The sequence below is a fragment of the Gastrolobium bilobum genome, unplaced genomic scaffold (genome assembly GCF_033153095.1).
Source record: "Gastrolobium bilobum isolate Gb01-03AN ecotype WA unplaced genomic scaffold, APGP_CSIRO_Gbil_v1 utg1269, whole genome shotgun sequence".
Lineage (NCBI taxonomy): Eukaryota > Viridiplantae > Streptophyta > Magnoliopsida > Fabales > Fabaceae > Gastrolobium > Gastrolobium bilobum.
The window spans coordinates 892823-1037001 of record NW_026898540.1 but is presented as its reverse complement, the minus strand read 5'-3'; the positions used below and the strand labels follow the sequence as shown (position 1 = coordinate 1037001).

At 32.8% G+C, this 144179-nt stretch overlaps 15 protein-coding genes, 1 long non-coding RNA gene and 1 pseudogene across 19 annotated transcripts; 11 read left to right on the top strand and 6 right to left on the bottom strand.

Annotated features, from left to right (window-relative positions):
• Window positions 1–2335: 2335 nt before the first annotated feature.
• Window positions 2336–3723, top strand: LOC133317244 (peroxidase P7-like). Its single transcript, XM_061519085.1, has 4 exons — window positions 2336–2548; window positions 2626–2817; window positions 2917–3082; window positions 3338–3723. The coding sequence occupies exons 1-4, from the start codon at window positions 2336–2338 to the stop codon at window positions 3721–3723; spliced, it is 957 nt and encodes a 318-aa protein (XP_061375069.1).
• A 947-nt stretch (window positions 3724–4670) lies between these two features.
• Window positions 4671–5668, bottom strand: LOC133317235 (uncharacterized). Its single transcript, XM_061519075.1, has 4 exons — window positions 5542–5668; window positions 5327–5450; window positions 5146–5215; window positions 4671–4805 (listed from the first exon to the last, which is right to left on the bottom strand). Exons 1-4 carry the CDS (start codon window positions 5666–5668, stop codon window positions 4671–4673), a joined length of 456 nt encoding a protein of 151 aa, XP_061375059.1.
• A 2301-nt stretch (window positions 5669–7969) lies between these two features.
• On the top strand, window positions 7970–8480 carry LOC133317212 (uncharacterized). Its single transcript, XM_061519048.1, has 3 exons — window positions 7970–8018; window positions 8136–8229; window positions 8333–8480. The coding sequence occupies exons 1-3, from the start codon at window positions 7970–7972 to the stop codon at window positions 8478–8480; spliced, it is 291 nt and encodes a 96-aa protein (XP_061375032.1).
• Window positions 8481–13590: 5110 nt separating this feature from the next.
• Window positions 13591–15184, top strand: LOC133317286 (BTB/POZ domain-containing protein At3g56230). The gene is made up of 3 exons (XM_061519149.1): window positions 13591–13787; window positions 14123–14299; window positions 14641–15184. Exons 1-3 carry the CDS (start codon window positions 13605–13607, stop codon window positions 15082–15084), a joined length of 804 nt encoding a protein of 267 aa, XP_061375133.1. The 5' UTR covers window positions 13591–13604; the 3' UTR covers window positions 15085–15184.
• A 6266-nt stretch (window positions 15185–21450) lies between these two features.
• LOC133317290 (uncharacterized) lies at window positions 21451–23709 on the bottom strand. Its single transcript, XM_061519154.1, has 4 exons — window positions 23608–23709; window positions 22889–23014; window positions 22608–22778; window positions 21451–21546 (listed from the first exon to the last, which is right to left on the bottom strand). The coding sequence occupies exons 1-4, from the start codon at window positions 23683–23685 to the stop codon at window positions 21451–21453; spliced, it is 471 nt and encodes a 156-aa protein (XP_061375138.1). The 5' UTR covers window positions 23686–23709.
• Window positions 23710–40779: 17070 nt separating this feature from the next.
• LOC133317279 (uncharacterized) lies at window positions 40780–43459 on the top strand. The gene is made up of 6 exons (XM_061519138.1): window positions 40780–40927; window positions 41119–41185; window positions 41538–41645; window positions 41755–41853; window positions 42561–42686; window positions 42976–43459. Exons 1-6 carry the CDS (start codon window positions 40898–40900, stop codon window positions 43119–43121), a joined length of 576 nt encoding a protein of 191 aa, XP_061375122.1. The 5' UTR covers window positions 40780–40897; the 3' UTR covers window positions 43122–43459.
• Window positions 43460–46384: 2925 nt separating this feature from the next.
• LOC133317213 (amino acid transporter AVT6C-like) lies at window positions 46385–48589 on the bottom strand. The gene is made up of 5 exons (XM_061519050.1): window positions 48178–48589; window positions 47735–47887; window positions 47408–47611; window positions 46847–47312; window positions 46385–46731 (listed from the first exon to the last, which is right to left on the bottom strand). The coding sequence occupies exons 1-5, from the start codon at window positions 48536–48538 to the stop codon at window positions 46605–46607; spliced, it is 1311 nt and encodes a 436-aa protein (XP_061375034.1). The 5' UTR covers window positions 48539–48589; the 3' UTR covers window positions 46385–46604.
• Window positions 47038–55784, top strand: LOC133317214 (alpha-soluble NSF attachment protein 2). 2 transcript variants are annotated; one of them, XM_061519051.1, is made up of 9 exons: window positions 50894–51222; window positions 51771–51820; window positions 51931–52003; window positions 53068–53147; window positions 53375–53526; window positions 54013–54172; window positions 54256–54303; window positions 54510–54590; window positions 55512–55784. In XM_061519051.1, the coding sequence occupies exons 1-9, from the start codon at window positions 51078–51080 to the stop codon at window positions 55590–55592; spliced, it is 870 nt and encodes a 289-aa protein (XP_061375035.1). In that variant the 5' UTR covers window positions 50894–51077; the 3' UTR covers window positions 55593–55784. The 2 variants fall into 2 exon arrangements, with proteins under 2 accessions (XP_061375036.1, XP_061375035.1); XM_061519052.1 differs by lacking the exons at window positions 50894–51222; window positions 51771–51820 and adding an exon at window positions 47038–47061 and having other exon boundaries at window positions 51939–52003.
• Window positions 55785–57772: 1988 nt separating this feature from the next.
• LOC133317264 (uncharacterized) lies at window positions 57773–60727 on the top strand. The gene is made up of 2 exons (XM_061519119.1): window positions 57773–58075; window positions 58460–60727. The coding sequence occupies exon 2, from the start codon at window positions 58581–58583 to the stop codon at window positions 60267–60269; it is 1689 nt and encodes a 562-aa protein (XP_061375103.1). The 5' UTR covers window positions 57773–58075; window positions 58460–58580; the 3' UTR covers window positions 60270–60727.
• A 7980-nt stretch (window positions 60728–68707) lies between these two features.
• Window positions 68708–69599, top strand: LOC133317275 (wound-induced protein 1-like). The gene has a single exon (XM_061519134.1). The coding sequence runs from the start codon at window positions 68943–68945 to the stop codon at window positions 69279–69281; it is 339 nt and encodes a 112-aa protein (XP_061375118.1). The 5' UTR covers window positions 68708–68942; the 3' UTR covers window positions 69282–69599.
• A 19905-nt stretch (window positions 69600–89504) lies between these two features.
• LOC133317277 (uncharacterized) lies at window positions 89505–92663 on the top strand. Its single transcript, XM_061519136.1, has 4 exons — window positions 89505–90109; window positions 90563–90632; window positions 90710–90786; window positions 92348–92663. The coding sequence occupies exons 1-3, from the start codon at window positions 89768–89770 to the stop codon at window positions 90769–90771; spliced, it is 474 nt and encodes a 157-aa protein (XP_061375120.1). The 5' UTR covers window positions 89505–89767; the 3' UTR covers window positions 90772–90786; window positions 92348–92663.
• Window positions 92664–102294: 9631 nt separating this feature from the next.
• On the top strand, window positions 102295–103144 carry LOC133317292 (protein SODIUM POTASSIUM ROOT DEFECTIVE 2-like). Its single transcript, XM_061519155.1, has 3 exons — window positions 102295–102542; window positions 102627–102702; window positions 102859–103144. Exons 1-3 carry the CDS (start codon window positions 102534–102536, stop codon window positions 102996–102998), a joined length of 225 nt encoding a protein of 74 aa, XP_061375139.1. The 5' UTR covers window positions 102295–102533; the 3' UTR covers window positions 102999–103144.
• Window positions 103145–104224: 1080 nt separating this feature from the next.
• Window positions 104225–107248, top strand: LOC133317234 (cation/H(+) antiporter 15-like). The gene is made up of 3 exons (XM_061519074.1): window positions 104225–104428; window positions 104871–105869; window positions 106019–107248. Exons 1-3 carry the CDS (start codon window positions 104225–104227, stop codon window positions 107246–107248), a joined length of 2433 nt encoding a protein of 810 aa, XP_061375058.1.
• Window positions 107249–109038: 1790 nt separating this feature from the next.
• On the bottom strand, window positions 109039–110969 carry LOC133317294 (uncharacterized). The gene is made up of 3 exons (XR_009752294.1): window positions 110712–110969; window positions 109756–109846; window positions 109039–109578 (listed from the first exon to the last, which is right to left on the bottom strand). It is a non-coding gene; the product is annotated as an uncharacterized LOC133317294 (long non-coding RNA).
• Window positions 110970–113597: 2628 nt separating this feature from the next.
• LOC133317233 (cation/H(+) antiporter 15-like) lies at window positions 113598–116448 on the top strand (annotated as a pseudogene).
• Window positions 116449–116623: 175 nt separating this feature from the next.
• LOC133317261 (protein RETICULATA-RELATED 5, chloroplastic-like) lies at window positions 116624–122345 on the bottom strand. Its single transcript, XM_061519116.1, has 7 exons — window positions 121572–122345; window positions 120946–121075; window positions 119856–120383; window positions 119016–119123; window positions 118354–118902; window positions 117585–117698; window positions 116624–117161 (listed from the first exon to the last, which is right to left on the bottom strand). Exons 1-7 carry the CDS (start codon window positions 122270–122272, stop codon window positions 117027–117029), a joined length of 2265 nt encoding a protein of 754 aa, XP_061375100.1. The 5' UTR covers window positions 122273–122345; the 3' UTR covers window positions 116624–117026.
• A 13591-nt stretch (window positions 122346–135936) lies between these two features.
• Window positions 135937–142546, bottom strand: LOC133317211 (uncharacterized). 3 transcript variants are annotated; one of them, XM_061519047.1, is made up of 10 exons: window positions 142264–142546; window positions 140624–140708; window positions 140499–140566; window positions 139952–140028; window positions 139685–139738; window positions 138874–139134; window positions 138707–138769; window positions 137482–137550; window positions 137353–137398; window positions 135937–136361 (listed from the first exon to the last, which is right to left on the bottom strand). In XM_061519047.1, the coding sequence occupies exons 1-10, from the start codon at window positions 142295–142297 to the stop codon at window positions 136300–136302; spliced, it is 819 nt and encodes a 272-aa protein (XP_061375031.1). In that variant the 5' UTR covers window positions 142298–142546; the 3' UTR covers window positions 135937–136299. The 3 variants fall into 3 exon arrangements, with proteins under 3 accessions (XP_061375031.1, XP_061375030.1, XP_061375029.1); XM_061519046.1 differs by having other exon boundaries at window positions 140499–140699; window positions 142264–142545; XM_061519045.1 differs by having other exon boundaries at window positions 140499–140708; window positions 142264–142544.
• Between the last annotated feature and the right edge of the window lie 1633 nt (window positions 142547–144179).

Here is a 144179-nt window from a genome sequence, read left to right as displayed (position 1 = left end):
TCATCACTAATTTATCTTTATAAAATTAAGATTTTTCTCGTATTTTATGATTATGTTAAATAATACATGAGAGAATTTATTTCCATTATTCATAAATTCTTAACTTAGCAGATTTTCTTGCACATTCTCTTTTAAGAAAAAATAAAAATGGACCCATCATTATTCATTCTATTCTCTATTTATCTTGAAAAAAATAAATAAATTAGGAGACATATAAAGGTTTTTGACCGTATAAATGTATTTTTTAAAATATTTTATCAATTTAGTTATTTGACCAAATGTATTATTGGACTAATGCAGGAAGACGCATGTCACGTGACTACGTGTATAGTCGCGCTCCTGACACATGCGTGTTTCATGTGATGACAAAAGTGAGACATGCACATATGTCTACAGCATAATAACAACATATGTCTTAGTACCATGTGCGCGCGTTTCAGTTCGTTCATTCTGATCGCACTAGTCCAATCTGATCACGTCAGTATCAAGTGCGCATTTCATTTCGTCTGTCATGTAATACTTGCATATGTTAGGTACATGACTATATGCATAACTATATGATATATGTCTTCCTGCATTAGTACGATAATACATTTGATTGAAGAATTAAATTGATGAAATATTTGGACAAAAAATCAATTTTTAAGAGTATGAATAACATTTTTTATTATAGTACGTAAAACACTAATTAAAAAAAAAAAAAGACATATGACAACAGAATGCTACTGTCACCGACATTATCCTAGAGTCGGCCTTTTGTACGATTAAATTTAAGGAAAAATTAGTCTGATGTTTTCTTTTTACACACTTAAATGATTTTTGTATAACTTATTTTTTTTTTTATTTTTATAAATGAGTAAACTTTTATCTATGATTATGTCTATATTAAAAGAAAATTATTCTACTATACTATAAGAGTAATATATCACTTAAATTTATTATATAAAGTCAAGAAAGATGTCAGAAAAGTAATAATTAGAGGCCGAAATAGAGGCCAACCTCAAAAATATAAATAAAAATATTAGCATTTGATACAGCTGGTCGCCTGGTTCTATATATTTTTATGCATACTTACAATTTACCCTATCAGCTTAATGTGAGGTGTATGTGGAACATACAACAACATAAGATAAATATTTAGATTTAACTGTTGATATGGCAATTTTTTTTTTACATTAAAAAAAGGGGCAAGTTATTTTATAACATATTACGAATGCAGGGAATTTAGTACCTATTTGTATTCTTTTTTTTTTAATTTATTTTTTCCTTATAAGCATAAGTTGAGTCAAATAGATTTTGAAAAAAATTCTTATACTAAAAGCTTTTTTTTTTATAGTAAAAAAAAAGTAAAAAGCCTAAAATTCCTAAAATGAGCTTTTTTTTAGTTCTTATTAACTTTATTGAATTGTGTATTTTTTAAATAAAGAGCTATAGAAATATATAGAGAGAAATTTTTCTCAAAATATATGCTTTTAAGTAATTTTTATATAATTATCAAATAAATTTTAATTTTTTTTAAGCTCTTTTTTTAGCTGTAGCTTAAAATTAGTTTCTAGCTTAAAAAATATATTTGAATAGGTTCTTAATCAAATTTATTAATGCTAATCTCCTTTCCATCATGAGTTGAGTTATGCTTTACACTATTGTCTATACTAATAATTATTATAGATATTCAAGCACAAATAAAAAGATTACTTAATTAAACGGATTTTATATTACTTCCCATATAAATCATGATTTAATCAATTTTTATTGAAACAAAGAAAATTACAAATATTGATTGCATCCCACCATAATTTAAAAAAAAAATCTTTTCAGGGATGTGTACTTAGGTGCTGTGCACTAAATATTATTTTAAAAAACAAAGAGTGAATTACTTTAACAAAAATTATGGGAACTATTTTAATTCTTTAGAAAAAAAAAATTGATTTATGATCTTTTTAAAATTTAAAATAGACCTAATTAATTAAAATTGTAGTCCTTCTAAAATTTAAAAAAAAAAACTCATATTAATTCCTCAAAAGAGTTAACATGGGTATATTTTAAATTTTAGGAACACCATGAGTTCAGTTTTTTTTTTCTCTAAAATATTAAATTGAACCCCATATTCCAAAAGTTACTTTATTCAAAAACAAGCCTTTGAAATTTAGGACCTAGGTTAATCATTGTAAAAGAGAGAGAGACACGTAAGGTACGATAACTTTTATCATGAAAAGACTCCCAATATTGCTCCTTTTGGGTAAAAGCAATTCGAATGGGATTGGTTCAATTAATTAAATACTATAAGAGAGAGCACCAAATATATTTGGTTTTTGTGTACTGCATGAAAACTTAAATGGCTTCTTACTACTTCCTCTTGTTTGTTCTTGTTGCTGCTACTGCCCTTTCTGAAGCAGATGCCAAAAAGAAGTTATCTGAAGACTTCTACTCGAGCAGCTGCCCGGAACTGTTACCAATAGTAAGTAAAGGGGTCATCAGAGCCATTAAAAATGAAACTCGCATAGGAGCTTCCTTGCTTCGATTGCATTTCCATGACTGCTTTGTAAACGTGAGTATATACATTAATTTGACTTTACTTAAAAACTCTGCTTCACTTAATTTAGCTTCACTTAACACAACGATCAGGGCTGTGATGCATCAATACTGTTGGATGATACGAGCACTTTCACTGGAGAGAAAACAGCTGCAGGTAATAATAATTCAGTAAGAGGATTCAACGTGATTGATGACATTAAAGCCATGGTGGAGAAAGCATGCCCAAAGATTGTGTCCTGTGCTGATATTCTTGCTCTGGCTGCTAGAGACTCTGTTGTTTATGTAATATCACATCTTTAATACTATGACCCTTAAAATGCTTGAATTTAAAATGGGAAAAACATTTGTTTTGATGGAGGTAAGGCTTGTTGGAATTTACAGCTAGGGGGACCTTCGTGGAAAGTAGGCTTTGGAAGAAGGGATTCTACTACAGCTAGCAGAGCTGATGCTAATAATTCCATTCCTGCACCCTTTCTCAATATAAGCGCTCTCAAAACGAATTTCGCTAATCAGGGGCTCTCGGTGAAGGACTTGGTGGCTCTTTCGGGTACTAAATGCTAACTACATTATATGAGATGTGTATTAAATAATCGAAAAACAAAAATGCTTTATCATGAACATTTCTGGCTGTTTCATATTGAAATTGGATGGGAGAAATTATGAGTGTTAATTATTGTCTTGCTCTACCTATTTATTGCCAAAAAATGACCACACCTTTGTTCCAAAGTATTGCTTGGAAGAAGAGTTTCGGCATGCTATGTCTTAGAAATGTTTCAATTCACTCGAGTATCTTTAATAACAGGTGCACATACAATTGGCCTGGTTAGATGCGTACAATTCCGAGCACACATCTACAATGATTCCAACATTGATGCCTCCTTTGCCAAGTCCCTACAGAGCAAGTGCCCCAGAAGTGGAAATGACAATATACTCGCACCCCTTGACCATCAAACTCCGACCCATTTCGATAATCTTTACTTCAAGAATTTGCTGGATAGAAAGGCACTTCTCCATTCCGACCAGGAACTGTTTAATGGAAGTTCTACTGACCATCTGGTGAATAAGTACGCGACTGATACAGCTGCATTCTTTAAAGCCTTTGCCAAGGGCATGGTCAAAATGAGCAGGATCAAGCCTCTGACAGGTACCAAGGGGCAGATCAGAATCAATTGCAGAAAAGTCAATTAAACATTTGCAAGTGACACACATATATATATATATATATATATATATATATATATATATATATATAGCAGTGATAAAGCTCTTGACTGAAAAGTCATGGATTCAAATTCAGAAAGCATTCTCTTTGCATAATTGCAAAGGTAAGATTGAGGAGTGATTTTAACGGGGATTACCTCTATTTCACACTCGCTATTCGGTTTTAACAGGGATTGAGGAGTGGTTTATATATATATATATATATTCAATTACTCATTTTCTTTCCGTATAATTCGATTCTCCCGCTGTCAAGCGACCTGGTTTATCATCAATAAATTACCTTGTTTTATATGTCTCTGCATATGACTGTGCCAAGCTTCTTATCATCCCTGATAAAATATATGCGAACAGAAGAACCTGCGAAACATAATCTCTAACACATATATCATCACCACGATCATGAAGAAGTCACATAAATTAAGAAAGTTTCAATCTATGCCATTCGCTAAATCTGTTTACACTGCCTCATTAAATGGATCCTGTAACTATGTTACAAGAATGCAACTAGATGAGACTTAATAATCATCGACTTATAAATCCAGAAAGTGTAGATCTCTTTGCATCAGGGGAATAACGGTTCTGAGGTATCATCAGTGTAAAAACAAGGCATTCAATCACAAATTCTTGACTTGTAATAATACTCAAAATTCTCCAACTAGATATTTATCATAACTGATACAAGATAGACTTTCTAAGCTCAATTAACGCGTAATCATAAGTGTTAAACAATTTTTCCTTTGATTTCAACCCATTAGACAACAGGGATGATGATTATCAAGAACTTTACACTCCTACGTTTATATATTATCTGCGTTAAATCGTTGTTTTCGCTATGATATCCCAAGTTCACAACTACACAACCAACCAAAACGATTACAAGGACTCAACCGCTATTCGTAGTACATCTATTTCACTTAATCCAGCTCATAAATGGATTCAACCTCCTCTTCTGACAGTTTAAATTCATCAATCTCTTCAAAGTAGGCCTTCTGCTTTTCAATAAAATCTTGCAGCTGTGCATCCTTGGACGCGTCTTTTTCATGCAGCTTCTGAAAAGTCAGCAAATATGACCAAACACTTCAGCAAAATATCCATTACGACATAATCGAACCAAGCATTGAGAAATAAGAACCATATAAAATATATGGTTCATGCAATTTGCAAATCACTCTGATGAGTAAACACATCAAACTCAATCACGCCATAGAAATCTGCGGATTCATCTTAATCAGAGTAAACAATCTATGGGAAATGCTAATTGCATTATTTTAAACACAATTTCAGAAAAGATCAGGCGATTGTTGAGTAACTAAATCAACATGAACAGATTCAGAAGAACTGAAAGTTTTGCATGGAAACAAACCACAATAGTCAATTTAATTTGTCTACCTTTCTACAAGGAACCCTCAATGGCTTAATCTTTTGCAGATCCAAAACTTCAACTCCATCACTTTTCACCCTGTTTTGCATTAATAATAAACGTAGATGAAGAGCAAGTAATTACATGGTAGATTTTTTCAGGAAAAAAAACAAAAAACAAACACTACATGTTAAACAGAGGGATGATTACGCAATATTAGAGATCTTCGATATGGGTTTGCCACTGATAGGATTGGCCACGGCCTTCTTTTTATTCGAAGTATCTCTTCGGCTGTAGAATACTGAAATTAAAAACGATTCAATTAACGAAGAATCTAGAATTCAACAAAACAAATTTATAATCACACAGCACAGAGAGGACAAGGAGATCGCGAAATTAAAATCGGAAACAACCCCCTTAAGTACCGCGTTTAGTGAGAGGTTTGTTGAATGAGGAAGAAGAAGAAGAAGAAGATAGGGTGTTAGAATTGGTGCGATCAGAGAGAGGGTTTCGTCTTCGATCTGCAGCTTTGCCATTCTTCAATATTTCCATTGTTAATTGTGAGTGTAAGAAAGATACATGCCAGCCATGCCTCGTGTTTTATTCTCGTTTCTCGATGGCGGGAAATTCAGTTAGAAATGAAAAGTTTCGACTGTGTTGAGTCGAGTCGAGTCAATAACAAACAGGCACGGGCAGGCAGCGTGGGAACTAATAAGGGTTCATTGGATAAATACTTTGGACTAAAAAAAGAAAGATAAGCTAAAATTAAAAGTTGATACAAACTCATCAAAATAGTTACGAAGTTGACAAATAAATAAATAGAGGGAAATATAAGTATTATGATGTATAAATGAGATTTTTGTCCTTGTAACCCATTTTTTACTATAAACTTTTGGGAATATAATTATAACACTAAAGTTGTAATTTTTTTTACTGAAATAGAGGAGAAAAAAAAAATATGATTCCACAAAATACATAATTAAAAATGAGTTAAGGACAAAAAAAATAAAAAAAATATTTGTCCTTTTAAATGACATAATTTATGTCATTTTACTCTCACAAAGAGAAGAGATTTATACCTTTATTTTTTTCCCACTCTTTTCTCCATGATTTATTTATTTCTCTCACTTAATGTGACATAATTTTACATTGAGATATACTTTTTCTATATAATATACACGAGGGACTTAAAAGTAAGAAGTGATGTAAGGTAGAAAATGAAGTTAAAACCTGCAATAGTAATGTAATAACGCCCAATGTTGAAATTCCATGATTTTTTTTTCTCTGTGTTATCAAAATATAAGCTTTTTTTAATCGAATCTATGCGTATCAAAACTGAGAAAGTATGAAGAAAACCGCTTCCTTACCAAGAGCAGTTTAAAGACATAGTTTATTTATATAGATTTGAAATCCCCCAGTCTTCATTAGTTCCTTGTATATATTTGGACCCCAAAGATAGTACGAATTCCGAAAAGTTGATCGGCACATGAAACTGATGTAAGTTTAAGAAAACTATTTGCGGAATGATACTTTCTACTGTTCTCCAATGCTGCTTTTCGCGTAACACATATTGTATTATTGGTTTTGTCCACGACATCATTCACGATTCCCACTAGAGGAAATATTTATTTTCATTCTTCAATATTATGTGTTTAGATTTTAGCATTTCATTAATAAACACGTTAAATAAATTTCTTTTGACAAATTTTAATATTAAAATAACTATTCTAAAGGACTAATTTAGTTTAGTATTAAAAATTAACATTAATGGATTCTGCTAAAAAATTGAAGGATGTATCATTAAAAAGTTAAATTGATAATACTTGTATTTTTGGATATTTAAATTATATTTACTCTAGATATTATTAATGTAGAACTTCATTTCACCGGAATCTTTTTAATATATATAAAAGACTCTCACATTAGTTAGATAATATAATCATTAATATAAGAATATACTAAATGAGATGAGATAAAATATAATTAAAGGATAAAAATTATATACATATAAAATAATGTGTATCCTTCTAGGTTAGTCTATGACTTGATTCGTTTAGTTATTGGAAAAAATGTTTATCCTTTTAAATGACACAACTTATATCATTTCACTCTCACAAAGAGGTGAGACTCATACCTTTATATTTTTTTGTTCACTCTCTCTCATTCTTTATCTATCTCTTTCTCTCATTTAAAATGACACAACTTTATATTCTTTAAAATGATACACATTTTTTCCTTAGTTATTTATTTTGGTTCGAACTACAAGAGCTAAGAATTATTTTTATCTGATCCGCCCCACACTCCGAATTAGTTTTATAATTTGTGAGAATATTGAAAGACTCAACTCGTCTTAAAGAGATAATTAAGATTGATAACTAAAAAAAAGGATTATTTTCTTGCCACGTATCAAGATTCTCTACTTTTTTTGGTAATTAAGATTCTCTATTTAATTATTCCTTTGAATAGTTTATTATAAATGCCATGGAATTATGGGATGCGGTGCAGTCACACTTCCCAGTTAAAAATCCGTTGGCTCATTGTACTTGCCGCGTGAAAGTAAACAAAGCAAATCGATTGACCAGAGCAGACACACACACGCAACACAAAACCAGCGTAACTGAGCCTCTAGTTTAACTCTTCCAACGTTCCAGCCTCCAACAAAACAGTCACACACCCACTAAACCCATGGGCCAACCCAAACATTAAAAAAAAGCCACAAATTTCAACTTCAACCTCACCCACCCCATCTATAAATATTCACCCTTTCCCTCTCCTTCCACTTCACAACACTCATCAGCTTATTCATTACCAATTCCTCAAAGGTCCAAACACACTTCCAAAGAAAGACACAACATGGAGGCAGTTCAGTCATGGGTTTCACAGCACAAGCTCACTTCCATTGGTAAGTTACATTAAAAGAAAAGAAAAAAAAAAACCCCACAACCTTGTACACCAGAATATCATAATTTGGTAGTTGATGATCAATTTTAAACGAAATGGGTGTTGAATTTTAATACAGGAGCACTATGGGCATCTGGAATTGGAGCATCACTTGTGGCTTATTCACGAACAAAGTCTCCAATGAAGCCAAGTCTCAGGCTTATCCATGCTAGGTACTTTTCCCACAAATAATTTAACATTTTTTATTTTTTATTTTTCTTTGTTCCATAAATTGCTGACATGTGTTTTGAAATGAATGCCTTGGTTGGTTTGCAGGATGCATGCCCAGGCGCTAACTCTTGCAGTGCTGTCAGGTGCAGCTGCTTATCACTATTATGAAAATCGTGCTTTTCAGCCAAAACAACATAGTCCTGCTCCAAATGTTACCGAGCTAGTTGAATGGGAGCTCCACAGTCCTTTCTAAATTATAAATGAAGCTATAGGGCTTTTGTTCTTAAGAAAAAGCTGAGATTTTTCTATGATTCTATCATTAAGTTATTACTGCTTTTGCCTAGGAAGAATGTTTTTATTATCTTTATGTATGACCAGACTCCAGAGCTAGTGTTATGCATCTCTATGCTCTGATGATTTTCTAATGTATATACATGTTTTATGAGGAACAAGTATCAGCTTGAATAACATTATGCCATCTTAAAATACATGGGGGACAAAAAGAAGTGAAACATGTGCAAAAAGCTAGACCTCGTCTACTTTATATACAAATATTCCGCGTGAAAAAGTAGATTCACAACTTTTGTTGTATATTTTACTAGGAACAAATAGTAAAATAAATTTAGAATTCATAGTAACATTACTTTTTATGGTCAGCTTTTTTTTTTTTAATTATCTAATTAATTGGAACGCGACATAGATAGTGGAAATGTGAACTCAAGCCCAATAAGAAAAGAGATTGACAAGTGGAGTTCAAAAAGATTTTGTCACAACATAAACTTTACACAGTTCCAAACATGATAATTGGCCCAAAAACCTATTTCTCTGGGCCACACAATCTATTCTTCAAATATTTTGTAAAACTTATTATATCTCAAAACAAATCTTTGGGCCTCACGTGGTCATTATCGTCCAAACTATTTAGCATCGTATTCATTGATTTTAAATTCTCTTATCAAATATTCTAATAATCTTATTAAATAAATGAAGAAGGTATTGAGTTTTTTATTTTATATTTTTAAGATATTAAATTTATTTCTTTGTTCAAAATATTTTATTTTAAGTATTGTGAAAAAAAATAATTTTAAATCCTCTTCATAAATTTTTTCAATAACAAATCTAATTATTAAGTTAATAAAATCAGAATAATATTTCTGCAGTTACTGCAGATAAATTATCTGCATTTACTCCCAAAACGATGTCGTTTTGGGATTGAAAAATTAAATAATTATAATTATAAAGACTATAATAATCCTGAAATAAATTAAAATTATAAAAATACCATGATTTTCGCCTCCAAAACAACGTTGTATTAACTTATCTGGAGTAACTGCAGAAAAAGAGAACCCTAATAAAATATTAATAATAAATATTCTTAGGATTATAAACACTTACTTTTTGTTTATAATTTTTTATAGAGTATTAAGAGAATTATTAACAAATAATTTTAATTAAACTTACCAAAAACTTTATGAAAATTATCAAGAAGATAACTTAAGGAGGTTTATTGTAATCACCAAAAACTTCCTTTTAATATTTGTTTTAATACTCAATAAAAATAATAAATTAAAAGGTTAGGTTAATTTAATGAATTATGAATATAAAAAAAATCAATACCTTTTTATTCAACAATTAGGAATATTATTCAAAATATTGGTTGGATTAAATATTTCTTGTTTGATCATGTATATTTTGTTCAATGGCATACTTTTGTTAATTATTAGGGGTGTATTGGATTAGGATTTAAAAAAAAAAATGAAATAAAAAATCTTATAGATTTTTAAAAATTATTTAAAATTGGAGGGACTTTAAAGACTTTTTAAAAAGACTTTTTTTACAATCAATATTTCATAAGATTGAATTTTAATAGATTTTAATAGAATTTATAAGATTTGAAAGGACAATATGGATTTATAAGATTTTTAAAAACATAAGAATTTTTAACAAACATTCAAAATTATAAGAGTCAATAAAAAAAATAACAAAGAAATGCAATGATATTAATAAAAGAAAGTAAAACCTAATATAATTTTCTCAATCAATAAAATATAATATAATTTTTAACAAATATTCAAAATTACTAAGCAACAAACTCTCCATATGTCTAAAGCTATACTAGTCCTCCATGCATTAGCATTTTCTCATTCCTGCTCCTTGTTTTGACCAATGGATTGAAAATTATCTTTTTCATTTAGTATCGTATATGTGATTATAAGACCCAATTTTTTTTTATTTATTAAAATAATTCTAAATTTGCATATAGAACCTAAAGTTCATGATAAAGCTTCGTTTGAAATTTTTTGCAATTAATTTTGGAAATCTTGGGGTTTTTGTTTTACGTGATGAGTGTTTTCTAATCATATATCATAAGCATATTTTTATTGAGTACTCTAAGAAAATTATGAATCTGAATTTCTGGGTTTTATTACATAAAAGTTTAAAAAATTTCTCAAATTATTTTCAATCGATACATTGAAACCTTAAATTGCTTTGAGGCTTTTGAAAATTAAGTCTTTAGTTATCTATTGATAAAAAAATTGTTTGAAATTATTTTCTATAGCAAAGGAATTTCGTTCATGAATATATTGTTACGAAATATAGGGTTCATAATATTATGAAAGTTTTAATTTTTCTTTAAATTGATATTATTTCATTAATTTAAAATAAAAATTGGTTTAAGGGTTTTTGTTCCCCTGTTATTTTCCCATTGTTTTATGTTGTTTTTAATATAAAAATCATATTTTTTTGTGCTAAGAAAAATCGCAACCCATAGTATGAAAAATCATTTTTTAAACTTTCAAAAACTCTCAAAAATCTGCTGTTTTTTATATGGATTATATTAGATTCTTGTTGGTTTGTTGTTTTGGGTTATTTTGTGATGAAAATCGCTCAAAAATCTGCTTTTTTTGAGCTTTGACGAAGCTGGCGAAACCTGATTTTAAGCGGGTCAACTCGCCAAAGGAAGAAGAAGACACTGCAATAGATAAATCTCAAGAAATCTTAGGGGTTAAGGTGAGATAGTAACAGAGACATCATATTTATATTTCTCACTAAAAAGTCTCACGAAATCCACATCAATTGAAAATCCATTAAAATTGTTATATTTTTGAATACCACGAGATTGTTTTTCCTTTATTTAAAATCCTGGTTGAATATCAACGGATTTAGACGAACACTAAAATAATCTTTTAAAATTCTAATCGAATATCACGTGACTTTTTTTCAATCCTTTAAAATCTTAATTGAATACCAATGGATTTTTTTGTCTAAAAATAATCCATTAAAATCATTTGAAATCTCAATCAAATACACCATTGTAAGTTGTTGAGAAGAATAGGCATTCGTATGTTTTATCTAATTGTTTTAGTTTCACTTGATATATAAATCTTTTAAATTAAGCAAATAAGGTTTTCTTGTGGACAGTATTATTAAAATTTAATTTAATTTTTTTTTTTTGGTACATTGCCCTCGGGTACGGCCCGTTTGGGCTAGCCCCTCATTGTAACAGTGGGTGCACTAAGCTTCGCAACCGGAGAAAGGACGAGACTAATCCCCAAACCAAAATTTTTTTGGCTTATCCTCTGGCCCCCAAAGATTTTCTAAGAAACTGCTTGAGGCAGGGTTTGATCCCTGCACCAAACAATCCCTTGGGAGCTCAGCTGCCAACTGAGCTACCCTTTGGGGGTTATGTAATTTCTTTTTAAAAGAGAAGGAATAAATGTTTCTCATTATCCTACTTAAATTTTTTGTTTTTAAAAAAATAAATAAATAAATGTTTCGTTCATGTATCTTGGTCCGAAGGACTACCATGTGAGATACAAAATTAGCATGTTTTATGTCGGATCATTTTCTCTCTAAATTTATTCTACACAGCATACCTTTAAAATCTCTATGAGATACAGAAGATACATAAGACAATTTGGATTCACCAAAGTCCAAACCAATCTACAAGTACTTGGAAATGCCAATGCGGAAGAAGACCTCGACCCTCACAATTTGTACTTCAGTACTCACACACAAGAATTGACAACTCCAATATTAGACAGCTTGTTGAATGAGATTGATCAGAAATTGATGTGCAACTACTTAAAAGAATTAGGACAGAGCATGAAGCCAATAAGAATGCTGTTGTTGTACCAAATAATAATTAGTGAACATGATTGGCCAATTAATCATGCTACCAAATGTACATTGCAGCTTGGGCTATTAATTATCCAGGCTGGCCTTAAATACATTATGTTTATTTTTTATATTAAATTAATCTAATTGTAATAATTAATAATGGTTACAACTTTCCAGGAACTTCAAGAAGGAAATGTAAAATACAAAAGTTGTTAGAGGAATTGTTTTTGCTTTGCTCATTTTTGCTGTTGTGTGGTTGGAAAGTCTTCTTCTTCCTAACTGATTGATTCTTTTTGTTAAGTACTTTACTAAACACTACTCTAAAGAGATAGCCCACCAAACTAGCAACTTCCTAATTTTCCAGTTACCACCCTCTATGATGCCCTCACCTTCTCATTCTCAACACACTTACCCTCTATTCCTTTATTATAAAATAATCTAAAAAAAGAAAAGGATTGATTATCTCCATATTGTTATATGAGGTTACATCCTGCCTACTATTCTATTTCAATTTAAAAATATGCACGTTATGCATAAAGGATAATGATGTACCCTGCTAAACTAATAGAGCATGAAGCAGGAATGACTTATAATAGGGTCCAAGCAACTTAGAATAAAGGTATATGGCAATTGTTCTGTCCAGAAGACAAAAATGTCTAACTCAATGGGTTAATAAGTTTTTTTTGTTGGATCTAGATGCTTTCTTTAAAGTATTTATGAATTAGACGGTGTGTGCAGTGACAATAAGAGAGAGAATATCATACATGTAAGTTTTATCTCTTATTTATAGAATTTATATATGGATATTGAATTCTGGATCTTCTGTACCTCTTCTAGTGGCTCAAGCCCATACTAAATGCTGTCGTATTATGATTGATATCTTAGATGGATATCTTTCTTTAATTATATCAGATTCGTATTTAGATTGCCCCTTATTGAGCCTGGTTCTCATATATTATTCCAGCAACTATTTATGGGGTTTGCATTTGTCATTTAACATGACACAACAAACTTTCCTACACACACAACATTCTGTGGGGCTCACACTTTTTGAAGAAAAAAGAAAAAAAGAAAATTATGGCACGCAAAACGAATCTCTATAACATTACATAATCACTTTTCCTACAACATAACTCTTATAAAACTCACTTATTTATATATAACAACTTCGGAAGAAGCAAATATCTCCTTTTATCTTCCTCTTCATCTTTTTGTAAATTAAGAAAGCAGAGGAGGGAAACTAAGAGAAGCAGACATGGATTGTTGTGTTTGCACAACTATGCCATTAATATTAAGGCCTCCGAGGAATACAATATGCGGGGCTTGCTGTGAAGGAGCTAGGAGCATAATCAACATGATGAAAAATCTCGAAAGTGAGAAAGCAGAAGCAATCACCAATTCAAACGGTTCTCCAGTTTCACGACGAAATTCGAGTAAGGCAAGGAAAAATAAAATAAAATAATCAGCAGTAGTATATGTATCCTTTCTCTTTGACTCCCATAATTGAATAATAACTTTGTAAAATATAGTAACTGTATAATTTACAAATTTGATATCCGTAATTGGTAATTGCTTGTGCACATACCACAAAGGTGCTAGTTACTAATTTTTTGGTTGCCATTAACAATCTTGACATAGGCACACCAAAGGTGATTTACCCCAGCTTCTAATTTAGTTTGCTGTTCCACCTTATTATTAATGGCTGCTAATTGAAATTTTGATTAATTCTCTAAACAGAAGAGGTAATCAATGATATTATTTTTTCCTCTGCAGACAATTGACGATTGTGTAAGATGGTTTTCAGAGCAAATAGACATGTTTAATCAACAAAAAGAAGACTTGGCTTTCCTCAGAGGCTTTGTTGCTGCCTTCAAAGCACAGATTCACACTGATATACTTGTCAGTCCGGGTAGCCATGGTCCACCTATACCTGCACATAAGTCCGTTTTGGTGAGTTTTTTTTTTCTGTTTTCCTCACTAAATATTTCCCTAATTAAACTTTAAATTCATTCATAGTATGTTTGTTGCTAAGGAAACTTGTGAGTACGAAATTTTTTAGATATGTCAAATGTGTTCTGTTATTTTTTGGATAAAATTTTAGGAGGAGCGTTATATTGACAAATTTTATTTTTTTTTACAAACTTACAAACTACACTATGACTTACCAGTAAAACTTCATTCAAGAGTATCTTATCAATAAGACATAGTATAATTTGTAAAAGTTTTGTAAATTTAACCTTTTGCAAATTTTAGATGTATAATTCTAAGGAGGGAATGTTATTGTGTTATAGGCAGCAAGATCAGAAATTTTTAAGAACATGCTAGAGTGTGATGAATGCAAAGCTCCACCAAGTAACACCATAACTATACCCGATTTGAACCATGAAGAACTAGAGTCTCTTCTGGAGTTTCTCTACAGTGGTGCCTTGGCTGAGGAAAAATTGGAGAAACATGTTTATGCCTTGTCACAAGCAGCTGATAAGTATGTTATACCACACTTGCTGAAACACTGCGAACGACACATGCTTAGTTCACTAAGCACCTCTAATGCCCTTGAGACACTAGAGATTGCTGATACTTGTTCCAACTACAACTTGAAGGAGACAACATTGAATTTCTTAGTCAAAAACATTGAGCATATGGTGTCCTCCCCTAAATTTGAAGCTTTTGTGCATAGGAGTCCACATCTAACTGTGCAACTAGTTACAAGGGCATTCGCGAACGGTGCCAAATAATTAAACTGTCTCCAAGTAGAACAGTCACGAATATTTATTTATTTTACAATCTTGTCTTTGCCTAAGGTAATTTAATTATCAACACCAATAGAATGAGATTTTTCGAGCAGAATATAATACATTGTCTTATTGTTGTTTATTCTTATATATAAGAGTTCTTGAGTATTAGAATTCGTTTTCTATGTACTTAGCCCACACCGGCATAATTCTGATTTGTTCATTAATCTTTTGATTTATGCAACACTATAAAACCGTTTTTTGAGAGCCTTCTTTAACATGGCCTGACCCAATCTGTAGGAAGCGCGTGAAAGGCACGCAACGGATCCAGCCTTGAATAACATCTCAGCAACGTTTAGGGGGTGAAATAGATTAGGATTTTTAAAGGATTTTAATAAATTGTTTTTGAACAAAATAATCCATTGGTATTAACTAGGATTTTAAAGGATTGAAAAAGAGTCATGTGGTATTCGATTAAAATTTTAAAAGATTATTTTAGAGTACATCCAAATCCTTTGATATTCAATCACGATTTTAATCAAAGGAAAAACAATTTTGCGGTATTCAAAAATCCAAGCACATTAATGTATTTTCTATTGGTGTGAATTTCATGAGACTTTTTAGTGAGAAATATAATTAGGATGACTCTCTCACAATCTCACCCTAACACGTCGGATTTCTTGAGATTTCTTTATTACATTGTCTTCTTCTTCTTTTGGCGGGTTGACTCGCTCGAAACCGAGTTTCGCCATGGGAGCTTTTGAAATAGCATATCTTTTAGCAATTTTTGGGAGCTTTTGAAAGTTTAAAAAATGATTATTCAAGTTATGAGTCGCGATTTTTCTTGGCACAAAATATGTGATTTTTCTATTAAAAACAACATAAAACTGTGAGAAAATAACAGGGAAACTAAAACCCTCAAACAAAGTTTCATTTTACATCAATGAAACAATATCAATTTAAAAAAATGTTGAAACTTTCATAATATGAACCCTATATTTCGTAACAATACATTCATGTACAAAATTCCTTCGCTATAGAAAACGATTTCGAACAATTTTTGCGTCAATAGATAACTAAAAAATTATTTTTCAAAAGCCCCAAAGCAATTTAAGGTTTCAATGTATCAATTGAAAATAATTTAAGAGATTTTTTGAACTTTCATGAAATAAATTTTAAAAATTCATATTCGAAACTTTCTTAGAATACTCAATGAAAATATGCATATGATATATGGTTAGAAAACTCTTATCACGTAGAACAAAAATCTCAAGGTTTCCAAGATCAATTGCAAAAAATTCCAAACGATATTTTATCATGAACTTTAGGTTCTATATGCAAATTTAGAATTATTTTAATGAATAAAAAAATTGAATTTTATAATCATATATACATAGCTCTGATACTAAATGAAGAAGATAATGTTCAACCAATTGGTCAAACCCAAGAGCAGGAATGAAAAAATGCTAATACATGAAGACTAATATAACTTTAGATATGTGGAGAGTTGTTACTTAGAAAATTTGAATGTTAGTTAAAAATTATATTATGTTTTACTAATTGAGAAAATTGTATTAGGTTTTACTTTTTTTATTAATTTCATTGTATTTCTTTGTTATTTTTTATTGACTCTTATAATTTTGAATGTTTGTTAAAAATTTATATAGTTTTTTAAAATCTTATAAATCCATATTGTCCTTTTAAATCTTTTAAATTCTATTAAAAATCCTTTAAAATTCAATCTTATGAAATCTTGATTGTAAAAAGAGTCATTTAAAATATCTTAAAAGTCCCTCCAATTCTAAATAGTTTTTTAAAATCTATAAGGTTTTTTATCTCAAAAAAATCTTTTAAAATCCTAATTCAATATACCTCCTTAGCTTATATTTTATCTAAATTAATCTTTTTTTAAAGTTCATATTAAAAAAATAATTCTCTCAAATGATATTTTGAAAGTTAGTTTTATATAATTAATTTTTTTAGTTGGTATAAAATAGAATGACTTTAAATATTAATTACTTATAAGGACATTGACATTAATATAAGACTTTTTTTTGTGGAGTAATATAAGACACTTTTTGATAAAAGTAAATTGCATTTCTACTCCAATAATTGCAAACGTGAATTTAATCCGAAATTTTTTTTATATTTTTCCAACATAAATCTAAAGGACCCACCCGACAAACTCAGGCAAAGAAAAAAATATTCCATGTCCTTTCTTATTTCTGCCACTCTCTACTCTTTTCTTTCTCCTCTATTTCTCTCTAACTCTCTCTCATCCCGGCCCACATGATCGAGATCACTAAACAAAGACGGATCCAAGTGTTAGAGAAGGGGAGTAAGTGATCACCCTTAAAATTTGATGCAAAAATATAAAAATATTTTTCTTTTAAATTCAAATTTTTCTAATTTAATTTTGGGGTAGGATACTATAACAACTAAATTGTGTTACCACCAATATTACTACCAATTAATTTCACCAGTAAATCGATTATGTTGATCCAACGGTTATATTTATTTCTATCTTTGTATGGTTATGATTTCCCATATTTAATACTTCATATTTATTTTCACCTTTGTATGATTATGATTTCCCATATTTAATGATTTTACATTAAATATGGGGATCATAACCATACAAGATGAAAATAAATATAATCGTTAGATCAACATAATCGATCTATCGGTGAAATTGATTGGTAGTAACCCTAGTTGATTGTTACGATATCCTACCCCTTTAATTTTGCTCCTTCTATTTTATTTTCTCGTAAGTTTTTTTTTTCCTCCTCCACCTTCATTATCCAAACCTAACAGCAGAGAACTCGTTTGCATCTACATACTGACTCATCTCCTCTCAAACCTCAATCTGTGTTATTAGAAGTTGGAACATTTGTTTCTTTCTCCATCATCGGTCAAGTTGAGTCACAATCTGTCCATATCTAGATCTAAACTAGACCCAGTCAGCCGGCACCTGCTCGCAAGTCGCGTTCCAGACCAGACCTAGATCTATATGTACTTGAACAGTGCCCACCCTTCATTAATTTCCTAGATCCGCCACTGTCACTAAATGTTCACTCCAGGCAAAGACAACATTCACTCTTGTTGAAAAGGATTATAAGCATTAGGGAAATATAAAAAAATTATTGACTAACCTTCAGCTATAAGTTTAAGCTTTATAGATAAGATAATTGCTTATCATAGTATCAGAGTAACATATGACCACAAAATTGTGAGTCCATCTTTGCAATTTCATCTTCCATCTCACCACGTGTGCAGGACCACACTTGCGTCTAGTGACGGATTTAGAAAAAAAAAATTATATCTGCATACTTAGTGGTGGCTCCAAAAAAAAAATTTAAAAGAAATTTTTAAATGGATTAAAAAATAAAAGAATATAAACAAGAAGAGAAAAAAAATTAATCACATATATTAAACTTTGCTATTTTACATATAAATCTTATTTTGTAAATATTATTTCAAGTTATTAAAAAAAAATTAAATATTATTTCAAGCTATTCATATAACAAATTCTAAAATAATAGACATTGGCTATTATGTAGATCCGCCCGGTGCCTGCACCCACCAAACCAATAGCCCTCGAAGACGAGGCTGACTGATAATATTGCAGCCCAAATTTATAATCCAGCCACTGTTAATGAGCCCAATAATATCCCATCTAAGTATATGAATTCAATTGTAATTGACGTTTATTATACGGCTTGGGACAGATATTAAATAATAGTACAATCATTTTTTTATGTTGTTAGAGATTGCTTTCTTATTATGTTGTGAGACATCAAAATCTGTGTTATTTTTTTTTTAACAAGTGGTGGGACCTACCTTTTATTGTGTTTATAGCATGAGAGATGTTATCTCATGTAACATAAGAAAAGAAAAGCCCTACTAAAAGAGGGACGAAAGATTTTGCCACCAATGTCTCTCTCTATATATATATTTTGAGAAAAGCGTGTATCATTTTAAAGGATATAAAGTTGTGTCATTTTAAGAGAGAGTAAGAGATAAATAAAGGAAAAAAGAGAGTTGACAAAAAAAATAAAGGTATGGGTCCCACCACTCTGTAAGAATGAAAAAATATAAGTTGTGTCGTTTAAAAAGATAAACACTTTTTTCATATATTTTTTCCCCTACTTTCACTTTTTCTTCTTAATGAAACCCTAATTCTCCTACTACAGTACAAATATTGGCAACAATACGGGTCTGCCATTACAGCACAAAAATGTCATATTGATATGATCTCTGTACCCTGCAACGTACATTGCATGTGATCCGGCCCTCATCTCATTGCGGGTTTTTATATGGGAGAATTATTATATAAAATAGAGAATGAGTTTATTTACAAAAAACAATTTATTACTTGTTTGAGTGATTAATTTATTGTGAGTTATTTAATTATTAATTCTATTCATAAAATATTAATAGGCACAACCAGGTCATCTTTTAAAAATTCCGATTAATATTTAACATATATAAATGTATGATTAAATAAAACTGTATTTCTATCATAAGTTCATAACTTCAGAACTTTATACATAAATATTAATTTGAGTACTTATGATAAATTGTACCTAAGAAGAATTACTCGTACTACGTACTTTTACCAGTTGATCTGAAAATTAAGTTTTTGCAGGAAAGCATGTACACGATTTGAAATAAGAAACGCTAACATGATTATCCATCAAAAAGCGAAGGACTTACTAATTTTTCAAATCCCTCATCGTTCTAATAAACGTGCATGTATGCATGCAGATATTTGACATATGTTCGCTCCATATATAAATTTGGTCAACCATGATCTTGTTAATATGATGAAAAAATAATTGGCTCTATTATATGGACGATAATAGAAAATTGATTGGCTTGCTATGATTCACGAGTATGTCTATAATGGAAAAGTGATTGACTAGAGTAATGCATGTAATACTCCCTTGATCTGTAATAATTCTCAATACTGTCAAATTATTAAAAAGGGCCAATAAGAAATATTGTCCTGAGTGCTTGTGAGTGAGAAGTTTGAAAATTAAAGAAACAAAAAAAAAAAAAAAAAAAAACTCATGTGGCTCTTGGTTCAGCTATGTTGAGATATATAAAATTATTAATATGTAGCTTCACCTAATAGCTTTAAGCTTTTGGGTTGAATTGGTTCTTTACATGGTATCACCAGAACCTCGGTGTACCAGGTTCGATCCTCACTATCCCCATTTTCTTTCTAGTGAAATTTCTTTCTTCGCTTAGGTAGTGGGCCTGTGCATCCACCCTTCAAACTCACTCGTGTGAGGGGGTGTGTTGAGATATATAAAATTATTAATGTAGCCTTACACAACAGGTTAAGCTTTTGGATTGAATTGATTCTTTACAAGGTATATGAGAAATAGGGAGATTGATTACGGGGTTCTTGGAGTTAGAAAAATTTTAGTGTTGTTATATTGTGTACTTTGGAAAATTTCTCATATGGATTTTAATTCCCCGTGAGTATAGGCATATTATGCCGAATTACATTAAATTCTATATTTTCATTCTAATATAATTTTGCACAAAATATTATTATCAAAGTACGCGGAATATTTTGGATATATATATAAAGAGAAATGTTATATTTATAAAAATTTTGTTTACAAATTATACTATGTATTTCGAAAAATAGTGTATTTCACATAATACACAATGTAGTTTGTAAACAAAAATGTTATAAATATAATATTTTATATATATATATGTAGGGAAAGATCCGTTTACAAATTTTTTTTGAAATTTTTTACAAATTACGCTATGTTCTCCCGGGAGAACATAATGTGACCAGTGTTCTCCCGGAAGAATACATTATAGTTTGTAAAAAAAAAATTGTAAATATAACTTGCCCCTATATATATATATATATATATATATATATATATATATATATATATATATATATATATATATATCTTTGAGCACTTACATGTATTTTTATTATAAAAATTGCAGAAGTGGCAGCAAGATTTGGAAGCTAACTAATAGAAGCATGATTCATTGATGAATAAACTGCCCATTAGCCTCAATGAAAGAAAATGAGAAAAAAAAATGGACACTGAAGATATAAATAACATAGATACATAAACGAAAAAATATTTATGATTTTAAATGACACAACTTTATATCATTTTAAATGAAAGAATGTCATTTTTGTGTATATTTGATGATTTTTTACTTTTCCTCCCCTCATAAAATTAGAAAAAGAGAGCATGTAAAGGAAAAAAAATCACCAATTCTCCATGAAAATAATATCGTTTCATCTAAAATAACATAAAATTATGTCATTTTAAAATGAACAAATTCTTTTCCCCGCATAAAAAGTGGAAATTTTGTTCTGATTTACTTTTGATCAGTACTTTCGCTCCAGTTCTTTATTGCTTGTCCCACTGCCAGTTTCACAGCTTGTGCATCGACACCCTCACCTTGTTCTTCATTCTACAAAAGTTACAACATTCTTCCGTTATTCTTGCGCATGAAAATATTGAAAAACCAATACAATTAGGGAAAAATTATTCTCATATAAGTTTTCTCTCCTACACATCATTTGATAACCGTGCCACTTTTTTTTTCAAGTGATGGAGCCCATAAACTTATCTCTATGACATGAGATAACTTATTTCTTTAACATGAGATTAATAACATCCATACAATTTATATATAAATCACTGCAAAACCCAACTATCTAATTAATTATTGTTATGGTTTAACAGTTTGCATACACGTCAATGCACAGCAACCTGGCCCCTCTTCCCTTTCTTCCCAAAAGGCTGAGAGAGAAAAAGATAAAAGAGAGAGAATACGTTTTATATATATATATATATATATATATAGATATATATATATATATATATATATATATATATATGTGAGGTAGGATTCTTTGATATTAATGTCAAATTTGAAATTTGACACCTCATCTGAGAGTCATTAGATCAAAAAAGATCAACAACTCTGATTTGTAAGCATGTGACACCATTGATTTTTTTTTTATCTAACGACTCTCAGATGAGGTGTCAAACTTCAAATTTAACACTAGTGTCAAATGATCCTACCTCTATATATATATATATATATATATACATATAATATGAAGAAGGTTATACTTACAACTTTTTTTTTACAACCTCTTACAACCATATCTTAACACCGTTGATTTCTGTCAATCAACGGTTATGATTTTCGCAAATTAAACTCATTAATTAATTATTAATTCACAATAAATGATAACCGTTGATTGACAGAAATCAACGATGTTAAGATATGGTTGTAAGAAGTTGTAAGAAAAAAAAGGTTATAAGTATAACATTCTTCATAATAATATATATATATATATATATATATATATAAAAGGAATCATCCATTTACAATTTTTTTTTATACATAAGTACAACGAATGACCTCCAAAAATATGGAGTAACGAGAGAGACACATAATGATATGCATATTGAAGAAGAAAGCACCTATAATATAATTTTAATGTTTAAATCATATCTTACTTCTCCTCCAACAGCTTGAAATCGAAAAGTGTCCGTACAAGTAACCCTAGCTTCAAGCACATTAATACCCATCTCTTCAAAGGACTCCAATATGGAAACAAGTAGACCAGGACAGCTCTTTGTTGAAAAAACATTTATATGAAATCCCTTTTCTAGGGTTTCTACTGTAACCTGTATATATACGTTTCATCCAGAAAATGCAACTCCAATCAAATTTGCAAGATATGTATAGAGTAATGACCTGTTAAATTTTTTATGAATTAATTAAGAAAATACAATACCATTGGCAAAGTATTTTGGTCACTTGAGGTTTGTGCAGTGGCTATGTCTTGATTCAGTCTTTCAACTTTTTGCTTTAGCTCTTCGATATACTTTGATGCATCGATTATGATCGAGGTTTTGTTTATCTGCCACACCAACACATAAAAGCACAAGAACTATTATATAATTTACTATCTTGAATAAGCACTATGTGATTGATATAGGATATATAGGACTATGCGTGGGTTAACAACATAAATGATGTATCAAATTAAGGAGAATTAATATCAGTCACTTTTCAATAATATGTTTATTAATCATCATCTTAACTAGTTTGTGGTTCAATTTTCTACCCAGAAACTAGAATGATAATATAAACTTGGCAGTTAAGATTTAATTAAGGTATATACGAGAGTCCCAATGAAAGCACTAATTGCTACAGAACTTGAGGTCATAACTCCAAAAACTAACTTCAAGGATAGAAGTGCTGAATGCTTTATAAACTCCACATTAGTTATATAGGCAATCAATGTGCGATTCGTAACCGAAGAACCCATGATTTCAACCAGCAAAAAAGAATCGAGTTAGAAAGAGGAAAAACAAAAGGGAGGATAACAATATTGACTGAACATTCTTTTAGGAAATTGATTGATTTCCGTGAGAATATCCATATATAGAGAGAAAATCCAATGAATAAAAAGGAAGTTATATGTAAGAAAATAATGCAGGGAATAATTACAGCATGAGAGTTCGTAATAGAACGAAGAAGTTGCAGCTTCTCATGCAGTGCTGCTCTCTTTTGCTCTCTAGAAGCCATAGTGTGCTCTCTTTTTCTCTCTACTTTTGTGATCGTTTCGACCTGGTTTTGTTTTCCTCCTATGCTTTTCTTTTGCTATAAACTCTTCAGATCTCTGTGGTCGTTTAAAAGAAGGGATGAGCTTCCAAATCTTGATGACGTCTTGCTTTCTTCCCACATGTTTGTCTCAGTTTCTTCACAAAGAAATACTACATAGATTCTCACTGAAGTTACAAAAATACCCTTTTGTTATATTTTTTAGAACTTTCCACTTTGCCCATTTTTGAAGAATTTCTTTCTTTTGCTAAGAAATTTATTTATTGATGTGGGTGCAAGTTATAGGCACTGCGTTGATATGAGTCAAGACGAGCATTTAGAAATTATGTTAGATCAACTTTATTCACCATTCATTTTAATTACATGTGTATAATACATATCCAGAGCCATTAATGCAATTAGTTTAGTGTATAGGGTTTATTAAATATTTATATTTTAGTTATATATATATATATATATATATATGAAAGAATTTGGAATATCTAGCTAGCATATAATTTGAGTTCTGAGTTGGAGAGAATGGGAGAAGAGGAATCATGAGCTCGTGATGGTGAAAAATTTGCCATCGAAAGAAGTGAAGGAGAAGCAACAAAAGGATGTTTAGTTGTGATTTTGGAATGCCTCCAAACACTCCTCACGGGGGCTTTTTAGGCTCTCCTCACGCTCTCTCTTCTATCACCAGCAATGAAACTTTGTCCTCTTTCTCCCTCTCTCTCTCTCTCTCTCTCTCTCTCTCTCCACACGTGCCATTCTACCCTTCTTATATCATGAGACATCGAAACACTTGAAAGTGAGATATATTTTAAATGTAAGGGTTGATTAGGGTTCGGGTCAGTTTCAGGCTATAAATTGATCAAGCATTGTATTAAAACAAACTTGTAATCACTCTTATTAAATAAATGGATTACATGTGCTAGCTGGCTCAATACCATGCATACAGTTCCACTAAACAGATCAGCTTCCATTAGCTATGAACCACATTTATTGTCATAATTAATTATATGTCATTTTCTAAAATATATATTTCAGAATAGGATATTCACATTATGATATGGATGTTCTATATATAATTATTAATATGATGTGCAGTACTGTACCACACATTCAATTAATATATCTGGTACTCTAAATCACTGGTGCTGAAATGACTGCACTCAATTATTCCTATTTTGCGGTTGTTTTTAGCAAGCATGATAAAGAAAAAAACCAGATTACATGATTACCTACGGATGGCTTCTAGAATAGGTTTTTTTTTTTTTTTAATTGAATATTGCGTCGTGCATGTCTAACACTTTTCTTTTCTTTTTTTTTGGTAAAGAACACTTTTTTATTTTGTGAACTATTTACAAAAGGGTGCCAATAGCTAATTAAAATGAGGGGTGAAAGAATACGCTAAATTAACAAAAGCAATACAATGTTTACTAATTTAATTAACCAACCTAAGCGTATATACATAAGATGCAAGTTTCCATGAATCACGATGATGAAGGGAAATAACATTTACCTTCAAAATATTTATTTTTTACAAACTAAGCAAACAACATAACATATTACATCAAGTAATTTTTCGACACATCCATATGACCGTGAATCAGTGTGTATTTACACTTGCCAAGGACAACTCTCTCCTTAAAACTCTAAGGGATTTATTAAATTAAAATTTTAAATGATTATTTTGGGATCCAAAAATGCTGTAATTAACTTTTAAAGACTATTAAAAGTGTAATAACTTTAAAGATTTTTTTAATTTTAAGCAAGAGCTCTTTTAAATTTGAAATATGGACAATAGATGCATCCATTCTTTCCAATGTAAATTACTTGGGTATACAAATTATGATAAATAATAATTCTTCCAAAATCTTAAACTGTTATGTAAACACTCCTAGCTATCTTTTATCTACCAATTAATAATGAGCATGTACTGAGACATAAGAAATCTATCGTATGAATTGAATCATACATAATGTATCAAAAAAAAAAAAAAAAATCGTACATATATATAGATTCAGATGTGTACATGCATACACATATAATGACATGGATCTAGATCATATAAATACGTATATTTGTATTTATAGCTGTTACTTCTTGTTGCTTCCAGTATTGTCACCATTCCACAAGGACAAATCATGTACCACCTCTCTTCACATGTGTGCCCATTAATCATCACAACAAAACAATATCCTCCATACACTTATCCTGCTCTTACCTTGTCTCTTGCCTTCCATAAAAGTATTTGTTGCTCTGAACTCTCCTAGAGTCTTTTAGATTCCATTAATGCCCATCTAGGTTTTCTGTGATCCCCATTTTTTCACCTCACCCTCGAGCAAAATGCTTTCTTGGAGCGTTATGTATGCTTCTAGGTAGGTTTATTGTATTGTTAATCTATCTATCAGGATGCCTCTATCTTTAATTAATTTCTCTATATTGATATTATCTTTAGGCCGTGATTCATGTCTTAAAAAATAATTACATTTTTAAGATAACAAATAACAAGGGTTATTAGAGAAACGCAGTAAAGAAAAAAATTTACTATGAAATTAATTTTATATACATATTAAACTTAATTTTAAGAGAATTAATGATGCACTAGAATAGATACTAAGACTTTTGTAATCGTAGTTTAAAATTCGAGTTTCGCTTTGTGTATTTTTATTAAGGGAAATGATATTGTGACAACCAAGTCATGTTACACCCAATCAATCTCACTGTTAGATCGATTATGTTGATCCAACGGTTATATTTATTTCCATCTTTGTATGGTCATGATTCCCCATATTTAAAGTGAAAGCATTAAATATGTGAAATCATAACCATATAAAGGTGAAAATAAATATAAAGTTTTAAATTTGAGAAATCATGACCATACAAAGATGGAAATAAATATAACCGTTGGATCAACATAATCGATCTAACGGTGAGATTGATTGGGTGTCACATGGGTGTAACATAACTTGGTTGTCACAATATCCTTTCCCGTAAATTTTCTTGTTAAAACTAAACTTGTATGGAGATTTCTTTCCTTCACAATAACCATAGAGGATACACAAATGGTAATCTGTTACTAATTTGTATTATATGTAGAGAGAGATGAGAGTATAAAAGTATCGGAAGAGCTAATTTAGATTATTTAATATTATATGGATAGTCAAGACTAATTTTAAGAAAAACTATGGTTATTATATTGTCAATATATTTACAATTTTTTTAAAAAAATTACATATTGTTCACTAAAATAATAGCTCACATTTACTGTTATATCTATAATTTTGTATCACAAAATTTTTTTTTTAATAAAATTTGAGATTTTGTACATTTATTTTAAACTAGATCTGCATCTATATATATATATATATATATATATATATATATATATATATGAGTCAGGATCATTTTACATCAGTGTAAGTTACACTTTTAATCTTGTCCGTTGATCTTATTTATATCTATGGACTCTAATTTTTTAGTAATGTGAGCCATTGGATACAAGTGGATTAATGGTCAAGATTGAATGTAAGACTTCTAACTCTTACCTATATCCTACCTATATATATATATATATATATATATATATATATATATATATATATATATATATATATACACCACCGAAAATGGATGGCACGTCATGAAAAGGTGACAATACTGAACAACAATTAGTTGAATGACCGTGACTGAGTCATTATCCATGTATTTGATGGTATCATGAAAATGTTGCAAAAATACAAAATTATACAGGTAAGCAGTTTGTCTTGACACATAATGAGTCTCTCAAAGTCTATTCCAGCAACCTTACGTACTGTATATATACATTGAGTGCCTTTATTTCAATCAAAATAATATTCCCTAGCTTTGGCTCAGAAATCAATAATTGAGTAGGTAAATTTTGCGGACAAATAAACAATTAAAGAGAAAGTGTAGGCTTGCATGGTGAGGTTCACGAGCAATTTTAATAATTAAGTTTAATGTAGAAATCTGATACAAATTATATATATATATATATATATGCTTCCCTTCAAAAAGACTAAAAGCAAATAAAATGCTGTCCCTCCTTTGTGCTGTATGCTCGCTCTGTTCTCCTAATGCTTATTAACCTAATCCCCATTTTAGCCGGAGTGAGAAGCATTGTCCTTCTTGGAGTTGTTAGTTGCAATAAAATTGGAAATCGAGAAGATTCCGTTTGATTTGATTGTTTTTACTCACATGTTCCATGATTGATGAATATGATATGTACGATGAAATGCTTTGGTATGATTGAAGTCATGTATCTATATATATTATATAATGCCAATTGATTAATTACTAAATCATTCTGCCTATGTATATATTACACATTAGAGGGACATTATTATTTAGAAAATTATATAAAATTGGTAAGTGTTATGATGAATAATTGAATATGAGTGATAGCAATATGATATATGTTGCTGACCTGTACAGAGTTTTGGCGTCCTTTTGTATAATATCATGCGACCAAAATAATGGGCACGGAATAAAACAATAAAGAAAGCGTTCAATTATGTAGACAATTCTATTGTTCAATTCAGAAAAGTTTCTCGTGACATTCCGAATTATTTGAAAAATAGATATGAAATATTTGTCTCTTTATATAAAGATGAACTGATTGTGGATATATATATATATATGTAGACAATTCTATTGTTCAATTCAGAAAAGTTTCTCGTGACATTCCGAATTATTTGAAAAATAGATATGAAATATTTGTCTCTTTATATAAAGATGAACTGATTGTGGATACATATATATATATATATATATATATATATATATATATATATATATATATATATATATATATATAAAGTAGAAAAAAGGGATACGCGTATTCCGAAGGATAAAATGAATTATAGCTGCCAATATATTTATCTTCTAGCTGATTCTTCAAATTTGAATTTTATCTTCTGTCAGCTATTTATTTCTTGTCCCTAATATTTTTGCGTTTGTGATATTGCATAGCAGTATTTCTAGGATTCATGTGACTTGCTAGCTAGCAAAACTCACGTGAGTTGCACTTTGGAAAAGTACATTCACATGCCAACATGACAATGGAAACAAAATTTATTAAAAGTATAAAGTTGAGTATGTGCTTCTGTTGTTCATGGACAGGTAGCAAGAAACATGTTGCATCGGGGATTGGTGACAATTCAAGAATCTATGAAAGATAATATAAATAATAAAGCCAAGAAATTGGGACCTATATGCATGTATGCTTTACAAATATGTGGTATTGGATATTGGGGTAGTGGTATATGAATTAGACTCAAATTAGTGAACAAATGTTAGAAATTTAATTGTGAGAGATAAAATTTTATATTGATAAAGAATATATATATATATATTACTTGAAGATCCTATAAGTTAAAAGGATTAAATTCATTGTTTTAATATTTTGTATGTGACATAAAGTTTTAGTTATAATTATTCAGTGGGGTTGAATATTTGAAAATAATAATTTGTGCTCAAGTTTATACTTGATAAATTCATAATTCATTATGTTTTAAGGAAATAAAATATGTTAAATAATTTAATTAGTTGTCTTGAGTTCGAGTTTTGAATATATTAGCTATGCTGAAGACTTGGTAGAGGAGAGTTTTGCCTCACTTCCAGTCCTGTCCGACTTGATTGAATTAGTCTATTAATCCATGAATCGGTGAAAAAATCTCCCAGAAAAATGCTAAATAATTTCTAAATCTAGTCACACAAAAAAAAAACTAAATTATTTGACATTTTTAATGTCAAACCTTTACATATTTTGAAAAGAATGATAAATATAAGTGATTCTTGCATTTTTGCAAGTATATTGAGCTAATTGGAGTAAAGATGCATTTAGATGAGACAAGGACAACAAAGAGTTAAGGAAGCATCTTTAAGCCTAAGGAGGAAAATCATAGTGACTGGAATAAGTTTTGGGCAAAACAAGCATTTTATAGAAGTTATATTCCCGAACATCATAAAATCATCCTAATTAATGTGATGGAATTGGATCTCGAGCTTTTCATAGAAGCTGTATTTTTTTATCTATCTTTCCAATTAGATTAAGATCGCATAAATCAGACAAGTACAGTTCAAACTATGCATGAAACACAAAAATAGTGGGAAGACTCGTCATACGGACGCCCAGGCATGCAATTTGTACACCTACTCGCCTAAAGCACCAAAATATGATATATTTAGCTTAGCTACATGAGTTCCTAGGTGTCCAATCTAGTGATCTACACACCTCTGAACACTGACAATATAAACATTGCGATCATATGCGTGCCTAGATATGAAGAATGCACGCCTGAATGCCTGATTCATTAAAACAAAACCCATTTGCCGAAGTCCCAAGATACACACTGATTCTCTATATATTGCCATCATCTATGGTTAGGCCGTGGATCTATACCAAACAAATTGCAATAACTATATATATAAATATATATGAAGTACAATTGACATGACAATTGATCAGTATCATCAATGCCAATTTCATTGTCATAACTCGTGAGATCGATGATGAGTTAACAAATGCTGATCAGTGGAATAACAATCCCATCTTCTAGGTCTTTAGTTAACTATAAAGTCATATATTTATAAATTTATGCACACTCTTTTTTTATTCAAAAATCTATGTATACTTTGGAAGAGGTTATATCTATAACTTATTTTAATTTGTTTATAATTTTTCACAACCATTTTTTTTTATCTTTCGATCAAAATTAAATCAACGATTAAAAAATAACATTAAGTGAGAGCTGTTGATTTGATTTTAATCCAAAATTAAAGAAAATGGTTATATATAAAAGATTATAAGCAAAAATATGTGATAAGTATAACCTTCTTTTAATTAATTATATTAATATTACAATGAGTACATAATAATATGTTATCTCTGTTTAAAGTATCATGTATTTTATGAACATCTATTTATATTATTTAAAATATAAAATAAAACATCTACTCATGAGATACTAACAAACTTGATTTGCAGTATCTAAAATATAAGCTGAAAATTATATAAAAGGGAAATTATATTCTTATGTTACATGAAATTCATCTCTCATGTTACACTCACATAGAAAGATATGTCCTTCTTTTTCTTCTTTTTTCTTTTTTTAAAAATTAGTGGGCTCTATTTTATTTATCTCACAACGTAAGATAACTTCTCTCATATTACACAAAAGAAATAAAGCCCTTATATAAATCAGATAGCTAGCTCGTGTAGGGTTAATAAACAGTATTGATGACAAGTTATTGTCTCCTGCACAAACAAATTCATGAGGGATTCACCGTTTAAAAAAAGGATTCTATTTTCTTATGTTGTAGGAGATAGTTATCTTTTACTATAAACACATGATATGGTGGAGCCCACCACCTATTAAAAAAAAATAAAATAATGGCACAACTTTTGATATGAGAATAACATCAGATAGTTATCTCATGTAAAATGAGACAATGGTTTCTTTTAAAAAAATTAAATGAATTGGTACGATTTTTGATATATGTGTAACAGGAGAAATTAATTCCCCTAGGTTAAAACATAACAATAATATATGGAACATTGTCCGTATATTACTAGTCAACATATAAAGGACTATGGGTTTTTGAGGTGTCCATTATCCGTAGCTTCTTCTTCACAACCAGCAAAATCCACCACACGAGACAATGGCAGAGAGGGGGAATTCTGATTTCTAAGAGAGACATTTCAAAGATTTTTTCAACTGTATGTGTCTACTTGTTATTTTCTTGATAGTATTTGAAAGGCAGAGATATTGTTGTGTTTTTGTGTTTAGTTTCATGCCTGCGATGTGGTTGCGACTGATCCCATAAAGCGCCACAGAAAAAGGTTAATGTCATGGAATTGGCTGGCTAGAAGAACAGCTATAGCATTTGAAAAATAATATTATACAATTTCTGAAAACGACGTCACTTAAAACCATCGGTGACGAAAATTTAAAAGTATAGTACTCTGCATTACGAATAGAATAACGATAACAAACAATATATCGACTGATGGTATATTTGTTTCGAAAGAGAGTTATATTTATAAATTTTTTGTTTACAAATTATATTATGTATTCTCAGAAGTATATCAGATTACATTATGTACTTCTGTGAGTATATAATATAATTTACAAAAATTTATAAAAAAAAAAAAATTATAAACAAATCATTCTCTTTTGTTTTCTCGTTGAACCAATCTTCGATAATTATCATTGTAATTAATATAAGTTTTTTATAAGTTAATTTGATGCAACTCTCTTTGACTTGGACGGGTGAAGATGGTTAATGTTGTTTAGAGACTAGAGTAATCATTCTGAATATTTTATATTAAATATCATAAAAATTACACAAAGATAGAAGCATGCATGAAAAATAAAACATAATATATCAATCACTTTCGGAGAGCAACTTGCGTACCTAATTGGATTATCTTGGAGAAGAACTTTTGTTTAATTGCTTGAATCATTCTCTTTGTTACCTATTCCGAAATGATAACTTTTGTGCGATTATAGGGCTTTGATCTTGTATATATAGGTTCAAAAGAGATTTAACATAACCCTAGTCAATAGTGTGTCTATTAAGTTTACCCATCACGGAATCCAGTCAAACACCAATGCTTATAATTAGGGGTGAAAGTGGGTTGGGTTGGGCCGAGCTTTGTCCTGTAAAACCCAAGTCTATGCCAAAAAATTTCAATTTGGCCTGGCCCGATAGCATAGTATGAATCTAACTGTTAGCCTGTCTTGACTCATTTATAAAAAAACAAATGGCCTGGCTCGGCCCGTTGGCCTGTTAATTTTTAACTTCAAGCAGATTATGAATCAACTCAACAAAATACTCAAATTATATTGTTAAAACAAAAAACTCAATTTTAACGTCCAAACAGAATCATGAATCACAACAATAACTCATCACAATCTGCATTTAAGTCACTGTCAAAAGCAAAATGTTCAAACTAAATAACATATATTTCATCAGATCTAACAAGTCAATCCATACTATATAAATTAAAATAACTACATGAATACAACAAACACATCATGATGACTACAAGAGTAGCCAAAAACTTATCTTCATCTTCTCTCCCCTGCAAATACAATTCCAAGGTTACATAAGTTGGCAAATAATTTGTAAATGTAGAAAAAAAAAAAGAATAAAGAATAGAAACAAAAAAACCAAGATTAAGAAACAAAAAACCTTTTAATAGATTCACATAGGCAATCTCACATGCTGAAATGTTGGTTCCTCCTACATGAAAATAAAGTCAAATTTCAATTAAAATTTAATCGAATATATTAAATTATAAAATAATTTAAATTGATTAAATTTATACCTTTTATTTTTTCTTCAAGTCATACTTATTACGTAGCCAATCTCTACTACATATTAAAGCTTGGATGGTATCTTCAGCCAAGCTAGAACGATAAGCATCAATAACTTTCTCCAGCACTAATGCTACTGTAGAAATTGGTACACCAAATATGTCTCTTGCTATTTGTGATAAAATTTTATACTTTAAGCTATTACTCTTCCACCATTCTAAGGCATCAAATGAAAGATGAGATTTTTCATGATATTCATAAACACCTTCTTCAAGATATGACTTCAACTCTGACTTTGCTGTAGGAATAGATTCCTGTTCACGCACCATCTCATGATTTGGTCAAACCCAGAGGTAGAGCCACGTGGAACTTGAGTAAAGGAAGTAGAAGAGGATACATTCATGCTAGATCCCACTTGACTATCAGAGGATGATTCTTGCAAACTTAAAGCTGAATATTCATTATACAGAGTTTCTAAAGCTTCACTCACCTTATCCATGTTAATTTGTGCCTCATATTCTGATTTGTATATAACTGGAAAGCAAATTTTCACCACATGGAATTTACATCGTGGGTCTAAAACACTAGCAATGGCCATCAACATATTGCATTCCCCCCAATATTTATCAAATTTATCTTTCATAAGCCTTGTCATTCCTCTCATAAAATCATAATTGTCTTAAGCTGCAACATCAATCACTTGTTTCACCCTAAACACTTCAGGAAGATATAAATTTGCTGTAAGATAATGAGTACCTGACATAACATTAGTAGCATGAGTGAAAACTTCTAAAAGATGGCATACCTTTTCAACCTTTTCCTAATCCTCAATTGATGGCAAATAATTATAATGTGGCTCTCACTCCTTATATTCTGGAAAAATATCTTTAAATTTAGAAGTAACAGACAACATTTCATATGTTGAATTCCATCTAGTGGGACAATCAACAACTAGTTTCCTTTCTTTTACACCCATCTTCTTAACAATATCACAGAAAGTCTTTGTAACATCCCAAGAGCTGGCAAGGGCAGGGAGTGATCGCCGGTGCGAAAGGGCACGGACAATGAGCGGCTCATGTCAAATCTTGCAGCTTGGGGGTTCATGAATGAATCGAATCAACACCCGAAAGAGAGGGATTCCAGAGACTGTGCTGGTATGGGACGGTACAGTTAGGAATGGCTTATAAGAATTAATTGGTACTACCTATACTAATAGGATGCATCTACTTTTCGGTAGCCCGGATCGGAAGAACTCCACAGTTAAGCGTGCTTGACTTGGAGCAATTCTGGGATGGGTGACCTCCTGGGAAGTTTTCCCGGGAAGTGTGCGAGTGAGGACAAAGCACACTGAAAAGTCTCGTGTTAGTGTGTGGGGACAGTCATTGATTCTTGAAAGTGGCCGGGCGTTACAAGTGGTATCAGAGCAGGCCTCTCTTCCAGTACGGTGTGGTTCAAGGACGAACCAGGTGGAAGCTGGAGGGCATGTAACATCCCAAGAGCTGGCAAGGGCAGTGAGTGATCGCCGGTGCGAAAGGGCACAGACAATGAGCGACTCATGCCAAATCTTGCAGCTTGGGGGTTCATGAATGAATCGAATCAACACCCGAAAGAGAGGGATTCCAGAGACTGTGCTGGTATGGGACGGTACAGTTAGGAATGGCTTATAAGAATTAATTGGTACTACCTATACTAATAAGATGCATCTACTTTTCGGTAGCCCGGATCGGAAGAACTCCACAGCTAAGCGTGCTTGACTTGGAGCAATTCTGGGATGGGTGACCTCTTGGGAAGTTTTCCCGGGAAGTGTGCGAGTGAGGACAAAGCACACTGAAAAGTCTCGTGTTAGTGTGTGGGGACAGTCATTGATTCTTGAAAGTGGCCGGGCGTTACAAGTGGTATCAGAGCAGGCCTCTCTTCCAGTACGGTGTGGTTCGAGGACGAACCAGGCGGAAGCTGGAGGGCATGTAACATCCCAAGAGCTGGCAAGGGCAGTGAGTGATCGCCGGTGCGAAAGGGCACAGACAATGAGCGACTCATGCCAAATCTTGCAGCTTGGGGGTTCATGAATGAATCGAATCAACACCCGAAAGAGAGGGATTCCAGAGACTGTGCTGGTATGGGACGGTACAGTTAGGAATGGCTTATAAGAATTAATTGGTACTACCTATACTAATAAGATGCATCTACTTTTCGGTAGCCCGGATCGGAAGAACTCCACAGTTAAGCGTGCTTGACTTGGAGCAATTCTGGGATAGGTGACCTCCTGGGAAGTTTTCCCGGGAAGTGTGCGAGTGAGGACAAAGCACACTGAAAAGTCTCGTGTTAGTGTGTGGGGACAGTCATTGATTCTTGAAAGTGGTCGGGCGTTACAGTCTTCAATCTTGAGGCATAATGATTAACATATTTGACACTTTCACGAACATTTTCAATGATACCTTTGATCTGACTAAGACCATGTTACACTAGCAAATTCAATATATGAGCACAACATCTCACATGAAATAGTTATCCACCGAGGACTAAGTTAGTGTTTCTTGCTAATGTGCTTTTCAAATTTCTGATACAAACATCATTGTAGGCTGCATTGTCCACAGATACTGAAAATATCTTATTTTCAATTCCCCATAATTGCAGACATTTAAAAATTGCAGCAGCAACATCAACTCCACGCCTTGGAGGTGGAACCTTAACAAAACTCAACACTCGTTTTTGCAATTTCCATTCTGAATCAATAAAATGGCCTGTGATGACCATATATTCATATATTTGGTGACTAGACTTCTATATATCAGTGGTTATACTGATCTTGTTCACACCTCCCAATAAAGCCTTCAGACTTTTCTTTTCTGCCTCAAATAATGCAATACAATCTCTTCTTACAGTAATACGCGAAACTTTCTGAAAATCAACATTCGCAAACTTAAAGGCCCTCATCCATACATCGTCCTCCACAATACTGAAAGGATACTCGTGAGTCATAATTGCAGTAGCAATAAAATCTCTCATCTTTTCATTGGTATACATTCCTCCAGGTGCAAGAAAAGGATTCAAAGTAGAACCTGTAGGCTGGAATGTTAAAGCGGTCTGCTTCTTACCTGATTGGTCCAATTTCTTAGACAATCAACTTTGTGAATGCCTCCTTAGATGACTAGTGCTACCTCCAACTCCACCAGTTGCAAATTTTTGTTTGCAATAGTTACAAACTGCTTTACGCCCAACATTAGGATGTCCACTTCATGGAAACCATTCCAAACTGCAGAAGTTTTTCGCCTCTTTTTTACCAAGCTTGGATCTTCAGATTCTTCACCTTGTGGGACTGGTTCATTTTCAACATCATTGCTTCCATCTTGATTAGAACTAGAAGCCATCCGTTTGAAAATGAAAATGCATTTGATGTTATATCAAAATTCTATATTCAAATCTTGGCATGTATATATTAAAAATCCATAAAATAGCACAACAAATTACGTTAAACAATATCTTGTTAAACAATAAAGTTGCATTACATACACGTACTGTTGCCATAAGAGATTTTTCATATGACAAATAACCTTAATTTAACATAGATATGTCATTCTACAACCCATTTTCATTTACTCAATTTTGTGCTATATATAAATTGACACAAATCGTAGAATGCTTTAGTCTTTCTTACTATTATATCTTATGAATTGCTTAACCAAAGCATTGATCAAGTATAATGCAAAAGAAACGAATGAAATAAATACAAGCTAATTGATTATGCAAGATGGGTATATTCTTTCTCTTTCTTTTTATAAAATAATATATTGAGTTTGGACAAGATGGGTACTGAATTGATTCTGCAAGCTTTTTCATTTCGTCTAAACTCAAACCAACGGTGATGGCCCAATATTTCTCTGAAACTCTTCCAAGTTAATCAATTGATTGGAACCCAGAACACGCAGTGTACTAAGAGTTCCATCATCACCAAGTTTATCCACAATATACCGTGTTCCATCAGGTCATTTCTTTATCACACAAGCTAAATTCTCCGTAACACCGCAATTTTCTAGCGAGCTCGAAGCCTCATTTGACACCGAATCCAACACCATCTGGTTAGAGGTAGAGGGAAGACCCTCTACATCAATCGAAGTTCTTAGCACTGCCCCACTGGTTGCTGTGATTCGGTCAATTCCACAAGATGGATCTGCCAAAAACTCCTCTCCCATCCTTGAATTCGCATCAGAATCTAAACCCATCCATCTTAGGAAATTGAGGCGTCGCTGGTCAACGCTTTCAAGGTTTTTTTGTCCAAACCTGGTACCTTGTAACATGTCCATTACCAGAACTAGATTCATCTATCTCTTAGCAATCTGAACCCCCCACAAGAGAAAGAACACAATTTCTCTTTCTTGTTAGATTTTTTCTGAAAAAAATCTAATCTACCATGTAATTACTTGATTTTCATCTATGTTTTTTATTATGCAAAAAAGGGAGAAAAGTGATGGAGTTGAAGGTTTGGATCTACAAACAATTAAGCCATTGACCCACACACAGTGAAATGAGCAAAGAACAAAGATCCAAAGACCCACACACAGTGAAACGCACAAAGAACAAAGAGGAACCATAACGCTATGAGAGAAGGGGGAGAACGCACCTGGAGGCTAGAACTGCACGTGCACAAGATTCGATGTGAGGGAGAGAGCTGCACGAACAATTAGAGAAGAGTCCCTCTTTCAGTTCTCTGAAGTCTTCACTCTTCCTTCAGTCTTCCCGTAGGCTGTGCTAAAAAATTATGAAGGTGAACAATTGGGCCAGCCTGGAGGCTCATGGGCCAGGCTTAATACATTAACACTCCAGCCCAGTCATGTAATCAAACTTTTACACCAGCCAAACCTGCCAAGTAAAAAGGCCGAGGCAGGCCAGGTCACTAATGTGTCGGGCTGTAGTCCAATATGAGAACCACAGCAATCATTGATCATATGAAACGTTGGTGAAAAATTGGGTTAACCTAATATTTTAACTGTGGCAATGAGTGGCTGTTTAAGCTTCTGTGGTTTTCTACACCATTAATGTTTATGAAGAATTGTCTCAACTATGCCCTATCCCTGTCCCTTTTTTCTTCTGTCGTTATAATCATCATGAACTCGTCATATTAATTAAATTTGAATACTTAATAATCCGATTAATTTTACAAAAAAATAAATTAATATTGACCACTTATAGAAAAATTTCCAATTTATACAATATTGGTTAAAATTCTCTATGTATAGATCGATAGATTTTCTTTTCACTTTCACAAAAAAAGTTGTTTTCTGAATTCTATTTCGGGAAAAGCAACCTTTTCGCTTCTCAAAAAATAAAAAATAAAATTCCTTCTTGCTCAATTTTATACATATTATTACGCGAAGGTAAATTAAATAGACCTTAGGGAAAAAATAATAATAAATAAACAAAGACCGGCTTGTTTTGGCTACTCAAGGAACGGAAAGTATGAAACTCAGGACGATGAACTCCAAGTCGTAAGTTGATCCACCAGTGGAGAGCGCCTGAGCGGTAGTCTTACAAGAGAAAAAAGTGAGAGCTAGAAAACTCTAGTCGTGAAGTCAATTTTTTTTCCTTTTTTTCTGGTAAATTGAAGTCAATTTTCTCATCATGATAGGGCGAGAGAATATGAGAAAAATTAGTAGAGTCGTACACCCAATAACTAATAACAGAACCTAACAGTGCGTAGAAACTAATAACATGAAATAAATTTAGTATTTTTTATTTCTGCATTAGTTCATCAGTTACTCAATAAATTTAATTTGAATTGGGCAAGCAAGACTATAAAAGTAGCAAAAAATTTCCTATCAAAATTTTAAAATAACTATATACCCAAAAATTGAACTCAAAATCATATGATATTGTGATTAATGGTGACAATAGGGTTACGATTACATCTATTAGCACATTAAATGTTAGTACTGGGTCATTGGGTCACTGGTCGGACCGGTGGGTCACTGGTCGGACCGGTTGACCCGGATATATATAGATATATAAATATATATATAAATATGAACATGTAAATTCAATTATATTTTCCATATCTAAAATGAATTAAACAAGGTTCATTAAATAAGCTCAAAAATATGAAGCATAAATAAATAAAAATGTATACTATTTCAATTTCAATTTAAATTGCAACTTAGAATCCCTATAAACATACATCTCGATGACATTGAACTCATATTTTTCAAATTCAACTACATTAAAAGCGACATATGTCATTTTTACTACAAAAAAATGACATATGTTATAACCTCTTAATTTATTATTTCGCAAATTGCTTCAGTATTAAAAGTTGAAATTGGAGGTCATTGTAGAAAAGTATACTAGCAAATAAAATTACAAAAAAAAATTAAAATGAGTTCTACATTTTTTCTCACAAGATGAAACAATTTTGTTTATTTGTTTTTTTTTTAAATGCATGACTCGTCCGGGTCACTGGGTCACCGATTTTGACCAGGTCGATGCATAAGCGGTCCAATACTTGACCCGAACCGGTCAGATGACCGGGTCGCCGGGTCCCGGGTCGACCCGGCCGAGTCGAGCCGGGTCTTACAACACTCTGCCTACTCCCATTTTGTCTACCTTTGCCTACTCCTTTCATTGCCGTTTATTTACATTCTAATCCAACGGTCCATATTTGCGAAATAAAATAAACTCTTTTTTTTCCTCTTCAATTCCTCCCACATCCTTTATCTCTCCTCTCCTTTCTTTCTTCCTTTCTGCTATACCTATTTTTTCATCATCTTTATCGCTGATGTATGTCGCCGGGTGAACGCAGGACAGTGTAGCTTCATTTTTTTTGTGTGGAACTTATCAAGTTTTTTTGCAAAACTAATCTGACGATCCTTATAAGGTTTTTTGATTTTTTTTTAGTTAATTACATATATTCCCAATTTCAATTTATCAATTTCTTTCCCTACTTATGAACACAAAGTATATCTTTGAATCCGATTTGTTTAATGCACTTCGAACAACCTTTTCAAGGGTCACAATTCCAGCAACTCCACTTCCTGTTTCACAAATAACCAACATAACACCATAAATTCAAAAGGTAGAATACAGAATCACTGACGATAATTAATAATAACAAATAAAATATATATTTTTTAAAAAAGAGGACTTTTGGGATCCCAATATATTGCATCTGAGAAAAAATAAACAATAAAAAATATTTATTTGATTCCCAGACAATCAAGTTATTATATGATTTCATATCAGTTAGATTACCATCAAATATCAATGAATCTGGAAATTGTAATCATAAACCCTCAAAACAAATAAAAAAAATTAGAGCGTACCAATAAAACGAATAAACCATCAAACGATAAAAATAAAAATAAAGGATCGTCAACAAAAGGAAGGGAGAAAAGAGAGGAGAGAGAAAGGATGTGGGAAGAATTGAGGAGAAAGAAAGGGTGAAAAATGATTTATTTATTTCGTAAATATGAACCGTTGGATTAGATTGTAATTGAATGGTAATAAAAAGAGTAGGCAAATTGAGAGTAGACAAAATAACTTATCCTATGTTATTAACATAATTTGAAAAATACTCTACGGCGCCCGATAAGCTCATGGCCTAAAATCACATAATTGGGCTTCAAGGCCCATTCTTCTCATGGCCAGCAATACTGACTTCCTAAGTCGTAAATCGTAGCTCTCTCTTGTTATAAAAAAAAAAAATCGTAGCTCTCTCCCGGGTCAAATCGAGCATCACCCTCAACCCGAACCGAATTACACACTCGGGTCTGGACCCTGTGATGTGTATCATATTCATGGGTATTCGGTTCTTGAGCAAGCGAGTGTTGTGACTTCTGAGCTTCAGCACGTTTCGCACAATGCGCGCCCTAGCAGCTCAATTCTCTAATGTAAAGTTCTCTCTAATCCTCTGTTTTTGCTTCTGATCAATTTTAACCCTAATTGTACAATCCATCTTCTTCATTATTCATTTACAAATTCATTTCATGTTTGAATTTGATAATTGTTTTCTGGGTAGTGGGTACCCATTAACTAATTTATTTTATTAATAACTCTTTTTTTTTTCCCCTCGTTTTTTCAGTATTTATGTAGAAGAAGAACTGGGGTCAATCTGCGACCTCGTAATTTTTCATCAAATAATGTCAAAGGTATGACCTTGTGTTTTTTTCTATCCCTACTTGAAAATAAAAAATTATAGGAATGTATGACCAAGTGGTTCGGTTATGAAATCATATTGTTGAGTATGAGAAGGTCCCGAAATTATATATGACTAATCTATTGTGAAAAAAAAAAAATGGAATTTTGTACTTGTAGTTCTAGTAGTAAATGATAGGTACTTGATTTTGATTTTGGGGAATTTCTGGGATTGAATAATTATGTCAAAATGTGGAATTTTAAAATACAAAGAAAATGGTTTTTTTATTTTCAATTTTTGGTTTCTTTGTGTGAGCTGCAGTTATGTTACTCAACTTCACTTGTAGTAGCTCTTTTGATTCCCAGATGAGCTATCCATTGAGGATGAAGCTGAGAGAAAAGTTGGGTGGCTATTAAAGACACTATTTTTTGGGACCGCAATTGTGGCAGGATACCAGTTCTTTCCTTACATGGGTATTTTCCAACTATCAGCAGTTGTCCTGCAGCAATTTTCAACTTGAAAAGCCTTCATTTTCACTTGGTGGTTCAAGCCTGACTGTGTTGTTAACTTAATAATTTTCAGGAGAGAATTTGATGCAGCAGTCTGTATCGCTTTTACGTGTCAAAGATCCCTTGTTTAAAAGGATGGGAGCTTCTAGATTGGCTCGTTTTGCAATGGATGGTAATTTGCGTTATCTATGTCTTTCTGTCACCAATCGCCTGCTATTAATATTTTATGACCCTGATTTCTTTGGCACACATATATATTGAAGCACCTTGTGGGGTATTAGTCATTTGTTATTAGCGTAGTTGTTTTGCAGAAAAGATTCCTATTCTTGCAACAAGCATATTTGCATTATCCTTCTGCTTTATATTAGTGATATTTTTGTATTGATCTCAGCTTGCTCGTGTGATGACAAAATTCTGGTTAAAGGGGAGAGTTGATAGGAGATTTTGAACTTAGATAAATGATTTATGGAATGAGACCTTGTTGTTGAATTGATCATGAAATAGTTACTATGATTATAATTGAGCTGCTGTTTTTGGATCTGACAGCTAAAAGAGTTACCTTTTCCTCAGTTATAATTCTTTCATGACTAAGCACATATATTGTAATGATACAAAATTGAGTTCTATTCTGTAACCGGCAAGTTTCCTTGACATGGTTTAGCTAGTTTGTATGTTAGGTAACTACTTATTGAGTATCTAATTACATTTTGTATGCTCGTAACATTTTATTGTTGTCTATCTATAGTTTTTCAATTACCAGTGGATAGTTATCTCATGAAACTGACTAAGGATAGGACTTGGTGATTTATTACTTTTTAAAATCTTCCATTCCTGCATAAGTTTATATTCAAAAAATTTCACCTTCCTTTTGCTCAAAAGATGAAAGAAGGATGAAGATACTTGAGATGGGTGGAGTTGATGGGCTCTTAAATATGTTAAGCACGGCTAAAGATGACCGCACACGGAAAACAGCGTTGAATGCTCTTGATGCACTGTCACACTCAGGTGGCACTTTAAAGTCTTAATTTTATATATTCTATTTAAGTGTTCTTTTATGCATATTACTTGCTAGTTTTTATTCTAAGTAGACTAATTTTTTTTTTTTAATAAAAAATATGCTTATTAACATGCTGGTGGAGAGGTAGATAATTGAGATCAATAGTAGCTTTGTGGTCCTACCTAAATAGTGAACCAGAAATGTTAGCCATTTAGTAAAATAGGGCAGCCCGGTTCTGCAATTAGTAGTTCTCTTATCTGTTTTTATTAATTGGGATATAATACTTCATTGTTATAGATGAAGTTCTTGCATCCTTGCATCGTGCTGGGGCCATTTCAATTATTAGGTCTGCACCAAATTCACTTGAGGATGCAGATGTCGAGAGATTCAAGTTGAGCTTGATGAAAAGGTTCCAGGATCAGAGGTATGATGTGTCATCATGACTTTTACTTGAGGTTCTTGCCTGTGTTTTTGGGGGGTTGGTTTGGAGCATATAAAAATCAGGATATGAGACAGTAAGCTGGCCAGTGTGAGGAAGACTGGAAATTGCTGTGTATCTTTTGACTAAATCTAATAGGAGATTATAGCTCAACTACTATTTTGGTTTTTTTCATTTCGCATGTGCAATTTGCTGCTCATTGCTGGAATCATTTACTTGTCTTGTATGTGGTCTGGACTCTGGAGGAAGGTTGTGGTTCTTTGGTTGCCTTCCTAATGCTTCATGTGTTTTCAACAAGCTCTGCCAGGGGTTAACTTGGGAAAATTTAAGGTTGGATTAATTTATGGGAAAATTTAGGTTTGTTATGGGCCCATATTAGAGGCGTATAGTCTAGAAGGCCCTAAAGAGGGCTACGGAAAGAGGAAACTAAAACTAAAGGAAATAAAGGAAAGAATCCTTGATTGCCACGAATCCTAATACAACAGCTATGAATTTGGACACGGGCCCTCAGAAAGTCATCAAAGGTCCAGAATTACACTACCCACAAGTAAAACTCTATAAAAAGAAATAAAATCTAAATGTATCGACATCTTTTTCTCTGTTATTATTATGTTGTCATTTTGCACGCTTCACTCCTTTGGCTATGTTGTGTAGAATGATTTGTTAACTCGAATGTATCTCATCTATAGATATCCAAGAGAACACCTTAATCCAAGATCAATATACCAGTCATCGACTTGACACCACAACAGAACATGTCTAAATCAATTAAACAAAGTTAGCTTGGGTTGGATTAGTCTTTGAAAAGAAAGAAAGAAAAACTGTAAACCCAATTTTAACCAACTTGAGGAAATTCGGATCGTGTCCATTCAGGTAATCAGGTTGTACACGTATTTATTTTTTAAATAAAGCATTGAGAAAATCAAATTAATATTTAAGGGTTTGTATTGGGTTGGACGGTTTTCTTATTTGATTGATCCGTACTCGATTATAACCTGGTTTGTGATCCTAAACAATTTGATTTAAAAGCGAAGCAACTTGACAAAAACTTTCACGAAGGAGATTAGTATATCAACACTGGTGTTCCTAATCTTCCACCGCCATCGGTTGTTGGAGACGAACAAGAAAGAAGTAATTAGAAAATAATATGTACACGCATTTTATCCTTTTTAACTTCGTATTCTCTCAAAATCACTTATTATTGAAATATGTCTCGAGGGTTTGAAACCTGCTAACATAGGAAATTAGGCCATGCAGCCCATTAACAATAAGGTCTTATGTGAAGGTTCTGATTCCTGTAAATCCAGTGCAATTAATCCCATAGGGCCTATCCACGAGGATAGGGCCTATGCAGAGAGTTGACTCGACTTGTAATAGAATTGCCCATGCGATAGCATGTGATGTGACACTGTCCCAGACTACATAGGAGATGAATAACTGCTACTATTGCACCAAGATTCAGTACATCCCACTAATGGGAGCATTACACATTATAGGGGAGAGAAAAATTTGAAAGAGAAAAGAAAACTTTAACTTACGTGTAATATTTCTATTAGTAGGATGTACTGAATCTTTGGTGCAACAGTATCACTAAATATTTATTCCTAGGAGATATGGATCAAGTGCAATCTTGTTTTAGTTTTTTATTATCTATTAATTTATTTTAACTCATCATGAATTTTAAGATTTATTTTAGTATGAAAGACTTGAATTTTTCAGTGGTTTATAATTTTGAATAATTTTATTTTGATATTGGTAGTGATTTATAATTTTGTTTGACTGAAATTTTAGGTTTTTTTAGAAGTCGAAAACCAATCTAATCAAAATTGAATAAAATTGGATTGGATTGAATTTTAAAAAAAAATTAAAACCAACTAGATGATTAAATAATCAAATCAAAGGGATTAGATGAAATTGCCCATACTGCGAACGCTCTTAGAAAATAGCAATTATAACAACATTCCAATGCGCCCAGGGTTCGATCATTGAGTAATGCAAATCCTTGGATCCCTTTAGAGCAAGGGGAAATATGCCTCTTCTCAGTTGTACTTTAAAAATAATGTGGTCAGAAAAGATTGTGTGAGGATACCTATTAGTATCTATTAAATTAAAAAAAAAAAACAACAACATACCAATACCAATATCATATCTTTCCGTCACTATCTAGGTGTTTTCAGATAATGCGACCATATCCACGTTCACAACACCAACGCACATTATCATCTGCATTCTATATAATATAATACACGGTTTCCACGTTCACAACACCGACGCACATCATTATCTACATTCTATATAATATAATACACGGTTTTTTTGGACATAAATGTCATTATATATATATATATAGAATGACAATTAAAATGTAAATAATATATATATATATATATATATATATATATATATATATATATATTTTTTTATTATTTACATTTATATATATATATAAGCCCTAACATTATCCTGGTAAGAGTATTTGCAGTTTTGCACAACCTCCGAGTTAGTGGTGTTAACGGGTCGAGCCGAGCCGAGCTTTAGTCTTAAAAGGCTAAGTCTCTGTTTAAATGTGTCAGCTTGACCAAGTATGTTACCTGTTATAAATATACTTATTGGCATGTGGCTTGACTTATTTACAAAAAAATAAAAGCCTGGTTTAGCCTGTTAGTCTGTTTAAAAGAAATAAGATAACAAAAATTTATCCAAACAGAATATACAATCAACAACACTAGTAATTTCATAAATATTCATAAATTTAATGTATATCCAAACAACATAATATAGAACAAAATCATTCAAAAAATCTGTTTAACCAATAAAATGAGGTGAAATGGATTGAGGAGAAAGAAAGCTATTACAAGTAGTATAAAAAATAAAAAATAAAAATAAAAAATAATATATTAGGCCAGCCAGAGAGGCTCCAAGACCGAGCTTTTGAATTGGAGCCTGAGGCCTTTTTATTAAACGAGCTTTTATACAAGTTCAAATCTGCTGCCAACAACCAATTTTAGACATGTAAAATCAGACATTCACGAGCCGAGCCAAAGGCCCCTGATTTGTTTAGCACCCCTACTCCCAGTCTTCATGAGTATGACATGGGAGTAAGGCCCTAATGAAAGGGACATAATTTATAAAAAGATATATTAAGTGCCAAATGCTATTCTATTTCATACGCCATTCAAACAATAAAGAGGTTCACACACAAGTGACTAATATTGTGATCCTTGCACGGCACAACCTTGTAAGATATGGTGACCCAAACTTACCCTTCAACTGAACATTTGGATTTCATTGCTTTGATATTTGATATTTTACACAGAAATTCTGTTGAAGATATATGAATTCTACAACAAATAACAAGGCATCCAAAACACCAAAACAACACAAGACCCACAAGGCCACATCTACCAAATACGTCCCTCCACCACCAGCCCTACCTTCCCCTCTAATAAAACTATCAATAAAAGGGAAGTAAAGAGAGTACCAACTTTTATGACTTGCTACTAAAAGCATTGTACAGGTTGGTGGAAATGGCTATCACACTTGCCACTACAGCTAGTATAATCATAACCAGTGCTATAATTTTGTCCCTTCTTGTTGATATACCATGAGCATCCCTGTCATTGGAAACAAAGAAAATAACCAGCCCGGTTTATTCATTTATTTTCCTTTTCAATTTGTCATATTTGATATGAAGTTAATAAGAATATAAGCTTATGGGAGATAGATTACCTTAAAACAATAGTGCCAGGGAAAATGAAGGCAAGGCACACTGCAGAAGTTGATCCCAGAAACTGAAAGAAGTACCAAATATCTGGGATTGCTATAGCAGCAAGGTAACAGAAGACTAGAAGCACCAGAGTGAGGATCACAAATCTTTTGTTGTCTGTGGCTAGCAGGGGTTTCTTGGGGAAGAGGACTTCATCTATGTTGGCTCTCAAAGAGAAGTTCACGACAGGGAATACCAACATGATGTGGAGTGCATAGCTTACACGTACTAAATTGTTGAGCAAGGAACCAATTGCAGAATCAGCATTCTGATCAAAATTGATGAGAATGTCTGACTGGGTTGAATCTCCAAACAACAGGTACCCAAATAGACCTATTGTAGAGTAGATAACAGCACAAAGCATTAATGCTAATCGAACAGCTGTTGTCATGTCAGATGGCTTGGCAAGCTCAAACCCAATCGGATGCACTGCAAATAAAACCAATAATCAGCACACAAATTTTCTAGTTATGCCCTGAAAAAAAGAGCAAAGGCACTACTCACTAATGCAAACTTTTAAGTACCATTAAAATGAAATGTGAAGGCCGTGACTACAACGGGAACTGCAGTGAACAAATCAAAGAAGGAGGTTTGGTGGTCTAACTGAGGAAACAATCTTGGAGTTTGTGTTTTTCCTTGCACCAGAGCAACAATAGCCAACCAACAACATACGCCAACAAATACCACTGCAAGAAGAGTTGATACTGCAGAACTGTACTTCAAGGACTCTGCCAATTTCAAAACAGCATAAAACCAAAAAGAACACTAGTCATGATATGTCATTGAATCTCTTCCAATTTGAAATGCTAGAAAACATTGTTATAACAAAGTATTCAATAGTTAAAACTAACCTACACGTCGGTACAAGACCAATGGAAGCATAACTAAGACCAAGGTGAAAAGCAAAGCAAATTCCCGGGAATTCCACCATTGAGTTCCAAACCATTGTTGCAAAATGCCCAAGTGAACTTCACCTTCATTTTGCTTTCCAGATAACACATCCCCTGATGTTCCATTAACATCAAGTAACATCCAAACATTAAGAAAATAACCCATTAACTTTCTTTTGATACCAAAAGAATGAAAATTTAAGAAAAGAACCAAGCTTTTCTATGCAAAAATTTCACCACTCAAACTGGGTTTTGGCTAAAAAACCAAATTGAAAATTTCATAATAGGCGTAAGTAACCAACAATTAAAAATTCTACAAATTTGTTCTTTCTTTTTAAATATTTTACTAGCGGTTGTAAAGAGTAAAAAAAAAAAAAAAAAAAAAAAAAAAAATTGATTCTGACCGATGATGATTAGGTAGAGAATTAAACCCCCAACGTTGGTGATTATGACACAAACTTGCGCGGCTAATGCTCCCGGTGGACCCAAAGCCTCCTTCATGACGCCGGCGTACGTCGTCGTTTCGCCGGAATTTGTAAACCGCATGAGGAAATCCACCGAAACTTCAGCCAGCAGAGCAACGATCAGAATCATGGCGAAACCGGGAATCACACCAAGAACCTTCATAATCGCCGGGATCGACATGATGCCGGCGCCAATTATGCTGGTGGCGACATTGAACACGGCGCCGGAGACAGAAGCCGGCTTCGCCGCTGATTTGGAATCCGGCAAGAGCGGGACGTTCACTCCGGCGGCCGGAGACATCCCGGCGGTGAAATTGTGGAGACTGGAAAAGGAGAGGTGGTGGTGTCTAGAATTGATATAAGCTGTCTTGCATAATTAGACGTTACTCTCTATTTATAGTTTTTTTTTTTTTTTTGGATACAATAATTGAAGTTACTGAATTACCAAAATGCACTTTTTTTCGATTATATAAAGGCATTTTGAGTCAAAGACAAGAAGAGGGAAGTTTGGGTTGGGGAGCTGCTTGTATTAATGTATTGGTTGTAATTTTTATCTCTTCCTCGTATTATAATTATTTTTTATAAAAGTTAAATCTATTTATATTTTTATAAAAATATTTAATTTAAAAAAAATAATAATTTTTGACTTCTACTTTTTTTAGAAGTTAAAATTTTTAGTTTCTGTAAAAAATAAATTTTTGACTTTTTTTGTGAGTTCTGCTTTTTTTTAAAGCAGACATCCAAACGAATTAAATATGATAAGTGCTTTTTTAAGAAAAAAACAGCTTTTGGAGAGAAAAAAGCCCATCCAAACGGTGTGTTACATAATTAATAATATTTATGATTATGATTTAAATATTCTATTTAAATGTCTAATAATGCATAAATATATCTAGGTTATATTTTTGTAGTTATCATTTATATGTTTTTTAAATACTAAATGAATGTGGACGGGCAAATGGCCTAATAGGTGATGATGTGAAACTGCCACTAAATTGGCTGGAGCAAAGCACGTTTTCATCATTAAAATTGTTATTTAATTTACTTTACTCTTTTTTAATTTTATATGTGAAAAAACCATATTTATACATGCTATAAACAAAGGCCAGCCCAGATATAATTATTATGTTTGATTTGAACTACCTACCATAATTGAGCTCCCTAGTGGCTTCTTTGAAGTTATGCGCATGAAATTGATTAGATTGAATTCTGTATTTGAATCTAAAGATTCTATGCTTAATTCCACGTCCAAAAACAATCCAAAACAAATCTTCTAACAACCCCACGCAATTTGTATCTTAAATTCATTGATTTAGAAAAACATTAGTGAAGCTCTCACGTGGTTAGCAATTTTTTCTTTTTTTATACATGCAATTTTTATCAATTCTTAAATGCAACTGCTAAATGTACATTAATTAGATTAAGATAATTACGTAAGTAACACTACTGCTTTTACCGCTACTCCTTTTTACTTAATAGTCAATTGAAGCGAAAGAATCGCGCTTTCTAGATATAAGATTTGACATGTCAAACAGATGATGATACCTGAGAACCTTGTAAGTAAAATCAAATACCTTGTAGGATAACTACAAATAAAATAAAAATACCTTGTAGGATAATAAATTCGTCAGAATTTGTTAGTCTAATCTGAAGAAAAGTCAATTTACGTTGGCCCTTCCATAAAAAATTTGAATTAGTCTTTTTCAAGTAAATTGATCCACAAGGATTCAACGCACAAAATTATTATGAGTAAAATATGATTCTTTATTATTTTTAAGGTTCGACTTTTATCCTTTTAAAGGATATAAGTTATATCATTTTAGGAGAGAGATAGATACAATAAATAAAAATCATTGAAGAGAAAGTGAGTGGTTCTTTTTAATTTAAATTTTAAATAAAAAATATTATTTTGTGTCAATCTCTCTTTTAAAATAACATAATTTTATGTTATTTAAAATGATAAACACTTTTTTTTTATGTTCATGGCCATGAAATCTCTTTGTTATAAATGCTGGAAAAATTTATTATATTCCAGACCCACTGTTTATTCAGTTATGCTTTTTTTATAAATAAAAAAATTATTCTATTTTTATCTCTCTCTTTTTCTCTCAATCCTTCCTTTTTTTTATTTTGGGAAGGGATCACCATGCTCCAAGTCCACCAAAAAATATATCTTGAACGTGAGTATAAGATTAATTTCTTTTCTACGTGTAAGAGGAAGAAAATGTAAAAAAAATAAGACCACAGCAAAGCAATCCCCATAAAACGTTTTTACTCTATTTGAGTTTACTGTTGAGAAACTAATATTTTTACTTTTGTTAGTTAAATCATTTGACAAATTCTAAGTAAGTGGAATAGAATAAATTAATAACAAAAAAATAATTCAATTCACCTTTAATGTGCTCCAAATATAAAATCTTTTATTTTATTTTTTTTGGTCCTTATATGTTCCAAATGAGTAATTTAGCTTGAAAAATACAAAAGAAAAACTGAGCCTGGTTTGGTTCAATAATCCCCTTTGTTTTCGGGCTGAAATATAAATAATAACCCAATTGAGCCCAAGAAGTTGAAGCCCAAATTGAAATGGAGGGTTTCGGTTCATCCCCAAATACAAAACAAAGAAAAACCGGAACTAGCCCAAAACAGACCGCGTGAGGGAAAAAAAATTTCTTCCAAAATTGACATTTGTCTCTGAAACCCTTTACGTTGCTTCTTTTTTCTGATTTGCAGGTTTTTGGACTTGGTTGTCAACAAAGTCTATCTGTAATATCTATGAATATTAATCTTATTCTTCTCCTTGCAACTTCAACACTTCATTGATCCATTCCAATCTGAGAGAAATGGCCGATCAGTTAGCGAAGGCCGAAGATTTCGAGAAGAAAGCTGAGAAGAAGCTCACCGGCTGGGGCTTGTTCGGTTCCAAATACGAAGACGCTTCCGATCTCTTTGATAAAGCTGCTAATTCCTTCAAGCTCGCTAAATCATGTATTTTCTCTCCTTTTTTTTCTATTTTCTTTTAATTTCAATTTCGTGTCTCAAGAAAATGTCAATTAACGTAAATTATTAGTGTTTTCCACTTTCGTTCATTTTATTATTACTGTTTTTTTTATCATCAGCGAGTGTTGATTTTAGATGGCTGATTTCCGATTCGAAATATATAGCTGCTGTTTAGTTAGTTTTCCCCCAAATTAATTGAAGTATAATTTTAATCTGACTTTAATGGAAAAATATTTTAACCTGATTTTTATTAATCAATTAGTTGCATAGAAATTAGAGTTATGGAATTTTGTAATTATCGTTTTAGGTTTAGGGATGAGATTTTCATTAATGAAAGAAGTGGATACTGTTTGGTAATTATCATTAGTGACAATCAAGACTATCTGCGAACTGATTAACCATGCTCTCTGTGTTGTAGTTGCTCATCTTCACTTTGATTACTTTTCACTTTATTTTTGTTAAATGTGACTAACTTTGAAATCGAGGATGGAATAGTTCTTTATATTGTTCTTGATTTTATCTATTTGGTCTTTCAGGGGACAAAGCTGGATCGACATACCTTAAGTTGGCAAATTGTCATTTGAAGGTAACAAACAGGATTGCATTTTTGGAATGTGGTCTATCCTGCTGTATCTCTTTTGCATCCTTTGTTCTCTCTTTTAAGCCTGCAATGACATTCTTGTCTTTGGTTTCTAGTTGGAAAGCAAGCATGAAGCTGCGCAGGCTTATGTTGACGCTGCTCATTGCTACAAAAAGACTAATATAAACGGTATGTATGTAAGTGGTTACCGTTACATGTACTAGAATTCTTTTCTGGTTGCTAATGCAGTCCCTTTATGTTAAACCTGCTACTGTGGTGAAATCCTATGCAAAAGAAACTTTACTGTGAAATAAAAATAAGGTTTAAAATATATTTTAGTTCCTATAGTTTCCATTAATTTGAGTTTTGGTCGCTATAGTATTTTTTTGGGTTTTTAGTCCCTATTTTCATTTTTTTGGTTTTTGGTCCCTACCGTTGAATATCAGTCCTTATATTTTTCATTCATTTGGTTTTTGGTTTTTGGTTCCCTATAGTTTCTATTAATCAAAAGTAAATGGTCACTATTTTTCATAAAGGATTGGTCCCTGTAGTTTAAGTAATTAAGGTATTTGTTCGTGATGGGCTCTAATGGTATGAAACTACAGGGACCAAAACCCAAATGAATAAAAACTATAGGGACCAATATTTACCTTAAACCTAAAAAATAATTAATATTATTTGCATTCATCATCCGCTGTGCACTTGACAGATGCTGTGAATTTGCAATTTTTTCATTCTTTTCTTTCTTCCCTTTTTCTTTTGGTGTGTGATAGCGATATATTCTTTCTCATTTATGATTTCTACTTTAAATACTGCTCTTGACTGCATGCAGCAAGGCCAATTGCTTTTAGCCATAATATTTTTCTGTATCTTTTTAATGCAAATCAAATAAAACAATTGCAGCCTTTGTGCATGGTCAAATGATATAAGAAATTCTAATGTTATCTCATAATCTCATTGTTTAAGCTTTTCAATTTTCCAAATGTATAAATACTTCGCTTCACATATTAATTTCTGCAGGTGTAAGTTGCTTACATTTGAGTCCCATCTGATTGTTCTCTTTTATGGCTGTCCATATATCATATTTTGATGTGTTATTTTCTGATTATCATTAGATTGGATTTCATAATTACGTACTAAAGCTGGAATAAATTATAAAGCAGTCTAGCATGTGTTAGCATGTCATCACTTGCATTAGTATGAAGACGATAACATCTTTAATGTTCAGTTCCTTTTGCTCGCTTTGAATACAGAGGCTGTATCTTGCTTAGACCATGCTGTAAATCTTTTCTGTGATATTGGAAGACTCTCTATGGCTGCTAGATATTTGAAGGTATATCACTGTATCTTTAGATTTACTTTTCAGTATGATCATTTAAGTTTATGGCTTGGAATGCATATTTGGTTATGAATGGCATCCCTTCTCTTGGGTATCCTTTTTGAGGTATTCTTTTACCCATTTCCAGCTTCTGGATATGTGTAATTGAATCCATTGCAGTAAAGAGATTACCAGAATCACCGCGAACATGTCATAACTGGGTTTTACTATTATACACACAGGAAATTGCTGAGTTGTATGAGTCTGAACAGAATATTGAGCAGGCTGTTGTTTACTTTGAAAAATCAGCTGATTTTTTTCAAAATGAAGAAGTTACAACTTCTGCAAACCAGTGCAAACAAAAAGTTGCCCAATTTGCTGCTCAGCTGGAACAGTAAGATTTTCTATGTTCTGCGTATTTTATCTCTGTTATTATTGTGATGGCTTGAATAATATTTCTTCAGCATGGATTTCTTCTTTATTTGGTTAGTAATTTATTCGTGGAATTTTCTTTTTGGCCTTCTTTTTGTTCAGTACCTTTTCTCCCCCCTGCTCTCCGGCCCAGGTTAACATTTTCTCAGGTCACTGTGGGTTGTTTGACTTTTCACAATTTATCATTATGATCTATAATATTAACAGAAGTGTAGCATGTTTCTTTCCGCAATCCATATTATGTTGACTTGTTAATGATGTTAATAAAAGTCAGTCCGTTGCAGCATTTGGTCTCAGTCATATATTAATGTGTATGATGTGCTCTAGTTAGAGCAGGAACTGCTAAAGAAATCCAGGCTTTATTTTTTAAATGGAAGGAGCTTTATTGTAGACTTCTTGTTATGTTGAATTGAATATTAACTGCTTCTATTTCATCATAATTCTTCAGATATCAGAAGTCGATTGAGATTTATGAAGAGATAGCTCGCCAATCTCTCAACAATAATTTGCTGAAGTATGGAGTTAAAGGACATCTTCTTAATGCTGGCATTTGCCAACTCTGTAAAGGGGATGCTATTGCTATAAACAATGCATTAGAGAGATATCAGGTCTAAGATGTTTCAACATTTCACATCTTGAGATTGGGCATCTTACTAGTTGTTAATTCTTTGGATATGTATTTGTTTTGCAGGAATTAGATCCAACATTTTCAGGAACACGCGAATATAGATTATTGGTGGTAGGTCACTAGTTCTGGAATTTCATTATTAATTTTTGATGACCAAGTAAATTGGATCAGGATATGTGGACATTGTAGTACGTGCCTCCTCTATCATAATGTTTTATAAAATTTGGTATTTATATAACATAGTGATTATTTTATTCACTGATTCTTTATTCATATATTTGCAAGATGAAATACTGACTTTTGTTTTTGGTGGGTAGGATATTGCTGCTGCAATTGATGAAGAAGATGTTGTGAAGTTTACTGATGTTGTCAAGGAATTTGATAGCATGACCCCTCTGGTAAGCTCCAAAAGTTGTGAAATGGGAAGACTTATAATTGGTATTTAACAAAATTATTTCCAATGTAGTTTTTACATTTTATGAAAGAATAAACATAATTTTTCATAACTGAATTCCCCATTTTACAACAATTAAATGGAAATATTTTCATTAACTTACACTGGATTGGAATTTTCCCCCGAAATTAAATTCTCCTATTTGATTACCTACAGTGAATTTTTTTATGTTCTGTCGCTCATTTGGTATGTATTATGTATTTGAATTCGAACAGTCTGGTTTGGAATGTTAAAATAATGAGTAAAAAGATATCGCCAAAATTGGTAAGATTTGATTTGACCCATCTCAGCATGCCTATGCTTAGAAACATTTATTGTTTTTCGTCATTTTAAACTGTTCAACTTCACAGTTGAAAGAGATGGGTTACAGCACAGTGCTTCTGAACTTGTTCTGAGCTTACTCTCTTCATTTCATCAAATTCTAAAAATTGTGAGATGCTTAGTGGGCCAGTTATTTCAGCTAGTGGTTTCAGTTCCCTGTTGGTTCTTTTAAATGTTAAAAAAGAAAATCAAGGAAAAATTATAATTTGTTTCTCTCGTGTTACACATGCATTGAATTTTATGATAGACAGCTTTGTTATTCTTCCTGTGTTTTATGAGTTCTTGAACGTTTATGCTCGTTGAACACGAGGTTGTGTTTTCTTCGCTTCTGTACCTTGTTCTTTTCCTGTATTATTGCTGCTTCTGAAATACTGGATATTGTAATTGTCCTTCTGTGCCCAGGCATACTTAACTGGTCTGGATGAGTTTAGAAATGTTATTGACTTCAACGTCTGACCTTGTTACTGATTATTTTTTTCTTTTGCATTCCATAAGTAGCTCTAAGTGTCAGTGGCTCATCAAGATTGCCCGTTTGCTTGTGCAGGATTCTTGGAAGACAACACTTCTTTTGAGGGTGAAGGAAAAGCTGAAAGCCAAAGAACTTGAGGAGGATGATCTTACTTGAGTTGCACCTTAGTATTCTTATGGTTGGACTTAATGTTTGATGATTTGTTTTGTACTATGCTTGTCTATCCTGTTGTTCCATCTTACACACCTACTTAGAGAGTGTACGTGCTTTGGTTTCTATTGAATTGGTTTGACCGAATTCTATACAAGAGTTTTTAATGAAGTTGCTGGAGTCTGATCTTATCCAATCATGAATGAAAACATTATCATTTCATGTTATACACGTCGTTTCTGCAGACCTGTTAGAATATAAGTTTGTCATTTTAAAAAATGAGTTTGTATCATTTTAACTGAGCAAGACAGGGAAAACGAGAATGTTGTGGAGGAGAGAGATGATAAAAAATTATTAAAATATAGTAATTTTATTTTGTGTTATTTAAAATGATACAAATTTTGTCCTTTAAAATGACAAATATTTTTTTCATAATTAAAAAAAACTAACCATCACAAAATAGATTTATATAGTTTCAAAGGCTGATGGCATGATTTTACCCTGATCTAGAAAAGCCCAAAATTTTAAATGACGAGAGTTGTGCAAGCGAAAGCAGGGTTCGCAATTGATACCTTCCTTTCATCACCGCTAAAAAAAGAAATGATAACTCAATTGACCGGTGATAATACCCCCACTCAAGTTGGATGTTTATCACTTTCTTCTTTTTCTTTTTCCATTTGCCGACAATTCATCGTGGGGTTTCCTTTTTCAATTTCTTTTTCTAAAGTAAAGATTCCAACAAAAAAACTTGAAAATGCATTTCCAATGCTGCTATTTTTTATATTTGGGTCAATTATCTACTCGTCTTATAGCTTTTTAATCACAACTAAACAATCGCAGTTATTTTTTCTAACAATTTATCATAACATCGTACCTTTTTAATAAAATATTGAGTAAATACCTTTTGGGTCCCTAACAGAAAACACGATCCCCACTTTAGTTTCTTACAAAAAAAAATTAGTCAGCTGTCCCTAATAAATTCAAAGTAGACCCATTTTAGTCCTTTTGAGGGACTAATATGGGTCTTTTTTATAATTGTGAGGGACCACGATTTCAACTAAATGGATCCACTTTGAATTTGTTAGGGACCAACTGACTAATTTTTTTTTTATAAAAGACTAAAGTGGGGACCGTGTTTTTTGTTAGGGACTAAAAATGGTATTTACTCTAAAATATTACTCATCACTTAACTAATTTACCGATTTTTATTTTTTTATTTTTTTTGTATTATTCACTGAATAGAAGCATGATTTAGTGAATCGTAATAAACTAAGGGGGCGTTTGGTAGAGGAGAAATTTTTATTTATCTGGGAAACAATTATAACTGGGGAATATATATGTTCTGGAATATTATTAAAAGGTGTTTGGTATGATAAAAATTTCCCTGGATTTTATGGTTAATTTTACTGAATGTGTGTTTGGTTAGTTATGAAATATTAATGGGAAAGTGTGAGTATTTTACGAAAATAACCTCAGATTTATGTTTTATTTGAAATATTATATTGTGGTTTTGAAAACGAAAAGGGTTTGCTGTGAGATACCAAAGGAAAAGGCTGGTCGACATCTCTGCTTTGGCATCGAATGTGTGGTTTCCCTGAGGAAGCGTTTGAGAGAGTCATTGGCCCCTCTTCGTCGTCGGACAAGCGAAGCGGCTAAAGCAACTCAAATACAAGGCAAACCCAAAATAAGGGTTATTTTAGTCAATAGTTTCGCGCCTCAAATGCTATTTGCCCGGGACTGAAACACTTCCACGTTTTCTATGGACTTTAACAATTGGATTTGGCACTGTACATAACACACAATACAAATTCACGGCATTTCTTTGTACTCTGGAAACCTTCGCTTTTTTGCTTACCAAACGCGGGTTTAATTTATGTCAAAGCTAGCTTGCCCGGGCATCTCAAAATAAGTCGGCTACCAAACAGCCCCTAAGGGTATAATATATTTATCACCATAAAAATTTATTCTTATAACTAATTTAATTATCATTAATTTTTATTAATTTAAGGATTATAATTTATTAAGAATTAAGAATTATTTAATAATTTCCAATAAATTAACAAAAATCAATGATTATTACGCGAGGAAGGCGTGACACCAGACTGCTTGGAAATAAAAGAGAAGCAATGCTTGATAAAGTGAATTTATTGCTGAAAGAGAAAATTTCTTTCCACCCACAAAATTACTTTTTCAATATTTTCATTCCTTCCTTACCCGCTTTTTCTTTTTTCCTGGCAGGTGGCAACCAGTAACCAGCAGTCATATTTGGACGCTGAACAATGTTTGACAATGTTGTTATCTGCTACGCCTACGAGTACGAGGAGCCATTCTTGTTCTCCCCACTGTTTGCACGTGGTTCTTTTGTTTTTACCTTTGTATTAGTACTTACACTTTAGATTCCATTTCTTGTTTGTGAATTTTGTCTAATATCTCTGAGGGAATCACTTGCATTCAATCGCCTTCCCTCATGTTGAGTCACAGCTAATTAGGTATGTCTATACCTCACTTTACATGAACCCTTGCATCTTTTTTTCTTTTCCCACCAGCTTGTGCATTGAAAATTTAATGTTATTATTCTGGGATTTCTTTTCTTACGGGCTCAATTTTATTTTGGGTGTTTGTGTGTCTGTAACTTTTATTTTTCAGATTAATTTTTTGGTATTATTAGAAATATATTTTGGGTTTTTCATTTTTTCATGTAGCTAATAGTTTCTAGTTTTTAAAATTGTTAATTTTGATTCAACAATAAGTTTATAATAATCTATTTACTGGGTCATCGTCACATATCTCAAGTAATCATTTCTCTGTCTTGATTTTTTATTTGCTTGGATACTTTCCTCGTTGCTTATGGATTCATATGAAATTTGTTACAGATTTGAAATCTTAGCACAGAAGATTATTCTGTTATGTCTTCGCAGTAATTGTTCGATACCTATACCATTGACGATATGGTTCTGATTTTTTGATTGAGAAAGCTCAGAGCTTTATATCAGAATGGTTTCGGTAGATAATGGGATTGGGAATCCCAAAGATGAAATTGAGGAATCTAATGAGAGTAAGGTAAAGGAGTTTGCTTCTATAGATATTTCAACTTCTCGGAAAACAGTTCTGAGCAGTGAAAATCCTCAGAGAAAGCTCCCAGATTCCTTAAGTTCTCTTCCTAATAGGATAAAATTCCTTAAATATGGTTCTGCATCTGCCAAATTCAAGCGGCTTGCTTCTGAGAGAGACCATATTTCACAATCTGTGCCTTCTTCACGTTCAAATAGCCTAAAAGCACGCTTCCATAGCTTGTTTGCTCAGAAACTTGACTGGGGTTCAGTCAAGAAGATGTGCATTGAATGGATTAGAAACCCAATGAACATGGCCCTTTTTGTGTGGATTACATGTGTTGCTGTTTCGGGTGCAATTCTGTTTTTTGTAATGACAGGTATGTTGAACAATGTGCTACCAAGAAAATCCGAGAGGAATACATGGTTTGAAATAAACAACCAAATACTCAATGCACTGTTTACACTTATGTGCTTGTATCAACATCCACAGAGGTTCTACCACCTTGTTCTTCTGTGCAGATGGAGACCAAATGACATCTCTAAACTTAGAAAGGTATACTGCAAGAATGGCACTTATAAGCCCCATGAGTGGGCACATATGATGGTTGTGATCATTCTCCTTCATGTGAACTGTTTTGCTCAATATGCACTTTGTGGTCTAAACTTGGGGTATAAAAGATCTGAGCGACCTGCCATTGGAGTTGGAATATGTATATCTGTTGCGATTACCGCGCCTGCAATTGCTGGCCTGTATACCATTCTTAGCCCGCTTGGGAAGGACTATGATTGTGAGATGGATGAAGAAGCACAGGTTCAAATTACTGCTTCTCAAAGGCAAGAGCAGCTGACAGAGAAACCATTTGAGAGGAAATATTCATTTGCATCCAAAAATCAACAAAGGATTATAGAAAATAGACCAAAGTGGAGTGGAGGAATACTTGACATTTGGAATGATATTTCTTTAGCATATCTCTCACTTTTCTGCACTTTTTGTGTCTTTGGGTGGAATATGGAGAGACTTGGCTTTGGAAACATGTATGTTCATATTGCCACTTTTATGCTGTTTTGTATGGCTCCTTTCTGGATTTTTATATTGGCTTCCGTTAATGTTGATGATGACAATGTTAGACAGGCTCTAGTAGCTGTTGGGATTATTCTTTGTTTCTTTGGTTTACTTTACGGTGGCTTTTGGAGGATCCAAATGAGAAAGAGGTTCAATTTACCTGCCTATGACTTCTGTTTTGGCAAAACTTCTGTTTCTGATTGCACACTTTGGCTATGCTGTTTCTGGTGCTCTCTTGCTCAAGAAGCACGAACTGGGAATAACTATGATCTTGTTGAAGATAAATTCTCCAGGAAAGAAATTGATTCTGGTGACCAACCATCAAGTTCACCTTTGGCTCAGGAAGATGTAGTATCAACCAAATCTGGCACAAGTTCTCCTCTGGGTAACAATTCTTCCCCTTCTATGATTAAAACACCTTCTCCTCTAGGTTCAAGCAATGTCTTAAAGGGATATTACAGTCCAGATAAACAGCCATCTATTGTAAAAGATGAGCATTTTGAAAGAGGTAAAGATGGAATAATGAACCCACCGACTCCATCGTTAATACAAAGAGAAGCCTCTTAGTCCCTTAAAGGAAAAGGGGTAGAGGATTGTTTTCTTCTAGCTACTCATGACACTAGTTAAGATCATCCATTAAATTTTTAGTGCATTCAGCGTGTCTGAAATCATGATTTTGCTCTCTAAGTCTCTCATACTCATCAATGTCAATCATTTCTCTTAAGATGCAGATTTTAGTTGTTGATTGTCTATCACTTTATCTATTTAATTGAGTAGGATGTTTGTATGAGCACCTGATCTTTTGTTTCTTTCTTAAGAAAGTTTGCTCTCTCCGAATAGATGAAGGATCCGTTTACAAATTTTTTTTACAAATTATACTAAGTTTGACCGGTTATATACTCTTGATTGAAGTATGACCGGTCAGACATAGTGTAGTTTGTAAACAAAAAATTTGTAAATATAGCTTTGTTCCTCTATATATGTATATTTTCTTTTCAACAAAGTCATATGAAATACATGTAAAACGACATATATGAAATAATTGTAGAGAGTTCTACATTCTTAACGCGTGTTCCTTATGCAAAGCCTGCAGAATCATGTAAATGTTGATAGCCCAAGGTTTAATCATCTATTCTCATTATGCAAGGGAGGTAAAATTTGAGGTTAGGTAAGAAAGCTTAGTTATCGAGGTGTGGGTTGTGCTTAACAAAAAGTAATTTATTTATTTTTCATATATTGGACTATTGGTCTTAGTGCAAGATTTGCATTACTTTATGTCTTTATCATATAAAAAAGTTATCTACAGTTAATAAATTTGTTTTGTTCATATAGTTTATCCGGTTGACATTAAAAAGAAATGGAAAAAAAATATTCAAAGACTCTCCTATGCTTTTGTTATGAATTACTTACACTCTTATGTATATATATATATTTTTAACCATTTATCCCTTATGTTTTTTTCTATCTAAATACATTCTTAACACCGTTAAAAAATAAATTAATTTATCTATTTTACCCTTCTTAGAAAAAAAATTAAGAAATAAAATCAAATATTTTAGAAATTCACAACACTTATAAAAAAGACTAAAAATAAAAAAATGAAAATAGAAGGAAAAATATGTCTAAATCAAAAAGAAGAAAATAGACTGAGAAGACAAAAAAAAAAAGAATAAATGAGATCAAATATGTTAAAAATTTATATAATAACAGAAAAGACTAAAAGTAGAAATAATAATAGTCTAAATAAAAAATATACTAAAACCAAAAAAAAAAAATCATATGTCTAAATAAAAAGAAGAAGAAGAAAAAACTAAATATGTTAAAATTTTACAACACTGATTTTATTTTTTTGTCTTATTTTTTATACCATTTCTTTTAACAGTGATAGAAAAGACTGAAAATAAAAATAAAATAAAAATAGAAGAAAAAACATATGAGAATCAAATAGAAAAATTTTAGATCAAAGAAAAAATAGAAAAAGATAAAATCAAATATTAAAAATTTACAACAGTGACAAAAAAGAAAAAAAAAGCAAAGAAAAATAGTCTAATTTAAAAAGAAGAAAATACATTGAAGACAAAAAAAAAATAAAAAAAAATATAAGAAAAAGAAATCACTAATATTTTTTCTTCTATTATTTTCTTTTTTGTCCTCTATCTATTTTTTTATTTTTTATTTAGATATGTTTGGTATTAATTTTTTTCTTATATTTTTTTTCTTAAAAGAAATTGAAGAAAATATAAGAAAAAAAAAATAAAAGGAAAATAATTCAGTATTATAAATTTCCAACATATTTGATCTTTTTTTTGGTAACATAAAGGCCAAAGTTCCAACAAAAGAACATATTTGGTCTTTATTTTGTATTTCTGTTTTGTCTTCAGTCTATTTTTTCTATTTAAATTATTTTTATTTTATATTTTTTACTTTTAATCTTTTTTATTACTGTTATACGTTTCTAACTTATTTGATCTTGTTATGAAAGTTAAAATAGATTAATAGATAATAAAAAACTAAAACAAAATAGTTTGCTATTAATTACATTCAAGAAATAGTTACAATTTTTTAAACTATTTTTACAAAACAAATCTTATAAAGCAAGTTTTTTTATTTTATTTTTCTTAAAATCAATAAATTATTTTTAGAAACAGGATTCAAACAATCATACCTTTGTATTTTTGTATTCTAGAGTAGATGACATGCCCCAACCGCCCATTGACACAATGCCACATTCTCTTATTACAATATTACCTACTTAAGTTGAATACAATACATGAATAGGAAATATTACTCTCATTTGATATGAGAGAATTTTTTTCTCGTATACTCATAACTTAAAGAAGAGAGAAGAGAAAAAAATAAAAAATAGACCCTATTCTTGATTTATGAATAGATAAGAGAAAAACTCTCGAGTAATATTTCTCTAGGGGGGCATTTGCTTGAGGAGAAATTTTTTGAATATTAGGAAAATGTAATTGATAGGGAAATGGATGAAAAGTGAGTTTGATAGGAAAATATAAAAAAAGTTGTTTGGTTGGAAAAAAATTTACCGAGCAAATTAAGTAAGATTTATGAAGTCTATGTTTGGTTTGAGGTAAAATACAGATGGAGAAATAAGTGACAATTACGAAAATATCCTTATTTTTAAAAAAAATTGGGAAAATAAAAAAATTGTGTGTATGGAATCACAAAAAAATACAGTGAGCGGTTGAACGGGCGCATTGCGATTCTTGGAGTGACGGCGCTATTGCTGGTGGAGCTTGCAACAGGGAAAGGCATTATCAACTTTGCTCTTCACAGGAGTATTTTGGTCTGGGTCATGATTCACCTTTCTCATTTACCCAGCTAACTAACAAAAAATCACGTTGAAGATGTCTTTAGTAACAATGAAAAAGGATGGATTTCTTTGACCAAACATACTTTGCTAGACAAGTGGAATAGGTGGGCAAATTTTAAGAATCACCAACCAAACAAAGCTTTCCATGATATCCACTTTCATTTGCATGGACAACTTTTTATAAAGCCCGAAACAAACAGCACCCAGACGAGAACACAAGAAAAACATGCCTTTCTCTTGCATGTAGTATCTGCATGCAGCATGCTCTAACGATTAAAATATAGTATTTCTTCCTATGCCCTTCGAATGTCACCTCAAACCAATGTGTCAATGGCTTTTTAGTTAGGTACCGCCCAATTCTTGAAAGATGGGCAACATTGGATAGACTAGGGAAAAATATATAGGCATCTAACCCCTAACCCCCCACCCCCCCTCTTTTTCTTTTCTTATGTATCTCTGTGTTGGTGTGCTTGCATCAGCATCACCATAATTTTTTTTTGTCATTTGTGTCCTTCACTTCTTTAGATATTTTTTTTAAATGACTTGACTGTCTCGTACTCTTTGAATCGACAATAAAATTAATTTAAAGTGCAGGATAGTTCAAAGATGAAGACATTTAAATTTTTTCAAATATTATATGTGAAAATCAAATCAAAACTCTTTTTTTTCTACTTATTTATCTCTGTTATTATCAACTGAGTTATCGCCATTTGATTTCACTCCTTTAGATTTACAAAAGCTTTTTGGAGATATTTATAATTTTTATTAAAGAAAATAGATACATAAAGAAATAGAGACTCAAACAGCACAAACTATTAAGCGGCTTATAGCACAATCCAATTTTCTTAAGAAGAAAAATATCATTCATTGTTGCTCAATATTAGCATCATAGAAGTTCCATAAACCGTGCCCCCACACCCACAGTTTATACCCTGACTCAGCAAACAATATAGCCCACTCTATTCCCAAACCTAAAGTATAATAAAAAAAAAAAAAAAAAAAAAAAAAAAGCCCCACAAAACGATATTCTTGCGGCCATTTTTTATATTAGGAATCGGAATTTCAGATATTGATGCTAAACTTTATGTCTTTATCACAACTTTAAAGTGTAACATAAGACGAGAGAGATAAAGACACAGTGACATTGACCCCGAAATAGAAAGAGATATTGATGCACTTGTGTCTGTCGAGTATGCTATGACGCATTGAGCAGCTATTCACTAAGTGAACAGCTTTATTTTTGGGGTATTGGAGAGTGGAGAGTTCCCTCTGGGGTAGTGCTTATTTGGTCCATTAACATCCATCATCACAACCCGACACAATACGCAAACTGATAAAGTAGTATAGTGTACACAATGGATGCTGTTTCAGTGCCTCAGCTCTAAATAGAGATATCTATAGCTAGCTAGCACCAGCTAGAAAATATTTTTTTTGTAATTTACTTCAACTAGTTCATCACTTCAAAAAAAGGTCAGTTTGCGCATAAATAATATTTTTTTTAATTGCACGTTCCTAATTAATTGGTGTGAATAGAGTTTAAACTAATAATTTTGTGCTCACTCAGGCTTGTCCCTCGCAGGGTGTGCACAAAAATCAAATGAATCACAAACTTAATTGTGAATCGATCCAAAACCGCACCAAACGAACCACATTTATTAAATCGGTTAAAGAACCTAACAATTTTTTTCAAAAGTTCAAAGAATCAAATCACTTTATTAATTCGGTTTGGTTCTTAGTTCAAACCAAACTGAACAAAACTATATCCACTTTTAAGTATGTGATAAAATCAAATGAATCGAACTCAAAATGCGAACCAAATTAAATTGCACTATATTTTTTTCAAAATACATCTTGATTTGGTGTAATTAAGTATAAAAAATTGAATCTAACCACACTCCTAACTATTAACTCCTTTATATGTTAATATTAGTAGTTTTATTATGAGTAGCTATCCACATATAGTTTCATGTGAATTAACCACAAAGGCTCGTTTTGAACTTAATTATTTGCTTTAATTGAATCTATATTTATTTCGTATAAAAAATAAAAAAAATAATCTTAATTATTTAGTCTTATATAAATAAATCAGAATTAATATTAAGCGCTCTTTCGTTAAAAGTGGTTAGAATGTAATTTACTTTCACACCATCACAAAGGAGACGTGCAAAACAAAAAGCTCTTTTCTTTTCGCTTGTCGGAAAGCACTTACAAGTTAGTAGTTACAAGTATTCTTTTGGATTCAACTGACTGCCCCTACCGACTAGAATCCACTACTATTTAAAAATATATATTATGAAGGAAGCAAAATTCTCTTTCTTATTCTTTATTTTTTTTTTACCTATAATCCAAATGCTACCACATAATAATGGAAATTTTGCTAACATATTTGTTTTGTTAATGTAATGATTTGAATCTATTTTATATAGCCGAGATTAAATAAAATATATATATCTTTTTTTAACAAATCAGAGCTGTAATTTACTAAAGAAAATGAAAAATAATTTTTTAACAAAACAGAAAAAGTCACATAATAATTTTCAGTCACGTAATAAAAAATTATTATATATATATATATATATATATATATATATATATATATATATAGAGGCAGGATCCTTTGACACAAATTTGACACTTCATCTGATAGCCGTTAGATCAAAAAAGATCAATGGTGTCACATGCTTACAAATCAGAGTCGATGATCTTTTTTGATCTAACGGCTATCAGATGAGGTGTTAAATTTCAAATTTGATACTGGTGTCAAATACCCTGCCTCATATATATATATATATATATATATATATATATATATATATATATATATATATATCAGCGAAGGGCATCTCAAACAATTATTTTTAATAATTTCTTAATGTTGTGGAGGAGTTTTCATCCTCTTGGCCAATTGTGGAGGAGTCTCCAAATATGCTATTCGGTTATTTATTTAAGAATGAAATAGTGTCCCGTGCTTGCTCTGTGAAGGACTTCATTTGTTGAGAGATATCTAAGCCGAAGTTACTGGATTCATCGTTCTTCCAATTTGAGGGTTTCAACATTGTGATATTGCTGGAACAGACACATGTCTTGTTGCTGTCTTGTTGCTTGCAGAGATGGAGTGCCCATATTTCGAATTTATGGTGAGAGCGTTCTACCATAACCTTCAATATTCATAGGGCGAGCTGGCATCCTACTTATGCTGAGTTGATATTATCATGATTGCCCATGTGTGAAAGTAGCTCCACGGGTTCGACTTTGATGTGCAGCCAGATGCAGTTGAATATGACGGAGGCTGCCATGCCCCGATTCCTAGTTATTGTCGGGATGCAATTATTGTCGAGACTTGGAGGCTTGATGTGCAGCTTGGCCATTTTTCTTAGTATATTGTGAGCAATCTTAGTGTGCCTGTTCAAATATTGTTTTATATCTTGACACACATCCCGTCTAACCCCCGCATAATCACGCGAAAGTGTTGTAAGGTGATTTTGTAGTTATGTGGGCTCCTTCACCGCATTAGAGTGCACTGGAGGAATTATATATACATACTCATACATAAGGTTGTGAGGTCTATATCCGGTCTATTTTCCTATGCATATTGGATTTAGAAGATACTATATAAATTTGGTGTGCGTATGTGAAGTCCCTATACCGATTGTTCCTAATCACATCTTCTTAGCCAACACTTGCTCATTTTCACATATGATGATTTTGACACGTGTTTCTAATTTTATAATTGATCCGGATAAAATACAGGCCCAACCAGGGCCCAAAAACATATAAGGAAGCCCAGGCCCATTGAAGACCAGAAGCAAAGCGCAAAGAACAAACACAGACGTGATGCCCTCATCGCGACACATAAGACGCGATACCTACTTCGCGTGTGAAACCTTCTATAGGAAGTAAACTTAAGGCCCAAGGCAACTCCACCGCGCCTTAACTCCAGTAAACAACGGACAGCTCCAGCTTGCCACAACTCTACTACTAGGCACTATGGAAGATGAGGCTACTCAGGTCCCCTGACTGACCTGCAGCCCAAGGCTGGCCACTCAGAAGTCAAGCCGCCTTAACTAAGGCGGCATCTTAACTACTATATAAGCAAACGATATACTACCAAGGTACGATCATCTTTACTTAATGAACACAAAAACATCTGCTTCTGATACTAACTTAAGCATCGGAGTGTCTTCGCAGGTACTCCCATTTGGTGCAACACGCCACCAAGAAGGACAAAAGCTCAAGCACGCTCCAACAGAAATACCAGGCCCAAGCCACTAACAACGTAAGATCATTCAACCGTGTGAGATTGAGCTCGATACATATAGGTCAGTCCATACTGTATTTGATCTGATCAATAATCAATAATTTTTTTAATCTTATTCTATTTATTTAAGATTTACAATCGTTAATTATAGAAATAAAAAAAATTATAATCATTAATATTTAAAAGCATTGAAATCAAATCCAAAATAACTAAGAATGAAATCCTAATTAATTATAAATCAAATCCTAACTGAGTGGGAATTAAATGTGATTGATTACAAATCAAAATCAGGAATGAGAATTCATTCAAAAATGTCCTAGTTATAAACTTATCTTATCATGCTCGTCATAAAAGACGCAACAGGTTATCACAAAAATACAAAGCTTGAGCAATTGAAATGTCTAACTTTCTATACAATTAACGCATGAAATGTCTAACTTTCTATGCAATTAACGCATCTACCTTACCATATCGTTAAGGCAAATAGAACCTTATTTTTATCGTTAAGGCAAATAGAACCTTATTTTCATATAGGGATTTCCACCGACCAAGGAACTTAACCTAAATGAGTTAGCCTAAGAAAGTATTAAAAAAAAAAAAAAAAAAACAGAATCACACACACACCTGTATATTTGTCGATACACGCTTAAACTTATCACTTTATATTTAGATAATTAATATTTTATAATTAGTCTAATATCATATTGGAAAAAATGTTTATCCTTTTAAATGACACAACTTATATCATTTCACTCTCACAAAGAGGTGAGACCCACACCTTTATATTTTTCTGTCCACTCTCTCTCTTCCTTTGTCTATCTCTTTCTCTCACTTGAAATGACACAACTTTACATTTTTTAAAATGATACACATTTTTTCCTTTTAGGAAAAAATATTTGTCATTTTGAATGATATAAAATTATGTCATTTTAAAAGAGAAATAGACATAAAATATTAATTTTTTATTTAAAATTTGAATTAAAAAAAATCACTCACTTTCCCTCCATAATTTCTATTTCTTTCCGTTTCTTATGTCTATTTCTTTCTTAAAATAATGTTTTAATTTATATCATTTAAAATAACAAATACGATATTGTCGCAAGCATTCCTTCACGCGCACTCACACGCCACGCCTCTAAACTCCATCGCTTTGTAAAGGTCAAAAAAGTTGGCTTGACCGTTTCTTTCGTTCCATCCAACTTTTTCTTCACTGCTGATGTAAGTGTAACACCGTTAAATATAATGTATTATTCCGAAGTTGTTCCGCGGTTTACAACTCACCAATAAAAAAGCGCCACGTCATCATATCACTCAGCGCAGAAATAGCACCGCGTGCAGCAGATCAAAACACTGTTACGCATGCTTGCTATAAAATCCCCCCTCATTGGTGTCTTTTCTTAAACCAGTGTGGTTATCTCGAAATTTCTGAATCGTTTATTTTTCTTTTCTTTTCTTTCATTTTCTATAGAAAATCTTTCTCGAACTGGCTAACTCTCAGGGAAGTGTGGAAGAAGCTGATTCCAGCAACCAGAAGCTGGTTCTCGCCCTGTATGACGCCCTAAACTCTCGAGATTCCGACACCGTCGTCAAGATCGTCGCCTCCGACCTCGAGTGGTGGTTCCATGGTCCACCTTCTCATCAATTTTTGATGCGCATGCTCACCGGCGATTCCTCCGCCGGAAACGACAACTTCAAATTCGTTCCACAGTCACTCGCCTCCTTCGGCCCCACCGTCATCGTCGAAGGCTGTGACATTTCACGCGCCATTTCCTGGATTCACGCGTGGACCGTTACGGATGGGTTAATTACCCAGGTCAGGGAGTATTTCAACACTTCCCTCACCGTCACTCGCATCGCCGACTCCGATTCCGATTCCGAGGAGATTGTTCCGGCAGCGTCCGACTCCAACCGCTTCCCCTGCGTCTGGGAAAGCAGCGTCTCCAATCGGGTCGGGAAATCCGTGCCGGGTCTGGTTCTCGCAATTTAAATATATTAAAACAAAAAAGTAGGACGTAATCACGTGCTGCCGTTACTAGTAATAAATAAAGGGCTTGTACACGTGGCAGTCGGTGGCTCGCTTGGTTTCACGCGATACCAGAGAGATGTGAGACCCTGTTAGTTATCGGCGTGGTGATTGCTTTGGTATTTTAATTTGTGTTTTTTTTTTTTTATTATTATTTTCATTTTGCTTGCTCTGTTGGTTTGGTGTGAAACTGAAACCATTATGGGTGTGTGCTGGTGGTCTTATCCTTGTGATTCTGTAATGTGGTGTTTTGATGATGCAATAATAAGAGTACCTATGAATCTTTGTTTTAAGAGCTGTGTGATGCTAAAACCTAATTCTCTATTTTGTATCTGCAATCTCGATTTGTTATCTAATAGGGTAGCGACTAATTTCGTATTTGAAACTTTTATGGACTGGATTCAGCACTTCTAGTAGAGAATCAAGGAACATATCTCAACAAGCTAAGCATAAGAGGATTAAGGGATAGTTCCCTACCCAACAAACAAATCACAATTAAGGGATAAGTTTTCTTTCCCAACAAACAAATCAGAACAGCCAACAAAATTGGAGGTATCTAAGGCCAAAGTCATAGAGGTAAACTATAAATAAAGGCTATTGATTTCGGATACACACTTTGACTCATTCTCTATTATCTATTTGCACAAACTTTTTAATAACTAAAAGTGTTATGTAATAATTTAATTTGTCTTATAGAAATCATAAATAAAATTATAAAATATAATTACATAAAAATTTAAAATAGTTAGGGAAGGATCATGCACTTACGTTTCCCCTTTCCTTTCCTTTTTTTTTTTTTTTTTTTGTCGGTAACCATTTCTCCTTTCCTTTACCTCTGTTTGAGTGACAACAATAAAGCGGAAATATTAAAAGAATGAGGTCAATTGAATTGGATTTTCTTCTTAAATGTAAAGTAATCGTTTTTTTATTTTTAAAAAAGAAATTATAACTATCAAAATATTAAATAATCAAATTCTAATAAACGCATAATTTATTTTATATAGTTATGTTTTTACATTTTCACATTTAATTTTCCTGTCAATGATGCATGAAAACAAAAACTCTAAAAAGAACTATTTACTTGAAGAAAAGAGTTGTGTCCAAGTAGCAGTGTTTTATTATAATAATATGGAAAGTTATCATAAACAGAAAACGTTAAACATGTTTTTTCAAAGAGAAAAGTGTTTATTATTTTGAAGAATGTAAAGTTGTATCATTTTAAGTGAGAGAAAGAGATAGATAAGAAAAAAAAAGAGGGGACAAAAATAAAAATAAAAATGTGGGTAAAGAAAAAAACAGAGAAGGGATAAAAAAAAAAGATGTGGGTAAAGGAAAAAATATAAATTATGTCATTTAAAATAACAAATACTTTTTCCTTATTCAAATGGCTAGAATCTTTCCGAAAAAAAATACAAGAGGAGTGTAATAAAAAGGAAAAAAACAATTCAATTCGTTTTTAATAATTTATGAAAGGGAACTTTGTTGCTACAATTTTGATGTTATGTTATACTTTACATTTGCTCTTGCTTACTTCATTCCAAAGCCTCAGTTTAAGGGCCGGCATGCTCGATTATTCAAAACAAAATACAGGAAAACTATTATTGTAGAATTGTACATCGTGTCTCATTACAAAAAATTAATTAATTAAGTCTTCGTGTGTATTACTACAGTTGCTAACACTTTTGAATTATGATTTAATTGATCTAATATACCAATTTAACAACTTAATCGAAATTGAATTGGACACCATAAGAAGTAATAAAATTAGAGATACAGAACTGTCAATAGTAGCTCAGATGACAACTGAGCTCCGAAGAGTTTGTTTGAGTCAGAGGTTCAAACCCTGTTTCAAGACAAGATGATCAAAGAAAGTTAAATGGAAATACCTCCGAATTATATAAAAATAAATAAAAAAATTAGAGATACAGTCGGTTGAATTAGGGAAATATTATTAAATAATATTTTTTAAATAACAATTGACATAATAGTATACCAAATTTGGAAAATATTATTTTAAATAACAATTGACATCGGTTATATAAAAAGAACAAAAATTTAAGCTCCGATATTTAAATTTCCTCCCCCTAACTTGTTAAGGCCTGTCTCAGCAGGGACCATTCCTAAACAGACAATGTCTTTGTAACTAGTGGAGTGATCTAAAAATAATGTAAATTTTGTATAATAAATAAATAAATAATAATAATGTAAATTTTAGATTTTGAGAAGCCTATTTTGGGGCTAAATTTTTCTTAAAAAATTATATACAAGGCGTGGGATATGGTGGCACAGCTAATCGGAAGCTGGAGAAAGGTCCCCCTAGCTACTACTACGTCTTAGTCAAATACACCCCCACACCAGACTTTTTGACTAAATCAACCTAATTTTACAAATTAATTGCTAAATTAGAATAAATGTTAAACTTAACAAATTTGGAGAAGCCAAATACATTGTGTTACTAAAAAATATTTTTTCTATATCACGTGGCAACACCATATTGAGTAATATTTATTTATGTGACATATTAAAAAGCAAACAGTGTTTATTACATTAAAATTAAATAAAAAATCGTTCAAGTGCTTATGGTAACATTTGGTGAAAGCCATGTGGTTAACCTTTTTTTTTTCTTAAGAATTTTATGTGGTTAATTACAGTTGGGATGAAAGATCGATACTTTAATAGCACTAAGTCAATAACCATCTTTTACTAAGTGTTGTCGTGTGGCATCTAAATAACATTACTTAATTCATCACTAATATTGCTGCATTGACTGAGAAATTAAGGGATTGATTTTTAACAATATTTATTCATGCAAAAATTATGTTAATATTAGCTATAAAGAGGAATATTCGTTCACGGAAAAATATGTCAATATTAGTTGGATCTGAATCTTCTAATGTAAAAATTCACATGATCATGTAATGTAAGAAATTATAACCATACAAAGGTGGATCAATGGTAAAAAAAGAGGAGAGAAAAAAAAATGATAAAATAGGTAGTTACAAAATCATAACCGTTGATTTACCTTTGTATGATTGTGATCTTCCCACATGACCATATCATGTTTTTTTGACACATTAGAGAATTCATTTCCATATTAGTTAGCATATTTTTCACTTAAACAAAAATTATGAAAAATCGATTAACGTATGAACAAATTTCAACTCGTAATTGATAAGAAGAACGTATTAGATAAATTTTTATAATTTATTTATAAAAATAATTTCAAATTTTCAATTATATTATTTTGCATGATTGTTAATGATTGGGCGGAATTTAAAATCAAGACTATTAGGTAATCATATTTAACGTTCCTAATTTTTTTCCCTTCTCTATTAATTTGTATGTTGTGTATTCTAGAATCGATTAGTTCTTAATTTCATAATTAACTTTGCAATTCAATAACGAATTAAGTAGCAAACAATTAATGATGAACTAATTAATTAAAGAGGTTGGTTAAAGTGGTATATATTTGATTTTATTTAAGGAATATCTTGAGTTTAAGTCTTTGTGAATACAAATTTTTTTTTTTTGAAAGAGCTAGTTCAATTATGATATAAATATTCTCAATTCGAATATAATTAACTACGTGAAGAATGCCTATTATTTATAAAAAAGAAAAATGATGAAGTAATTATAAAAAATATATGAGAGTAAAAAAATAATAAGATGCGAGATTTGTGCGGTGTAAGTACTACTACTATCGTGTGACAACAGCTGCTGTTATTATATTTTTACTCATTTTTATAAAATAGCGAATCTGTCTCCACATGCGGAACAAATAGGGATGTGTATGGAGCGGTTTGGTTTAGTTATTGTCAAAAACTGAACCAAATTAATTTTAAACAGTTTGAATTTTAAACCGAACCACTCTTTTAAAAAAACATTGGTTTTTAATTTGTTCAAACCGGTTTAAAACCGGTTTCAAAATTGGTTTGTGGTTCATAACCAGTTTTGATTTAAAACCGGTTTTAAATCAAAACCGGTTATCAAGTTCAAAACTAGTTTTTTAACAAATTCAAAATTGGTTATTGATGGATTATGTTATTTTTATAAGTAGTTGACCAACTATTTCTTGCAAGAATCTTCATTGTTTTGGAATTCTTCGGATGAAATGATTCTTATAGAAATTGTTTAACGTTGTTTTGAGAGTGATTGATAGAAGAACAGTTGAATTATTTTAAAATTATAAAAAAAAATTGCTCTTCGTTCTCTCAATTTTAAAATTATAAAAAAAAAATTGCTCTTCGTTCTCTCAAGATTTATGTTAATAAGACTTTGTTTGGGAGTTGATTTTTAGAGGGGAAGGAAGGGAAGGGGAGGGTTTTATTAATCCCTTCCCTTGTTTCCCTTGTTTGCGAGTTTAAAAAAATGGAGGAAGGAAATTGTGAATTTTTGCAAAATCCTCCAAAACTCTTCCCACCCTTAAAATTAAAGTTCCCTCAATTTGGGGGTTTAAGGGGGGAAATATTAAAAATTACTTATCTAACCTTAGCATTAAAATGTGAAAACTACATAAATATGAATTATTTTTAAATGTGACATTATTAGAAAAGTCACAAATACTGACAATATTTATCGACGAAAAATATTTCGTTGAACATAGTGACGAAATTTTTGATGAAAATCACATGACGTCGAAAATAGAGACAAAACACATTTTCATCGAAAATTTTCGACAGAAATTATTTCCAGCAAAATTTTCAACAAAAAACATTTCTATCATAATTTTCAATAGAACGAATTTCTGTCAAAAAAATTTATGATAAATATTTTCGTAAAAAAATTTGACAAAAATTTTTTTGTAAAAAATTTTAACAGAAGTTTTATCAGATAATTTTCATCGGACAAAATTATTTATTTACTTGAGCTGCTTAATTTTTTTTTCTAGTTTATTGTTTGAAAGTTTGAGTCAATTGACTAAGATAATAGGCATAATAAAAGATAACACTTACTTGTTCTTTAATTGTAGAGTAGTTTGGTTATGGATAACCATAGATAATCAATTATTTTTATGGTTTGGTAAATAACCAGTTTATAAAATAAAATGTAGTTTCATATGAAACCGATTTTTAAAAATAACCAGTTTTTAAGATGTAGAGCGGTTTGGTTATGAATCGGTTTGGTTCTTTTGGACATTTTGAACAACCCTATGAACAAGTAGAGATATATAATGTGGTGGACCCACCATTTAATAAAAAAAAAGAAAAAAAGAAAAATGGTGGCACAATTTTTAATGTGAAACAACATGAGAGAGTTATCTCATGTAAAATGAGATAATGATTTCTTATATATTTTACGCATAGAATTTTATAGGGAAAACTTCATTTTCATCCATTGTGGTTTTGTGATTTATTATTTGACCCGCCGTGGTTTTTAACTTATCACTTAGACCCACTGTGCTGAAATAATTTATCATTTAACCCCTTATGGTTTCAAATTTTTACTTAGACCCTTTGTGGTTACAAAAAATTTCACTTAAACCACTTGCGGTTTAAAAATTAAACATTTTAAAAACATATTTAAAATAAATTTTTTCTCTTTTTTATTTTATATCCTCGTGTAATGCATTTAGGGTTTGAAAAATATTTTAAGTTATTTATTCTGAAATTAATTTATAAATTATCTTAATTTTTTATTTTAAAAATATATTTGAAATTAAAAATATTATTTAAGATGAAATTAAAAAAATATTATTTATGATAAATTAAATATGTACTATCAAAATAAGATGTTTACTTTCTTTAAATAGATAAAATAAAAATATTTGATTTAAATTTATTTTCTTGATAAAAATAAGTTAATTTTTTTAGAATTTATTTTTATTTTTTAAATCTTAAATGCATTAGGTGAGGATATAAAATAAAAGAGGGAAAATTTATTTTCCTCTTAATTATTTTTTAAAACTTTTATTTTTAAACCACGAGGGATCTAAGTGAAATTATTTTTAACCACAAAAAGTCTAAGTAAAAATATCAAACCACGAGGAGTTAAATGATAAATTATTTAAGCACAATGGATCTAAGTGATAAATTTAAAATCACAGCGGATCAAATGATAAATCACAAAACTACAATGGATGAAAATAAAATTTACCCAATTTTATAATATGTACTATGAACGTGAAAAAAGCCATTCATTGCATTACTTAGTCAATTCTAGAGTAGTTGGTTTAGAATTGATCCATAATAAATTAAACACAATTTAAGTTGAAAGATTATTAAATTATTTTAATCTTAGACGAGTTGTGAGTTATTTAAACAGTGTTTTTAATTTATTTATATAATTAGAGTCTAATATTAAATTTAAATTAATAAGTTATTTATTCATTTATATGAAAATAATTAAATTCATTTATGTTTAAATATTAAATTAATTATCATTTTAAAAATAAATGTTTATCTTAAAATAATATTGAAGTAAACTTAAAAAAATAAAATTATAATAATTAATCATGGACATTTTTTTGGATTTGAGAACTGACAAAGTCAGTATATCAAATAAGGCCAGTCAGACAAAGAAAAAATGTTTTTACTTTAATGTAATTAATTCAACTGACATATGTTATCAAATTATTTGAGTCGACATGTCATGCTGATGACGGGTCACTTTGACTACAGCTCCGCCAGAATTCGCCATCGACGTGTCTTTTTTCTCCTAGGACCCATTTGTCAGGTCAAGACAAGTGGAATTGAGAACATCAATGTGCAATGTGTATTCATTTTGTTAATGTTTTACAAACTTGATCGTAACAAAAGGGGATTTTTTTTAAGATTTTATAAGAGTTATGTTGTAGGAAAAATGATTGTGTAATGTTATAAAGATTCGTTTTGTGTGTTGTAATTTTCTTTTTTCTTCAAAAAGTGTGAACTCCAAAAAATATTGTGTGTAGGAAAGTTTGTTGTGTCATGTCAAATGACAAATGTAAACTTTTTTTTTATCAAAAAAAAAATAAAATTATTTGATTCCTCTCCTTAGGAGTTAGGAGGGAACTAAAAAAGACATGCATGTACATGTGCCTTTTGAAATAATTTAAGTGGATGCATGCATGATGTTACTCTCTTGTCTTGAGTAAGATTTTTTATTTTTTATTTTTAGTGAAACACTTAATGCAGGATTTTATTCCTTTGATATGCTTAAGATGAGTATGCATGAACAGTATAGTTGCGGCTCATCATTCGTGTTTAATACAGTGTAATAAACGTTTGCTTTTATATATTTGTTTGAGACAACTTTGAGGGGATAAAAAATAAAGAGCTCGGATAAAAAACATTAGAACTAGTTTTTTTCCCTTAGAAATTAAAATTTTTTTGTTTAGAAATATGCAAGGTCAAATTTCCCTGTACGAAAATTCATCTCTTTGCATGAGCCCACAAATCCAACACATGACTTAGTTATTCATTGAATTTGAACTCCAAGAGGAAATATATAACGACGATTGATAATGAAGGATCAATCAACGAAATAGTTATTGTTGATGGTTTTCTAACCAAGAAGCCATAGTTCACATGATGTACCTTAAAGTATGGCATTATAATCAAGCTCGACGTATCTCCGTTTTTTAATAACGAATTTGGTGTAGTGCCACTGTGCCAGTTAGCTAAAACGATTATTAATATAAACAACCTCAAATAACGAATTTGGTATGCTTTGTGAAGTTGTCATTATATTAAGAGGATTGTCAATTAGTGAGCAATAATGCTTGTTCTCAATTATTGCTGGCAACCATTGCCACGGTATTATTGCAGGAAAATCAAAACTATGCTTTATTTTTATTTTTATTTTTTTGAACTATGACCAACGAATTAAACAAATAAAGTAAAAATATTCTAATACAAAAAAAATAAAAATACTCTGCCCAAAAAAAGTAAAAATAAGATATTAAATATGATTTTGACCAATTGTTATTTTACAAACAGGTGAACAAATTATTTTAAACTCAATTTACATAATGAGTAAACACAATTGATGAAGTTGCGTGTATTGAGTTGCACTCTAAATTTATTTACTCTACAATTTTACTATATATACCAAATTAATTTTTTTTTAAATTTCTTTTATCTATGTTAACTTATTTCAGAGTTATTTTTTTAACCTTATATTATTTAAAAATAATAATATATTCTTCAAAATAAATTATTATTAAACTTGATACACTAATCAAATTTAGTCTTAAGAGGCCCGTCTGAATATAAATCTAAAGAAGATAACTTCAAAAAATTTGCAGGAAAATGCGTGCCAATGTTTTTGATATGTATTTTATGATTTATTTTTTCTGATGCATATATAGACTATTATAATTGGCGGTTTTAAATTATTTTTAATCTTATATGATTTTATTTATTTATTTTTTTGCAAATTAATTTGTTATCCCAGTCATATAAATAATTAGGAGATGATTATATTTACAAATTTTTTATTTATAAATTACACTATATAGTCTCAGAAACGCACTAAGTTATACTATGTATTTTCAGGAGTACATAGTATAATTTATGAAAATTTGTAAAAAAAAAAATTTGTAGACACACCTTTCCTTATATTATTAAACTGAATGTATACTTTTAAATTTGTTATAAATGTGATTGACCCAATTAACATGGCTTTCGTGCTGGCTGAAATAATCTTTATCTATAGTAAAAGCAATTATATTATGCAATTTAAGTGTGTTGATATAAAGGAGGGAGATCCTATCGCGTCCAGTGGGCATAAGATCTTAAAAAACACAAATATGTCATCTTCATTTTCGATATACTAACTAATATCCTTTTTGCTTCCTCCCTTTTCAAGTCTGATTGGTTTTCTGTAGTTTTCGTTTCAACTACAAATGAAATCGAATATATTAATAGAATAAAAGGACACACTATCGGAGTTGGGTATGCATGATGATGATAGTATTGGCATCTTGGAGAATCTCGCATAAACACAATTTGGAGTTTCCTTGCGCTTGTATTAAAATAAATATTTTCCCTAACGAGGAACTTGCTGAATTGAACTGTCCAAGGAATATTTAATCAATGGATTCCACTGACAAACCTAAAAAGAGTCTCATTCATCAAAATTAATTATCTATTATTGTTAGAGATATCTAAAATTATTAATTTAGTCTCAATTAATGTTTTAAGATTTTGGATTGAAATTATGCTTATCATGGTATTAGAGCTTTAGTGACCAAGAGGTCATGAGTTTAATCCTAATCGGCTCTCATTTTCAGGTGAAATTAAAAAAAACACAAGGCAGATCAAAAAAATAGGTTTGTGTCATATCCACGCTTCAAGTCCAAAGACTTTTATGTGAGGAGCATATTAGAAAGATATAAAATAATTAATTTAATCTCACTTAATATTTTAAAGTTTTGGATTGAAATGACGCTTCTTAATTATGCTATATATGTTATGTCAAGTCACCGATGATCTAAATGTAAAGTACTCAAAAACTTTGCCGTGGGAGCGAGTGAAATATAGATGGATGCTTTTCAAGTTTTCTTTGATATTTACTCATTTATGAGAGGGAAGATATTTTTACTACCAAATTTTTTTACTACTAACTTACTATCTATCTAATCATCATTGAATCAAAGAAAGAGAATGCTAAAAAGTTTTTGAAAAATGAGAAAATGTTAATCTAATGGTGATTAGATAGGTAGTAGAAAATTTTGGTTGTAAGAATATTCCTCCTCCATTTATGAAGCCCATAAGGAGTTTAAAGAATCAATTCAGATTTTTTTAATGATTTATATTATCTCTAACCTAATTTTTCACGCAAATTTTTTTTGGGCTTGAAGCATAAATGTTATATAGGCCCAATTGTTTTTAGTTTATAGCTTATTTAATAGTAGGGGTGTAAATGAGTTAGGCCTACCTACTAGCCTATAGTAGGTCAAGCTTGACCTATTACAAATAGTAAAGTAAAATAGACGTAGACTTTTAAATAAACTTATTTACAAAATAGACCATAAGCTTTTTTGTACATGTTGGGCCTATATGCCTACAGGCTAGCCTATCTCATATTATTTATTTTAAATAAAATTATTATTTTAATAATTTTGAATAATAAAATAATATTATTTTAGTTATTCTTTTAATTGTTGAATATGTAATAGGCTTAAACAGGCTAACAGGGCTTAGGCCAAAACTTTTATTTTTTAAATATAGGTCAGACCAGACTTATAATTTGGGACCTACACAGGCTAACAGGTCAGGTCAGATCCAATATTTTTTACACAGGTTTGACCTATTTAATCCAAAGTCTTGCTTAATCTAGCCTATTTATACTCATATTTAATAGAAAATTGGAATGGTGAGAATCGAACTTGTGACCTTGTGATCACTGAAATTGTGATACCATATAAAAGAATTAACTCAACTTAAAAGTTTAAGCTGTTGAGTGAAAGAAAATTTAAATGAATTATATTATCTCTAACAATGAAGGTAAGGTTTGAGGATGAAAAAAAATACCCAATCAATATTATAGCAACAGAAATTTTTTAAAATTAACAAGAGTATACCATTGTTGTGTGTCCCGGTCCATCCGTCCGGTTAAAAGCAACAAACTCATTATCACTTAAATTATTAATTATTAATTTATCCGTCCGTCATTGGATATCAATAAAAATTGATCCACTTAATAAAATTAACAATATTAATATAAAAGTGTTAATAGGTGTTGACAATCTAGGATTGATATATTATTTATAAATACTACTGTAAATATTTACTGAAGTTTGTATCTTAATATTAAAATGGGTCAACTTCACCAAATTTTTTATCAGCAAAAAAGTGATCTGATTGCGAATATGCCAATGGCCATTCAATTTTTGCTTTACTTATTTATTGATCAGTTCATTATTACTATTATGATAAGAAGACCAAGCTACCGACTTGTTAATTTTATTATCAGAGTTGAGTTGATTAGTGGATGGAGGAATCGAGACACTAAGAAAAGTAAATGACTTTGATTTAGATTGTGTTTGTGCCCTGTTTATTATAAAATTATTTTTTATAAAAGTTAAAATTATTTAGTTTTGTAAAAAATATTTAATTTTTGAAAAAAAGATTGACTTCTGACTTCTACTTTTTTTATAAGCTAAAATTTTTAGCTTATAAAAAAAATGAGAGTAGATTTTTGACTTTTTTTTTTGATTTTGATTTTTTTTAAAAAAAATAGATATCCAAATGCATTTTATAATAAAAAAATTTTTATAAAAAAAAGAAGGAGTAACTTTTGATTGAAAAAAAGGTTCATCCAAATTATACATTTTTTTTTTTTGAAAAAAAAGAGAATAACTTTTGACTGAAAAAAAGATTTATCCAAACAAGCCCTTAACGTGAGTGTTGACGTGTTGTTATCAACCACCCATCGCCGTCATTTCCTGTAAAAACCCACGACCTTAGATGCTAACAAAAGTTGGAATTTATCTTTGTGTGGGAACATTTTAACAAAAGTTGGAATTTATCTCTATGTGGGAACATTTTAATGTCGTAAAGTAAATTATCAAATTCTGAAGACAGCAACTTGAAGATTATGGCGCTATGCAAGATTGTTGAATGGCAATATATATTATGGGGTAAAGATATTCTGATAATTAATTAATGTTACTATTAATATTACGGTTATGTTGATCCAACGATTATATTTATTTTTAACTTTGTATGGTTATGATTTTCCATATTTAATAATTTATTATATTTATTTTTACCTTTGTATGGTTATGATTTCTCATATTTAATGCTTTCACATTAAATATGTGGAATCATAACATAACCATAAAGAGATGAAATTAAATATAATCATTGGATTAACATAATCGATCTAACAACGAAATTGATTGGTAGTAACACAAATTAGTTGTTACAATATCTTACCCCTATATTATGTATTGTTTAGTCATTTTTTTGTATCGTGTATTATCAATCGTAATATTATACAGAATGTAATAAAAAAATAATTCTAAAATATATAATATAATTAATTTTATATAAATCTAAATTTCAAAAAGGATCCAATAAATAAAATACATAAAATTAAAGTGAAAATCAGTTATTCTCCTATTCATCAATCATTAAGTATTTAAGATTAATATTTTCACTACTATCTTTATCAGCATCTACCAGTGACAACTAATTCGTAATTATCTTCATTAGGTTAATCATCTGACTTATCTCCCATTTCTTGTTCAACAATTTGAGGTCTTTTTCCTTTATCTTTTTTGTTGTCAATATCATTTCATTTATTAAGCCTATAGACATTATCTTGTTCTTATATGATGATGCCTTTAGTTTTATCATTCCCGTCGGCTTTAAGATTTTGATGACTAAAAGAAACATTATACCAGCAAATATACCTCTCTTTATCTTTTTTCTTTGGTCTCCTTTATCAAAGTTGAAGCACTCATGGACATCCATCCTAGATTCCCCATCCATTAGGTAAGGCTCCCCTTGCTTTGTAATCCTTTCACCATCAGAATCTAAATTTGATAAACAGATAAAATCATATGTGTCTTCTTTCTCCTCCCTTTACTTTTGCCTAATTTCAAGTTGGAGGTTGTATTTAACAAACAATAGAGCATTCGACCTTTGTTGCTCTAACAAGTTTCTTTTCTTAGAGTGAATTTGATCAAACACACTCAAATTTCTCTCGCATCCTGTAGCACTACACGTGAGGCATAGAATAAGAATAGCTATTGTGTGTAGCTCTTTGTAGTCATCTCCAAAACTATTCCACCATAAAGCTAGTAAAAAAATTTAATTTATAAATAAATACTTTGTTAATATCTTAATATATGAATATTTTTCAAATTAAAGCATTAATTTGAGTAATGAATAAAATTAGTTTTAATTTGAATCAATTTTTATATTGAGTTTTTTTTTTTTTTGAAGATGGAAGAGATTTATAATATTTATTTAATTATATCCTTTATTAATACATATTTTTCATATTAATTTTTTTGTTTAAATCACAAATCAAATCTTTATTTTATTTTCTTTATTTATAACAATTTTTTAATTTATTTAATTTAAATCACAAATCAAATCATTATTATTTTTAATTAAAAATTAAAAAATTTAATTTTACTTTCGTATTGTAGGATACACGTTAAGTATCGTATGTAAGATACAGTATCGTATCATTCGATACAAACCCTTTTTCGATACACCCCATGTTACGTATTGTTGCGCTTGCGAATCATATTGTATCGAGTATCGTACAATACTGATACTCATGGCCCTATCATATATATACACCTATATCTAGTAATAAACCAAATTTATGCTTTATATTTAAAAAACAATTGTTTAAGGCTTAGATCGATCTAACCTAATCCATTTCTATTTCTAACAGATTGTCCAAATTGCCAAATATATATTTTACATAATTGAGGGAAATATTTTCACATAAATCAATCTTATTCTTGTGGCAAGTTGTTGAATTGGTTATGAATAATTGTGATGAAATCTTGCAACAGCTTACGAGTCTCACTTTTATGTGTCATGAACTTAACCTAAGTGAATCATGAGAAGTCATCAACCAAATTCAATAAGTATCTATATCCTTCAATGGAGGGAACTGAGAATGGTCCCCCAAATATTAGCGTGAAATAGATAAAAAATCTTAGTAGTTCGAGAGTTACTTGAAGGAAAGGGAAGCTTCTTTTGTTTAGCAAAGTGGCATACATCGCAAGGTTTAATGTGTATATAAGGAACAAAAGGAAACTGAGTGCAGACATGCTTTAATACACTCTCTAAAATGTGTCATAAACGAAGATGCCATAACAAGGAATCATCTTAATTACATTGAAATGAAGAACTAAAATTGTTGACTTCTAAAGCTAAACTTTCTACACCATTCATTACGAATAAGCCACCAACTCTTTTAGCTATACTAATCGTCCTCAATGTAATTCTCTGCTTGACAAAACAGTGTGAAACATTAAATGTTAGGGAGAAATCTAGATCATCTAATAACTTTGTCACAGAGATTAGATTAACTCTGATTTCTAACACAATCAACTCGTTCTTTAAAGTGAGAGAAGGAATGACATTAACAATACTAGAATATGATGCAATAACAGAAGATCCATTTGGCAAATTAACAAGTATGGACTTAATCTCATGAATGGATGAAAACACTGGACAAAGGTGTGTAATGTGATATGTTGCTCTAGTATCTAGGAACCATTGAGTGGAGTTTTTACCTTCAGAAGATGAAGGTTTTCCATATGTGGAAACAACTTGTGCCATATTAGTGGCATGTTCAGTTTTGGATTGCTGCATGTAGTTCATAAACTCCTCATATTTCTCCTTCGAGACTGAAATTTGTGAATCCAACGAGCTCCTGCAATCAACAAAGGGAGTTATACTACCTTTTTGTTCTTGGACAACATTGTTAACAATATGTGCTTGTTGTGAATTCTTGGATCGATAGCCTTTAAGGAAACGATGCTTGAAATAACATGTTTCAATGGTAACATTGGTCTTCTTGCAATGAGTACCATATTTATTCATCATACTTTGACCTCTGCCAGCAGTTGAACGCCCTCTTCCTCTATATGAATTATTGCAGCCACGATAACTTTCATATGAACTCGCAAAAATCTTGGCTTCATTCATATCACCATTACGCACTTCTGTTATGAATTTCCTTTCCTATTGTATAACTAAGGAGAAAACTTTGTTGATGTTAGGAAGAGGATTCATCATAATGATCTGAGATCGAACATGACTGAATTGTTTCAAGAATATGATGATTTGATCTACTTCTTTGTACTCATGCATTTGAGCCATAGTTCCATATGTACAGGCTGGCAATGGCCTGAGTTTATGCAGTTCATCCCATAGCATTTTTAGATTCATGAAGTAATCTGTCACAGATCTATCTCCCTAATTCAGCAGATACACATTCCCCAACAAATCTAAAATGCAAAACACATCCGATTGGGAGAATCTATCCTTCAAGTCACTCCAAACTTCATAAGCTTTATCAATCTAGATAATATATTTCAAAATAGAATCGACTATGGAATGATGAAGCCATGATAAAATCATTGTGTTACACCTCTCCCAAACTACATACCTGGGATCAACTTCTGGAGGTGAAGTTATTGTGCCATTCATGAACGACATTTTGTTTTTGGATGTCAAGGCAACAGTCATTGCTCTTGACCATGCATGGTAGTTATTACCATTCAACAATGGTGATATAAGGATCAAGGACAGAGACTTGTTTGGCTGCAGAAAGTAAGGATTTGCAAGCTGATTTTGCTCAGCCATGGTTTCAAGAACGAAGGTTTCAAGAATAGAGGTTTAAGATTTTGGAGAGGTAAAGCTTGGCGGAAGGTGGATGGATCAACACTCTTAGATGAGCTCTGATATCATCTTGCAAATCTTGAAAGCTTTCATAATCGAATATGAGTTTATGGAAACGAATAAAACTGAATATATAGGCATGAAGCCAAAGCAACGAAAGAAGAAGAAAGAAAAAATATACACGTGATAAAGTATAACAGCCCTAAGAAAAAATCTAACCAATCAAAAACTGAATAACCAAATCAATTTTAGGAATAAATTTTTAGTGCATCAGATGCACCGAAGATTCAGTGTATCTGCCCAATTATTTTGTGATACATGGACAAAAAACATCACATCATCTGCTTCTTTTAGATGATGTGATGTTTTTGTTCACATGTCACAAAATGATCGAGCAGATGCACTAAATCTTCGGTGCATATTTGATGCACTAGAAATTTATTCCAGCTTTAGGGCCGTATGCTTTCATGCGCTTCTAACGTGGCAAGTCGCTTCATTCTTGTGCTGTTTTGGATCGAGAGAGTATGGTAAACACAAGTCATTTACTTTGATGTTTTTCCCCCACATCACTTTAGACATTTTTCCTCCAAAACCTTTACTATTCGCTAGCTTATGAGATAAAATAAAAGCCATTCAGTTCATATATATACAACCCCTGGCATATAAATTTTAAAAGCAGTTGTTATGTTCTTATCATAAATTCACATATAAGTCCCACTTTTATTAATCCAATAATTGCCAAATAGGTATTTTACATTATTGAGGGGAAATGTTGCCTTTTTACATCTTAATCAACTCTATTCTTGTTGCAAGTGATTTCTTTGTTTTCGTCCCCCACTTCAGTTTCGGTATTTTTCCTTCATGAATTTGACTTTTCGCTAGCTTATGAGATTAGGGAAGAACCAGTCTATTCATATATATACCTCCACTGATATATAATTTTTTTAATTCTTTGTTATGTTCTTATCGTAAATTCACATATAAGTCCTACTTTTGTTACTTATATTAGATCAATGATTTGTATTTACAAGTAATATTACACTATATTGTTACATAGGATAAGTGCTATTCTCAGGCCAAAAAAAAAAAAAAAAATGAAGTTGAGGAGTCCATATGAAAACTGCAGGAAAAAAAAGACAAATTCAAAATGTATATTATTAGGCTTAATCTTCACATGCTTAATAATTTTTGTCTTCATCTTAGACTTTCAAATTCAATATTAGAGTATTGGCTATAAACCAATCAGATATCTATCTCTAAGATATCTCTGAGCGCATACTCATGAAGTATCCTTATACAGTTCAACAGAACCGAACACAATTTTTTTGATATATATATGCTCTGAATGACATCAATAGGCACTGTAAATATATGGCATGATCAATCATATTCGTATTGTTTCGAAGTGTGTTATAATTTCTAGTTCTAAGAGTTGGCAGCACATAACTGATAAGATTCTGAAATGGCATCACATCAGTATCTTATCCTATGGCTATCCTTTTTTGTTAGAAAGGAATACCAAGCGTAGTGGTGTATGTTAGTGGGAGAAGAAATCAATTTCAAATTCTTAATTAGCTCATTTTTCCATGAAAAAAATAGTACGAGAAAGATAATTAGAAACATGCAATCAGATGACGTATATGCTCATTAGTTTATGAGAAGAGAATCCACAAATGTTATTCGTATATCAGTTGAAATGAGAGAATATTCCTTATATGTATTAGTCAATGGTGCTCAAATTTGACATAAGGGCCTAAAGTGAACATTTTTACTTAGTACTTTATCATTGAATTCTTGACACAAATCTAATAATGGTGATAGAATTATCTCCAATTTAGCATTGACTAATTGAAGAAGTTATCAAGTCTGTGATATCTGCCCTATGAACATTTATAATGACATCTATAATGGTGCTTGATCGATAAGATATTTTCTCCTCCGTTTTTTTTATCTCTCATAATGGATACATTTTTTGTCAAAAGCCGTCGAATATTCTATTCACTTTCTACAGAATGAAGACCTGTTGGTGCATTGCTTGCAAGCTAGGGTGTATGATAGCTTAGCAAGAAAATTTGTTGCGATCTTTGAAGTGACCTTATTCAGAATTTTAGTTACGATCTCATCGGAGATTGAGTTACACATGCAAATCGCATTTGCATCACTCGCACAGTTTTAGTTAAGATCTCCTACGCAAGAGACTTAACATTAAAATTTGTGAAAGCCATAAATGGAGTTGCATTTGATTTTTTTAAGGATGATTTGTTAAAATTTGAGTTATTTCAACACTTTTTTTAAGGATGATTTTTTTTTTTTCTAAAAAATGAAATTGATGAAAAATATAAGGAAAAAATGTTTCTACATGTATCGATAAGTTATCTGTATTTATTCCCAAAATGACGTCGTTTTGGTATTGAAATCTTAAAGAATTATAAATATAAAGACTATTATAACCCTGAAATAAATTAAAATTAAAAAAATACCATGATTTTCGCTCTTAAAATGACGTCGTATTGAACTTATTGCAGATAACTTATCTACAGTAACGGCAGAAAAAACAAACTTAAAATATAAACTATAAAATAAAAAAGGATTGGATAAAATGATGCAATGAATTAAGATTTTATATGATCCCAAAGCTCTCTCTTAGACTAAAGAAAATTTTACATAAAAGTAATAGTTCCTCTAACACTATATTGATAATATGGGTATAAAATAAGAGTATGTAAAATGAGGATGTTAAAGTAATATATTACTGTACAAGTATGATAAGATAAGAATCAAAGATATTCAATGAAAATTTATAGTAATAATAGTGAAAAAAATTATAACTTGAGATGATTTGAGAAATTTTTTATATATTTTTTATTTTGTATTTATTATTTTTCCCTCAAATTTATGTTTATTTTATTTATTTATTTGGATTTATCGACCATGGCCTCCAATTAGTTTTGTTATATGAGATGTTGATTTAATTTTTTTAAAAAGTTGAAAATTTAAAGTGCACATGGAGTTTAAATTTTCTGCAGTTCAAGGAAGGGAGGGCCAAGACACACAACCTTGTGGGCCTTACCCGAGCAAGGATAGGAAGAATGGAAGGTACGAGAGTTTCCAAAATGGGCTTGTAATTGGTATCATATCATCAGTAAAGTAAATTGATGGTCTTTTCCCAATCGAATGACCATTACGAGAAGAAAAAAAAAGTTTAGGCCAAAAAAAAAAAAAAAAAAAGACACGAACAATAATTTTAAGAGAAAAATATTTCTGCAGTTAATGCAGATAAGTTATCTATATTTATTCTTTGAACGACGTCGTTTTGGTATTGAAATCTGAAAAAATTATAAATATAAAGACTATTATAACCCTGAAATAAATTAAAATTACAAAAATACCATGATTTCCGTCCCAAAACGACGTCGTATTGGCTTACTGCAGAAAAAGCGAACCTAATTTTAAAACAGGAACAATAATGGGCTTTGGAGTCATCATGCCATGACTAATTTTTTTTTTTCCTAAAAAAAACAAGTTAAATAATAATAATAATAAAAGTTAAAGAGGCATAATATGCAATGACTTTATCTTGTATGTAGCAGTTGCATGACACTAATTTTGTACATGCAACATGAATCATATTTATCCCAATAATAATTGAAAAAAATGTTTCTCATCATTCTACTTTTCTTTGTCTTTTTTTGGGGCTTTTGCCCCTCTAATGTACAAAAAAAAAAAAAAAAAAAAGTTTCTCATAAGATAAAGTTATCTTCAAAATAACTCTAGACTATATCATTTTGGGGATTGAAAGGATTTATAAAGATCATTTTAAAAAGTTTATTTGTTTCTTTATTATATGAATTTTTTTTAAATATGTTCTATTAACTTCCCAACACATAAAATAACTTAGTTTTATAATTGTTGGAGATAACTTTTTCTCTATTGATAAGACAAACAATAAACCCATAATAATTATTAATATTACAAAGCGAACGAGACCAAAAACTAACAATAAAATTGCCTTTCCAGAAATAAATAAAAGTAAAACATTATCAATGTAATACATTAAAAAATTTATTTTAATTGATAATATTTATTTTATTAATAACAAACAATCAAATCAAAATATGGAATTAATTTTTTTAATTTTAAAAATATAAAAAATTCATATACATGATAATTGATTACTTTGCAGATGATTTGTAAACATCTCATTGAACAAATGTGAACATTGATTGAAAAAATAAGAAAAATTTCTATCTTCTGAAGAAATAACTAATTAAAGAGAAAAAAAAAATTGATTTTATTTAAGACCTCAGAAGACATGTGCCACATAAAAAATAAAATGAAAATACACGACTATGTAAAAAGGAAGACATATATAAAATTATTCTACTCGTAAATATAAAAACTCAATTTCAAGATACAAAAATGGATATTTTGATTAAACAAATCATTTGATGCATAAATCCATTAATTCACCTCCTCAATTAAGTTAATTTAGTAGTATTAAAAAAGGAAAAAATATTTATCCTTTTAAAAAAAATTATGTTAATTAAAATTACTTTAATTTAATATTTAAAAAAAAAATCTCTCCCTTTCTTTCATTATGATTTTTATTGTATAGCTATTTCTTTATCATAAAATACAATAATTTTTATTAAAATAACACAGTTCTATATTTTTTTAAAAGCACGAGTTTGAGTCCTGGGTATGAAAAAAATGGATTGGGTAGTGCTACCCCTGCAAGGAACCGACAATGCACGGTTAGAATTAGTGACACCCCAAAAGGGTGGGATACCCTTGAGTACACTAAAAAAAAAGGCACTAACACTGATCCTATTAAAAAAAACAATTGAGTAAAAAACTTTAAAGCATCCCCAGGCCCATATGCCGTTCGCCCCAACCTTATTTTTTTGTATCGATTGATTAATTTATATCTTATTACAGTCAACAGCTAACATGGGATTTAAGGATGTTGCTGTTCTAAACATTTGGGTTGCATCAAGCATCCTATCCTAGATATGTGATTGTGATCTTTGTCTTTGAACAACATCCATAAGAAAAAATAAAATAAAAAAAAGCAACCACGAAAAATCTGAACTTTCAAAAGCAATACCCTTTTGTCTTTTTGGGTTTTTTTTTTTTCTGTGTGCTTTAATGGGAAAATCACTTGAATCTGCGGCTAGGCTGCAAGAGTTATCGCGGATTGTATCATCTGCAAAACCCCATAAGCCAAAGGGAACACAACCCAGATCCGCGAACCGCGTGGCCACCCCACGGACAACGAAATCGTGTTCTGTTAAGGTTGAATCTCCGAAAAAGATGGAAACTTTGGGAGGGGAGCAATGTCGGACACCCCTCGCCAAGGTGGTCGCCGATTGCTCCAAGCGGTGGTTCCAAGACACGCTCAAGGAGGCCAAGGCTGGGGACGCCGCCATGCAGGTTCTCGTTGGCCAAATGTATTACAGTGGCTATGGTGTTCCAAGAGATCCTCAAAAGGTCAATTTTTTTTTACCTATGTTTGTTTTTATAGCAGCATAATTACACCCTTTGTAATGTGTATGATCATTGATATAAGTACATATTTCTGGTAGGTAATTGTTCACTCCTTGGACATGAAACTGAGGTAGAGTGTAGGGAAGTTGTAAAATTTTCTTCTGACTTTTTTTTTTTTAATTTAAACTCCCCTTTCTTATGTTATTGTTTTTATCAGATTGTTATTATTATTTTTATTTTTTAATATGCATAAATTCAATTGTGTGTTTTGAATTCGATATTGTGTTTGTAATTGCTTTGAGGGACGGGGCATTGACATTGCAGGGCTTCTGAATCTTGCTCAATTGACAATCAAGATAGACAGTTGCAGTTAATTTGAATCTGTGTAATTTGTATTCTGTTTCCTGCTCGTGAACTTCTGGTTACTGATTATGAGATTACAAACTTTGTTTATAGGGAAATGCTTGGATTAGTAAAGCATCAAGAAGTCGAAATTCAGTTTGGAAAGTAAGCGATAAACATCCAGGTAATCTCTATCTTTTGTTGGATTAATAAATTGCGGCTTTATTTGTCCTCATTGATCTTTATTTTGTGGACACTCAGGTTACAGAGCAAGTGATTCAGATTCATGCGAACTGGAGAGCAAAACTAAATCTTCTCCTTAGTTTGCAAGTATAGGGGTAATGATTAGACTTCACCATTCACCAATGCTCTAATTTTATTTTTATTTTTTAATTATTATGAGATTGAATTTCAATTGTATGATATAGTATATGATAACTCAATTGTCACAAGTGCTAGTTCTTTTCTATTAAAACATCAACAACATAAGTCAAATCTTGTTAACTGACAATTCCCCCCCCCCCCCTACTTTTGTGGTGTCTCTTCTTTCGAATGTTGTTGTTGTGTTGTTCATTTTCGGGAAATTGTTGTAATATAATAACTTAGGGTTTCTCGTTTCTGTTGTCGCTGCAGATGAGAAAAGTTGCAGCAAACATATTAACACTAGGATATAGAGTTGTATCCTAAAAAAAAAAAAATACCAGGATACGGAACCGTATCCTAGTGGAAATAAGTGTTGCTGCAAATTTTCCCATCTGCAGCGATAGAAGAGCTATTAAAGCCAATACTTAAAACATCAAGTGTATGCCTTATTATATAGCCTATTTTTTTTTTTTTTTTTGATAACATTATATAGCCTATTTATTATGCCTAGTTGAGGATTTTCTTTTTTTTTTTCTTAGAGCTGCAAATTGATGTCTCATTTACAATGTTCTCAGTATTGACCACCCTGCATGTAGGACTTTGAGAGTAACTCTTGTACTATGATTTTCATCTATACTTCCCAATTCTTTGGAAGATCATAGCTACAACTACAAATGTTATTTAGGTGTTGCGGAAATCAGTGTGATAAGTTGCTTTATACTAACTAGCAGTATGATGGGTATCGCTGTGTATTCAGCATGATAAGCTGCAATCAATATGATCAGTACCATAAGTCTTGAATGGTAATCAGGCAGCTGGGCGATGACATCTAGTTTAGGTGTCTTATGTGTAAGTCAATTAATAGGATTTCAAAGTGTATTTAGCGACCCTAATAAGTAAGACTGATCACACTGCACTAATCGCAGCATTTTTTAGCACAAACTGGAATGATGTTGGAGTGTATTTCCCTGAAGGAATGTGAAAGATGATGATTGAAGAATTTACCATCATGACATATAATTGTTTGTGATAAGTGATTACAAATGCATAATCACTTTTGGGGTTTGGTTGCAAAAATAGCAAGCTTGCATGTTATCATGGTTGTTCTAATGGATTACAGGATCAGGGCCTGCTCATTAGAATCTAGTGAAGTCTAGGTTTCAATGGGCTTTACCTCTTCTTCTGCTATTGCCTTTTCTCATACTATTACTTTTCAATTTCATCTCTAGGCAGCATTCTCCTAGACTCCTATTATGCTTATCTCTTATAAAGCAAAGAGCTCTTTGGAAGCAATTTTTTCACCTGACATAAGATTCTTAATTTTCTTGGTTGGTGACTTGTTGGGCTCAACGATTTGGTATTCTTTGTTTTTATGATATGCAGCCTGATTTTATATTTCTAATGCATACTGTATTTCTTACATTGCTCTCTCCCATTTTTTTCAAATTCTAAGTATTTGTACTCCTACTTTTGTTTCTGCACAAATGTAATCATGGTCTTTGATGTGTTTCATTTTTATTTTATTTTTTTAAACAGAGTTGTATCCTTGACTCTCTTCTCCTTATCTTTGGTGGTACTGCATTCAATAGGCATTACTACCTTGGTGGTGTGTTCGGAATCCTTGAATGACTTGTATTTGCTGCATCGTGCAGTTATTTTAGATGCATGTCCCTTTTTAAGATACAAGATAACTTTGTCTTCTTTCAACTTTTTAATATAGGAACTTAATTTTGTTTTTCTTTGAGCCCAAGTGTTGGGGCAAATAGTTTTATTGAATGTTTAAATCAACTTTGTTTAAATATACAGCTGATCGAAATACATGTAATTTGTTAACTTAATGATACATTAATGTTGTTGATTTAATGATACATTAATGTGAAAAGAATGACGATCCCATTTGTGCGTTTATCCCTAGGATTTGCGGATAAACTCAAATGTTCTGTTGGCGCTGTGGTAAGTACTTAACTTGATTTTGGAATATTTGCAAACGAACAATTTTAATGAAATTTTTCAATTTTTTATTTTATTATGTCCAACTTTAGGCATTGTACAGAAATAAAAATAATAGAGTTTATATTATTTGTATTGACAATTACTCTAGGAGAAGTATTTTTATGCGGTGTTAACTTAATAACCGTCTTTGTAACTCCATATAATGTTTAAGTATCATCTGTCTTTTAGTAAAAAAGTTAAATTAAAACTTTTAAAAAGTTTATTCGATTAAATAGGATAAGTTTAAGACTGTTAAAGAAGTTTTTTAAATTCAGTAGACAGCCCCTCTCTCTATTTTAATTATTTCCTTTTGTAATAATAGTCTATAATGAAATTTATAAGATTTCTTAAAAATTCCGGTAGTGATCCTCAACAACACAAATGCCATGCTCCTTATTTCCCTATCTAATTTTTCATCAAGAATATTAAAAAAAATAAGAGAATAAAAAATAAAGAAAATATCATTCATTGATGCTGAATATTAACAACATCATGCACACACTATCATCCATCAAAATATATTGAAAAAATAAACAAAAGTTTGACAAGAATGTTATTTTTTGGGGCCATTTTTTAAACTCTCTGCTAGTACCGTATTCCATTATCATAAGAAGATAAGCGTCAAGCGAGATATTAAGCTATCACTAACTAGACCCTAGCTTTGTTTTATGTTTAAAAATAGGTGAGGCCTATTTAAAAATTAATTTCTATTTCTATAAAGTATAAACTATCCAAATTGCCAAATATATATTTTACATAATTGTGGAAAATATTCTCATTTCACATTTGACTATTTGAGGCAAGTTATTATTTTCTTTAATCAGCCCATATTTACACAATCATCATTAAAGAACATTAAATGAAAAGGTCGTGACACCTAACCTAGTCCTTTCTGAAAACGACAAACCATAAACTTAACAATAAAAAAAGCCCAATCAGCCTTTAGTTTATGCAGTTGTTTTATTTTAGATTGAGTTGAATTGTTGTCTTATATTAATTTTCTAATTAATATTCCATCTTCTCCTTTATATAAGCCCCTCTTTCTCCCAGATTTTCTTCTACTCTCTTACTCTCACTCACTCTAAGTTTAAGTTCAGGTTCCTCTCACCTTCTTCTCTCGCCAATTTACTTGTCTCTTTTCACAGTTCTAGATTGTAACAGGGGTTTGCATTGTCATTTAACATGACACAACAAACTTTCCTACACACATAATATTTTTTGGGACTAACACTTTTTGAAGAAAAAAGAAAAAAGAAATTACGACACGCAAAACGAATCTCTATAACATTACAGAATCACTTTTCCTACAACATAACTCTTATAAAACCCATTCTAATATTATCCTTCTTGGCTTTTACTTTTATAAAATTTCATGGCAAGGTGGGCACCGGATACCACAGCTTCGAAAGCTCTTAGGTAGTGTTTGGTTCAGGAGAAATTTTTTTTTACTAGGAAAATGTAATTGATAGGGAAATGGAAGGAAAGTAAGTTTGGTAGGAAAGTTTAAAAAAAGTTGTTTGGTACCGCACAATATTGATGGGAAAATTGGGTTAAAAATTCTGATGTATGTTTGGTTGAAAATAGAAAATAGATGGGAAAAAAAGTTAAAACTACAAAAGTAACCTTTTTTATAAAATTTTAAAATGTTAACACATATTTTTGAGTACGCTTCCACATGTGCTAACAAGATTCCATAACCCAGCAACTTGTTTTCAGACGCCCTTTGTCCTCTCTCCACGCAGCAACCGTCAGCGTCACACGGTGAGTGAGCTTCTGGTGTGAGTAAGATCGTTCTCAGTTGATTGTTGAGGGATTGGCAGAAGCTCTAAGCTGCTCAAAATAGAGAACCTGTACTACAACTCGAAGTGGAAGGCGTTCATTCTGTGCAGCATCCATCGATGCATCCACTGTCAATTTCTTCACATCCATCACTCCACATATCTTCTTCCTACTTTCAGCTTTTGTCAAACTTGGGTGCTCCTGAAAAATGAAAGACTATAGTTAAGAGAAGGGGTAAATTTGTCACATTTTTCATCCCTTTTTCCATTTAGCCGGTTTTCACAACAATACCACCGTGGGAGAAGGCTTCCTGAACAGTGAAATTGATCCTTGTTTACACACATGTGTCAATAGCTGGGGAACTCAGTTTGATGGATAAATTTCAGGTTTTCTTCAACCAAACGTGGAGAAATGGGAAACCCACTTCCACTTCCCTGGGATAATGACCAGAAGTCCCGAACCAAACACTGCCTTAGGTTGTGTTTGGTTGAGGATATCTCATTGGATAAAAGCCAATTGGAAATGTAGCTTAACCATGTTTGGTTGTCCCACTTTCATCATTTGCCTACCTAAACTACTACCCCATCAAACTCATTTGCATGTCAAACTCTCCAATAATGAAGGCAATATATTCCCAATTGTGATGTTGTATTTTGAGTTCCCTAGGTAAATAGCACCAAAAGTAAGAATGGAAATTACTATCATACCAAACTATTTAAAGGTAAAAGGGTATCATATGTGATTCAAAATACTTAAAAATAAGGGGTATTTTGGTAATTGCAACTCATTTTCCCATCAATATTTTAACTCAAATCAAACATAAACTTTATAATATTTACCAAATTTTCTCGGTAAATTTTTTTTCAATCAAACTTTTTTTACATTTTCCTAACAAACTCACTTTCCAACTTTTTTTTTTCTAGTAATTACATTTCTCTAATATTCAATAAATTTCTCCTCAACCAAACGCCCCTGGTGGGATAGTGTAGCTTGGAGAAGCAATCATTGAAATTCCAATCCAGCCAATACTATGTTATTTTAGGCTATCCCATCGTAAGAGTTTTGAAGCTTTGGTATCCATTTACTGCCCACAGATGAAATTTTATAAAAGTAAAAGCCAAGTAGTAATCACAGTGAAGGGCAGTCATTGGTTCAGGATTTGACTGTATGGATATGCCAACGTGAGAATCGCAAGGCCATCCAAGTTAGAGGTCCTGATTTAATGTTGGTTGTTCAGTATTTTTATTTTTATTTTATTTATTTTATACTTTACATAGTCATTGATTGACATCACTTGATCGTTTGATGTAGGCATATTAAATATTGCTACACTGGAGGATATTGCTCGTAATCTGAGGATAAAGACACTATGAAGAATATAAATTTACTATGTGTGAAAGGAATGATACGGTGTAATGACATCTCAGAATTCAGCTGTCATTCTCAAGCAAAACCATGTAAAATATAGTAATAATATCAACAACTCAATTAACATAAATTGGTCACAATTTGATGAAATTGGAGAGATCACCTGGGGAAGGCTGTGTACTTCTTAAAAGATCCTTTGATTTCATGTTGTGAATTACTTACTGTTGTGACCAATTTATGTTAATTGAGTTGTTGATATTATTACTATATTTTACATGGTTTTGCTTGAGAATGCCAGCTGAATTCTGAGATGTCATTATACCATATCATTCCTTTCACACATAGTAAATTTATAGTCTTCATGATGGTTCTGCATTAATTCAATAAGCATAATTGCCTTATTGGTTTGTTCGAAATCCTTGAATGAGTTATATTTGCTGCATCACGCTCCTTATTTTAGATGCATGTCTCTTTCAAAGATGAGATAAGTTATTCTACCTACCTTTGCCTACTACTAGAATCTCAATAGGGAAAATAAATAATAAATATAGTCGAAATTCTGATCGTTGAAGAGTGGTAGGCAGAAAAAATGATAGGTAGAATAATCTATCCCTTTAGAGATACAAGAAAACTTTGTCTTCTTTCAACTTTTTAACAGAGAAACTTAGTTCCGTTTTTGAGTCCAAGTGTTGCGGCAAATAGTTGTATAGAATGTTTAAATCAACTTTGTTAAATATACAGCTGATCGAAATACACTTTTTTTTTCTTTTTTTTTTGGGTACATAAATACACTTAATTTGTTAACTTAATGATACATTAATGTTGTTAATTTGTTGAAAAGAACGCCGATCCCATTTGTGCATTTATCCCTAGCATTTGGGGATAAACTCAATATTCTTTTGGGCTTTCGGTGGGCACTGTACTTGATTTTGGAATATGTTATAAAGCTCCTCGTTGATCCTCTATCAATTGCGATATGTTATATATAGCATCAATTCCTTATTTTAAATTTAAAAACTAAATGAGAGACTTGTACAATAATAAGTTGGGAAGGCTAGGAAATTTTTGCTTTTCTAATTTGCAAGTGGGGCATTTGCTGCCTTCATGTTCTAACTTAAGGGAAAGTATTACGGATAATGTAAATAATTTCTATTTTGATACTTTTATTTGATAGTTACTTAGTTATAATGAGTTAATAAAAGTCTGACTTAATAAATGTCTCTTCAATAATAAAAAAAACTTTTATTTAACATAATTTTCAATAATAACTTTGTAAAAACCTGACTTAAATTTTTTTTGTTTGTTAATGAAGCATTTCCACAATTACATACTCCAAAGAAAATATTGAAGCGAGTACCATGTTGTTTAGCAGCTTATATATGCATTATGAGTTTAGCGTGTGTAGTTTGAAAGGTTATAAATTGCGTTCTTTTAATGACTTATATAATATATATTAAAGGAAGTTACAATTGAATGAATAACCTATTTCATTAATATTGTACAAGTCTTTTAAATAGACTTTATGAAACCAAAGTAACGTACATGGAATGGAAGCTGTTGCAGAAATTTACGTACACCTAACATAACAAACCTAAAAATAATGGATGTTACACTAGTAAATCCTAAAATAAAGGAAAACAAATAATACAAGTTTACACCAGAAAATAATAACAAACTAAGTTGTTTACTGTTATCCTAATACTCCCCCTCAAGTTGGAGCATGTAAGGATGAAATGTCCAACTTGGATAATAGGAATTCAAATTGTTTTCTGCCAAGAGCTTTTGTGAGGATGTCTACAGGTTGAGAAGAAGTAGGGATATGCTCAGTGCAAATAGTTTTCGACATGATATGCTCTCTAACAAAATGACAATCCAGTTCTATGTGTTTTGTACGCTCATGAAAAACTGGATTAGATGCGATATGAATGACAGATTTACTATCACAGTATAGGCGCATGGGCATGGGATGAGCAATTCCAAGATCTTGCAGGAAAGCTTTAATCCATAATAATTCAGATGTAGCAGCAGCCATGGATCTATATTCAGCTTCTGCAGAGGAACGAGAAATTGTGTGTTGCTTCTTTGATTTCCATGCAATTGGAGAGTTACCAAGTTTAACAAAATAACCAGTAATGGATCTTCTAGTAACTGGACAACTCGCCCAATCAGAGTCACAAAATGCCCGAAGATGAAGATCAGAGTTTGATTGTAAGAGAAGGCCTTGACCAGGATTCCCTTTGATGTAACGCAAAACTCGCAACACAGCATCATAATGTTCTTGTAGAGGATGTTGGAGAAATTGAGCAAGTGTGTGAACCGCGTAACTCAGTTCAGGTCGTTTAATTGTAAGATAAACGAGACGACCAACAAGGCGCCTGTAACGAGTAGGATCTTCATATGCTGGTCCATCCGCAAGCGCCAATTTATGATTCTGATCCATAAGAAATTCAGCTGGTTTGCATCCTAGTAAACCACATTCACTCAAAATATCCATTGCAAATTTTCTTTGACTAAGAAATAAACCAGATGAGCTGCGAGCAAATTCAATACCTAGAAAATATTTAATTTTTCCAAGGTCTTTAATTTTGAACCAAGACTGCAAATGAAGCTTTACTCGATCACAAACAGAAGTATTATTACCAGCCAAAATAATATCATCCACATAAATTAAAACAGCAACAAAGTTGTGATCCAGAGTAAAAGTAAATAACGTATAATCTGCCTTGGATTGCTTGAAACCGAAACTAAGAAGAGAATCACGAAGTTTGGCAAACCAATTACGTGGTGATTGTTTAAGACCGTAGAGAGATCTTTGAAGTTTACATGCAGTGCCAGGAGCTCCATTAGAAAAGCCAGGAGGAAAGCGCATATACACTTCCTCTTCAAGGTCACCATGGAGAAATGCATTTTGAACGTCCAATTGATAAATATTCCATTCTTTTGCAACAGCAACAGAAAGAAAGGTACGTATGCTTACCATTTTGGCAACCGGAGCAAATGTTTCAGTATAATCTTCTCCTTCAGTTTGATTGTTCCCAGCAATAACCAGTCTAGCCTTGTATCTTTCTATAGAACCATCTGAGTTATATTTGATGCGAAAAACCCATTTGCAAGGGATTGCTTTCTTATCATAAGGAAGATGAGCAACAACCCATGTGCGGTTTTCCTCAAGTGCCTGAATTTCAAGCTGCATAGCCTTCTGCCAATTCGGATTCTTTATTGCCTCCTTGAATGAACGCGGTTCAATAGAACTACTAACAGCTGCCAAATTTTTTTGATGCTTTGAAGAAAATACATGATTAGTAGCATATTTTTCAATAGGATAGACCATACCTGAGGAGACATTGGAGAGAGAGTTGACAGAAGGGGGTGTAGTTGCTATGTGACATTGATAATCCTTAAGATATGCTGGTGGACGATGGAGCCTTTTAGGTCGAGCTGGAGATACTGGCGGAGGGGAAGAAGACTCACTCGAAGAAGGCGAACTCCCCCTGATGTTCGACGTCTGAAACGGACTGTTGTGCGACGTCTGAAGTGATGAATTTTCGACGTCATGCAACGCTGGAGCAGGTGCAGTTTCATCTTCCAGAGGTGGGGCAAGTGCAGTTTCAATGGAGTCTGATGCAACTAAAACAACAGGTGAGGAGATAGGTTGCGACACAACTTGAGTTTCTTTTATTGCAAATGGAAAAATATCCTCAAAGAACTGAACGTCAGGAGAGACAAAGATCTCCTTTGTATGTAAATCAAACATTTTCCAGCCCTTCTTATTTGGAGGGTAACCCACAAATGCACATTTACGGGAGCGTGCAGCAAACTTACCAGGAGGTTTGGGTAGGACCGTGGCATAGCATAAGCAACCCAGAATTCTAATATGATCATACATTGGTGAAGTATTATGTAAAAGTTCATACAGACATTTACCACCAAGGAGAGTAGTAGGAGTCCTATTAATCAAATGAGCAGCTGTAAGAACACATTCACCCCATAATGTAAGAGGAAGAGAACCGTCAAACCGCAATGCACGTGCAACGTTGAGTATGTGACGATGACGTCTTTCAACTCTGCCGTTTTGTTGCGGTGTATAGGCACAAGAGAACTGTTGTAAAATTCCACGATTTTAAAAAAAAATTCGAAGAGCAGAAGAGAGGAATTCAGTTCCGTTGTCAGTTTGAACCTTTTTAATGGTATAATTGTACTGAGTTTGCACCATTGTAGTGAACTTGATTAAAGTAGAACATGCTTTATGCTTTTCACGCAGTAGATAAATCCATACATAGCGGCTAAAATCATCCACGATGGTAATAAAATAATGTGCACCACAAGATGAAACAGTTCTATATGGCCCCCATTAGTCACAATGTATTAAATCAAAAGGTTGCAAACTCTGCTTTTTATTAATAGGAAAAGAGGAACGAGTCTGTTTGGCTTTACAACAAATATCGCAAGAAGCCAATTTATTTGAACAAGAAACAAATGGAAGCAAGCCTAAATAATTCCTGGAGGGATGCCCCAATCTTCGATGCCACACGTCAGAAGAAGACTCTCCATGAACTTTATTTGCAGAAACAATTTGTTGAAGCACATACACCCCTTCATGTTCAACACCCTTGTCAATCGTCTTCCTCGTCTGTAGGTCCTGTAATATACAAGTAGAATCAGTGAATAAAGCAATGCATTGGTTGCAGTGGATGAGTTGAGATATAGAGAGTAAATTGCATGTGAGAGATGGCACATATAAAACATTTGTAAGTAACAATGTAGAAGATAATCGCACGTCCCCACACTGGGTTGCTAGTGTACGAGTTCCATTTGGTAATCCGACGGAACAAGGGGAAATAACGTGAATATTATGAAAGAAGAAGATGGTGCCACTCATATGTTGTAAAGAACCTTGGGATACACCACCCCAAAAGCTAGCTCAAAGGATGAGAGTGTCCAAGACCTTATAAAGGCCACATTAGTTGCACATACAACCAATGTGGGACTATATATCTCAACACGCCTCCTCACACGAGAGCCCATTGGGCTTGAAGAGTGGAATATGCAACAGGCCCAGCCTACATGTGCTAAGAAAGTCCACAAGAGAAAGTTGGGGGGGAGGGGGGGGGCGATGCTTTGATACCATAAAGGAAGTTAAAATTGAATGAATAACCTATTTCATTAATTTTGTACAAGTCTTTTAAATAGACTTTATGAAACCAAAGTAACATACATGGAATGGAAGCTGTTGCAGAAATTTACGTACACCTAACATAACAAACCTAGAAATAATGGATGTTACACTAGTAAATCCTAAAATAAAGGAAAACAAATAATACAAGTTTACACCAGAAAATAATAACAAACTAAGTTTTTTACTGTTATCCTAATATATATGAGGGATAGGATATTGTGACACCCAAGTTATGTTACACCTATGTGACACCCAGTCAATCTCACCGTTAGATCGCTTATGTTGATCCAACGATTATATTTATTTTCATCTTTGTATGGTCATGATTTCCCAAATTTAATATTTTATATTTATTTCTACCTTTGTATGATTATGATTTCCCATATTTAATGCTTTCACTCTAAATTTGGGAAATCATGACCATACAAAGATGAAAATAAATATAACCGTTGGATCAACATAAGCGATCTAACGGTGAGATTGACTGGGTGTTACATGGGTGTAACATAACTTGGGTGTCACAATATCCTATCCCTATATATGATTAGTCATACTTTGTGTATATCTGAAAAGCTATTTTTTTTTTTCATTTTACACGTCACCGATATGATTGGGGAGAGAGAAAAAAATAACTTTTTCAAATTTATACAAAATATAACCAGTTATATTTATGTAAATTACCTAAAAGAACATAAGCTTTTGTCTTTTAAAATGATAGTTTTTTCTCTCTTACATCATTCGAATAATATCGCGTGATTTGATGATGATGTAAGCTAGTATTTTTTATTTTTATTAAGGGAACGTTTGGTAGAGGAAATAATTTTTTTCATTAGGAAAAGTTTTTTGTTGGAAACATAGTAGAAAAATTTTATTGCTAGATAAGATAAAAAAAAGTGTTTGGTATGCCAAAATTTATTGCCGGATAAGATAAGAAAATGTGTGTTAACTTTAGGCAAGTTTTTTTACCACACATTGAATGGTAAAATTTTATAATGAGATCATGTGTAAAACATGTTTCCCAACCAAAAAATTTTGCTATTCATTTTTTTTTTACTCCTACTAAACATGCCTACACTATTTTACTCACTCCACTTTCCTGGATAATTTTCTTTTTCCTCCTACAAAACACCCCTAAATCTTCATATCTTTGTTCACTTGCTTTAGGGATAAAGTTTCTCCTTTTCTTGCAGAAAGAAAAAGCTTCCACAATTCACGTTAAGAATCCAATTCCGTCTTCGTCACCTTATTTTTATTATATAAATATTTGCTCCATTTCACGCAGTTCAAGAAAATCATTAGAAGAACCTTTTTTTTTTTTTTTTTTTCCTTTTTCTTTATCTTACACCATTCCTCTTAGTTGAAGTTTACTCCTCTTCTCTGTTTTCCCACATATATCATCAATCAGACATGGCGAATGTAAGAACCAAACACAAACCCCACCTTTTATTTGATTTTTTGTTTTTCAGCTATGGGACTGAAAAGTTTCTTCTTGTGTATCAGGTGGTGGAAGTGAAAGTTGGTTTGCACTGTGACGAGTGTATCAAGAAAATCCTCAAGGCCATCAAGAAAATTGAAGGTTGTTAATTTTTCCCAGAGACCAAAATAATAAAAACTTTTTTTGTTTTTTTTGTTTTGTTATTTATTTGCTACAATACCATATGACCCGTGTAACTCTTAAACAATTACAATTTCTTTGATTTCCTTGATTAATTTAGAACCTGTGTCCTTGCAGATATTGAAACGTATAACGTGGAGACAGAACTGAACAAGGTCATCGTTACGGGTAACGTCACAACAGAAGAAGTGATCAGAGTCCTTCATAAGATTGGAAAGAACGCAACTCCCTGGGAAGATACTCAAACCAAGAAGTGAAGTTTAATGTAGCATACAACTTTCCTTTTTCTCAAAACAATCATATAACTTATGGTAATGTATGCTAAGGTTCAATTATCTATTAATAATGTAATTATATCTATCTCAGTTTTGTAATTCTTGAACTTCATCCGAATAAATTATCGCAGCTGGTATTTTATTTTTTTTATTTTTTTTGTGAAAGTAAATTTTTTTTCTTATTTAGGAACCATTGGATGTGATGGGGGTGATGAAAATTGTTGAGAAATATAGTCCCACATTGGTTGTATGAACAACTAATGTGAGGTTTATAAGGCCTTGGGCACTCCCACCTTTAGCTAGCTTTTGGGATGATGACCTCAAGATTCTTAACATGGTATCATAGCGTTCGAAATCTCATCGCCTCTCACTTTCTTTGTAGTGAAATTTCCACATGTAGGTGGACTTGTATGTTATTCACCCTTCAAGCCCAGTGAACTCTTGTGCGAGGGGGCGTGTTGAGAAATGTAGTCCACGTTGGTTGTATGGACAACTAATGTAATAAGAGTTTATGCTAAATTCAGTTTATGTAACACAAGGGGGAAAGGGGGGATAAAAATGAAAAAAGCGACAAGAGAGCAAGAGCAGCACCACGAAAATGGAAATGAATCTTAAGAAGGCAAAAGGCTAAAGTCATAGTCTCTTACTTTTACTTGGAAACTGCCTTCAACATTGGAGACTTGAGACTGTGGATGATCTTCACCCATGACCATGCTGCAAACAAGGTTACACTTACACGTCATTTATGTCTTCTTACTCTTAAGTGTCCTCACTTAATAAGTGACCGACCCAGATAATCTAGCTCAAGTCAGCGTGGCGAAACTTTCGCATTTTGACAAGCAACGTACATTGAATAATTTTTCAATTTTACATAATTTTGTGGGTTTGCTTAAAGTTCTCTAGTTACTATTTATTTGTATCCTCCAACGTTGTACAAATATAGGCTTTCACTTTGCAAGTTAGTGAGCGGCTGCTATCCTTACTCGAAGGCCAAACCGTTACATTAAATACATCAAAACCAAAATACAAGGTCAGCCTCTTATTATTCCTTTGTCTCTCTATCTACACTTCAATAGTTTAGATCACTGTTATCCTTCCTTTTTCCTCATCCTCTTCTTCTCCTCCTCAAGGAAAAGTGCAGTCAACAATTAACACAATAAACAAGCTTTATTTTTTCACCCTTCAATTGCTCCTTTACATTCACATACATGGACCCTGTATCTAGAAACATGACAATGATATGCCAAGATCCCCATAGCTCTAATCACAAGGATATCTGGCACTGGGGAAACCCTCTCGATTCCCCCACTCCCGTTCTCTTTATGCAGGTTTCTTTGATTACCATAGTCACACAGATCATGGATGTTTGTCTCAAGCCCCTAGGACAATCCTCCCTTGTTTCCCAGATTCTTGTAAGCTTTGTCTAAGTTATATTTTACAAGTGTGTTCAATGACCGTCATTGGTATATTGCTTAAAATGCTATATGGAAATGTAATTCTAGATAGAACACTAATAAGTAACAACAAACTACAAGAGAAATTCTTGAAATATTATAACAAATTTGATGGCGAACTGGAGCAGTGTGGTAAAGCTGTTCTTTCATGACTGAAAGGTCATGAGTTCGAATCCAGGAAACAACCTCTTTGTAATTATGCAAAGGTAAGGCTGCGTACAAGAATTGCTTCCACCCCATACTCTTTAGTTGGGTTTAACTGGGAGTGATTTAATTATAACAAATTTGATGGTCCAAATAACAATGTTAAGCAAAGGCATGATTTTTGTCATTTCAAATAAATGAGTAGAAAGAATAGAAAGTTTATTGATTAGAACTAACAAATGATGCATGGTAACAGGGCGGATTGATATTTGGGCCATCACTTTTCGGGCACAAGAAGGTGCTGTCAAATACCTTGTTCCCTATAAAAGGTGCTGTAGTGCTTGAGACATTGGCAACGTTTGGGATCATGTTCTTTTACTTCATATATTGTGTGAAGATAGATATTGTCACAATGCTAAGAACAGAAAGGCAGGCATTGGCTATTGGTATTTCTGTATTCTCAATAACATTAGGAATCCCAACTGGATTCTCCTTTCTGTTGAAGAAATATGTTTCCATGGAGAAGAGCCTCGCAGATTCTCTCACGTTTATAGCAGTCTCACAATCCTTAACTGCTTTTGTTGTCATATCAGTCCTCATGGCAGAGCTTAAAATCCTTAACACTGACGTAGGCCGTCTAACCATGTCTGCAGCAATGTTTGCCGATGTTTTTGGGTTTGCTGCGACAGCAATTATGTTTGCAGTAATGCAAAACTCTGGTGGTAATATCCTGTCAATATTATTTACCCTTCTATCCGTAGTTATGCTCTTCATTGTTATTATATATGTAATGCGGCCAGTGATACTATGGATCTTAGAGCGCTCAAAAGGGAAGCCGGTTGATGAATTACACATTGTTTGTATCTTTGTCTTCGTTCTCATAAGTGGATTTTTAAGTGAATTTGTTGGGCAGCATTTCATAATGGGACCATTAGTTTTGGGATTGGCTGTTCCAGAAGGGCCACCCTTAGGAACAGCTTTGATAACTAAAATGGAGACAGTCTCTGTGGCATTTTTGTATCCAATCTACTTGGCTGTTTGTGGACTGGAAACTGATATCTTCAAAATCAGGACTCGGTCATTGTGGGTTGTGAGTACCATAGTGCTTTGCGCTTGCTTTATGAAGATTGGTGCTGTAATTTTGTCCGGATATTATTACAAAATGCCCTTGAAAGAATCTTGTGTGATTGGGATCCTTCTAAATGCAAGAGGCATAGCAGAGCTTTCACTTTACAATATATGGAGGGCAGGCAAGGTATGTATGTATGTGCATGCCATCGAGAGAGATTTAATAAATTCATTTTCAATGCACCAAATGCAAGTACATAACATATTTGATTGATTAATTAACAATTAACATAATATAAACCTCATTTCTTCTCTTCTCTTCTCTATGCATGGCAGGTAATCACGGGACAAGAGTTCTCTTTGCTGGTCATCTCCATTCTAGTGATAAATGCTATCATATCGCCACTGATAAAATTCTTATATGATCCTTCAGACCAATATCATAACGTAAGAAGATGTTCAATTCAACATACTAAGAGAGAATCCGAGCTTCGAGTCATGGTATGCATTCACAACAATGAAAATATCCCTACAATCATCAACCTCTTAGAAGCATCCTATGCAAGTAGAGAGAGCACCGTTGCAGTTATAGCACTAGTACTTGTAGAGCTTCTTGGAAGAGCAAGGCCTATTCTTGTTGCTCATCAAGCCCATGATACCCTGCGGTCAACCGCATGCAATTCAACTCAAATAGACAATTCCCTGAGACAATATGCACAGCAGAATGAAGGGTGTGCATCAGTTCAGTCTTTCACTTCAGTTTCCCTCTTTGATACAATGCATGACGACGTTTGCCGAATATCACTTGACATGAGAGCAAACCTTTTGATCATGCCATTTCACAAGCGATGGGAAATAGATGGTACCGTTCAGGTAGCCAATAGGGCCATCCAAACCATGAACATTAAAGTTCTAGAAAAAGCACCTTGCTCAGTGGGAATTCTCATTGATAGGGGTATCTTGTGTGGTTCTCAATCACTCTTGATTGCTAGAGCACCATACCGTGTTGCCGTGCTCTTCATTGGTGGTGCAGATGATGCAGAGACACTAGCCTATGGTACTAGGATGGCTAGGCATGAAAATGTGAACGTAACGGTGATTCGGTTCCTTCTATTCGGAGATGAAAACTCTAAAGACAGAAAACGTGACAGTGATATTATAGGTGAATATAGATATTATAATGCTGGAAATCGTCGCTTTGAAATCATGGAAGAAGTGGTCAAAGATGGTATAGAGATGTCATCGTGTGTCAGAAAATTGATAGATTATTTTGATCTAGTAATGGTGGGGAGGGAGCATCCAGAGTCTGTTCTGCTTCGTGGACATGACCAATGGAGTGAATGTCCAGAGCTAGGGGTTATTGGGGATATGATAGGTTCACAGGATTTTGTGACAAAGGCATCGGTGCTGGTGGTGCAACAACAAAGAATAAGAGGGAGGCTTGTTAAACACACTGCGAATCCAATGCCAAATCAAAGAGATCAGCTGGTACACGATGTTCCATTTGATGAAGTATCAAGAGCCTCATGTACAATTTCAGTGGACAGACATGATCAACGAATGTAGATAACACTATATTAGTGAAATTTTTTTATTCTTATCTTTCTTTAATTTCCATCTGCCGAGTTTTCATTTTCAATAAATACGTAATTTAAGCAAATCATGGACTTTCGTTTAAAAATTGAAAGTTGCTTGCGACAATGCATTTAAATCAATAAAAAAATAATTTAAATTCATTCACATGGTTAATCCGTTGTCCACCCTTATAATCCTATAAATAGATGTTCAAACGCCAAACTCAATATCAGATAGTCCAATACAAGACCTCATGATTTTCTTTATCCCATTTTAAAAAAAGAAGCCTGGAGTAGTCATTGACTTATATTGGTTTCACTTTGAGACACCTCTATATTTATTCCTCTTACATTAAGAAAAAAAAAATCTATAACATTCACCAACCTGGAATCATATAAAAAATTATATAATTTAGCTGTAGAAGGAATTAATTGTAAACTGGGATCATTGTCATGGAAAAAAAAAAAAGCTATTCCTTTGTGCCCATTTTACCAGCTTTCCAAGAATGATACAAATTACTAAGAAAATGTCGCAAGGTTATTTTCACCTCATTTATTTTTTTATCTCATCAATGCCGGTTTCTTCTGTTTTGTTGCATAAAATTGCAGCTAGATTCGGAGAATCTGATGTAGGTGACTCTGTCTTTCTAATCAAATTATTTATATGTCGATGAATGATGATTTACGTCAAACTAAATTTTAGTATACAGCAACATTAAGATCACGGATTACAAGACAACCAAAACAAGTTCTGTTTCCATAACAAAACTTCACTTATATGATTTACTGTCTTGCCCCAAAACACGTGCTGACACAATTATAACTCCCCAATACTCATATTTGCATATGACACATGAATGTGAAATTGGCAACTAAAAAAGAGAAAATGAAAAGATGTACTTGATTTATGAGAAGAATTGCAATGTTCAAGCATAAATAAATGAAATCGGCTTACTTAAGATGAGGTTTTGAACATTAAGCGTTGTGAAAATTGATGAAAGCAGAGAGAAGATAAAATGAGAAAAATTAATATTACCTAGGTTCCCCAATAAGAATTGATTGTCCGTGTTACAAAAGATAGCATATTTACAAGAAATGTTTGTGGTACAGTAGCATTATATAACCGAAAGTGTAGTCACAGAACAAGAAAACTCAATTTTCAGAAAGAAAAAATTCTCAAATAATTATCCAGCAGAGAGCCGAGGAAGAAGTAGAAAGGAGGAGAAAATCACAAAATAAGACAAATAGTTATGATTAAACTGAACATTTTTTTCACAATTATTTTTAACAGTGTTCACTAAAGGATCTTAAGTTGCAAGGAGAAAATTAAGTATACTAGATTTTTTCCAATATTTCCTATAATGCCACCCCCCATATTCTTCGAGAACTACCTTAGTGGTCAGACAAACACATCATATGTAACATCCCCGTCTCGAGCCGGTTCAATTAACATGCATATAATACAAACAGAAACAGCGGAAGACTCAACTTACGAAAATACGAGCTAACTTTTTCTTTTTCTATTTTATTTCTTACTCGGCGGAGACAAAAATCGGACAGAGTAACCTCTGTAATTCAGACAACTGGGGATTTTCCAATCCCACTCACAAGAGTTCCTGATAGACAGTTTATACAACATATACATTCAGAAGTACTAGACATCCAAATATAATCATAAACCCATCCATGGACACATGCATAGTTTGGCTCCGGGCTACTAATCTAACAGCATGCAATCCAATACGTAAACATAACTGAATACTGCATAGTCATATCAACATGCTTGAATACCCAAATGTACATGCATCAGACTGACAGACATGTACAAAACATATGCAGGCCATATACGAAGTAAAGGATCAAACATCATGATCCACAAAATACTGAAATACGAAATAACATAAATACACTCCAAAACAGAAGCAGCCTACAGCTACTCCAACTCTGGTCCGTCGAATGCCTTAGCCACGGGTCGCGTCCCTGCCTAGTGAGGACTCACCGAGAAACTGAGAACCTGAAATGATGTTCCCAAGAAGGGGTGAGATAACAAATCTCAATAAGCTCCAGGTTTATAGAGAATTCTCCATACCTCTGGCTCACTCCTGCATGAAAGTCAGATACAGAGTATACAAGTGCAACATATAACAGATATCATAACAGAACAAAGCATATATACATATCTTATCAGAGGCGTGCACCGTCATTTTCAAGGGAGGACCCCAAGCGGAAATCAACGCACGTGTTCCTAAGGGAGGACCCCAAGCGGAACCAGAACATGTCAGAGGTGTACACCATCAATCTCAGGGAATCCCAAGAAGACATCTGTGTACCATACAATCAATACAGAAATCATTTCAGAACAAGTCATATCATGTTATCAAATAACTCTATATGAATGAATCTATACAAAGCATCAAAACAGTCATACAATCCAACCACAGTTCACTAACTATGGTGGAGCACTCAAGCAGGAAAAGACTCCTTAAACATAGAGTTTACCTCTTGAAGCTTTTCAAGTTCGATTACTTGTTGCACAAGTTACTTATATAGCTCCAACAAAAAATCAACCCTTTTCAGTCCCTAGGCACACCTAGAGAAGAATTCAAAACAAAATCAATAAAATGATACTATGCCATGATTCTTACATAAGGCATACATTTTATCGCTTATATTCATTTCTTTATATTTTTGCCAATCTTATGTCAATACACAAGTCTAGACCATTTATAATCGTTAGCATTCTTTAATTTAATCAAGTGTTCACTTGAGAATTTTCAACATAAATCATGCCATTTTTCTTCAAAAGGCCGTGGAGATACCCTTAGGGAATCAAGATATTTTCCAACAATTTTTCAAGCCATTTCACTTCTTAATTCGTCAATTTCGTACAATGAAACACAACACATTTTATTAAAATAAAAAGTAACAAAATCTACCCCTAAACCACCCTATAGGTCAAAATCCACAAAGGAGAAGGCAAAGGGTTCTTCTCTTTTACATTTCATTTTCTTCACTTAATTAACAACTTAACATACATCTATATATCCACAAGGTTCCAATTTAATTTTTTTGGAACATCAAACCCCTCACAAGCACACCATGGCCGAAACCTAGGGACATGACACATAGGATTTTTTTCCACTTTGGCATTCTCACTAATTCATCAAATTTCCATTCACTCCAACACATTAAACCTTCCCAATACATAAGATAAAATTTTGCATCATAAACCCTCTTTAACCCTACAAGGCCAAAATCATAAGGAGCACCACACCATGGATTTTTTTTCCAATTTTACACATACACAAATGCTTATTTAACATTCCTATATCCAACACATCCATAATACATCATCAATTCAACTTTTAAATTAATTTATTTCCCACCTAAAACATGTTCATATTTTTCATGACTTAAAGCATCAAAATAAAACCATGAAAATAGAGGTTTATTACCTCTAATCACTTGTACAAAGCCTAGAGAGCAACCTCCAAGCAAAGCTCCATCAAAACTCTACTTCCTCCTCTTTGATGAATAGTGACACGAAAATGGGGGGAGGAAGAACTTTCTCCACAAGCAAAATCAGCTCAAACTAAGTGGTGGAATAGATTCATTGGGTGGTCTACTATTGATTTCATGTAGTGGACTTTGTGATTTGGTGGAAGATTTAAGGAGAATCAAAGGAAAGAAATTCAAACCCTAACCCACCTTTCCATGATGAACCTCGAGTATGAAGAGAGAGTTTTTGAGTGAATAGTGTTCACTTAAGTGAGTTGGAATTATATGTATAAGTAGCCTTTTTTACCGGTTGTTTTTCTATCGCATATTTTCACTTAAACTAATCCGGAACTAACTTAAAGCTACGAACATATTTTTATTTTTCTGAACTCATTTACATTAATTTTTATTTCCTAAGGAACAATATTCATAATTCACAGTATGGTTTCGGCACCGTTTTTGACGAAATGCACTGTAAATCACTAACTGTACGTCGTTTGCTTACAAAACTTACAACTTATAAACTTATTATTCTTGGGCCTATTTTGACTTGTATGTCATATATTGGACTTTTTTAATCTTATTTCATCAATTATTTGTTTCTGGACTCCACCGGTCGCTTAAACAGCAGTACAAAATACCCGATAGAAAATACTATTCACTAGATTTTCACGGAAAGTGCCAGACTATCCAATTTTTTGTTCTAAATTCATATTTTGCGTCAGAATTATCAAATTATGTCTCTAACATCATTTTACTCATTTTAGCTCTACCGGTTAATTCACAAGAATGCAAATCATCCGACAGAACGCATTGTGCATAACCTAGTCATGATTACAGTCAAAATACTCAAAATCACAGTCTGAATCTAATTATGGCATTTAAATCCTTAAATTAAACCTCTAATTAAGATTTACCAGTTAGGATCATTATAGTTCATGAACTGGTTCTTTAAAAACCAGTTCGGTTCATGAACTGATTTTTAAAAACCGGTTATTTTAAGGAGCTGTTCGATTTGGTTCAGTTTTTTGGTTATTTTGCACGTCCCTATAACTGTGACCTTAGAATCCGTTGATTAGTACCAACTGCGGGATTAACGAGTTTACGAATTGCATACAGAGAATTCGATGAAGCCACAGTTCCTATGCTTGAAATAAATCCGACACTAGCAAGTTTTAGACCACCAAATACAACCGATGCAACTCTATGACTGGGATTCCTGTTTGTCCCTACTGGATTCTTTTGAAATGCATTGTCTGGAATGGAGCCAATAATACCTATTATAGAATCAATGTTGTCAGGCGCATTCATCTCATCGGCATACGAAAGGAATGATAAAGTTGGCGCAGGAAGCCACACTGTAAAGAAATCAACAACTGATCCTCTGACAGTGTCCGTAATAACATAGTCAAGCTCTTGAAAAAAAATTTCTTTCCGCTTTTCATACTGTGCAAATAGTGTAGTTGTTACTGATATTGCTTCTTCTATGGCTAATCTATGCAAGAATTTGGGATCTGCCAGCAATCTTTCACTGAAACCCTGCATTCAAGAAGAACCACATGAGAGGTAAAATATTAAGGGAACAAAGTGATATATTATTGGGAAAACTTCAAAAACCCATCTATCACTTTTTTCATAATTATTTATCCTTTTTTTTTTAATTTTGAATCATTTACTGTGTCATATACCCCCTAAGTGAGGGGGTAAGTGATAAAAAAACTTTAAGTTAGGGTTGTAAATGATAAAAAAAATCTAAATAAGGGTGTAAATGATTCAAAAATTTTGTGAAGGGGTAAGTGATAATTAAGAAAACTCGTTGGGGTTTTTTTTTGAAGTTTTTCCTATATTATTTCCACGATTAAAAAATGGAACACATCATTAGAAACGACAACCACAACCATAAATCATTAATTAATAATGAAGAACAATATTATAATGAAGAATACCAAAACAAGAGAAAAATATGAGTAAAAAAAAGAGCATACCTTGACTTCCAGAAAAGATTAGGATAGATTATGAGACAGTGAAATAGAGAAAACTCAAAAAATTTCATGAGATTAGGGTGAGATTATGAGAGAGACATGTTATTTATACTTCTCACTAAAAAGTATCACAAAATTCACAATAACAGAAAATTCATTAAAATCGTCAGAATTTTGAATATCACAATATTATTTTTCCAAATCCGATTGAATATCATCAGATTTGAACGAACTCTTAAATAATCTTTAAAAATCCTAATTGAATATCATCTGATTTTTTTTAATCTTTTAAAATCTTAATTGAATACCTCTAAATTTTTTTTTGTCTAAAAATAATTCACTAAAATTCTTTAAAATCCCAATCTAATACACTACTTATACGTCATTTATGTCTTGTTTCTCTTAAGTGTCCTCACTTCATAAGTGACCGACCCAGATAGTCTAGCTCAAGTCAGCGTGGCGAAACTTTCGCTTTTTGATAAGCCAACGTACATGAATAATTTTTCAATTTTACATAATTTTGTGGGTTTGCTTAAAGTTCTCTAGTTACTATTTATTTGTATCCTCCAACGTTGTACAAATATAGACTTTCACTTTGCAAGTTAGTGAGCGGCTGCTATCCTTACACGAAGGCCAAACCGTTACATTAAATACATCAAAACCAAAATACAAGGTCAGCCTCTTATTATTCCTTTGTCTCTCTATCTACACTTCAATAGTTTAGATCACTGTTATCCTTCCTTTTTCCTCATCTTCTTCTTCTTCTCCTCAAGGAAAAGTGCTGTCAACAATTAACACAATAAACAAGCTTTATTTTTTCACCCTTCAATTGCTCCTTTACATTCACATACATGGACCCTGTATCTAGAAACATGACAATGATATGCCAAGATCCCCATAGCTCTAATCACAAGGATATCTGGCACTGGGAAAACCCTCTCGATTCCCCCACTCCCGTTCTCTTTATGCAGGTTTCTTTGATTACCATAGTCACACAGTTCATGGATGTTTGTCTCAAGCCCCTAGGACAATCCTCCCTTGTTTCCCAGATTCTTGTAAGCTTTGTCTAAGCTATATATTTTACAAGTGTGTTCAATGACCATCATTGGTGATATTGCTTAAAATGCTATATGGAAATGTAATTCTAGATAGAACACTAACAATTTAAGTAACAACAAACTAGAAGAGAAATTCTTGAAATATTATAATCCAAATAACAATGTTAAGCAAAGGCATGATTTTTGTACGTCATCATTTCAAAAAAATGAGTAGAAAGAATAGAAAGTTTATTGATTAGTTTAGAACTTAACAAATGCATGCATGCATGGTAACAGGGAGGATTGATATTTGGGCCATCACTTTTCGGGCACAAGAAGGTGCTGTCAAATACCTTGTTCCCTAGGAAAGGATCTGTAGTGCTTGAGACATTGGCAACGTTTGGGATCATGTTCTTTTACTTCATATATTGTGTGAAGATAGACATTGCCACAATGCTAAGAACAGAAAGGCAGGAATTGGCTATTGGTCTTTCTGTATTCTTAATAACATTAGGAGTCCCAACTGGATTCTCCTTTCTGTTGAAGAAATATGTTTCCATGGAGAAGAGCCTCGCAGATTCTCTCGTGTTTATAGCAGTCTCACAATCCGTAACTGCTTTTGTTGTCATAGCAGTCCTCATGACAGAGCTTAAAATCCTTAACACTGACATAGGCCGTCTAACCATGTCTGCAGCAACGTTTGCTGATATTTTTGGGTTTGCTGCGACAGCAGTTATGTTTGCAATAATGCAAAACTCTGGTGGTAATATCCTGTCACTATTATTTATCCTTCTATCCGTAGTTATGCTCTTCATTGTTATTATATATGTAATGCGGCCAGTGATACTATGGATCTTAGAGCGCTCAAAAGGGAAGCCGGTTGATGAATTACACATTGTTTGTATCTTTGTCTTCGTTCTCGTAAGTGGACTTCTTAGTGAACTTGTTGGGCAGCATTTCGTACTGGGACCATTAGTTTTAGGGTTGGCTGTTCCAGAAGGACCACCCATAGGAACAGCTTTGATAACTAAAATGGAGACAATCTTTGTGGGATCTTTGTATCCAATCTACTTGGCTGTTTGTGGACTGGAAACTGATATCTTCAAAATCAGGACCAAGTCAATGTGGGTTGTGAGTACCATAGTGCTTGGCGCTTCCTTTATAAAGATTGGTGCTGTAATTTTGCCCGGATATTATTACAAAATGCCCTTGAAAGAATCTTGTGTGATTGGGATCCTTCTAAATGCAAGAGGCATAGCAGAGCTTTCACTTTACAATATATGGAGGGCAGGCAAGGTGTGTATGTATGTGCATGCCATTGAGAGAGATTTAATAAATTCATTTTCAATGCACCAAATGCAAGTACATAACATATTTGATTGATTAATTAACAATTAACATAATATAAACCTCATTTCTTCTCTTCTCTTCTCTATGCATGGAAGCTAATCACGGGACAAGAGTTCTCTTTGCTGGTCATCTCCATTCTAGTGATAAATGCTATCATATCGCCACTGATAAAATTCTTATATGATCCTTCAGAGCAATATCATAACGTAAGAAGATGTTCAATTCAACATACTAAGAGAGAATCCGAGCTTCGAGTCATGGTATGCATTCACAACAATGAAAATATCCCTACAATCATCAACCTCTTAGAAGCATCCTATGCAAGCACAGAGAGCACCGTTGCAGTTATAGCACTAGTACTTGTAGAGCTTCTTGGAAGAGCAAGGCCTATTCTTGTTGCTCATCAACCCCATGATACCCTGCGGTCAACCGCATGCGATTCAACTCAAATAGACAATTCCCTGAGACAATATGCACAGCAGAATGAAGGGTGTGCATCAATTCAGTCTTTCACTTCAGTCTCCCTCTTTGATACAATGCATGACAACGTTTGCCGAATATCACTTGACATGAGAGCCAACATTTTGATCATGCCATTTCACAAGTGATGGGAGATAGATGGTAGCGTTCAGGTAACCAATAGAGTCGTACAAACCATGAACATTAAAGTTCTAGAAAGGGCACCTTGCTCAGTGGGAATCCTCATTGATAGGGGTATCTTGTGTGGTTCTCAATCACTCTTGATTGCTAGAGCACCATACCGTGTTGCAGTGTTCTTCATTGGGGGTGCAGATGATGCAGAGACACTAGCCTATGGTACTAGGATGGCTAGGCATGAAAATGTGAACGTAACAGTGATCCGGTTCCTTCTATTTGGAGATGAAAACTCTAAAGACAGAAAACGTGACAGTGATACTATAGATGAATATAGATATTATAATGCTGGAAATCGTCGCTTTGAAATTATGGAAGAAATGGTCAAAGATGGTATAGAGATGTCATCGTGTGTCAGAAAATTGATAGATTATTTTGATCTAGTAATGGTGGGGAGGGAGCATCCAGAGTCTGTTCTGCTTCGTGGACATGACCAATGGAGCGAATGTCCAGAGCTAGGGGTTATTGGGGATATGATAGGTTCACAGGATTTTGTGACAAAGGCATCAGTGCTGGTGGTGCAACAACAAAGAATAAGAGGGAGGCTTGTTAAACACACTGCGAATCCAATGCCAAATCAAAGAGATCAGCTGGTACACAATGTTCCATTTGATGAAGTATCAAGAGCCTCATGTACAATTTCGGTGGATAGACATGATCAGCGAATGTAGTTAACACTATATTAGTGCAAATTTTCTATTCTTATCTTTCTTTAATTTTCTTCTACCGAGTTTTCATTGTCAATAAATACGTGATTTAAGCAAATCATGGACTTTCGTTTAAAAATTGAAGTTGCTTGCGACAAAGCATTTAAATCAAGAAAAATAAATAAATTAAATTCATCACATGGTTAATCCATTGTCCACCCTTATAATCCTATAAATACATGTTTAAACGCCAAACTCAATATCAGATGGTCCAATACAAGAGCTCATGATTTTCTTTATCCCATTTTAAAAAAAGAAGGTTACCAAGAGATATCCCTTTAACCAAGAGTAGTCATTGACTTATATTGGTTTCACTTTGAGACACCTCTATATTTATTCCTCTTACATTAAAAAGAAAAAAACCTATAACATTCACCAAACTGGGATCATACAAAAAATTATACAATTTAGCTGTAGAAGGAATTGTAAACTGGGATCATTATCATGGGAAAAAAAAAGCCATTCCTTTGTGCCCATTTTACCAGCTTTCCAAGAATGATACAACTTACTAAGAAAATGTCGCAAGGGTATTTTCACCTCATTTATTTTTTTATCTCATCAATGCCGGTTTCTTCTGTTTTGTTGCATAAAATTGCAGCTTGATTCGGAGAATCTGATGTAGGTGACTCTGTCTTTCTAACTTGCAGTCCGGTAAAGCGTGCAAGGTCAATCCATTGCTGCAGCAATATACGGGAAAACATTTTAAAAATCCTAATCAAATTATTTATATGTCGATGCATGATGATTTACGTCAAACTAAATTTTAGTATACAGTAACATTAAGATCACGGATTACAAGACAACCAAAACAAGTTCTCTTTTCATAACAAAACTTCACTTATATGATTTACTGTCTTGCACCAAAACACGTGCTGACACAATTATAACTCCCCAAAACTCATATTTGCATATGACACTTGAATGTGAAATTGGCAACTAAAAAAGAGAAAATGAAAAGATGTACTTGATTTATGAGAAGAATTGTAGTGTTCAAGCATAAATAAATGAAATCGGCTTACTTAAGATGCGGTTTTGAACATTAAGCGTTGTGAAAATTGATGAAAGCAGAGAGAAGATAAAATGAGAAAAATTAATATTACCTGGGTTCCCCAATAAGAATTGATTGTCCGTGTTACAAAAGATAGCATATTTACAAGAAATGTTTGGGAAGAAAACTGGTCAGAAATCCGATGCTCCACTATCCCAGCAATTATCTGGATACAAAAAATATTGTACCTTCAGAATTAATAGAGGGGCAGAAATGCAGACCTTAACTGGATGCGAATTTGTGGTACAGTATCATTATATAAGCGAAAGTATAGTCACAGAACAAGAAAACTCAATTTTCAGAGAGAAGAAATTCTCAAATAATTATCCAGCAGTGTCGAGGAAGAAGTAGAAAGGAGGAGAAAATCACAAAACAAGACAAATAGTTATGATTAAACTGAACATATTTTTCACAATAATTTTTAACAGTATCCAGTGTTCGCTAAAGGATCTTAAGTTGCAAGGAGAAAATTAAGCATACTAGATTTTTTCCAATATTTCCTATAATGCCACCCCCCATCTTCTTCAAGAACTACCTTAGTGGTCAGACAAACACATCATCACTAGTTATTCAAGACACAGGTGGTCAAGTCCTGCTTTCAAACGTCAATAAACTCAAATTTCTAATTGTTTTCGTTGTCCAGCTTCAATAATCATATATTGGAAAATATTCAAGACATCACAGCAACTATTGAAACATAAACAAACAACGTGACAACATAGATGCCATTTCCTACAAAAACTAGGTCCAATCTTCCTTGATGTCTTTTTTAAGCATTAGTTAAAACTAAAATTTTAATGCAGCAAAAGTTCTCTATATACCTGATAACGGAGATTTGCAGATATTCCAAGAAAGCATGCATAAACAATTGCTGTTTTGAGTATTGGTGACCTTAGAATCCGTTGATTAGTACCAACTGCTGGATTAACGAGTTTACGAATTGCATATAGAGAATTCGATGAAGCCACAGTTCCTATGCTTGAAATAAATCCAACACTAGCAAGTTTTAGACCACCAAATACAACCGATGCAACTCTATGATTGAGATTCCAGTTTGTCCCTACTGGATTCTTTTGAAATGCATTGTCTGGAATGGAGCCAAGAAGACCTATTATAGAATCAATGTTGTCAGGCGCATTCATCTCATTGGCATACGAAAGGAATGATAAAGTTGGTGCAGGAAGCCACACTGTAAAGAAATCAACAACTGATCCTCTGACAGTGTCCGTAATAACATAGTCAAGCTCTTGAAAAAAAATTTCTTTCCGCTTTTCATACTGTGCAAATAGTGTAGTTGTTACTGATATTGCTTCTTCTATGGCTAATCTATGCAAGAATTTGGGATCTGCCAGCAATCTTTCCCTGAAACCCTGCATTCAAGAAGAACCACAAATGAGAGGTAAAATATAAAGGGAACAAAGTGATAAATTATTTCCACGACTAAAAACAAAGTAATGGGTTTCATTATCAAATAAAAATATACCTGGAATCGGTGGGTGAGTTCTGAAATCAGAGGATACTGCTCCAGATCAAAGAAGTTCTGTAATACCTCAGGTGATACTAAACCAAGATCAATTCCCTTTTGAAGATCCTGAAACCGAAAGGAAAGTATTATCTATGTATGATAATGTCACAATCAATACTAGCATACCCTATCCCATCTAAATGATGATCAAATAAAATGTAAACAGGTGCACAGAAAAAAAAGAACTAGAAACGCACCAACTACCTAATCATCAAATGAAAGTATGGAACCAATGTAAACTTGGTAAACAGTTGGGATCCATCTATGCCAAATTATAGAATAGAGGTAATTTTTTTTAGAAATAACAGATAAGAACTTCATTATCACAATTTACCAATGAGTTTTCAATTCCTTAAATCATATATTGTTGTGCAAAAATCTGAACTCAAAAGGAATATGAATATAAAGGAAAAGAAGGTAGAACGAAGAGAAAGCAATATGAAATGGTAATGGTAAGTGTTCAAGTGACATCCCCCACAACAGTACGTTGAGCTGCATAATTTGTGTCAATTAATAAAATACCGAACAGAGATATTAATTAAAGGGATAAATGATTATGGAATACCAAAGATATATATTGCATACAAAGAAAATAATCCAATAAGGTACTGATATGAGATACATAGTATCATGCAAAATAGTATTGATATGACACACCCAGTAACATGCAAAATCTCTCAAGCTTGTATCATCAAAATGGACAATGGAAGAACATAAAGGGCTAAAATTTGAAAGGGGGATCGACAGAGAAAGAAAAGTAATGTTCGAGCAAATAAGTGAATGTAATGGCTGACTAACCTGTGGGAGGGCATCTCGCCTCCGCCCAGCAGCATTCATAACCCGAGCAATCTCAGCACGGTCAAAGCAATTTCTACTACAAGGTCTGGCAGCAGAATACCACAAAAAATCAGCAACTGGAACTTCTCCCTCTTTGCGAATGAATTGTCTTTCAGGGTCAAGTAATATAACTATTTGGTTTTTCTTTTGTATTTTTCCTGAAATTCTTGCTGGCACTCCAGTTCCTCTAGATCCATATGTAACATGGCTTGCACCCGTCACAACTATTAACATACCGGCGGCTCCTCCATCAAGCACATTTTTTAAGATGATCTGGGACATAGTATACTCCTCAACTACTCTAGCCTGTGCAGATAGATATGAGCTAGGACCAAAAGGAATAGACAGATTTGAAGTACTATCAACTAATGATCTTCTTGACGTAGAAGTAAAGCCTGATATGAAGCCTGAACCAGCTGGAGGGGCATAAACTTTACGATCAGCCTTTGAAAGCGCTCGAATTCCTTCTGCTTGGACAGTCCTTAAGATCTGTTGATGAAAAACCATCAAGTCTTAATTATTATCATCTTTGTGTATGTTGACCTAAGGATGCAAGAACTAAGCCTAATCCTACCAGGTGGAGTTGGCTACATGGATCAATTGACACCATTTGGCTCTATCAAAAACCAAAATTTCAGTAAAACATCTAATGCAAGGTCTATTTAATACTCCTAAAGTTTTCTCAGGTCATCCTCTACCCTCTCAACAGACTATCTTCCCTTCTTCTCATATCATAATATGACCAAACCGCCTGTGGCAAGCTTCCATAATCTTCTCTTCAGTAAAAAAAAAAAAGGTTTTATCAAACATTTTGTTTAATTTGGGAACCTAGAGTATTATGAATTAATTTCTAAGTCTTCTCTAGATTATGTTTCTCTTGTCATAAACTCATGATGCAATCAAAATCCATGGGGGCTACTGGCATATAGCATTGAGTGTCTAATACAGTAATATTTTTCACTTGCTCTTAGTTTAGATACCACCAAAAATTTCAGAGACAAAATGAACATTTGAAAGATCTACATCTGTTTGGATGAAAATTTAAGCGCACCATCAGTGGAGTACCACAAGCAACAAGATGAATTCCATTTTCGCGACAGTAACTGAGAATAGGTTCATACTCCTGCCATCGTTGAGGGGGCCAATGCGATGTATAAGACTTTAAGGTTTCTCCATCTATCCTGCCATGAAAGTCCAGTTTCAGTATAAGTAATGCAGAATCATGGTAAGCAATCTAACCAAGTTAAAAACAGACATAGATTAACAGAAAAATAGTAAACCGGGAAAAAAAAGAAAGACAGAAATCGGTCGCCATATATTTTAAATAACATGTTCTCTTTTATAATTGATGATTGAATTCTCATTTCTTAAATTCTGTAACATAGTTTTCTGCAAAATAAAAACGAGTGCTTCAAACGCCAGTAATTTAGCCCATGTGGCATAGCTCTAAGACTTGTTATTCACTTCATATGGAAACACATTCATAATCATATAACTTGAAGATTCTTCTTCAAGCCCGCAATTGCTATTAATATAACAGTATACCACCTTCAGTTTCTATGTTGATAATCACCTCCAATTTACTTTGTTCATGTCATCAAAAAAAAAAAAAAACAATTTTTAAACATTCATCAGCTAACTAAACATTCATCAAACTTTGCAAACTCAAAGGCATACTTTTTATCCATATACTGATTGAGTTGTTCCTGAAGATTAGAGGGAAATGATTCAAGAGCCAAAGACAATCGCTTCTCCTTCTCCACACACCGCATGTGCAAATTCTTCACAATCTCAAGCTCCAATTCCTTATCATCTCGAACTGGAACCTGCTCAGCTTCCCCCAAATAAACCACTCGAGCATTCATCAGCTTCTCCCACACTTTCCCTTTCTCCTTCCCTATCGCCAACGGTTCCCCTATCGCCGTCGCGTCGTAAATCCTCGACGTTATCACTTCCTCCTCCTTCTTCTTCTGCTCCTCCGGCTTCAAAGCCGTCAAATTCGCCGCCGCCGTCGAAGGCGTCTCAGCCTCCTTCTCCTCCGCTCTTGTCCCCGCCGCGGACAGCAGAACAGACGCGCCCATGGCCAGAAGCGGTGCGAGCAACACGCCTCGCCGCGTTGGCTCCACGCGTTCAACCGAGTTTTCCCTCACGTCGGAGTCTTCGGATTTTGATACCGCGATAAGGCGAATCGAGCGGCGGGCGGATAAGTTGACGCGGCGGCGTTTCGCTGTAAAAAAGCGCCGGAATTCGTGGTCGCCGGCGTCATGTGGCGGCAGATGAAGTGTCTCCCACGGCGCAGCACGTGAGCCAGCGGCGCGGCGATAGTAAGTCACGTGCGGCGGTCCAGTGGCAAAGGAAGCCTGAGTGTGGGGCTTCATCTCCCTTCAATGGGACCTCGTCGTGAAACAAATGTTCAATCTCACTTTTCATTCAGTGGTGACACAATCTAGTATTCGTTGATTTTAAGCCTTAAAAGTTTGTATTATGATGTTTTTTTTTTTTCTCGCTCATAAAATCCGGATAAAAAAGGATACCATTGTGTATGTTCAACAAATTATTATTTTTCATGGTCACAATAAATTTAAATGATATTGATAATTTAATGCTTTTGTCACGAAAATTGCCGAAAGCCTCAAATTTTGGACTGCTACGTGAACCATCCATGTCCATACAGATACAGGTGCCAAGTGGGATTCATTTATTGGAATTTTCTTCTAAGATAAATATGATCCTAGTCAGATGTGACTCGGGCCTGAAAAGCACAAGACAAACTGACCATAAAAAGAATATTTGAAAACCAGATCCGTATTTTCACATAAATTCCAAAACAATGATTTGAAAAATTTATCAATTTAGTTGTAAGTTAAATTAATTGAAACAATTGAGTTATGATTTCAAAATCTTATCAATTTAATTTCCTTTTTAACTTTTTTAAACATTGGTGGAGGATCATGATGAGTTGATGAGTTACGAGGGTAATAATAATATCAAGGAATCACTCATCTTTTGTGTTTGAAAATCTTGTGTGCAATATTGTATTTTTGCTGCAAGTTTTTTATTAGATGAAAATGAATACTCCGGTATATTAAATTGCGCTTTTTTATGAATATCTTATCAATTGTCATAAGCAACATAATAATAACATACACGATAAAAAGAAGAAGAGAAAAACAATATACATAATGAATTTAATGTTTTTGTTTTTGCTACATGAATTTTTTTTTGCCACACATTCACATAAAAATCATATTATAAAGAAAAGAGAAAGAAAATATTAGTGAGGTCACTCATTTTTATATGAATGTAGTAGGAATTTTTTTTTATTTTTCCCATACATAATTTATCAAGATTCACTTATCTCCTCGTTATATCCTTCTCATTACATTTATTACAAACACTCAATTATAAGAGAATATATATAACTTAAAAAAATTATAAACCGTAGTAATTATTTATGGACTCAAATGCAAATTACTAAATAAATGATATTGCAAAAATAAATCTGGGACCCAAAGTACTACAAGACCTCTACAACTGAAACTCCCGGTGATTTTATCTTCATTAGGGCACATAAGTCGTCCACTTGGTATAAAATGGGGAAAAAATTTTAGTAGTCCTGCAAAAAATTTAACATGCTCCAGGCTGTGGTCCTTTTTCTATAAATAGAAATTTTTCTTTTTTTTTTATTCTTTTTTTTTTTTCTCCCTTCATCCCTTATTTTTTTCTATTTTTGGGAGGGATCACCATAGTTCCGTCTCACAAAAAATCTTCTCGTAATCCTGACCCCATGTGTTCCTCCTTCCATTGAGAAATTGACATTTGTATAAGTTTTTTTTTATTCTCTTTTCTCTTTTATTTTATGATTTGTTATATTTTTATTAATTTGGACCACTTAAAATTTCTTGCTGCACCAAAACTCTTCTCACAAAATAGATATCATACTCAACAACTCTAACAAGGAACATTATTGTTATTTATTTTATTTTTAAAAAGAAAACAACAATAAAACGTTCGTTAACAGGGAGTGGTGAATCTGGTGATGAATGGGGGGCATTATATTACTCTTACTATTAATTTAGGGACTTATTAATTTTATATTGATTTTATATTGTTGGAAATTTCATGTCACTACACAAATAAATATATAAGTTCTTTTAATTTTATTTATTTATTTATAAAACATATTTATTTCTATGACATAAGATAAAGATATCTTCAACAGTACATAGAAAATGTTTTCCTATTAATTTAAAAGAAAATACAAAAAAATAAAGTTTCACTTGTTAATTTATAGTTTTTTATTTTCTATTTTTTGGTCTCACAAAATGCTTTAAGGAGGTGTTTGGTACGCGGAATTCTTTGGGATTTCCGGCAAACTGAATTTTTCTAATTTTTTAATTTTTGAATATTATCATAAACTAAATGCAAAAATTATATTTTTAAAAATTGAGATTCCGAGATAAATAAAAATTTCTCCAGTATCAAACGCCCCCTGACATTCTCCACATCTATAGTATAGTATGATAAATCACGCTGCGAGGTCACTGCAAATTCAACTCTGCTTCAAGGTCCTCGTGACAGAGTTTCATGGGGTCCCCTGCATGGAAACATTTCTCCATGTCTGTTAGTATAGCTATTCGATTAGTTATGAAGTTTGTTTTTAATTAGTTGCAACAGTTTAATCGCGTGTCCTACGTGGCATTAGCTATCCTCATCATATATACATGTAAACTAAGCTGTGAGGTAGTGTTTGGTTGGGGAGAAGTCAATATTTTCTTAGCAAAGTGAGAACGGGATTGTTCCTTCTCCACGTTTGGTTGGGGGATTTGGTCTCAATTGCCCATCAATGATGTTTGTCTAGCAATCGATGATAACAAATGAAATCCGGATTTCAACAGTATTTAAAAAGCCTTTGTGAAGGTGGTATTGCCCGTAGAAACCGGATAACTGAAAAATGGGATGAAGAGTTGAGGGTTGACAAGTTTACCCCTCCAATCTTAACCACACGTGAGTTGAGGGTTGAGAGTTTCATCACTCATTTTGACAGCCACAATCGAAGTAAAGGTGTGGTCCGTCTACAACCCAAATCGAAGTATGACAACTGAAACCAGTATGGGTCTGATCGGATGTCAGATAATGGTAATGAAACTGAGTTTTGGAGTGTGCTGCATGGTATGAGCTCAACCATCGTGGAAAGATGTGACAGGGAAGACATGGGTGCATGCCTGATATATGGCCTGGTCAGATTCCCTCTAGTTCTGCTTTCAACTAGCTATGGGAACACTGCTGCTTGGGCTGCTTGAAGTTCAAAGTCTGTGGTTATTTTTTGTATTTTGTGTTAGGTAACATTTTAGTTGTAGGTTAAGTTTAAAGGGTCAATCTGCTGATCATGGTTGATGTAACTCGAAGTAGTTTTGTTCATGTAATTATCCCAAGTGTGTCTGACTTGAAACTTGCACTACAGTAATAAAATTATCAGTTTCCCATGTCCTGATGAATTTACCATTCAAACCCAGAGCCAAAACTGGGCTGAAAGCACATAACTAGCATGCCCTTATTAGCATTGAAACACTTATTCGCAGAACTCATCAATTACATATAACTTGATACTAATTTTGAAAACCATACAGAATGCTGATGTTAGTGACTATTGTATTAACATATTAGCATGACCTGAAGACAGATTTATAACATATAATTGCATAAAAATTATAATAAAAAGAAACAAGGTAACATAGAAGTTTAAATGCATTTTAGCTTTGTAACTTTGTAGGGTAATGGATCTTTTTCCCTATCATGACAGCATGTAGGTCGAAACTGTGTTCTGTTAAGATGCTTTCATGCTCTTATGAGTATTGTGAATTCGATCTAATGCCATGCTACCAAAGTTTGTGAGCATCCCCTTCTGCCATTTTACAATACCAGTTAGATATCTTTAATCTGATGCATTGCATGTTTCCTTATGTTTAAATACTTCAATAAGCATATATCAGAAACTTGTACAGCCCAAACCATCATCATAGACAAAAATTCTGACAGTGATTAGCAAAACTATGAATAGCATGCTGATGATGATAAAAGACTGGTTTTATTTATTTAGGGAACTTCTATTCTATTATGGTGTTCCTTCATTCGATAGTTTTCCCTGCCCATGGTGAATGAAAGAAGCACTTTTTGTTCTCAGAGGTCCATTCCTAATTGCTACAACATATATTACCCACCAAAATTAAGTCACGTACATTACAAGGATTCTCAAGTCTAGGTAGTTAATTTTTTTTTTATTGATTGTTTACTGATTAAAAATATGAAGCAAGTCAATGAAATCAACTAACCATTACTAAAACTCAAACATAATAAAGAACTTAATCAGTTTATCTCACATTTTTTATATACAGTCATCTCCTTACGAAGTTGATTTTCCACATAGGCCACAGATCTCTCTTCCTCCTCATTGTTGGAAATTTAATTCCTCTAATATCAAACTTTTAATAATAAACAAAACAAGTGTTACAACGTTATGACTAATTCTTTCTCAAACTCTCTCTTGTTCCTCTAACAGTATTTCAATACTATTTTTCTCACGTACTCATCTCAAGTACTCTCTCTATTTTTCATCTCAAGTGCTGCGGCACTTTCTCTTCTTTCTTTCTTTTAAGTGTTGCTGCCTTTCTACACACATATGCTAAACAATCACAACATACATATATATATATAGTTTTTAGCAACCGACTTTTTCTTAATATAATATTCTAAATCTTGCTAATAGTCATATAAGATGACAACCGACTTTGAGTTATCTTTTGCTACAACTTTCTATAACTTTCATTCTTTATTATTAAATTGTTTGTCGGTAATCCATCAAGAATGGCGCAGGCTCTTCTAGGAGATGATAGAAGTCTTGTAGATTCTTCTCCTAGGGCGGTTGTAGCTTCCACATGATCCTAGCTTGGCGGTGAATGATGTTGCAAAGCTAAATTTGATTTCTAACACTCATCGCCTCCTATAAGTTCCTGAGTACTAACACTACTTCCTCTGTTCTTACTTGTATCAACCATGTTTTCCATAATGGTGTATACATGGTCAGAGGAATCTGCACCTGGCAACGACTCTGCAATGATCCACTGTGTACAAAAAGGACAGCCATGAGTAGTTAGTTCCATCTACAGTAGAAGAGTCAATTGGCTTGTCTCGTATTTTAATGTGTATTTTTTTGGTTTTTCATACTCCTTCTTCATCACTACTGCTACCATCGTCAGCAGCTCCATACATGGATTTTTTAAATTCTTCTTCCGCTTTAGCCTGTTCATCAGCCGAGGAACTAGCAAGCTTTTTGTTAAGGCTTTGCAGACCCATTAATGAATCACCTTTGGGATAACCTACCACATTCGACTGATTAGATATGGATTTATACAATGCACAACACCTGCGTTATCTCCAACCTTGGGGGTATCTCTGACTTGCCAGCGATTTTCAGATGGTAGAGTTGAAATTGGAACAGAAGGAGACAACGTGGGAGAGACACAGAGATGCCAAATAGAAACGGAGACAAAGACGTTGTGATATTGCCGTTCGTTTACTTGAATGTAAGTTCAATACCTATTCGATAGGTTTTAAAAAATATAGGGTTATTTCTTTGGGTTTTTTTTTTTGTAATTTTATTAAATTTTTCCATCAATATTTTATCTTCAACCAAACACACATTCAATTATTTAGCTCAATTTTCCTGGTAAAATTTTGTCCAACCAAACAACATTTTTTAAACTTTTCTATATAACTCACTTTACCCGCAGATCTACAGTATTTACATTTTGCTAGTAAAACAAAATTTCCCCCGAAGCAAACACTACCTCGTGTTTTAACATTGAATGAAATTCACACTTTTCAATGAAATTAACACTACTGATACAGTTTCAGCGCTCACCATCCTTTTTTCCCTTTTCTCCTCTATTTTCCCGCATTTTCTCAAATTTTCTTTCTCGGTGACTTCCTCGTAAGTTTAACGTTTATATCTGAATTCCTTTTTATCCTTTCAGTGCAAATTAAAATCCAATTCCGGAATACCTTACAAATCCCGCTAATCTTTTCTTCCTCCATTGAAATAGAAACCTGTCGTTGGTTCTTCCTCCATCCAATGTATTTGGCATGGGTGAGTTGCAACACAATGGTTCTCTCCTGGATACACCGATCGATTTCTCGAACCATTGCCAAATCAAGTTTGTGGACTGATAAGGTTGATGCATAGAAAGATCTGCATGATCGTTTTACTCAAGGTGATGTGTTCACAATTTCTAGTATTCAAAGAAGAAATTTTATGCTATTCGCCACAGTGATTTTCTCTGTGAGAGAGTGCATCACACATCTCAAAATGTTGTGTGTTAAGCTCGAACAATTCAAGTAATTGCCAACTTGTTCTTGTTTCCAGTAATGAGAGCTACAAAATGGAGATTATGCCATTCCTTTTCTCAAAGGACTAAATGAACATTTTGCTCATGTTCGTTTCCAGGTTATGATGATGGAACCTCTACCATCAATCACCAAGGCTCTCTCACCAGTCATCCGACAAGAAAGTCAACTCGGTGGAATAATTCTTCATGATTCTGCTGGAATTGTGTCCAAAGTATTTGTGAATATGTCTGAACAAACTAGCAAATGATCACTGATAAGTCCATGAATTGTGACTTAGAGCATGTGATTTGATGATAAAATGGGAATGAAAAGAATATCTTTGTTAATAAAAACTCCAATTATTGCATTGAAATGATGATTTCTGATTTAGAGTGTTAATGGGCTGAATTTTTGTGTTTAAGGCCCAATTGGTATTATTTTTCCAAGCTGAAGAAAGAAGAAAAAATTTGGGCCAGTCATTTGTTGATCAGAAGCCCGAAGTGAGAAAAGAAAGAAAAGAAGGAAAGAAGAGAGTTGGGCCAGAGACAACTCAATCAGCGGCCCAAAAGAAGAAAAGGGAGAAAAGAAAGAAAAGAACTAAAGAGACAAATCAGAATCATGAGAAAGAAAAAAATAAACCCTAGCACAGACCCACCATCGACTAAAACCATCTCAAGCCCTCACCATCCATCACGGTTTCTTCTTAGAATCGAGCAAATAAATCGATACACCATCTGCTTTTCATCCTAGACAAGAACCCTAACCTTCCATCACAGTTCAGTTTTTGAATCGGACCAACCCACACAAACCCTACCCGATTCGGTTGATGACATAGAAAAATCCAAACAAATGATGAGCTGGAGGTCGTTAGTGGCTGGAGCTGCTTTTGTGTGCGTTGCTAAATCGTGCAAAGGACACCCACGATCGATTGGAGCGAGGAGCGTACGGTTGGAGGAGCTGATTTTGGAGCAGTTATAAAGAGAAAGAAAAAGGCATTTCGTAGGAGACTCTCTCCCTACCTCTTTTCTCTCGGCTGAAATTTGTTTTTTGTTCTTAAAGTATTTTTATGTTACTGTTTCTGCTTTGAATATTTTTACTTTCTGTTTTGTAATTTTTTTTATGAGAACTGTTCCAGGGCTATCGGCTGTTGATATCTCCTGATTTTTAGTTTTCGTACATTTTAAAGTTCCTGTTTTTATCATGTTCTTTTGCTGTAACTTAGCTCATCAACCTGTGGTGATGAGCTAATTTTTCTAAGAGTTGGGTTGCAAAAGTACCCGGAACTCACTGTTATTGGATGATGTTTTAATGTTTACATGGTTGTTTTTCAGCTTGTTTACTGTGCATGTTTATTGCTGAGTTTGTTATGTGATGATCACACATAGTCAGCTCTTAGTGGTGTGGGATTATTGGGAAATAACTCACACTAGACCCCACTGTGAGCACATGAAAAGTTGAGAGAAAAATCTCTCTCAATGGTATGGCTTCAGGGATGAAGTTACCCCCATGTAACTTGTGAAAATGGTTCCTCAAGATCCTATGACAACAGTGACATAGGGATATGCCAACTGTTGTCAGTGGAAGAAAAATGTTGTTGGGAAACAACAATTACCTTAATATTTTCGTTAAGCTGGAACAATTTTTGTTCTTTGTTAAAGCATCCCAATGACAAATGAGGGAAGGGGAAATTGACACCCAACTCACTTCCAACTACTGTTTTAAAACCAATTTTTGTCACTTGTTATTTTTTGTCAAAATCTGAATTTATTTTTCTCTTTCTAAACTTAAAAGAAAACCATTAAAAAAATATTTTAAAAGTCTTTTAGTTAAGTCATTTTTCTAAGCAGTAGTTAAAGATCCTGTCACCAACTAAATCATTGTTTTAAAAAGAGAAAATCTCCACAAAAATATTTTCAGTTCATTAGTTGAGAATAGGAGTAGCATTTAATTTTATTTGTTGTTATTTTTAGTTCTTTTAACAATTACCATTTATTTCAAGCTAAAACGCAAAGATTCTTATGGGAACGATAATGGGGACTCACAAAAGTCCTATATTACTTGTGGAATAATTCTTCATGATTCTGCTGCAATTGTGTCCAAAGTATTTGTGAATATGTCTGAACAAACTAGCAAATGATCACCTTATGCGAGAGGAGAAGCAAAAGAGGTACACGGATCTCAAACAAAGTGTGCACACTTTGTGGTACAAATAACCACACAATTGAAGTTTGTTATTTGAATGTTATAGTCCATACTCCACAGCATGATTTATTGGAGTCCCTTTGTCCAATGAGTTCCATACAATCATGTATCTCTGCTGTTAAGTTAAATGATAATTTGTGGTATCACATAGGTATTATCTGTGACCTACTTTTATTCTTCTTCTTCTTTTTCTTGTATTACATTCTTCTCTTTGGGTTCAATTTGATAACTTCTCTCTCAAAGTGGTGAAGATTTGATTTTCTTCTTTTGGAGCTGAATCATATAACCTGGTGCAAAATCAATGGGTCGCTCGTCCTTCTCTGACTCGAAAGAAAGGAAGTCTTGCTGGAATTTCTTTGAATGAAAATATTTTCGCTATAGGTGGTGGCAGTGGAGTAAAATGTTTTTTAGAGGTTGAAGTATTTTATCTAGATTTGGAAATTTGGATAATCAAATAGATAATGCTGAACAAGCTGATTGTTTCCCCCCTCTTCAGCACTATACATTGGCGATTTTTGGTGTCAGATAAGTGTCATGGATTCTTTAAATTAACTTATTGCATTACGAATGTTGAAGCCATGCCCTAACTTCTTAGAGTTACTTTGGTTTCCCCTTAAAATTGGGGGCGAAAAATCCAGAGTTGAGTACAGGGTTTCAATTGTTCCGAAGAAATAGTTCTCATCCATTGTGGTAAAGTTTTATGTAATAAATTCCAACATTAATGGTTTCTTTTAATGTTTGTAGACACCAAGTTTTTTTTAACGTTTAGGAGACTTATTTGTCTGATTTTGTTTTTTCTTATCTTGAAAATTTATCTTATATTCTCCGAAATAGGAAGAGTTCTTTGATTCTCACATCTGAAGGGGTGTTTGGTTGGGGAAAAGTTTTAAGATAGATCGGTAAGTGAGAAGTGGGAATATGTAGTAACTATGTTTGGTTGAGCCATCTTCTTCACTTACCCACCTAAATAACTTATCTACCAAACCAAGTTGCCTACCTTTTATCATGGATATAGCCGGCGAAATTTGTCCTTTGAGCATGTGGTATTTGTGAAAAGCAACCAAACTTTGGGGATATGCTTTTGACCAAAAGACTTGGATACCCTCTCTTAAGTGGGTATTTGACAGCATTGTAAAGTGGCAGGCCACCAAACAAAATATTTACAAACAGGGTTATTTTCGTAAAATTACCTAATTTTTCCATCTATATTTTACCTACAACTAAACGTATATTTCATAAAAGTTACCTAATTTCTCCAGTAAAATTTTTTCCAACCAAACAACTTTTTTTTATATTTTTCTACCTATGTCACTTTCCAACCATTTTCTTATATATCACATTTTCCTATTATTCATAAAATTTCTCCTCAACCAAACGCCCCCTAACAGCTTCTTTATTTAATTGTAAGCAGCTAAGCATCAACACTCTACATAAGTGGAATTCTGGATGTTTAACCCAAATAAAATGCAGAACAAAACAATATGCTACCTGTGAGTGCCTTCAATGCAATAGCCCAATAGTTTCACCAAGTTCTTGTGCCGCACATGACCAATAGCCTCAACTTCCACTCTGAACTTCAGGTCCGATTGAGTGGTTCATTCATCCATGCATATTGTCAGCTCAACATAAACAAAGATAACCCAGGGTCAGGTCCATAGTTCTTTGTGACCAAACATGAAAACTTGAGGCTAACATTTGCTTACCTTCAACCAGACAAAGGATGACTCAGTTGTCCACCACCATGCAAGGTCACTTCAGTTTGGTTCGCGAGTGGCCAAGTGCTCTGCAACCCACACAATGAAGCTACAAGCAAACGTTCAACAGTGCGTAAGTACTTCTCATCGCTGGTAATTACACAATTGAAGATAATATCAGAGGGTATATTTGGGATGATTTATTGTGGGCCCATGTGACATAGCCGGGTTTCATAAAAAAAACCACCCCCTCCTTTGCTTTTCAAACAGTGCGGATGCATAGCTAAATGGGGCAAAACGTGAAATGATATGCATCGTGGTTCCCTGGGCATTGAGCCATATCTCCTTCAACCAAACGCATGCTTCCCAGAATCCTTGATTCATTTGCATGGGGTAATTTAAAAACCCCTCCAACCAAACACCACCTAAAGGAAAACCAGGAAAATAAGATTATAGATTGTCATATAATCCCCGTTCATCCAAAGTTGCTAAGAAAAAAATAATATAGTTTATCTTCATTCCGGTACTATTCTTCAAAAATTCTTCCGTATGGTATTTGGTAAAGTAGTCCCTGTGAATTGATAACATTTTGCAAAAAATTTAAACTCGTAATACACAACACTGTAAAGAGGACTATATCGTCTTATGAGATTTTATTTAATACATGAAGCATTAAATTAAAAAATTAAAAGCATTCAATATACTGAGAACTCAACAAAAAAAGTAATAATAATTTTTTTTAGGTAGTTAGGGAATTATGGGATGATTCATTGAGAGCATATATAATTATTCAAAAATAAGATAGAGATACTAAATGCATAGGTAAAATAATAGCAATCTGTTATAAAAAAAATAAAAAATAATAATAATAGCAATCTCTCAAAAAATGATGCTATAACTAGAGGTGAAAGTGGGTTGAGCTGGACCTAATTTTGCTCCGAAAAGTTCAAGCCTAGGCCAAAAAAAATTTATTTGGCCTAGTATGAGTCTAACTGTTAGCCTGCCTTGACCCGTTTATAAAAAAACAAATGGCCTGACCTAGCCCGTTAGCCTGTTAATTTTTAACTTCAAGCATAATCATGATCAACTTTACAAAATACTCAAATTCTGTTGCTAAACTAAAAATCATAATTTCAACGTCCAAACAGAATCATGAATCACAACAAAACTCATACAATCTGCATTTAAGTCATTTTCAAAAGCAAAATGCTCAAACAAAATAATATATATTTCATCAGATCCAATAAAAAAATCCATACTATGTAAATTAAAATAAATACATGAATCCAACAAATATAACATGATGCTTGTAGTAAGTATAACCTCTCCCAAAAACCTTTTAATATATTCATATACACAATCTAACATGCTGATATATTGGTTCTTCCTACATAAGAAATAAAGTCAGATTTCTATTAAAATATAATCGAATAAAATTAAGTTTTAAATAATTGCAATTGATTAAATTTATATCTTTTTTTTTTCAAGGCATACTTATTCTATTTTATGTTATTTAAAATAAATAGTATAATATAGGCCGGCCAATAGGCTTATAAGCCAGGCTTGAGAAAGTGAGCCTACAACTATTTTATTAAACAAATTTTTTCAAGGTCCAAACCTAACCTATTTTAAAAAATATAATAGATCAGATCTGGTCTGACGTAGGCCGACCCGATACAGTCGTAGCTATAACGGTCTACGTTTGGAAAGTCATAGCAATTGGTTACATTAGGTCAAAGCATCCAATGATATTTCACGAGGGCCTCAGGCTTTTTCTAACAAGACATGATTTAAAGTTCACAGGAACAGCATTAGATGTTAAGTGGCAATGAGGGTGATGCTTATTCGCTTTGTAATTTGGAAATTCTCAGCGAAATTGAGCGCCCATAGTATTAAAAAATATTCCATGGTCCCCTTTCTATCTCTCTCTCTCCTCTTTTTTCTCTCCTCTAATTTTCTCTCACTCTCTCTTCCCGGCTCACATGTGCCGGGACAGCTGAATATTCACTCCCATGGTATATTGTTTTGCTTTGCTAAATGAATGCGAAAGATTTAGACACAAAATGTTTTCCCCAGAGATGACATTGGAGGTCAGATTGGAGCACGGATGTGTTGGGACGTCCCTCCCTCAAAGAAGTCGAAGTCGAGTTCGGAGCTAGTCACCAAGTTGGCCAACACGCGGTAGAAAATAAAAAATGCAGAAGTGAGAGAGAGACAAAGAAGAACACACAAACTTTTTAACGTGAAAAACCTCTTCCTAAGGCAGAGTAAAAATTACGGAATATTAGTTCAAAAAAATTACAAGAGTCAAGTTTTCCTAATTACACTAAAGGTATACTCAAACTTCACCAAATATAGTGGTATTTTCAAATTTCTCTAAAGAAATCGCACTCAAACTTCTCTTTAGAGATACCCTCAAATTCTAAGCTTTAGGCTTCAAAAATCTCTAACCAAAATTACAATGGTCTTCAAGTGTATATATAAGGTGAGAGGAATCTTCTACCTTCTTCCATAATCTTCTTCAAAGTTATGGTGGTTGGGCAGACATTAAGCCTTGCATCAATAAATACGGTGCATGTCAGTATTAATGAAGGAAACATCTCAATAGGATGACCTCAACACTTGAGGTATTTGACCCTATTAGTCCATGGATCATGGGCGAATCCATGAACACTTTTTAGCAGATATTTTGCTGATATTATAATTGGAAATGCAATTTTCGTCATTTGTTGTTTGAGTCACGGTATTCAATATCGTATGCAATGTCTCCATGGTCTTCATATAGCTTTGATTCTTCCGTGAGGGAAATTGTCTGTTTCACTATTTCTTTCTTTCTTTCTTTAAATAGTATAAAAAAAAAATTATTGACCATGGAATTTTACAAGGAGGCTGGTGGCTGGCAATCAACTAATCTGAAAGCAATGAAGCACCGATATGTTGTTTGCGATACGTTCTTGATGATACAGGATGTTGATTACCATACAATATGTGTCCGATACGTTTCCGATACGCGTATCCGATACGTTGGAAAAAAAATTTAAGGAGTATCGGTGCTTCATAGTCTGACGGTGATATACTTATCTGCCGTACCCTTACCATGTAGGATACACAGTATGCTTCACCCAATCTTACCTGCGTCGACATGAGTAGTTAATAATTTCACATGATGTCCAGTTAGTATATATAGTTGTTTTTCTTCGGCCATTCCAGTTGGTATGCTGAAAAGTCATTGTTACGACTTCGATACTGGGCATCTTCCTGAACAACCATCTCAATTGCCCATGCTAAACACATATTTAGACATCATTAAAAAACAAAAATTGAGGACTTGCCCGAGAATGACCTTTTTTTTTGCATTTATTCAGTTTTAGAAATCGGGGCTTCAACTATCGTATGAAATAGTTTGCATTAGCCTGGTTTTCTCTCTTCCCGTTTGCTATTACTAATAACGCGAATTGTCTACTGTAGGGTAAAGCGTGGGCAGGATGCCCCGTTTTGCTCCTATGGATGGTGGCGAAGGCAACCCCTTGATGCCTATTCTAAATGCCTATTCTCAAAAGACGCAGGTCTGGGACGTATTTCACAAGCCCTTCTCGTTAGATACGAGAATGATTTCTCACCTCATGTGGTTCAGCCTTTGCCCTTAGCACTTAGGAATGTGATTGGCCTTAGATTGGAAACTAACAGATTGTGCTACTAATCTGGTCATGAAGTATTAGATCAGAGATTATTGGGAAGACAACATTTCCGTATATTATAGCAATGCACTTCTAATCTGGGTAAAATATCTCAAACAAATTCTACACATTCTTTTTGCGAAAATAAAAAGCAAGCAATCAAACTCCAGCAACTAAGATCAGTTGGTTCCTAGTGTATAGTGTATGTAAAGCCTTTGGTTTGCGTTCATTCACTAAGGTACACAATAAGGTGGACTTGGAGTAGCTAGACGAAACAATTTACGCGCAATTGGTATACAAAGTATGGTCTTCGAAAAAGGAACTCCTTTCCCCAATATGTAGGGACAAATAATTATTTCTCAATCTATTAAAATTTTTGCCAATATACCAATAGCCTCCCAATAAATAAATGCCACATAGTTGCATCAACAAATGGAGAAGGCTAGCTCATTTGATGTCATGGAATGACGGCAAGACAGCAATAAGAGGATCTCCATAACCAACAGGCTCTGTAAATTATAAACAACGAAAAATAGTAAGATATTCATCACAACTATGGATGTCCACCCTCCCCAAAATCATCAGTCGGAGTAACAGAACCAATATATATTTATATATTGATAATATTGCCTGAGCATTGATAGTGAGCATTAAATATTGCAACAGGACAGTATACACAATAAATTGCTTACAAGATAGTGGCAGATATTAAATCAAGACCTTTAAGAGCTAGACAATGTGTTTAAATTTAGTCAATAGCCAACAATAATTAGAAAACCCATGAAAACTTATAGCACAACTAGCAATATACTGTAAATTACATTGAACTAAATTAATATATCATAAATATCCTGTGACTTTCCAACATGCAGCAAATGCACATCAAAAAGCATGCAAGACATACTTTCACACTAGTATGGAAGACATCTGAGTATCTTTGACATGACGGAATTTGAGATCCTCATTGTTTGGTAAGATAATTAAAAATCTTTCATACAGTGCGTGGACTATGAGAGAGTGTGGATCCTAGATTCTTAGACGTCCAACGTGCCCATGTTTAATATGATAACAGCATGTCAAACATAAGCAATTAGGCATCCAAGATGATAGAATATCATACATACTAGTGGGAAACTGCTGGAGAGCTAAGTGGCACCCAAGATGGTAAAATTCATTCTTAAAAACCAGGATGCACTGGACTAACTACAAGTAATTTTTCTCCAATTTCAATGTTTACTTTTAATTTGCTTCTTCCATGCAACTAAGTTTCAAAATACTTAAAATAGAGACTTACAGAATCTAGAATTCTTATGAGCTGCCATATCATTTTTGCAATATTTTATTACTCTGGAGCCACACTACCACTTTCCCTATTTCAAATTCGGATGAATATTGAATAGCACTTCTACTACTTTTTTGTTCTTCCAGAAGCCTAGTATTACTTGAGTCCCAAATCAATAAACCCAGACATTTTGTAACAGAAGGTCATAGACATTATACCTCCATCCTCAACAAGTAGCTTCAACACTTCTCCAGCCACATCCGTCTGCAAAATTTCAAAAATAAAAGCAGTCAGGAGAGGTAGATATTTAGGAAGGAATCACAATTAAAGAAACTGAGACGGATCACCTTAACAGGAAGTCCAGTGCCAAACTGATCCAAATACCCTATGACTTGACCTTCTTTGATTACATCACCCTATAGATGATAAAATTGAAAACAGTCGATTGAGTGTATGCAGAAATGCTAGAATTGAATCAGAAAATGAAGATATTGAAAAGCATTTGTAGCCAGTACAATGAGAATGAGGTCCTGAATCAACTTGACCCAGCAACTGTAGAAAAGATATCAATAATTGCCCCAGTATAGAAATATACTAATATAGATCAACCCATGTTTGAATACCAAAGAATATCTAATTTGTATCTTTCACAGATAAGTTTACAAAGTATTCCTACATGTTAGAATGTATTGATTTAATGTCCCAATTGTGCGCAAACATTTAGAAACTAATATTACAATTAACTGCTTTAGTTATTGTAGCAGAACCAAATATCAATAGAGATGGAAAATCAGCACAAAACTGAGAAATTATATGTAAAGTTCAACCGAAAAGAAAGTTTACCATCCATTTTGTGGTCATAACCTGGACCATACAGTTTGGATTTTAGAGTAATCCCAGATCTGGAAGTTAATTGGCCAAAATGTAAAACTACAAAAAGTTTTACAGCACAGCTGTGCCTCTGGTGAGTTCATATAATCTATTCTTATAATAATAGAACCAACTATTTAAACTTTTTTAATTATATTCACATTGTTTTAAATGTATTAGTGACTCAATATTGTTTTGTTAATGTCAAATAATAATCTAACATTTTTAAATGGAAAATATCCATAAAGTAATATAGTAATAGAAAAGCATCTATTTTTACTGTATAAGCTGAGATTTTCATTATTAGAATATTAGTTATTACCACTTTTTTCTTTTTTATACTGTAATCCAGTTGTATTGGTCAAGTTTATTAAAAAGTCAACAGATGCAAGTTTGCAAGTTCCCATCAGGAGAGTAGGCTGACAAGCAAGCAGACTGACGCACAGGATCCAAACGTCTGCAGTATTGCATGGGGCAGCTCATATGCTACTGGTTGAACCCTAAACCAGAAACATTTAGTTTGTGTACCTCAGAATCTTAGTGCGTGACAAGCACATATGCACCTAAATCCAATGGTGTAGTTCACAATGAGATGCCATGAGGAGGGAGTATCAAGTGAATTATGTGATCTAGGTCATAACAAGCTGATGACTTAAAAACACCACAGCAGAGGATAGATAATGACAAGCATGTCACATGTACCTCTTTACAGATAGGAGGTTGCTTCTTCCCTTTCACTGTTCTACCTCTTCGGAACAAGCCAACCTGACAAGAGAGAAAGAAAGAAAAGTGATTGCAAACTATACATAGCTCAAGTCAGAGATAATTGGCGAAAGCAGAGCTTATGCATATATTGATAGATGGCATACCGTAGGAGATGATACTAAGACATAGGTATTGGTGCCAGAAGCCTCCAATGCTGCCAACTTTGAAGACTTCCCTATGGAGACATTTGCAAATGGGTTGGTCTTTGCCGGAGATGATTTTGGTGGCGACGGTTGCGGGGTACCAGGTGCTGATTCATCCATAGGTTTACTTGGAATAGGTGGAGGTGTAGTTGGAGAAATATTAGACAAAGGAGCTTTTGTTGCTCCAATGTTTCGCTTAAGATGCATCTCAAACTCTCCAACCTATAGTATAAGTAAAATAAGGCCATGTACAAGGTCATCCAGCTAAAAAACATGTTTCTTTCAATGAATCAGAGAGAAATTAAAGATATGAAGTTAGATCAAAGTTTTTAGGTACAATGTTGTATAAAAAACCAATCTGATACAGTTGTTTACGATCAAATTTGAATTACAAGAAAAAATATTGATATATTCAGATAGGACATTAGGCACAAAAGCACCACAATCTCAAGCTTGAAATGCAATGTGCTACAATATTGACAAAAGCACCATTACCATTACCTCATTTTCTACAAGCCTATGACATATCTTGAGTAAATCAAATTCATTGCTTTGACTTATGTTTCAAAACACAGCATATTACAGGGCTATGGACAAATCCAGTTCACTAATGTGTGTGCATGAATTGTTCAAACCATATCATCTCTATAGCCTCTTGCTTTAAAGCATACACTGTGAAGTTTCTTTTCTTCCTTGTTATTATATTTAAAGTACTGTACTTCAAAATTAGAAGCAGTAAATAAGTGAAGTAAATAAGTGACAAGAGGATCACCTTTACTTTCAGCTCAGCTATTTCAGTCTCATCACAAACCTCTAATATCAAAGCCTGATCATAAGCAAACCAGACATAAGTACGGATTTATCAGATTTACATTGAAACATGGCTGTTAAAGGATGCAATTGTGCCATCTTGTACAAAAGCCAGCAATCATAAGTAAAAAATACCTTGTGTTTGTTTCTTCTAATAGCTTACGTAAAGTATTTCAATAATAATAAAAATGAAATTGCAGGAAAATAAAAGGCAAGGATAGCTATAGACCTCAAATCCATTAGGAAAAGTAGCAGTTTGCAAAGGTTTTTTCTCCAATGAGTCTTGTGGCGTACTATCCAAAGAATCTGCAACATCATAAATAATTGACAGGTCAAGAAATAAGAATGTTAAGTAAAATTTATTAAAAAAGAAATATTCTAATAACCAAGTATAACAAAGTAATAGTATGTAACCTTCAAACAGACTTTCTGATTTACCATAATACTGATCAGCAACAGAAATAGAATGACTTCCTAATATTATGTTTACATGTAAATAACAAAATACCTAAAAGAAAAATGAGACAATTTTTGTATGTAAGGGAAAAATACTCTCTTCTGTCTTTTTTCTTTCTAATAAGTATAGAAGAGTTCAGGAACATTATCTTGGATCACATATATAAAAATATAAACCCACTGGCCAAATTTTTTGCAACTGATTAATGTATCTCTGAGACAATTATACTAATAATGAATAAGACTTATCTCATTCAACTCACAGCCAAAAAGAACAAAAACATAAGTATGTGATTCATTTCATAATGAATATAACCCACCATCAGACTTGGTCGTGTTGATAGCTTCGGATGTTTTTGCACATGACACTAGTGTTTTCTTCCCCTTGGTGAGAGAATTGATATGCTTCTCATCATTTGTTAAGCACTGGATGAAAAGCCTAGTTTTAGAGTGCCATCTGACATTATGGCTGGGAAATACAGTTGGCTTCTCAAGCGAGGATCGCATTTGGGACATAGTGCCTATGGGATCTGAAATCCAAGTGTAAGTATTAAGCATCTGTCGCAAGGATTTTTACTTTTTATAATGGCCATCCAGGTAATAGGGACTTGGTATAGGTATAAAGAGACAATATTAATGCAAGAACGAGGCATTCATACATACATACATGTACATGTGTGTCTAATGTATGTTAGGACAGGGAGACAAACACATACAAATGATATCAGTGTAACTTAAAACTAAATAAACCCTCAAAAACACCCCAATGGCATAAACACAATCATTGTGTTAGAGTTGCAATAAATTTTGTCAAATTGCATACGTGAACATGACTCAAGGCAACACAATCTTCTGTAGCCAAACCAATTGATATAAGATTAGGCAGCTGGCCAGTTAAGATGCTACAATGAAAAGAGAAGCAACGAAGTTATTCTTGGAACTAAATTGATCCTTTAAGATATCCTAGAAAACATTAAGAATCTTTAAGTAAAGAATTAAACCTATTTCAATAAGTCAGGGAAAAAGATTGGAGCTCATTTTTCTATCTAACAAAAGTAAAATAACAAAAGAATAACTCACCAACTGAACACGATGATTTCTGACAAACATTTTCCAATCGAATAGTAAATAGTAAACAGCATATAGATGCCGCAAAATTTTTTAAAAATAAAAAATAAAAACACAGGTCCTAGTCATCTTGTGTCCCACATGACCCATCAGGATGTCAATCACATGCTCTTTGGTCTCTGGAGAGCATCCTTCGGTTATTTGTTGAAACATCAAGGAGTGCATTCAAGTGTCTTTATGAAAAAATATTAATGCTTGTGATTCTGGTAAATAATTGATACTAAGCATGAGCATAAAATAACTTTCCTACTGCTGCCCCGACTCTCTATTCACTTCTTCAGAGTTGCTCTTCAACTCTTTTTACTCCTTTCTCAAATAGAGAAGGTTAAATTAAGCTTCATATATTACAGCAATCAGGAACCAGTCAAGCGAGCTAAGACAACGAGTCACTTCGGGATGAAAATTTCAAAGGTTTGTGCAAATCCCGAAAAAAAAAAAAAAAAAAAAAAATTATCTACAATCTTCGGCAGTAAGTCTGTTTTGATTTCTCATAAAAGAATAAATCAGCAGAACAAGAACTTCATCCTAAGTTCAGCATTTAATTTAAAATGATTATAAAGTTTCATAGCTGAATAGATTTCAAACAAGCACACAATGCGAAAAGAGCATAAACGTAAAATGTTTCTAACATTGTCAGAAAGCTAAATTAGCAAGCTTCTTCGCAGTTAAATTATCCTCCTAGCTCAAATATCACAACCTAATCCAACTGTTACACCTTGATTCCATTAAATTAGTAAGCAGAAAAATTCCTAAAAAAAAAAAAAAGTTCATATACTCTTAATCATTTTCAGTTTTAGTTTCCCTCAACATCACATCAATTCAAGCAACATCAAAAAAAAAAAAAGCAAGATAAGAAATCGCAAACACACAAGCATAGATCGCACTCTGCGAAACACATTCATAACAAATATGCAAATACAAATGAGGAGAGAGAGAGAGAGAGAGAGAGAGCGATACAGTGAAAGGATCGAATGGCAGCGGAGGACTCCATGGAAGAGAGAGAGAGAGGGGGGGATATGCAGAGAATGGAATTGGAATGGGAGAGAAAAACAATGGACGATAGCAACTTATTATAGAGAAAAGAGAAAGAGCGAAGTGAAGTTCAGTTAAGCGAAACGGGGAAGGAAGAGAATAAAATCGATAAAGTAGTTGTTAATGTCTCTCTTGAGATTTCCGCCACTCGGCCCACTCTCATTATTTTCTCCGTTCCAATTTCGGAGCTTCTTCTCGCTAACGTGCACCGGGTGGTAAGTGGTAACTAGAGCCTGCCTCGTCTTACGTGGACCCTCTCCTCGGGTTACAGGTGCTTCTAAGCAATGTTATCAGAGCGAGGCCAAGGTACTAAACATTGGATTAATTGATGGGTTATCAGCATGATTTGGTTTAATATATAAAAATCTACATTTTATATATAAAAATCTATAAAATATTAAATACGTGTAAAAAATTGTAATATTGAACTGTAAGTATATATAATTTTTGGAAGGATAAAAAAAAGTCATATATCATAACTCATATAATATATTGTAAAAGAAATAAATAAAGAAAAAAGAAAATTCAAATATCAAGTAATTATATAATTCTTTTATCAATTATCTTCAACTAACCATGTTTAATAATTATAAGGCAATAACTCTTCCCATAAATATAGATTTGTAAAAAATTAATATGTCACGTTCTCTTAATTTACTGTTTCGCAAATTACTTCAGTAATTGAAAGTGAGATTTGAGGTATTTGTAAAGAGTATATTAAAAACAAACAAAACTACAAAAGTTTTTCAAAGGAGTTTCACTTTTTTTTAGTTGGTTTCATGTTATTTTTTTTTAATAATAATGCATGACCCTCCAATTTTCATAACCCAATCAATTGACCGGTTCTGAACGGATTTCATACGTGACCGGTCCAATAATTGACTCAAACCAATCCGAAAATCAATTCGTCAAATTTCGAGTCGATCCGGCCGAATTAATCGGGTCTAATAGCCATGCTTGTAAGAATTAAGACAAACCTACAAAGTACAAATAGTTACTTTATTTTTTAGCTTCTTCTTGAAAACAAACTAATATTTCTAAGATAAAGTTTTTTAAAATAAAAATTATTAAATTATTATAATTTATTTCGGAGTTATATTTATCTTATATTACACAAGAGAAACAAATTTCTTACACATACAAAAAAAGAGTGGACCCCACCTCTATTTTTTTGTCTTTTCTCTTACCTGTAGGTCCCACTTATAATTTTATTTTTATTATATGAGATAACACTTTTCTTATAACATAAGAAAATTATTTCCCTTTATTTCAACTGTAACGCGTGACAACTTGCAAGAATCAATGACTGTCTCACACACTAACACGAGACTTTTCAGTGTGCTTTGCCGTCACTCGCACACTTCCCGATAAAACTTCCCAGGAGGTCACCTATCCCAGAATTGCTCCAAGTCAAGCACGCTTAACTGTGGAGTTCTTCTGATCCGGGCTACCGAAAAGTAGATGCATCTTGTTAGTATAGGTAGTACCAATTAATTCTTATAAGTCATTCCTAACTGTACCGTCCCATACCAACACAGTCTCTGGAATCCCTCTCTTTCGGGTGTTGATTCGATTCATTCATGAACTCCCAAGCTATAAGATTTGGCATGAGCCGCTCATTGTCCGTGCCCTTTTGCACCGGCGATCACTCCCTGCCCTTGCCAGCTCTTGGGATGTTACATGCCCACCAGCTTCCGCCTGGTTCGTCCTCGAACCACACCGTACTGGAAGAGAGGCCCTGCTCTGATACCATAAATGTAACATCCTCGTCTCGAGCCGAGTTTCCTCGGCGTAAACGAAAATCGGGCAGAGTTTCCTCTATAAATCGGACAACTGGGGAT

Bases quoted from the DNA above. Each gene is read 5' to 3' on its own strand.
- LOC133317244 (XM_061519085.1), top strand. From the start codon at position 2,336: ATGGCTTCTTACTACTTCCTCTTGTTTGTTCTTGTTGCTGCTACTGCC. The intron at 2,818-2,916 runs GTAATATCACAT...TGGAATTTACAG, and splicing joins CTAGAGACTCTGTTGTTTAT to CTAGGGGGACCTTCGTGGAA. The intron at 3,083-3,337 runs GTACTAAATGCT...CTTTAATAACAG, and splicing joins GGACTTGGTGGCTCTTTCGG to GTGCACATACAATTGGCCTG.
- LOC133317235 (XM_061519075.1), bottom strand. From the start codon at position 5,668: ATGGAAATATTGAAGAATGGCAAAGCTGCAGATCGAAGACGAAACCCT. The intron at 5,216-5,326 runs GTAATCATCCCT...AATGCAAAACAG, and splicing joins TCGAAGATCTCTAATATTGC to GGTGAAAAGTGATGGAGTTG. The intron at 4,806-5,145 runs GTAGACAAATTA...CTGACTTTTCAG, and splicing joins TGAGGGTTCCTTGTAGAAAG to AAGCTGCATGAAAAAGACGC.
- LOC133317212 (XM_061519048.1), top strand. From the start codon at position 7,970: ATGGAGGCAGTTCAGTCATGGGTTTCACAGCACAAGCTCACTTCCATT. The intron at 8,019-8,135 runs GTAAGTTACATT...ATTTTAATACAG, and splicing joins GCACAAGCTCACTTCCATTG to GAGCACTATGGGCATCTGGA. The intron at 8,230-8,332 runs GTACTTTTCCCA...GTTGGTTTGCAG, and splicing joins CTCAGGCTTATCCATGCTAG to GATGCATGCCCAGGCGCTAA.
- LOC133317286 (XM_061519149.1), top strand. From the start codon at position 13,605: ATGGATTGTTGTGTTTGCACAACTATGCCATTAATATTAAGGCCTCCG. The intron at 13,788-14,122 runs GCAAGGAAAAAT...TTTCCTCTGCAG, and splicing joins CACGACGAAATTCGAGTAAG to ACAATTGACGATTGTGTAAG. The intron at 14,300-14,640 runs GTGAGTTTTTTT...ATTGTGTTATAG, and splicing joins CTGCACATAAGTCCGTTTTG to GCAGCAAGATCAGAAATTTT.
- LOC133317290 (XM_061519154.1), bottom strand. From the start codon at position 23,685: ATGGCTTCTAGAGAGCAAAAGAGAGCAGCACTGCATGAGAAGCTGCAA. The intron at 22,779-22,888 runs GTATTGTATTTT...GTATATATACAG, and splicing joins ACCAAAATACTTTGCCAATG to GTTACAGTAGAAACCCTAGA. The intron at 21,547-22,607 runs GTAAGATATGAT...TAACTTTTGTAG, and splicing joins TTCAAGCTGTTGGAGGAGAA to AATGAAGAACAAGGTGAGGG.
- LOC133317279 (XM_061519138.1), top strand. From the start codon at position 40,898: ATGCGCGCCCTAGCAGCTCAATTCTCTAAT. The intron at 41,854-42,560 runs GTAATTTGCGTT...TTTGCTCAAAAG, and splicing joins GGCTCGTTTTGCAATGGATG to ATGAAAGAAGGATGAAGATA. The intron at 42,687-42,975 runs GTGGCACTTTAA...TCATTGTTATAG, and splicing joins TGATGCACTGTCACACTCAG to ATGAAGTTCTTGCATCCTTG.
- LOC133317213 (XM_061519050.1), bottom strand. From the start codon at position 48,538: ATGTCTCCGGCCGCCGGAGTGAACGTCCCGCTCTTGCCGGATTCCAAA. The intron at 47,313-47,407 runs GTACTTAAAAGT...TTTTATTTGCAG, and splicing joins CTTCACATTTCATTTTAATG to TGCATCCGATTGGGTTTGAG. The intron at 46,732-46,846 runs GTAATCTATCTC...TTCCAATGACAG, and splicing joins CCTGGCACTATTGTTTTAAG to GGATGCTCATGGTATATCAA.
- LOC133317214 (XM_061519051.1), top strand. From the start codon at position 51,078: ATGGCCGATCAGTTAGCGAAGGCCGAAGATTTCGAGAAGAAAGCTGAG. The intron at 53,527-54,012 runs GTAAGATTTTCT...ATAATTCTTCAG, and splicing joins TTTGCTGCTCAGCTGGAACA to ATATCAGAAGTCGATTGAGA. The intron at 54,173-54,255 runs GTCTAAGATGTT...TTTGTTTTGCAG, and splicing joins ATGCATTAGAGAGATATCAG to GAATTAGATCCAACATTTTC.
- LOC133317264 (XM_061519119.1), top strand. From the start codon at position 58,581: ATGGTTTCGGTAGATAATGGGATTGGGAATCCCAAAGATGAAATTGAG.
- LOC133317275 (XM_061519134.1), top strand. From the start codon at position 68,943: ATGCGCATGCTCACCGGCGATTCCTCCGCCGGAAACGACAACTTCAAA.
- LOC133317277 (XM_061519136.1), top strand. From the start codon at position 89,768: ATGGGAAAATCACTTGAATCTGCGGCTAGGCTGCAAGAGTTATCGCGG. The intron at 90,110-90,562 runs GTCAATTTTTTT...CTTTGTTTATAG, and splicing joins TTCCAAGAGATCCTCAAAAG to GGAAATGCTTGGATTAGTAA. The intron at 90,633-90,709 runs GTAATCTCTATC...GTGGACACTCAG, and splicing joins AGTAAGCGATAAACATCCAG to GTTACAGAGCAAGTGATTCA.
- LOC133317292 (XM_061519155.1), top strand. The intron at 102,703-102,858 runs GTTGTTAATTTT...GTGTCCTTGCAG, and splicing joins GGCCATCAAGAAAATTGAAG to ATATTGAAACGTATAACGTG.
- LOC133317234 (XM_061519074.1), top strand. From the start codon at position 104,225: ATGGACCCTGTATCTAGAAACATGACAATGATATGCCAAGATCCCCAT. The intron at 104,429-104,870 runs GTAAGCTTTGTC...GCATGGTAACAG, and splicing joins CCCTTGTTTCCCAGATTCTT to GGCGGATTGATATTTGGGCC. The intron at 105,870-106,018 runs GTATGTATGTAT...TATGCATGGCAG, and splicing joins ATATATGGAGGGCAGGCAAG to GTAATCACGGGACAAGAGTT.
- LOC133317261 (XM_061519116.1), bottom strand. From the start codon at position 122,272: ATGAAGCCCCACACTCAGGCTTCCTTTGCCACTGGACCGCCGCACGTG. The intron at 117,699-118,353 runs GTATATAGAGAA...TTTTGTATCCAG, and splicing joins CTGCAAATCTCCGTTATCAG to ATAATTGCTGGGATAGTGGA. The intron at 117,162-117,584 runs GTAATATTAATT...ATATTGCTGCAG, and splicing joins ATTCTTATTGGGGAACCCAG to CAATGGATTGACCTTGCACG.
- LOC133317211 (XM_061519045.1), bottom strand. From the start codon at position 142,297: ATGGAGTCCTCCGCTGCCATTCGATCCTTTCACT. The intron at 139,739-139,951 runs GTCTATAGCTAT...GCTTATGATCAG, and splicing joins CTTTTCCTAATGGATTTGAG to GCTTTGATATTAGAGGTTTG. The intron at 137,399-137,481 runs GTGATCCGTCTC...GAAATTTTGCAG, and splicing joins GCACTGGACTTCCTGTTAAG to ACGGATGTGGCTGGAGAAGT.